The sequence below is a fragment of the Jaculus jaculus genome, chromosome 5 (genome assembly GCF_020740685.1).
Source record: "Jaculus jaculus isolate mJacJac1 chromosome 5, mJacJac1.mat.Y.cur, whole genome shotgun sequence".
NCBI classification, from domain to species: Eukaryota; Metazoa; Chordata; class Mammalia; order Rodentia; family Dipodidae; genus Jaculus; species Jaculus jaculus.
In genome coordinates, this window is record NC_059106.1 from 82,724,663 (window position 1) to 82,868,841 (window position 144,179).

General features: G+C 44.0%; 2 protein-coding genes across 2 annotated transcripts; one reads left to right on the forward strand and one right to left on the reverse strand.

The window, feature by feature from the left end:
• Positions 1–19,258: 19,258 nt before the first annotated feature.
• Positions 19,259–112,327, reverse strand: Cfap57 (cilia and flagella associated protein 57). Its single transcript, XM_004672484.2, has 23 exons — positions 112,118–112,327; positions 111,728–111,906; positions 106,000–106,316; positions 103,920–104,206; positions 100,301–100,508; positions 97,841–97,993; positions 92,081–92,220; positions 91,188–91,353; positions 89,940–90,053; positions 80,621–80,833; positions 75,681–75,854; positions 66,229–66,390; positions 60,377–60,532; positions 58,908–59,001; positions 58,083–58,273; positions 57,361–57,534; positions 55,891–56,049; positions 52,082–52,225; positions 45,880–45,996; positions 43,029–43,163; positions 42,779–42,922; positions 32,867–32,999; positions 19,259–19,523 (listed from the first exon to the last, which is right to left on the reverse strand). The coding sequence occupies exons 2-23, from the start codon at positions 111,882–111,884 to the stop codon at positions 19,309–19,311; spliced, it is 3,753 nt and encodes a 1,250-aa protein (XP_004672541.1). The 5' UTR covers positions 111,885–111,906; positions 112,118–112,327; the 3' UTR covers positions 19,259–19,308.
• Ebna1bp2 (EBNA1 binding protein 2) lies at positions 112,266–119,435 on the forward strand. Its single transcript, XM_004672483.2, has 9 exons — positions 112,266–112,512; positions 112,589–112,672; positions 112,868–113,040; positions 113,929–114,052; positions 115,310–115,399; positions 117,133–117,208; positions 117,825–117,918; positions 118,948–119,110; positions 119,254–119,435. Exons 1-9 carry the CDS (start codon positions 112,447–112,449, stop codon positions 119,302–119,304), a joined length of 921 nt encoding a protein of 306 aa, XP_004672540.2. The 5' UTR covers positions 112,266–112,446; the 3' UTR covers positions 119,305–119,435.
• The last annotated feature ends 24,744 nt before the right edge of the window (positions 119,436–144,179 follow it).

Consider the following 144,179-nt stretch of genomic DNA (forward strand, 5'->3'; position numbering starts at 1 on the left):
CACTCTAGCCCAGGCTGACCTGGAATTTACTATGTAGTTTCAGAGTGGCCTTGAACTCACGGCAATCCTCCTACTTCTGCCTCCTGAGTGCTAGGATTAAAGATGTGTGTCACCTCGCCTGGCTTTAAACTTTCTTTTAATAATTTTGAAAATTTATTTACTTGAGAGAGAGAGAGAAAGAAAGAGGCAAACAAAAAGAGTGTGTATGGGTGCACCGGGGCTTCCTGCCACAGTAAATGAACTCCAGACTCATGTGTCACTTTGCGTATCTGGCTTTATGTGGGTACTGAGGAATGGAACCTGGGCTGTCAGGCTTTGCAAGCAACCGCTTTTAACCATTGAACCATCTCTAGATCTCCTGATTGTGTGTTTCAAAAGACACAGGTGAGGAGCTGGAAAGAGGACTCAGCTGTTAAAAGGCACTTGCTTGCCAAGGCTAATGGCCCAGGTTTGGTTCCCCAGTACCCACATAAAGCCAGATACACACAGTGGTGCATACATCTGGAGTTCATTTGCAGTGGCAAGAGTACCTGGCACACTCATTCCCTCGCTCTCTCTAATTCTGTCTCTGCTTGCAAATAAATAAAACAAATATTAAAAAAAAGACATAAGTGAAATTAACACATTGAAATGAATACATTTGTTGGGCTGTGAATATAGCTCAGTGCTAGAATGCTTGCTTAGCATGACAAGGCTCTATGTTCAATCCCCAGTACTGAAAATATATGTATATATGTATTTAAATTATAAAATATATTTTAATATGCAAATTACTAATGAGCTCTTTGGCAGTTTTTGTTTAAAGTTTGTACAAAGTCTTGACATTTTGGTATGTATTTTATACACATGGTGCATCTCAGTCCAGACTAGCCACATTTCAAGTACCCAGTCACCACATTTGGCTGTGGCTGTGTCCTCACTGGATGGCACAGCTGTGGATGGCATTTTCCTGAAAAAATAGTCTAGGACTGACTGACTGCAGCAGGGCAGGCTGGATGTGGAGGACAATGTATAGCATTACAGGTGTTTATAATAAAGATGTTCAGGGAAACGGGGTGTGGTAGAGTCGGCCAGCTCTAGATCCCCCCTGCATAGTTGGATTTTCTGGTCCCAAGAAGGGCCTTGACCCGGGATGACCCTCTCTGTCTAGCTGTGCCAGGCAGAGCTGGGTGGGGGTGGGGTGGTCCGTGAGATTTCTGTTTTCTCCTTCCCTTCAGGGATTGTAGTGGAGGAAATCAAGCCTAAAGCTTTCTCAGTTTAAACAGTACCTGGGAAATTCTTCATGTCAGTTCTGGGTCTTATCAAAGGAGTCAGAGTTCAAGTGGAAAGGCAGGCTTTGCACAGGGCCACGCAGCTCTGTCCCTAAAGCAGGGTTATGGGGCAGAAGGAGGAGGTACTGGGCATGCAGGGAGGTGGGGGTCTGAGGGTAGATGGTAAGTGAGCATACTGGGGGGAAGATCAGAGAAGCTGGAGGGCCACCTTTCCACCTTCCACTATGCTCAGTCAGAAGCCGGTGTGATCTTGTTATAACATCAAGCAGGTAATGTCCCTGCATTGCTTGAGCCTCTGAAAGGCAGCCTCAGAACTTCCAGTACTGTGGAGGTCCTCTCTGGCACCCTTTGCGCTGCCCCGGGCCTGTGCACCTTCCTCAGCCTGCCATATGCTTTTCTCCCATATGACTGTTCCGTCTCTTCAGGAATGGCTTCCAGTGTCACCTTTTCAGGGCAGCTGCCTGGCTACCCTAATACTATACCATTTCCTCCAATATTTCTTACCCTCTGACTTCATTTCCTTAAAAAATATTTATTTAGGGCTGGAGAGATGACTTAGCGGTTAAGCGCTTGCCTGTGAAGCCTAAGGACCCCGGTTCAAGGCTCCATTCCCCAGGACCCACGTTAGCCAGGTGCACAAGGGGGCGCATGCATCTGGAATTCGTCTGCAGTGGCTGGAAGCCCTGGCGCACCCATTCTCTCCCTCTCACGCTACCTCTTTCTCTGTCTGTTGCTTTCAAATAAATAAATAAAAATAAACCAAAAAAAATTAAAAAAAATATTTATTTAATAATTTATTTGAGAGAGAAAGAGACAAAGAGGCAGCCAGAGAGGATGAGTGAGAATGCGTCACCAGGGCCTCTACCACCACCAATGTCCACATGCATGCACCACTTTGTGCATCTGGCTTTGTGTGGGTACTAGGGATTCAAATCCAGGCCATCAGGCTTTGCAAGCAAGTGCCTATAACCTTCGAGCCATCTCTCCAGCCTGTTTTTATCTTTTCTTTACTTCATTTCCTTATGTTTCCCTTGACACTTATTACATCTATTGTCTCTGGATTATTGTGTGTCTCCCTTGGAACTTTACAGGGACAGGATTTGCCTCTGTTTTTCTGTTTTATTTCCAGCTCCTAGAATAGTAGGGGGCAGTTGAGTGAATGAGTGGAATAGTGTTTTGAGTTAGGTTGATCTTGAAGTTTCAAGTGCTAGCTCTAGATGTATACCTTTAGGAAAACTGCTTGTGGGCTAGAGACATTGTTCAGTGGTTAAAGTCACTTCCTGGCAAAGCCTGACATCCTGGGTTTTGACTTCCCAGTACCCATGGAGAGCCAGATGGACAAAGTGGCTCATGCATGTGGAGTTGGTTTGCAGTGACAGGAGGCCCTGGTGTTCCTTGCCTCCCTCCCTCTCTCTCAAATAAATAAATAAAATTTAAAACTGAATATATTGTGGGTCTTAGTCTGTTCATTTATAAAGTGGGGATTGCTAGGCTCAGTCTGCATAGTTGTGAGGGGGTTGGAGGTAGACTTCACCACTGCCCAGACATTTGCTGTCCAGGGGACAAAGGAGTGAGCTGGGGAGCTGATGCCCCTGCTCTCCCAGAGGCCAGCTAGGAGAGAACAGGATACACTGCACAAGTCACCTGCTAGGCATCAGTGGCTCCGTGTACCCTGAGCTCCATGCTTGACGACTTGTTTCCTTGAGGTAGACATCTTCTTGGGGCATCAGTCCCATTTACAATGACCTCTTTGCAGCGAAGAAAGATCACATTTTGTGACTCACTCCTATGGCTACAGTTGATTGGTTAGATGTGAACCCCAGATTCAAGCAAGGCCCCAAAGACTGTATCTTGGCAATGTAAGATTTCGCTAGAGTTTATTCCAGCCAGAGGGCTTCTAAGGAGAGGTGCTAGGATACCCTTCTGCTAGCTGAACTGGTGATGGGAAGCAGGTCTGCATAGAGGGCACAGGAGAGTGAGGGATACAAACTTCAGCCCCTGTCTCAGGCCATGGGTCAGCTTTTTCTTGAGGCCCAGGAGCTTCTGTGCCAAGACCTAGTCCATGAAATACTCATGGAGCCAAGTATAAATTTTTCTTGTTTCTTAAGCTGTCTGGAGTATAACCACAGAGGGGTACCCATAGCTCCTCTGTTCCAGTTTTAAAACAATACATTCAGTATGTGCCTTGTACATTCTAGTCCATACTCATTTCCCCACCTATTCCCACCATGTGATACATACTACTGGAGCAATAAATACAAACTCTCGTATACTACCAGCTACACTAGATGACCAATAATGCTATACCCTCTTGCTGCCTGGCACATGACAGAATTATATCCTTATAAATCTGCTCCCTAGTGGAGTTTACTTCATGAGAATCCAGTTGCATGTCAGACAGAAAAAGAATAAGCATATCCTTGAACTACTGATGGTCTCAAGGAACTCAGGAAGAATGAACCCCACTCTTGATTCTGAGATCCCATCTTAAAAAAATTTTATTGACAACTTCCATAATTATAAATAATATCCCATGGTAATTCCCCCCCCCACTTTCCCCTTTGAAACTCCACTCTCCATCATATCCCCTCCCCCCTCTCAAACAGTCTTTTATTGTGATATCATCATCTTTTCCTCCTATTATGATGGTCTTGTGTAGATAGTGTCAGGCACTGTGAGGTCATGGATATCCAGGCCATTTTGTGTCTGGAAGAGCACATTGTAAGGAGTCCTGTCCTTCCTTTGGCCCTTACATTCTTTCTGCCACCTCTTCTGCAATGGACCCTGAGCCTTGGAAGGTGTGATAGAGATATTACAGTGCTGAGCACTCCTCTGTCACTTCTTCTCAGCACCATGGTACCCTCTGAGTCATCCTCTGAGAGGTCACTGCCATCTGAAGAGAGAAGGTTCTCTAACCAAAAGAGTAGCATTAATATGTGGGTATGAACATTAAGAAAAGTGCTTACAGGGAAGTTTAGAGAGGAAGAGACAAGAGAGTGAGGAAGAGGGTGAGAGAGAGAGAGAGAGGGAGGGAGGGAGAGAATGGATGTGCTAGGGCCTCCAGCCACTGCAAATGAATTCCAGATGTATGTGCCACCTTGTGCATATGGCTTATGTGGGTCCTGAAGAATGGAACCTAGGTTCTTAAGACTTCATAGGCAAGTACCTTAGCCACTAACCCATCTCTCCAGCCTGAGATCCCATCTTTCTTTCTTCATATCCAGAGCAATAATTGTACAAGGATTTTTTTTCTGCTCACACAGATATTCCCAGGCCCACCCATGCCCCTCAGACACCTCACTGGAGTACCTTGTGGCTGGCCATACTTTGTGTAAGCACCAGTGGGGAAAGGTAGACACTGATAGACTATAGGGGCAGAGTCTTTGGTGTCGAGAGAACAGCATGACAGAGGAGGCTCATCTGAGCAGCTCATACTGTCTGACCATAACTGACATCACGACTCTAGAAAGAGGGGGCCCGATATGTATGTGAAGGCCAGAGAAAGAGGAATTTTCTGGAGGCTGTTATACCAGATGGCACAGCAACCCCCAAAGGCAACAGCTGTCACACTTACTGAGTGAATTCCCAGAGCACAATGACTCATGAAACCAGAAGAGCAAGAGCGGAGTCCAGGGCTGGCTAAAAGACCCAGGTTTGATTCCCCAGGACCCACCTAAGCCAGATGCACAAGGTGGTGCATGCTTCTGGAGTTCGTTTGCAGTGGCTGAAAGCTCTGGCACACCCATTCTCTCTCTCCCCCTCTTTCTCAAAAATTATATATATAATATATATATATATTTATATTTATATATCATATATATATACCATTTAGAAGCCAGGTGTGGTGGCGCACACCTTTAATCCCAGCACTTGGGAGGCAGAGGTAGGAGGATCGCCTTGAGTTCGAGGGTACCCTGAGACTCCATAGTGAATTCCAGGTCAGCCTGGGCTAGAGTGAGACCCTACCTTGAAAAGTCAAAAAAAAAAAAAATTTAAAAAAGAATAGAGTCCATGTGTCAATGTCTAGCAACCCAGGTGACGACGGGGGCCCTATCCCTGCTGCTGCAGGAGAGGTGCCCACCAGCCTCAGTTGACCAATGAGGGGGGAGGTAACTGTAGGGCGGAGAGCCTTTAGCCTTCCCATGGTATCAGAAGAGGCAAAGTGAAGAGGGAGGTCTGGGATGTAGACCACCTAGCAGGTGGGTGTGTGGGAATTGAAGACACCGTGATGATTGCAGAACAAGACCAAACCTCTGGCCCTAGACAACAAAGCTATGTTCATCCCCACGCAGCCATGGGCACATGCTGCTGGCCCAGGGTCAGTTTTCTGCTGGGTTGCCACTCTCCTATGATTTTGACTGCCTCCTTCTTCCTCCTCATCAGCTGGGTGGCAGTTAGGTCTAGGTTAGTTTGGGTTACCTCAGCCTGGGAGTTTGCCTTTTTCTTCTCATTTAGACTCACTAGAAGGTTTGTTTGTTTGTTTTTTTTTTCCTCGATTTTTCAAGGTAGGTCTTGCTCTAGTCCAGACTGACCTGAAGTTCACTATGTAGTGTCAGAGTGGCCTTGAACTCATGACGATCCTCCTATTTCTGCCTCCTGAGTGCTGGAATTAAAGGTGTGTGCCACCATGCCCATCTTCACTATAAGTTTTATTCCTGTAATCCTCACCCTGTGGCTGGCTGTGCTTGCATGGGCACCTCTCCAGGATAGTGTACTGAGAACATGGGCTTTCCCATCCACTAGGATACAGGGCCACCAACCTGGCCCTGCTTGTGTGACCACATGCCAGTTACTCTCTTGGGTTGGTTTCCTCGCCTGCAAACTGAGGTTCATTTTATAGGTGAAAGATGATGTTTTGACTCAAAGACATGCTAGCCTCAGTGAAGGTCCTTGTAATCCTCAGAAGAGCGTCTTTGCCCTTTTCTTCTTTCAGGTCATGATCCTTTCCAACTAGGTTGTCTGACTCCCACCAGTCCTAATGTTAGAAGAGTTCTCTCATTCCTCTCAGCCATCATCCTGGCTTAAGTCACTGGTCTCTCACGCCTGGGCACCCTTAACTTCCTCCTAAGCAAGCCCACTGCTTCTACCATTGGACCCCCTCAGTCACTGCCACACACAGTCATCTAAATAGCTCTGGCACTCATGAGACTCACCTAGCAGGAGAGGTGTACATTAAACAACTAAACATATGTGGTATAGTGACAGTTGTGAAGGAAAACAATATGGCGGGTGTAACTTAGAATGTGTGTGAGTCAGTGATGGACTAAAATCTTGAAGGAGTTGTCGGCGTAAGAGCATCTCAAGCAGAGGAAGCAGTACATGGAAAGACCCAGAGGCAGGAAACCCATAGTCTGATGTGGGCAAGAGCCTGGCGAGCAGAGGCAGTGACCTCCAGCAGCAGCCCATAGTCTCCAGTGCATCTCTTCAAGGCCTTGCAGGATCTCACTCTGCTGCTTTCTCCCCTCCTTCCTAGTTCCAATCCCATTTTAAGACAGCTTCTCTTGCAAATGTAAGCCAAGATGCTAGTTTGGAAGGGAGAATTTTCACTGCCAGAAGAGCCCAATAGGCTGACATCTCCCAGTGGGCTGGTGGGCATGCTGGTGTGGAGATAGGCTGGGGACAGGGAGATGAGTTGAGACAGTCCTACATAACCTCTGTGGAGTACTTTGCCTTATTATCTTTATTATTATTATTATTTTGGTTTTTCGAGGTAGGGTCTCACTCTAGCCCAGGCTGACCTGGAATTCACTCTGTAGTCTCAGGGTGGCCTTGAACTCACAGCAATCCTCCTACCTCTGCCTCCTGAGTGCTGGGATTAAAGGTGTGCACCACCATGCCTGACTTCTTTTTAATTTTTAACAATATTTTATTTATTTATAAGCAGAGAGAAAGAGAGAGAGAGAAAGAAAGAATGGACATGCTAGGACCTCCTGCCCCTGCAAATGAACTCCAGATACATGTACCACTTTGTGCATCTGGCTTTATGTGGGTACTGGAGTATTGAACCCAGGCCGTCAGGCTTTGCAAGCAAGTGCCTTTAACCACTTAGCCATCCCTTCAGCTCTATTAACTTTTCTTAAAAATATTTATTTATTTGAGAGATAGAGAGTATGGGTTCACCAGGGCCTCTTGCCACTATAAATGTATCCATTACTTTGTGCGGCTGGCTTTAAATGGGCACAAAGGAATTGAACCTGGACTGACAGGCTTTGCATGCAAGTACCTTTAGCCGCTGAGCCACCTCCCCAGCTGTGCATTGTTCCCTGTGCTGCACTCCTTTTCCTGGTCTCCTCACCTTCACGAGTGCCTTATCAAACCATGCAGTGGAGTCTCGGCTTCTGCTAGGAGAACACTCAACTGCAGTGCCTGTCACCTGTTGTGTCAGGAAAGTAGCCTGGAGAAGGCAAGAAGCCTGGGACATAACAGGCTTTATTGGGCCCAAAGGGCCTGGCAGGACCCAGGAGAAACTGTGGGCTTAAATACCCACTTTAAGGGCTGAGAAGATAGCTCAATTGGTAAAGTGTTTGAGGACATGAATTTGGTCCCCAGAACCCACATAAAAAATAAAAGTAAAAAAGCTGAGCATGGTGTCATATACCTTTAATCCCAGCACTGGGGAGGCTGAAATAGGAGTGTGGCTGTTGGTTTGAGGCTGGCCTGGAGCTACAGAGTGAGTTTCAGGTCATCCTGGGCTAGAGTGAGACCCTGTCTCAAAAATAAATAAGTAAATAAATAAAGGCCAGATATGGGGCTACACATTTGTAATGTCAGTGTTGAGGAAGTGGAAACAGAGATATCATTGGGGGATTGCTGGCCAGTTTGGCAAGTTCCAGGTCAGTAAGAGACCCTGTCTCAAAGAAAGGTGGCTAGGTGATGGAGCAATGGCTCACTGGTTAAAGGCTTGCAAAGCCTGATAGCCTGAGTTAGATTCCCCAGTACCCACATAAGCCAGATGCACAAAGTGGCACATGTGTCTCGAGTTCCTTTACAATGGCAGGAAGTACTGGCCTGCTCATTCTGCCTCCCTTTCTCTTTCATAAATAAATAAATACATTTTTAAGTTAAAGAAAAAAAGGTAGATAGCATTCTGGCAGCATGTGCTTCCTTTGGAACAGGGATAGGTGGGCACTGTGGTGTCCTACCCTTGTCCCTAGAATGCTTCACAACCCTTTACTGGGCAGCTAAAAGCCTGCCTTAGACTGCCAGGCTTAGTGGTGCATGCCTTTAATCCCAGCACTCGGGAGGCAGAGGTAGAGGGATTGCCACAAGTTCGAGGCCACCTTGAGACTACATAGCGCATTCCAGGTCAGCCTGCACTAGAGCGAGCCCCTACATCAAAACAAAACAAAACAAACAAAAAACCCTCAAAGAATCTGCCTCAGGGGCTGGAGAGAATGGCTCAGCAGTTAAAGACACTTGTTTGCAAAACCTAACAACCTGGGTTCAATCCTCCAGTGCCACCCAAAGCCAGATGCACAAAATGTTGCACACTTTGGTACACCCATACTCACTCTCTTTTTCTCTATCTCTCATAAACACACATACAAACAAACAAGTAAATAAAACCAGCTTCAGACTTGGAACTTGAACCAGGGCCTGGGGACTAGAGTGGAGTACCATCAGTTAGCCAAAGATGGCAAGTTATTATCATGGAGGAAATTTTGTTTGCTCTGCCAGAGCAGTAGAGGCCAACCTAACCTGACCCATGGCCCTACAAGAGCAGTGGCTAGAGCAGGACTCGGCCTTGCCTAGGTGGCTTTGCTGCTGCTGACCTGGCAGAACCCAAGGGAATTCACCGTGAAGGTGCCAACAAAGTGAGGACCCTGGGGACTGGTGGATGGCAGCAGGGATATGAGAAGACCGTTCTGTGACTGTGGCTGTAAGCCCAGGTCCAAAGCCTTAGACATGGAACTTAGTGTGGAGGCTGACTACAGGCTGGCTTCTTTGGCTATGTTATCTAAACTCCTCCAAAAGGGAATTGATTTTTTGGTATTTCAAGGTAGTGTCTCACTCTAGCTGAGGCTGACCTGGAACTCTGTAGTTTCAGGGTGGTTTTGAACCCATGGTGATCCTCTTACCTTTGCCTCCTGAGTGCTGGGATTAAAGGTGTGTACCACCTGGCTGGATTTTTTTTTTTTTTTTTTTGAGATAGGGTCTTGCTCTAGCCCAGGCTGACCTGGAATTCACTATGTGTCTCAGGGTGGCCTCAAAGGCAATCCTCCTACCTCTGCCTCCCAAGGACTGGGATTAAAGGCATGTGCCACCACACCTGGCTGATTTAAAAAAATATGCTATTTATTTATTTATTTGAGAGAGATCCAGATAGAGAGAATGGGCATACAAGGGCCTCCTTCCACTGCAAACTCCAGATGCATGTGCCACCTTCTGCATCTGGCTTTACTTATTGGGGAACTTTATGTACTGGGGAACTGAACCTGGTTCCTTAGGCTTTGTAGGCAAGTGGCCTTAAGGGCTGAGCCAACTCTCCAGTGCAGGAATTGATTTTATATATTTTTATTTCTATATTATTTATTTGTGGGAGGGAAGGAAAGAGAGAAAGATTGATTATGGATGCTTCAGGACCTTGTGCCACTGCAAATTAACTTTAGACATGTGTGCCATTTTGTGCATTTAGTTTTACATGGTTCCTAAGGAATCAAACCCAGTCTATCAGGCTTTTACCACTGAGCCATCTCCCCAACCCAGGAATTGTTTCAGTGTGAGTCTGACATAGGGAAAAGTGGTTATTAGCTTTTGAGTTGTTTAACCTTTTTACTTCTAGAAAGTACATTAGGAATGTATCTATAGCAATAAGGCAAGAGACACACATAAAAGGGATACAAATTGGAAAGAAAGAGCTCAAATTATCATTGTTTGTAGATGATATGATTCTATATGCAAAGGATCCTAAAGACTCCACCAGCAAACTATTAGAGCAGATAAACACTTTAGAAACATAGAAGGATATGAAATAAACACACCAAAATAAGTAGCATTCCTATATGTTAACAACAAACCTGCTGAGGATTAAATCAGGGAATCATTCCCATTCACAATTGCCTAAAAAAAAAAAAAAAAAAAAAAAGGTACCTTGGAATAAACCTAACCAAGGAGTGAAGGATCTCTACAATGAGAGCTTTAAAACACTCAAGGCAGAAATTGCAGAAGACACTAGGAAATGGAAAGACATCCCATGTTCTTGGATTGGAAGAATCAATATTGTGAAAATGTCAATCTTACCAAAGGCAAGCTACACATTCAATACAATTTCCATCAAAATTCTAATGGCAAGGCTGGAGAGATGGTTTAGTAGTTAAGGCACGTGCCTTCGAAGCCTAAGGATTCATGATCAAGTCTCCAGATCCCACATAAGCCAGATACACAAAGGTGAAGCAAGTGCAAGGTTGCACATGCCCACTAGGTGGCACAAGTGTTTGGAATTCAATTGTAGTAGCTGAAGCCCTGGTGTGCCAATTCTCACTCTCTCTCTCTCTCCCTAAAATAAAATTAAATTAAAATTTAAAAAATTCTAATGGCATTCTTCACAGAAACAGAAGAAAAAATCCTAAACTTCATTTGGAAGCATAAGAAGCCCTGAATATCCAAAACAATTTTGAGCAACAAAAATAAGCCTGGTGGTATCTCCATACCTGATTTTAACCTATATTACAGAACCATGGTAACAAAAACAGCATGGTACTGGCACAAAAACAGACACATAGATCAATGGAAAAGAATAGAGGACCCAGATATAAGTCCAGGCAGCTATAGCTATAGCCTAATCTTTGACAAAAATATCACTGGAGAAAAGACAGCCTCTTCAACAAATAGTGCTAGGAAAACTGGATATCTATATGTAGAAGGATGAAAATAGATCCTCATCTCTCTCCATGTACAAGAATTAAGCCCAAATGGATCAAAGACCTTAATATCAGACCTGAAACTCTGAAATTGCTAGAGGAAAAAGGAGGATAAACCCTTCAACATGTCTGTATAAGCAATAACTTTTGAGCCAGTTGCTTAGGACATAAAACTACTAATCAACCAGTGGGACCTCATGAAACTACAAAGCTTTTGTACAGCAAAGGACACTGTACACAGAGCAAAGAGACAACCCGCAGAATGGGAGAAAATCTTGGCCAATTACACATCTGATATAGGATTAATATCCAGGATATACAAAGAACTCAAAAAGCTAAATGGGGGCTGGAGAGATGGCTTAGCAGTTAAGTGCTTGCCTGTGAAGCAGAAGGACCCCAGTTCGAGGCTCGGTTCCCCAGGTCCCACATTAGCCAGATGCACAAGGGGGCGCACGTGTCTGGAGTTCGTTTGCAGGGGCTGGAAGCCCTGGCACACCCATTCTCTCTCTCTCCCTCTATCTGTCTTTCTCTCTGTGTCTGTTGCTCTCAAATAAATAAATAAAAAATTAAAAAAAGAAAAGCTAAATGGCAAGAAATCAAACAACCCAATTGAAAAATAGGCTATGGTACTAAATATAGTTCTCAAAAGAAGAAATACAGATGGCATATAAACATCTAAAAAATGTTCTACATCCTTAGCCATCAGGGAAATGCAAGTTAAAACTACTTTGAGAATCCGTCTCCTGTCAGAATGGCTACCATCATGAAAACAAGTGACAATGAATGCTGGTGAGAACACGGAGAAAGAGGAACCCTTCTACACTGTTGGGAATGCAACCTAGTCCAGCCATTTTGGAAAAATCAGTGTGGAGTTTCCTGAGACAGCTAAAAATAGATTTACTATACAACCCAGCTATACCACTCCTAGGCATATATCCTAAAGACTCATAGCACTACCTGAGAAATACTTACACACCCATGTTTATTGCCACTCTATTCACAATAGCTAGGAAATGGAACCAGCCTAGATGTCCCTCAACTAATGAATGGATAATAAAGATGTGGTACATTTATACAATGGAGTTCTGTTCATTAGCAAAGAAAAATGAAATTTGCAGGGAAATGGATGGAGCTGGAAAGGATTATACTTAATGACATAACTCAGGCCCAGAAAGCCAAGCACGATATGTTCTCTCTCATATTGGATCCTAGCTACAAATATTTGGACTTGTATGTGAGTAAAACTCAGTAGCAGAAGCCAGTAAGCTCAAAGGGGGCTATAAGGGAGGCAGGAGAAGGCAGGGGATAGTACTGTGTATATATATAAGCAGAAGAACAGATTACTGGGTGGTGGAAAGGCCTAAATGAGGTCAGGGAAAGAGATTGACTAAAGGAAGGGTGGAGGGAGTTTCAAAATCTAAGAGGGTAGGAATAAGTCATATGAAAACCTACTTTTTTGGACAATGGTGCATCCAGAAGCCATAGAAAAATTTTTGGTGCCAGGAATGGGATACCTTCCAGTGAGTTGTTGGCCAGGGGGGTCCCTGATCCCCCTAAAACATTATAGACCATTGCCAAGGCTCTTGGTTTCTCACCAGGAATATATGGTAAGACCCTATTGCTGAAGACTCCACATGCCTGGGCTGCAAGCTCACTGAGAAATCAATCTGGAGTTGAGATGAAAACTTCCTCTGTTTAGACCAGCTGACAGAAAGTTGGAAAAAGCTATACTGCATGCAGCTCCACAGTAGAGAGAGAGAAAGAGATAGAGAGAAGTCAACAGTGTAGATACACATCAGTGGACACTGCAAGCCCTAAGATGGGTCAACCAGGCCAGCCAACGGGTACAATAGTGGCATATCTGTTATGGGGGAAATCAACTGCTCTCTAATTGGACTGGAGGCCCACTCCCTGGTATGAAAACCTATGACAGGGGAAGTCAAGAGTCCTAGGGTTGTAACACCTATTGGTGTCTGGCTAAATGCATATATTATGTTCATCAAAGTGCCTGGTAAGCACTTCTCTTAATGTTCATACCCACATATTAAGCTACTCTCACTTTTGGTTAGAGAAGCTTCTCTTTTCAGATGGCAGTGACCTCTGGGATGACTCAAAAGGTACCACAGTGCTGAGAAAAAATGACAGAGGAGTGCTTAGCACTGAAACATCTCTATCACAACTTCCAAGGCTCAGGGTTCATTGTGGAAGAGGTAGTGGAAAGAATGTAAGAGCCAAAGGAAGAGTAGGGGGCTCCTTACAATGTACTCTTCCAGACACAAAGTGGTCTGGATATCCATGACCACACAGTGCCTGACACTACCTTCATAAGACCATTATAATAGGAGGAAAAGATGATGACATCAAAATAATAGAGAGACTGATTGAGAGGGGATATGATGGTGTTGCAGTCCGGTTCGCATTGCTGGTAGAAATCACCTAACCAAGAGCAGCTTCTGGGAAAAAGAGTTTTATTTTGGCTTATAGGCTCGAGGGGAAACTTCACGATGGCAGGGGGAAACGATGGCATGAGCAGAGGGTGGACATCACCCTCTGGCCAACATAAGGTGGACACAGCAACAGGAGGGTGTGCCAAACACTGGCAAGGGGAAACTGGCTTTAATACCCATAAGCCCGCCCCCAACAATACACTCCCTCCAGGAGGCATTAATTCCCAAATCTCCTTCAGCTGGGAACCTAGCATTCAGAACACCTAAGTTTATGGGGGACACCTGAATCAAACCACCACATTCCGCCCCTGGCCCCCATAAACTGATAACCATACATGATGTAAAATGCAATGCATTCTGTCTGACTTTAAAAGTCCCCATAGTTTTATCAATCCCAATGATGTTCATACATCCCCATAGTCCAAGATCTTTTAACTGAGCCATAATACCAAAAAATAACCTAAAAAACCCCATAATGGCACAGAATAATATTCACACTGCAATAGATGGCATTAGGCATAGCAAAGAAACATTCAACTAATACAAAATTTAAAACAACCAGGGCAAACATCTGTAGCTTCAAGTCCAGCAACTCTAGCCAGTGACAAATCTTCACGTCTGATAATTCTAACCAGCAACAAGTCTCTGGCATTCCAATTCCGCCCCTCCAGCTAGGCTACTCACAGTCCTGGGAAACTTCATCGGGGCCGGCAGCTCCTCAGCAGCCATCTCATGGTCCCTGCATCTCCACTGGGTCTCCACTGCAAGCCACGGTTCATCCTCATGGCCCCATGGGGTCTCTATGCAGGCAACCAGCAAACCCGCTTCACACTGCCCATGGCCATTTCCAAAACACAAGACCGTGTTGCAAACTCAATGACCCTCTTTCCAGCATTTCTTATACTCCACGATACCAGGTAGGGTGCCAATTTGTTAATCCAGGGGGGAATAAAGCAGACTTTGAAGAACAGGGCACTCCTTGAGCACCCAGACCCCTTCAAAAGAGCTGACATTCTTCCTGTTGCCCCAGCGCAGGTCAGCTAGCCCAGTCTCAAAGGTTGTAATCTCTCAGTTGCAGCTGAATGGGCAACAGTTCACCCAAAGATTTTTTTTTCTGTGCCATATCCCTCTGCACATACCAGTTCATTTCTATGCAAAGCAACCCTGCACAACTTCTCAGGACATGGGCACAAGAGCAAGCTTTTCACACAAACTGCTAGCCCAGTCCAGGCAAAGCTCTTTCTCAGCCTCATGAGCCAAACCTCACAGTCCATAGTTCTGTCCAGAATAGTCCATCAAGCTGTACTTACAGCACTGCAAGGCATCTCTTAGGCCAAGGTTTCAACTCCTTCCACATTCCTCTTGAAAACCAGCTCCAAAAGGCCAAAGGAGTCAGATGTCTAGCAGCAACCCCACTCCTGGTACCACTTTACTGTTGCAGTCTGGTTCGCATTGCTGGTAGAAATCACCTAACCAAGAGCAGCTTCTGGGAAAAAGAGTTTTATTTTGGCTTATAGGCTCGAGGGGAAACTTCACGATGGCAGGGGAAAACGATGGCATGAGCAGAGGGTGGACATCACCCTCTGGCCAACATAAGGTGGACACAGCAACAGGAGGGTGTGCCAAACACTGGCAAGGGGAAACTGGCTTTAATACCCATAAGCCCGCCCCCAACAATACACTCCCTCCAGGAGGCATTAATTCCCAAATCTCCTTCAGCTGGGAACCTAGCATTCAGAACACCTAAGTTTATGGGGGACACCTGAATCAAACCACCACAGATGGAGAGTAGAGTTGTGAAGGGGAAAGTGAGGGGGAAATTATGATGATTTATTGTCTATAATTATGGAAGTTGTCAATACTAAAAAATAAATAAGACAAGACTGGACCAAAGAGAACTGGAGAGATGGCTTAGCAGTTAAGGCATTTGCCTGCAAAATCAAAGGAACCAGGTTTGTTTCCCTAGAATCCAAGTAAGCCAGATGCACAAGGTGGCACATGCGTCTGGAGTTTGTTTGCAGTGGCTGGAGGCCCTGGCATTCCCATTCTATCCCTTTTTCTCTGCCTCTTTCTTTCATCTCTATCTCTATCTCTATCTCTATCTCTATCTCTATCTCTATCTCTATCTCTATCTCTATCTCTCTATCTATCTATCTATCTATCTATCTATCTATCTATCTATCTATCTATCTATCTATATACATATATACACACATACATGAACAAAGAGCTGGGCATGCCTTTAATCCCAGCACTGTGTTTTAGGCCCATGGTTTTCTCAGGTGATTTTGTTCTGGCCCTGTCCCTGCAGGGTAATTAGAAAAGCAAAACAACACAGAAGAGCTCTGGCCTGTTCCTAGACAAGAAGGCTGGGGGAGGGAGGGTCTCATTAACTCTGCAAGAAGAAGCCTGTTATGTGGTGATGAGATCAGGATTAGCAACTGATCCACTTTGCCCCTCCCTATAGTGGTAAGTTTTCAGTTTCTTCAAATGTCGATGTATATGAAGTTTTTCAGGTCAAAGATTTGCCATGAGCATACATGCCCAATTCACATTCAGTTCCATTCAAGCAAGTTGCTCTGAAAGTAGCCTGCCTTGGTGCCCTAAAGGAGCTCAATAGGTTGAGTTTAGACTGGAAATCTGAAGGGTTAACTGGAAAGAGTAGAAAGGTGGTTGACTCCTGATCTCCAGTTTCATCACTAATTTCCTGGACACAATCTTGTTCAAACATCCCCATATCCATATCGTCACCTCCAAGATTCCAGAAACCTCACAGAAGGGTTAGAAGAAGGGAAGAGCAGAGGAAGGGGGAAAGTGCTATGGAATGCCATCTTCCATGCAGGACATGTGTGGCAGTCAGGTTCCCACTGCTGCTAGAAATTGCCTGACTGATAGCAGCTTTTGGGGAAAAAAAAAAAAGGGTTTGTTTTGGCTTACAGACTTAAGGGGACAGTGCACATTGACAGGGAAAACGATGGCATGAGCAGAGGGTGGACATCACTCCCTGGCCAACATAAGGTGGACAATAGCAACAGGAGACTGTGCCAAACACTAGCATGGGGAAGCTGGCTATAACACCCATAAGCCCGCCCCCAACAATACACTACCTCTAAGAGGCCTTAATTTCCAATTGCCATCAGCTGAGGAGACTAGCATTCAGAACACCTAAATTTATGGGGGACACCTGAATCAAGCCACTGCAACATGGCTGTCTCACCTTTGAGCTCACAGCAGGTATGATTACATACACCAAACCTGACAAGATTGCATCCATCCACATTCTGCCATGGATGAGTAAAGGCCTCACAGGTCCCACTCTTTCCTGAGGAGCTCTTTTTTTATTTTTTATTTTTTTATTAACAACTTCCATGATTATAAACAATATCCCATGGTAATACCCTCCCTCTCCCCACTTTCCCCTTTGAAACTCTATTCTCCCTCATATCCTCTCCCCCTCTCAAACAGTCTCTTTTATTTTTATGTCATGATCTTTTCCTTCTATTATGATTCCTGAGGAGCTCTTTGTTGTAAAGGTTGCTGGGGTGGAAGGAGACATTTTCTTCAGTGATGTAGCCTCTGGAAAGTTGTTCATGGTCCTGTATCTAACACCTCACCCTGCTTGGGTAAACAACTAAATGCAACTCTTGATTCACAGAAATAAAAAACAAGAAAAAGAAACTGGGCGTGGCGGCTCATGTCTTTAATCCCAGCACTCTGGAGGTAGAGGTAGGAGGATCCCGGTGAGTTCAAGGGAACTCTGATATTTCATAGTAAATTCCAGGTTAGCACCTTGGGACTATGAGCAGCCAGGAATAAGTGTAGCTGCCACCACCAGACTCTTAATACAAAACTGAAGAACTTCTTAACAAAAAAAAAAAAAAGAAAGAAAGAAAAAGAAAAACTATCCTTTTAGCTCATGTCAATGGCTTTTTGGCTTTTCCTGAGTTCACTCGCTCTTCTACAAGTTTTCAGTATTTATGTCAATTCACAATGAGCACAGCTCAATGGTTAGCATGGACAAATGCTTTTTCTACCATGAAGGAATTTAGTTGAAAGTGACATAAACAGGAGGCAGCTGGTAGGGAGACAGTCTTGTGTCACTGTCTGATAAGCACTACAGACAATATGTAGCACTGGTTTTTGAACTGTGTGCTATAAAATATAAGCTAGAATTAGTTTAGGTACATCTGAAAAATATGGCTAATAATTGGTGTACTCTGGATTCTCAGTTCAAATTTACATTTTAAACTGGAAGTGGTGGCACATGCCTTTAATCCCAGCACTTTGGGGGCAGAGGTAGGATTTCTGTGAGTTCAAGGCTGCAGACTTACTCTTGCATTTTCTGTTTTGTTGAAACAAGTCTACCATGCAGCCCAAGATGGCCTCAAACACACAACCCTCCTGCCTCTGTTTTCTGAGGATTACAGGTGCGTACCATTATGCCTGTATTTTCAATTTCTTTTGATGAGGAGAAAAAAAGTAGAAATTACTTTTGATTAATATAATTCTTAATTTAATGCAGCCATCTATGCCTTCCCAAGAACAGTTAAAAAAAAAAAAAACCAACTCAGTGCCTGGCACTACTTACCTAAGACCATCATGATAGGAGGAAAAAATGACAACATCAAAATAAGAGAGACTAATGGGGGCGGGGAGGGGATATGATGGAGAGTAGAGTTGTGAAGGGGAAAGTGAGAGGTGAGGGAATTATCATGATTTATTGTCTATAATTATGGAAGTTGTCAATAATAATAATAATAAAAGAATGGAGAGATGGCATAGCAGTTAAGGAGTTTGCCTGCAAAGCCAAAGGAACAATTTCCCAGGACCCAAGTAAGATAGACAAGGTGGCGCATGAGTCTGGAATTTGCAGTGGCTGGAGGCCCTAGTGGGCCCATTCTCTTTCTCTCTCTCTGCCTCTTTCATATATCTATCTATATCTATATCTATATCTATATCTATATCTATATCTATATCTATATCTATATCCATCTATATCTATATCTATATCTATCTATATATCTATATCTATATCTATATCTATATCTATATCTATATCTATCTATATCTATATCTATATCTATCTGGGAAGCTTTTAATCCCAGCACACCAGAGGCCTAGATAGGAGGATCTCTATGAGTTTGAGGCCAGCCTGAGACTACATAGTGAATTCCAGGTCAGCTTGGGCAAGAATGAGACCTTACCTCAACCACCTCGCCCCCTGCTCACAAGCAAAAATTAAAAAAAATAAAGAATGGAACAAAGAGTCTTTTGTGTCTATACCATTACTGACAGAGACAGGGCTGTCAATTCCTTTCAATGTTAAAGGTATTGTTTTGGCCAACTTACATGAAATTGGCTTTGAATAAATCACAATAGCAGGAGGAGGCAATAGATGGAGTTACCTAGGATGTGAGTAGGAAGCTCCATCCTCACACCCAGGCAGGTGGCAGGAAGCTGGCCCTAAATCCCAACAATCTCTGTGGTCCAGGCAGCAATGGCTTTGTGAGCTGCAAGGCCCTGCTTCTCAGGCTTTTCTTTTTCTCTGCCCTGGCCTCCAGCTAAGTAGAAGTTAACAAAGTTATAGACAAGCACCTTTATTCTGACCCTGTTCCCAGCTCCCTAGGACAAAAGAAAGTCTGGAAGGATCAGTGCTACAGGACTACGGGGACTCTGGCATGAGTATGGCCTGGTGACAGACACACGGTGTTTTTGGCTATGGCTAGAAGGTCACTTGGTGTGTACTTCAAGATCCACCTCCGAGCTGAAGAGGGAAGGAAGCCGAACTCCAGCGATGGTATGAAACCCAGGGACCTGCGCTTGCTCTTGGATCTGGTCTCGGAGGCGGCAGATTTCCAGGCGCTGCATTTCAATAATTCTCCCAGTTTCTTCTTGCTCATTTAGTCTCATGGTGGTAGTGTCACTGGTCATGTCTCTGCTGGGCTCTGGAAGAGACAAGGCAGGACAATTGGGGCTTGTTTACTGGAGTGCTGCAGTCTCTTTCCCCTCCCCCTACATACTCATCCAGCATCCATGGTGGGAAGACAATCCCAGGTGCTGGGGCTCGGAGATAAATAGGCCACTTGACTCTGTCTTAGTCTCAGAAACTGAGAAATGAGGACACTCCAAATGATAAGGCGCTCGCTGAACATGACCTGGCCCAGTCCTCATGCCACGCTGAGGTCATGTGCATTGGAGGCCTCATTTTGTCTCATTCCTTAGGCCTTGGGCCAGTGAGACTCCCCTGGGAGCTAGCTATGCTAGTTCCCAAACCACAAAACCCCTGACCTTGGAGAAAGATTCCTCTGTACTGCTGTGTGGTCACCTGCTCCTGCTCCACCTTGGGTGTCATCATTTTTTCTGTCTTGGGGTCTGCCATTGTCCTGGGCAATGTCATTAGGGCCCAAAGGTTCTTCCCATTCCTGAGCCTCATAGGGCATTAATGAACTTGGCCCCTATGCCATGTTACCACCCATTTCTGTGGCTTCCCCTCTTTCTCCACCACCCAAAATCAGCCCTATTGGGTACACCTTTCATTCTAGCACATCATGGCCAAGACCTCTTCTTCCTGGACAGTCCCTTTATCCACCAAACAGGCTCCTAAATTCACTTCCTCTTCTGGCCAGTTAAACCAATCATTAGTTTCTTCCTGCATTTTCTTTTTCTTTCTTTCTTTTTTTTGGTTTTTCAAGGTAGGATCTCACTCTAGCTCAGACTGACCTGGAAATCACTCTGTAGTCTCAGTGTGGCCTTGAACTCATGGCAATCCTACCTCTGCCTCCCGAGTGCTGGGATTAAAGGCGTGTGCCACCACGCCCAACTCTTCCTGCACTTTCTTGATAGCCTTGTGCTTCCATCTCATATATCCTGCCCCAGCCTTTTAGGGTCTCCACGTCCACATCTGGTCTGCTGTGTGCTAGCATTTTATCAGACTCCAAGCAGTTAGGTCCAAACTCTCCCTTCCCACTGCAGCAAGTCTTAATTTTGACCTCCATTCTTTCTCCCCCTTTTTTAAAATGTTTATTTATTGTGTGTGAGAGAGAAGAAGGCAGAGAAAGAGAGAGAGAGAGAGAGAGAGAGAGAGAGAGAGAGAGAGAGAGAGAGAGAGAATGAACATAGGTGTGGCAGGGCTTTTTCTCCTGCCAGTGCAAACAAATTCCAGATGCATGTGCTACTTTGTGCACCTAGATTTATGTGAGTACCGGGGAATCAAACCCAGGTTGTCAGGCATTGCAAGTGAGCACTTTAACCACTGAGCTATCTCTTCAGTCCCCTCTCTTTTTGACAAGTGATACTGTCACACATCTCTGACTCCCCTATCCAATCAGATATTCCAGGGGTTTCCCATTGCCAGTGCTTTTCTGTACCCCCTGGAGGAAAAACTTGAAAAGAACAGATGTTGGAGCCAAGGAAGAGAGTGTTTCAAAGAGGAAGTGATCACCAGTGGCCACTAGTCAGCCTTGCCTTGGCCTTTAATGGGTCTTATGGAGCCAACATTCAAAGAGTACTTGGCTTATCTTGCCCTCTTCCCAGAAGGAGTCTGGTCCCTGGTGTCTGGTTTTGCCTCCACACTCTTCCTTTTCTGCACTCTCGAGGATCTTGATTGGCTAGCATTTCTCCCCTACATTTCAACTTCAACCCCATTCTCTTTCTGATACTGGCTGTTCCTAGTAACTACCTCCTCAATTAAACTGGGCCCTGGCCTTGGGACCTGTGGACCCTGGCAGAGCAGCACCCCTGGGGAAGCTGTGGCACACACAGGCTTAAGTGAACAAACACCTGTGTCAGCTCCAGTAGCCCACCTGGGCCTCATTTCTGCTTACCTCTCCACTTGCTCCTTCAGCCACTTCTCTTTCAGGGCTGCAAACACAACTGTGCCATGCTCTCTCTCACCCACCTTCACGCATGACAACAAAACCAGGCACCATATGACCTCGAGAGGGTCTAATGCACGTGTAAAGCCACAGTCCTAGAGATACTCCGTGACGCATGACTGAAGATATGTCAGCACTTGAATTCTTCTCTTTGCCACCAGCAGGGCTGGCCACACCAGCATCACATGTCCCCAGAGCCTCTCTCTACATGCCATAGGCTCTTGCTGCAGATTGAAACTTGAAGATCTTCCAGGTGTCCCAATCACTGAGTGAGGTTGCTGGGTCCCAGAGGTGAGACAGTGGCCTGCATGGCATCAGCAGTCCCTGGCTCTTCCCCCCCCCCCACAGGGAGGGCTGTCAGATCTGGGGCTGCAGGCTGGTGGCTGACCTTTTGGGGAACATGCCTGGCCTGGACCACCCCACCCCACAAATATTCCCAGGGGCGCATCTTATGAGGAAGATGGCCTAGTGGAAACAACGTGTGAACTCTCCTTCATTTCCTGGGCTGTTCCCCACTCTGTTTTGGGAACATGTTTAGGGCCCTGGGCTGTGTTTCTTCCTGTCACTACTATAACTCTCTTTTCATTGCTTTAACAGCAATTTCCCATTCCTTTGCCTGTCATCATACAGATTCGGTTTGTAAGGGACCCCTTGATAGGGTCCTTCACCTACATGCCTGATTACATAAACCTCATCCTCCCTCCATGGCTGAGCAAAGCCAGCTGTCTGCATGTGGCTTTGCCCTTGTCTCTCTTCTCATATCTAGTCTCCTCTAATTCTGTCTCTTCCCAGAACCGTCACCTTCCAGACCTTATCACGATCCTTCTCTACATCCTGCCCACAGGCTTTCTTTGACAGATTAAAGATTGACTTCACTTAATCAATTGTCATTAGTTGCAGGGTTGGGGAACTGAACCTAAGGTCTCATATAAATGCTAGGAGTTTGCCACTGAGCTACAAGCTTAACTCAAATTCTCATTTTCATCTCTAATTTGATGAATTTCCACCTCTTCTCTCTTTCTTTTGGTCAGATTTGCTAAGGATTTATAAATATTGTTTATTTTTTCAAAGAACAAACTCTTCATTTCACTGGTTCTTTGTAATTTTTTGGATTCTATTTCATTAATTTCTGCCTAATATTTATTTATTTACTTATTTATTTTAAAGGGAGAGCAATAGGCAGGGGGAGAGAGACAGAGAGAAAGAGAAAGAGAGAGAGAGAGAGAGAGAGAGAGAGAGAGAGAGAGAGAGAGGGAGAGAGGGAGAGAGAGAGGGAGAAAGGGCACACCAGGGCCCTCAGCTACTGCAAATAAATTCCAGATGCATGTGCTCCCTTGTGCATCTGGGTCCTGGGGAATTGAACCTGGGTCCTTTGGCTTTGCAGGCAAATGCCTTAACTGATAAACCATCTCTCCAACCCTCTAATTTCTTATTATAGGCATTTGAAGCTATAAATTTCCCTCTTAGAACTGCCTTTATTGTGTCCCAAAAGTTTTGGTATGTTGTGTTCTCGTTATCATTTGATTCTATGAATTTTTTGATTTCCTTCTTTATTTCTTCAATGAGTCATTCATCATTCAGTAGTGTACTGTTTAGTCTCCATGACTGTGTATATGTTCTACAGTTTTTTCTTGCTGTTGATTTATAGTTTAATCCTATTGTGATGAGATAGAGTATAAGACATTATTTCAATTTTCTTATATTTGTTAAATTTTGCTTTTGGGTCTAAAAATGGTCGATTTTAGAGAATTTTCTATGTGCTGCTGGAAAGAATGTGTATTCTGCAGCATTTGGAGGGAATGTTCTCTAGATATCTATGTTCTATGATATCATTAAATCCAGATGCTTCTCTGTTTATTTTTTGCTGAGATGACCTGTCAATTGATGACAGTGGGGTACTGAAGTCACTAACTACAATTGTGCCTGGTGTTATCTGTGACCTTAGTTCTAATAGTGTTTGTTTGATGAAATTGGGAGCCCCCATGTTAGGTGCATATATGTTTAGGGTTGTAATGTTTTCCTGTTGGAGTATTCCTTTAATTAACATGAAAGGACCTTCTTTATCTTTCTTAATTAATGTTGTTTTGAAGTCTACCCTGTCAGATATTAGGATAGTGACAACTGCTTGTTTTCTAGGTCCATTTACTTGAAATACTATTTTCCATCCTTTTACCCTAAGATAGTGTTTGTCTTTTATGGAGAGGTGAGTTTCTTTGAGGCAAAAAAAACAGCAGGATCCTGACTTTTAATCCAGTCTGCAAGCTTGTGTCTTTTGGTTGTGGCATTGAGGCCACTGATGGTAAGAGTTATTATAGACTTCTGGCTAAGATGGTGGCATAGAAAGCATGCCAAAGCAGCCTAAGGGAGAAAAAGAAAAAAAAAAAACAGAAAAATACACTCTCCTACTAAAAAGTGAAGGTATATAAGAATTTATCAACCACAGCAAAGATATAGGAGAGACCCAAAACGTCTAGTCCACAGAAGCAGCTCTAGCGGCAGTGGCACCAGGTCTGCACAGCTGTGGTCACCAGGCTCTGCCTAAGCTGCAGAAAACGCCAGGTGAGGGGATTTTCCACTCACATCAGCCTCCTTGCAAACTCAAGAAATGTGAAGGGGAGGATAGCAGGGACTAGCGGAGTGGCTTATGAGGAAGAGGATCATGAGGACCAGCAGGAGAACTTCAGCCACCATCACAGCCTCCTCATCCCCACTGCAAGCACAGTGCCAGCAAGCACCAGAGACCTGGGGAAGGGAACTTACCTACACGGCACTTGACCCACCAACCCAGCCAGCCTACCTGAGCCTACAGCACAGCAGAGAGGAACCCAAGTGGGTGCGCAGCATAGCTGAGACCAAAGCCTTCCCAAAAGGTAAATGGGCTTACACCAGGTCAGTACCTGACAAAAAGGCCTGGTATATGGGCTTGCACTGGAAGTGCTAATTGCACCTTCCATGTCAGGGTAAATTATGTGTTAACTCTGATAGTTGGATTTGTCATTCTTAAATAAGCTATATTTTGGGCTTGTCATTTGTTGCTTCCTGATTTATAGTGCCCTTGTCTCCACTTTTGTCATTCACTGGAGCAGGGTCTCACTCAGTCACAAGCTGACCTTGGAACCTTCTACAGACCAAAAATCTCAGCCTCCCAGTTGACAAGATTAAGGGTATGGGGCAACACACATCCTTAGGGACTTGGGCTTTGTTAGAGTATCTGCCATAATAACCACTATTGAATAAATAATCTGTGCTGGTCTTCATTGAATGTGTATACTGTTTAATTAAATTTTAGAATTTGCCTATATTTTGTTCTACCCAGCTGACTAGAATACTCATCTAGCAGGAAAGCTCAACACCTACGGTCACTGTTGTGGTTACTCTGAGAGTCTTTTTTTTAATTTAATTTTTATTAACATTTTCCATGATTACAAAAAAATCCCATGGTAATACCCTCCCTCCCCCCCACACTTTCCCCTTTGACATTCCATTCTCCATCATATTACCTCCCCATCTCAATCATTGTACTTACATATATATAATACCAACCTATTAAGTACCCTCCTCCCTTCCTTTCTCTTCCCTTTATATCTCCTTTTTAACTTACTGGCCTCTGTTACTAAGTATTTTCCTTCTCACGCAGAAGCCCAGTCATCTGTAGCTAGGGATCCACATATGAGAGAGAACATGTGGTGTTTGGCTTTCTGGGCCTGGGTTACCTCACTTAGTATGATCCTTTCCAGCTCCATCTATTTTTCTGCAAATTTCATAACTTCATTTTTCTTTACCGCTGAGTAGAACTCCATTGTATAAATGTGCCACATTATCATTATCTACTCATCAGCTGAGGGACATCTAGGCTGGTTCCATTTCCCAGCTATTATAAATCGAGCAGCAATAAACATGGTTGAACACGTACTTCTAAGGAAATGAGATGAGTCCTTTGGATATATGCCTAGGAGTGCTATAGCTGGGTCATATGGTAGATCAATCTTTAGCTGTTTTAGGAACCTCCACACTGATTTCCACAATGGTTGGACCAGATTGCATTCCCATCAGCAGTGTAGAAGGGTTCCTCTTTTTCCACATCCCCACCAACATTTATGATCATTTGTTTTCATGATGGTGGACAATCTGACAGGAGTGAGATGGAATCTCAATGTAGTTTTATTCTGCATTTCCCTGATGACTAGTGACACAGAATATTACTCTAAGAGTCTTTTAAGAGCCACACCTAGCCACTTAAGCTCCTACCCTGAAGACATATAACATCAGATTAATTGATATATCTAATAATCCTCAAATTCTTAGAAAACCCAAGCATCAAATTAATCCAAGGTGCAAAAATCCCTACATTATAATACAAGAAACACAAAAAATCAAGACAATATAAATCCTCCAAAAATTATAAATTCATCAGAAATGACCTCCAGTGAGACTGATTTAGAGGAAATGCATGAGGACAATTTCAAAAGGATGATTATAAATATGCTCAAAGAGGAAATTAAATGAATCAAAAAAGATACAGGAGGTCTGGAGAGATGGCTTAGTGGTTAGGCGCTGGCCTGTGAAGCTTAAGGACCCCAGTTCGAGGCTCAACTCCCCAGGACCCATGTTAGCCAGATACACAAGAGGGCACACATGTCTGGAATTCGTTTGCGGTGGCTAGAGGCCCTGGTGCATCCATTCTCTCTCTCTCTGCCTCTTTCTCTGTCTGTTACTCTCAAATAAATAAATAAAAATAACAAAAAATTTAAAAAAAGATACAGGAAACCAATTTAATTAAGTAAGGAGGTCAATGTAAGACATGAATAAGGAAATAGAAATAATAAAGAAAAACCAGTCAGAAGTGCTAGCAATGAAAAACACAGTCAAATTAAAAAATCTGTAGAAAAGCTCACTAGTAGAATGGATGGAGAGAACAGAATCTTTAAATTATAAGACCAGGTGGCATATCTAATACAGTCCAACAAAGGAAAAGGCAAGGTAATAGGAAGGCATTAACAGGAATTTTAAGATAGTCAGGACACTATGAAAATATCAAACATAAGAATTTGGGTATAGCAGAAGGAGAAGAATTTTACTCTAAAGGCATAGTAGGCATTTTCAACAAAATCATAGAAGAAAATTTCCCCCAAATTGGGAAAGAGATGCCAATGCAGATATAGGAAGCCTTTAGACCACCAAACAAACAAAACTTGGAAAGAATTTCTTCTCATCATATTATAATTAAACTACCAAACACACAAACCAAAGAAAATATATTGAAAGCAGTTAGAGAGAAAAAGCAAGTCATTTATAAAGGCAAGCCCATCAGGATCACAGCAAATTACTTAACACGAACTTTAAAAGCCAGAAGGGCTTAGAATGATGTATTCCAAATTCTGAAAGACAACAACTGTCAACCAAGAATACTTTACCCAGTAAAGCTATCCAACCACATTGATGGAGAAATAAGGATATTCTACAACAAAAACAGCTAAAGGAATATATGACAAATAAGCCAGCTCTAAAGAAAATGCTTGAAGGGATCCTCCACGCTGAAGAGAAAGGAAAGCATACATATGAAGAAACAGGGAAAAATAAATTGTACTCTAAAAACACTTAATACAAGATAGCAAAAAGGAAAAAAGGAAGCACTACAAAACAAGAAGAATGGCAAGTAAAAGTACATACCATTATATAATAACTCATAATACCAATGGCCTCAATACCCCAACCTTTAAAAGACACAGGCTTGCAGATTGGATTAAAAGGCAGGGCCCTTACATTTGTTGTCTCCTAGAAACTCATTTCTCCACAAAAGACAGATGCTATCTTAGGACGAAAGGATGGAAAATGGTATTCTAAGCAAATGGGCCTAGGAAGCAAATAGGTGTTGCTATCCTAATATCTGACACGATAGATTTCAAACCAACATTAATGAGGAAAGATAAAGGTCACTTTATATTGATTAAAGGAAAAATCAACAGGGAGACATTACAATTCTAAATATATATGCCCTAACATGGGGGCTCCCAATTTCCTTAAACAAACACTATTAGACTTAAGGCCACAGATAACACCAAGCACAATTGTAGTGGGTGACTTCAATACCCCAGTCTTATCTACTGAAAGATCATCTTGACAAAAAATAAACAAAGAGTCATTTGGATTAAATGATGTCATAGAACAAATGGACCTAACAGATATCCAAATGCTACAGAATACACATTTTTCTCAGCAGCACATGGAACATTTTCTAAAACAGACCATACAGTAGGACACAAAGCAAATCTTAACAAATACAGGAAAACTGAAATAATCCCTTGTTCTCTAGCTGATCACAATGGGATTAAACTAAAATCAGCAACAAGAAAAACTACAGAGCATATACAAAATCATGGAGACTAAACAGTACACTAATGAATGATGTTTGGGTCATTGAAGAAATCAAGCAGGAAATAAAAAATTCATAGAATCAAATGATAATGAGAAAACAACATATCAAAGCTTTGGGGACACAATGAAGGCAGTCCTAAGAAGTTATAGGTTTTAGTGCCTATATTAAGAAATTAGAAAGATGACAAGTAAACAACTTAATGCTTCACCTTAAGGCCTTGGATAAAGAACAAGGTAAACCAAAAATCAGTAGACTGGAAGCAATAACAATGATTAGGGTAGAACTTAATGAAATAGAAACCAAAACAACAATCCAAAGAGTTTTTGCCTTCTTTACATGCCTTATTTCTTTTTGTATCCGGGCTTTTCTCTGGAATCCTTTTTCCCTTCCGGATGTACAATTTACATAAAAAATCTCATAAAGAGATTTTGTTGCAAAGTTAATTTTTTTTTGTCAGAAAATATTTTTTCATTTGGTAATTTGGAAAACTTCACTGCTTATATATATCAAGGAGGCAGTTTGCTTCAGCACTTTGAAGAAGTTACAATGCCACCATGCCTGGCTTCACTGTTACTACTGAGAAGTCACAGGTCCAGTGGCACTGTCACTCTTGACACAGTCTCTCCTTTCTAACCACTTTTAGCATTTTCTTGTTTTTGGTATTCTGATATGCAGATGTAGGTTTGTTGCTAATGATCTGTCTGAGCGCCATTGAGATCCCTGGACCTGATACTGGGCATCTAGCATCATTTCTGAAAAACTGTCAGTTATTCCTTACGATAATGTTACCGTTTTCATTCATTGTTTCTAAGGTCCAACTGGACATACATGAAACTATTCTATCCTGTCTTTGTCCCTCCCTCAAAGCTGCTGTCTTCATTCTTTCAGTTCACAAATTCTTCAGATGTCTCTACTATACTACACAATTTGTCCACTGAGTTTCCAATGATAAAACTACAGCATCAGGTTTCATTTCCAGAAGTGTTGTTTGTGGGATTTCTTTTCTAACTGGCCTAGATAATTGTGAGGAACTTTCCCCCCACCTCGCCCCAGGAAGAGTCCAGGCTGACCTGGAATTCACTATGGAATCTCAAGCTGGCTTTGAACTCATAGCAATCCTTCTACCTCAGCCTCCTGAGTGCTGGGATTAAAGGGGTATACCACTACACTGGCCTCTTTATTTCATTAAACATACAAAGCATTCATATTTTAATAATTCTATTTTCCATAGTCTTGGTTGCTTTTGTTTAGTTTGACATTTTGAGGAATTTGTAGTATATGTTAGGTTTTTGTTTTGTTTGTTTGAGGTAGGGTCTCATTCTTGCCTAGGCTCACCTGGAACTTACTCTGTAGTCCAGACTGTCCTTGTACTCACGGCAGTTCTCCTACCTTAGCCTGCCAAGTCCTGGGATTATAGACATGAGCTACCATGCCTGACTAGACTTTGTTCTTCTTTCTTTCTTTCTCCCTTTCTTTCCTTCTTTCCTTCCTTTCTTCTTTCTTTCCTCCCTCCCTCCCTCCTTTTTTTCTTTCGTGTTTTTATTTTTTGAGTTCTTCATTTCCAGTTTAGGATTTAGATTTCTTGGCTTATCTAGTCAGATACAATTCTTCCATCCTTTTCCCAGCTTTTCACTTTCAGCACCCTTTGTTTTCTTTTGTGTTCTCTTTGTTCTTACAGTTTATTCATGTAAGTTTAGTTGGTTTTTAATTAGCCTTTTAGTCATAAGTTTTAATGATATGCCTTTAGTAATTGAAAAGCAAGCAGGTGTATCTGCTACGTCTGTTAGGTAATTGTCTTGTGCATTTGAAAACAATATTAAATGTTGCTAAAACTAAAGCAGTGGTTAGGGGATGACAGCCTCCCATGTGTGCGCATACACGTGCATGGTCTTGTGCCTCTGTGTGGGTACATCTGTGCCACAGTGTGCATGTGATGGTCAGAACACAGCCTTGGGTGTGTGCTCATCTTCCACCTGGTTTCAGCGGTCCCTTGTTCATGCTGTGCTCACCAGGCTACTTGGCCATGAGCTTCCAGGGATTCTCTTGTCTCTGTTTCCCATCTTGTTGGAGGTGCAGTGGAATTACAGATGCCTAATACAATACCTGGCTTTATGTGGGTTCTGGGACTTTATTCACTGAGCCATTTCTCCCAGCCTCAGAGAAAGAATTCTTAAACATAACTGAATTGGCCAATTCCTTAACTTGAGAATGTTTTGCTTGTGTTCTGCCCACCCCTGAGGTATGGTCTCACTGTAGCCCAGGCTGACCTGGAACTCACTTTGTAGCCCAGGCTGGCCTTGAACTCATGGGGATCCTCCTACCTCAGTGTCCAAAATGCTGGAGTTAAAGGCATTAGCCACTCACTATACCAGGCATAAATTTAGGTTTTTCATGATCACGGTAGACAATTGATAATACTTGTCTTTTGTTTGTTTGTTTTGGTCTTTTTGAAGTAGGGTCTTGATCTAGCCCAGGCTGATGTGGAATTCACAATGTAGTGTCAGGGTGGTCTTGAATTCACAGAGATCCTCCTACTTCCTAAGTGCTTGGGTTAAAGGTATGTACCACCATGTCCGGCAATAACTGTCTTTTTAAAAAAATATATATATTTTTTTACCTGGGCATGGTGGTGCACACCTTTAATCCCAGCACTTGGGAGGCAGAGGTAAGAGGAGCGCCATGAGTTCAAGGCCACCTGAGACTATATAGTGAATTCCAGGTCAGCTTGGACTAGAGTGAGACCCTACCTCAAAAAAAGGGGGGCACATGACACAAAAAACTTTATATATAAAATGTTATATGTATAATGTATAATATATATAAACATACATAATGACAGATACATGTATCCTATGAAATATCTGTTATTAGATTATTTTTGTCACTGTGTGCACGTTAGAGACTAGAGTTGCTATTAAACATTTCTTTTGGGCTGGAGAGATGGCTTAGCAGTTAAGGTGTTTGCCTGTGAAGGCTAAGGACCCAGGTTTGATTCTCAGGTCTCACATAAGCCAGAGGTGGCGCATGCATCTGGAGTTCGTTTTCAGGGGCTGGAGGCCGTGGTCCTCCCATTCTCTCTCTCTCCCTCCCCCCATGGCTCTAACAAGTAAATAAAAAAAAATTATAAAAAGAAACATTTCTTTCATGTGTGTATGTGTGGGTGTGGTGTGATGTATTATGTGTGGGGTATGCATGTGTGCAGATGCGTGCATTGCAGATGCGTGTGTTAGAGGCCAGAGGGGAACTTCTGGTGCCCTTCTCTATTGCTCATTCTTGTAGTTCCTTGAAATGGTATCTTTTCCTCGACCCAGACCTGCCATTATTTGGTCAGTGATCCCCCACCTCGTGATTCTTTGGTCTCTGCCCCCACTACCACCCCAACAGACTGGAGTTACAGATGTGCATGGCTATGCCCAGCTTTGTTTGTTTGTTTGTCTTTTGTTTTTCGAGATATGGTTTTACTCTATCCCAGGCTGACCTGGAATTCACTATGTAGTCTCAGGGTAGCCTCGAACTCACTGCAATTTTCCTACCTCTGCCTGCCAAGTGTTAGGATTAAAGGTGTGTGCTACCATGCCCAGCTGTGCCCAACCTTTTAAAAAATATTTAATTACTTTATATTTGCAATCAGAGAGAGAAGACAGACAATCAGAGAGGATGGGCATGTCAGGGCCTCCATCCACTGGAAACAAACTCCAGATGCATGCGTCACTTTGTGCATTTGGCTTTATGTGGGTACTGGAGAATCAAGATCAGGTCCTTAGGTGTTTCAGACAAGGGTCTTAAGTACTGAGCCATCTATCCAGCCCTAATCTTACTATTTATTAAAGATGAAAGCAAATTTGCTTATTAATAAGATGTACTTTTACATAAAGAATTAAATCTTCACAGAATATTTGATACTTTAGTGTATAGACATCTTTTAATTAATTTATTTATTTGGTTTTTCAAGGTAGGGCCTCACTCTAGTCCAGGCTGACCTTGAATTCACACTGTAGTCTCAGTTTGGCCTTGAATTCATGGTGATTCCCCTATCTTTGTCTCCTGAGTGCTGGAATTAAAGATGTGTACTGCCATGCCCAGCTTTCTATTTATTTATTTATTTATTTATTTGAGAAAGATAGAGAAAGAATGGGCATGTCAGGGTCTCGTGCCACTGTAAGTGAACTTCAGACACATACACCACTTGGTGTATCTGGCTTTATGTGGGCACTGAGGAATCAAACCCAGCCAGCAGGCTTTGCAAGCCTTTAACCACTGAACCATCTCCCCAGCCCTAAAACTTTTACTTTGATAATTTCACATATGTATTAATGTATATTCATCATATTTACTCCACTATCCTCTCTGTCCCCTTTTCTTCATGTCTTATTTTTTGTCACACCTCTGAAAAACTGATGGTTGCTTGCTTGGGCTTGGGTGGTGGGTTATTACTGGACCACAGGCAACCACCCAGTGGCTACACCACGGCAGAACATGACTCCCTCTCCTCCTACAACTACTGACTCCTAATAGTTCCTCAGGGAGGGGTGGAGAATATTTCTTATGTAATTCTTTTTCCTTTCCCTTTAAATAGCTTCTCATCTTTTTGTCTTCATTTTAATTGTACAAATCCCTTACCCATAATGCTAAAATGTAAAAAGATTTAAAAATGGAACACTTTTTTTTTAAATTCATGAAGCTGAGTGTGAATATTCATATGTCACTTCAGAATCCTAATGTGTTTCATTTCAGGGCACTGCCCCAGACCCCTCTGGGGATGTTATATAATATATGACATGCTCTTTCCGGATTCGGAAAGACTCTGAATTCTGAATTGTAGCTAACTCTGAGGGTTTCAGATAGCAGAATGAGAACTTGGTTTTGACTATAAGCAGGCCCTCAGAGATCCTCTGGTCTGTAGGCATGTAGCATGGACAAATTCCCAAATGGCCACAGGTGGATGTATCCTGATACAGAAAGAAGCCAAAAGGAGGAGACCTGCTCACAATTGCTATTGGGCTCTTCATCCCTATGCCTACTTCCTTGGTGACATTACCTGTCTCTGGAACTTCTTGTGGCCGGACTTTCTTGGTCAGTTTCAGAGCTGATTCAAGGTCATAAACTTGAGAGCGGGTGAGCTTCAGCTCCCTGCGGAGGTCATTGATTTCCTTGATCAGAGAGACATTTTCCTTCAGAAAGAAAGGAAAGAGAGTATGATGTATGAGTGACAGGTAGACACAGGGCATGCCATGCCAGGGTTGAGGAATGAGCACAAGTGGGTCTGGACCCAGCTGCCCTGCTTCTTGCTGGGCCTCTCATGGTGTTTGCTTACTTGCTTTCAGGGGACCTCAGTACTATCCCCATCCATCCATTCTCTTTTGAACATCAATGATGCTTTTCTAAGCACTTTTGTATGACTTAAATGTGCCCAAGCATAGTAATTGTATCACTAGAGTTTATGACAATCAATTGCAGGGGGGGGGAGGAGTAATGGAGATTGAATCCTTATGCATGTGCTCTACCATGGCACTATACTCCCCAAGTCCTACAATCACAATTTTACATAATAGGACACTGAGGCACAGGGTTAAGTGGCCTGAATTACACAACAAGTGGCGGAGCCATGATTGTAACCCCAGCAATTTGGCTCCCGACCTCTCAAGTACTGTGCTCTCCTTTATTCATTCAGCCCATTCATTTGTTGAAACTATAGGGTACATACTAAGTCCTTGGAATGCAACAGAAGGAAGACATGGCTCCTGCCCCACTATACATGCTACTTAGTGAGAAATACAGAAAAGTAACCAGATAATGAACATCTGGTACAATCACTGGAAATTCACTTCTCTTGTTTATGTTTGACAAATATCCATCTATCCAGTAAGTCTGTCTGAATAAAATGTGCAAGCCATGGTGGTAATCATGGGGATACAGGAAATGAGAGCTGGTCCCTGCTCCTGAGGAGTTTACCACTTGCTGGGGGACATGGGCAAGTTTTAATGTGGTACCAGCCTGCTGACATGGAGATAGGGCACATCAGAAAGGCACCTCATCTTGCCTCAATAATAGAAGGATTCTTAGAAACTGACTCCTGAGCTAAGGCTTAAAAGAGGTCACATGGGGGCTGGAGAGATGGCTTAGCGGTTAAGCGCTGGCCTGTGAAGCCTAAGGACCCTGGTTTGAGGCTCGGTTCCCCAGGTCCCACGTTAGCCAGATGCACAAGGGGGCGCACGCATCTAGAGTTCGTTTGCAGTGGCTGGAAGCCCTGGCGCGCCCATTCTCTCTCTCCCTCTATCTGTCTTTCTCTCTGAGTCTATTGCTCTCAAATAAATAAATAAATAAAAATTAAAAAAAAAAAAGAGGTCACATGGAGGGGTGGAGAGATAGCTTAGTGGTTAAGGCACTTGCCAGCAAAGCCAAAGGACCCAGGTTTGATTCCCAGGACCCACTTAAGCCAGAAACACAAGCTGGTACATGCGTCTGGAGTTCTTTGCAGTGGCTGGAGGCCCGGGTGCATGGATTCCCTATCTGCCTCTTTCTCTCTCTCCCTCAAAATAAATTTTAAAAATAGGTCACGTGGGAAGTATAAATAATGTCCCATAGAACTAGAGTGGTAGGGGGATGGAGCGATGGCTCAGAGGCTAAAGGTGTGTGCTTGCAAAGCCTGATGGCCTGGATTTAATTCCATAGTATCCATATAAACCAGATGCACAAAGTGGAGCATGTGTTTGAGTTTGTTTGCAGAGGCAGAAGGCCCTGGATATGTGACCATATCCATGGTCTTAAAAAAATACATAAAATATTTAGAGAAAGAACTGGAGTGGCAGGATGCAGGGCACAGAAGCATGACATGCTGGTGTGGGGCCCCACAGCTGCTCTGCATCATTAGAATATGAAGTGGGAAGAGGGGGGGGGTGTGAGGAACAGGAGTGAAGGCTGCTGGAGGCCAGATGCTGAGGCTGTGCTGCATCCCAGGACCAGTTTCTTCTCTCTCCTTTTCTACACCTCTAATCTCCACCTTCCATGTGACATTTACAACAAGGGTCCCGAGGTGGCATGAGAAACGAGGTCCCATCCATATGGGTGCAGAGTGACTGGCACTCTGCTCTCAGCCTACAGCTTCACCACGCAACGTATCTTCCATCTGACTGTGCAAGTGAATCACCCAGGCATCTTAAATAGAGCTGATGACTCAGAGTCTACATTTCTTTCTTTTTTCTTCAAATTTTCTTTTCTTTTCTCTCTTTTTCTTTTGAGGGTCTCTCTCTAGCCCAGGTTGACCTGGAATTCACTATGTAGTCTCAGGCTGGCCTGGTACTACGGCACCACCACATCTGGCCCAGGTCTGCATTTCCAACCAGCTCCCAAAGAATGCTGCTTGTCCACAGACCAGATCTATCTATGTAGGATGGACCTGCTTCAGGAGACAACTATGCCTCCATGTGAAGGGTTATCTCAGGAGTGCTGAGTGTGGGGTCAGAGCTTGCATGACTTCAACACTTTTCTCACCAAGTTGTGACAAGCCCTCCTCTGCTATACAGAAGTGCCTGTGGAGCTGAGGGCAGGGTGGGGAGCAGAGGCTGCTGGAGATACTCCAAACAGTCTTTTCCCCTACAGACCCTTAGCCTATACATGGATCTAGACCTTTCGAGTATCAACATAACACTTAACTTCATTCCGTCTTCCTCATTTAAAAAAATCCCCTCTGTCTCCATCTGGGATGAAATGCCCAGTGTTTGTTGCCAGGGCCCCGCTTCTCCAGGCTGGGCTTGGTGCCTGCTTTTCCAAGTTGGCAGATTTTCTCCATTTAATTCTTCATCACTTTAACCCACCCAGGCCTTGGCAATGGCTCACCTATGTTTCCCTTCCAGATACTGTCTAGTAAGATTCTCTGCTAGTCTCCTCCCTTGGAATTGCCCCATGTCAGCTTTATATCATGGATGTGATTAGTTCAATACATTTTTATTGGGTGCTTAGTCCTTGGACTCTGTCTTGAATGTAAGGTGCTAAATAAATATTTGTAGGATGGATCAACAAATGAATAATGAATGCCGTGGACACCAGGTTGAAGAAGATGCAGGATTTACTAAGAAGATTTTTTACAAGGTAAACTAAGGGGGAAAGGCTGGGTAGATGAGACCAAAATGGGAAGGAGGGTCTCAGAGAGCCACTCATGGACACACTTTCAGGCTTGGGATTTCTCTACTGCTCTTAGCTGCTGTGCTTAGCTTTGCTTGTGCCTTTTTCAGTAAAATAAGAATGATAATTGGGAGCTGGGCGTGGTGGCACACTCCTTTAACCCCAGCACTCGGGAGGCAGAGGTAGGAGGATCGCCGTGAGTTCAAGACCACCCTGAGACTCCATAGTGAATTCCAGGTCAGCCTGGGCTAGAGTGAGACCCTACCTTGAAAAACAAAACAAAACAATAACAACAAATAAAGAATGATCACTGGAAGCAAGACTAGAAACTGAAAGCACCATTTTCGAATCTTCTCAGATTCCATCTCTAGGGACTTCCTTTTCTTGGTCATCTATATCCATTTTGTCCCTGAATCCTATCGATTTTGGGTCTGTGCCAACTCTTGTGCTCATCCGTGCATTGTGATTATAAATTCTGCCCCCACCACCTTTGTAATGATCCCAGGGGAAGTCTTTGTCTTCATTTCTTCCCACCTTCCACCAGCTATAACTCTGTGATTGGTATTTCACAGGCTTTTGGAGTGAATGCCTGTCTCTGACTCCACCATCAGTCTTTGACATCCATACTGTTCTGTTACTTAAAGATGGGCCTCCAGGGGCTGGAAAGATGGCTCAGCAGTTAAGTCGCTTGCCTGCAGAGCATAATGACCTGGGTTTGACTCTCCAGAACCCACATAAAGCCAGATGCACAAGGCGACACATGTGTCTGGAGTTTGTTTGCAGCGGCTAGAGGCCCTCCCTGGCATGCCCATTCTCTTTCTATATCTATGCTTAAAAACAAATAATAAATAAAAATAGTTTTAAAAGGGCCTCTAGAACATAACTTGATCTTTACTAAAGTTTGACTGAGGCCAGTGATCCTGTGCAAGCCATTTGTTCATTCCTTCATTAACCCTTCTGCCCCCAAGTCAGAGTTCCTGATGGCTTATTATACGCCGGTCATTGTGCTAGGCATGGGAGGCCCTGCGTGGATGCAGAGAGATGCTGTGAGAGTCAAGTGCAGGGGCCTAGGCCTGGGTAAGTCACGGTCCCAAGGACACAGAAGATGCAGGAGAGTGTTCTAGACCTGGAGACAAGATGGAACAAGTAGAGGAAGAGGAAAAGGCATTAAAAACATGACAAGAAGCTGGGCATGGTGGCGCATGCCTTTAATCCCAGCACTCGGGAGGATCACCATGAGTTCGAGGCCACCCTGAGACTACATAGTTAATTCCAGGTCATCGCTACCTCGAAAAACAAAAACAAAAACAAACGAACAAAAAAAAAACCAAACAACAAAAAAACCCCAACCAACCAACCAAACAAACAAAAAAAAAGATGAGAAGAATAATACCAAGGGGTCTGGGGAGATGGCTCAGCAGTTAAAGGCACTTGTTTGCAAAGCCTGCCAGCCAAGGTTCAGTTCCCCAGTATCCACATAAAGCCAGATGCACAAAGTAGTGTATGCATCTGGAGCTCATCTGCAGTGGCTAAGGCCCTTGCACGTGCTCCTTTTTGGCAAATGAATGGATAAAATATAATACTACTAAAATATTTTTAAAAAGAGCAATACCAAGAATTATCTGAGCATTGTGGTTCACATTTTTAATCCCAACACTTCAGGAGGCTGAGGTAGGAGTTAGTAATCTCAAAGCCAGCCTGGGATACAGATTGAGTTCCAGGTCAGTTTGGGCTTGAGTGACACCTTGCTTTGAACAAACACCAAAGCAAAATAAAATCCCCCAAAGAATGTGCATAACTTCAAGTGTTGGTTGGCTCCCTGTACCAAAGCAAACATTCTTCACACATCCCCTCATTTCATCCTTACCACAGCCTTATGAGGAAGGTACTCTCAGATCCATTTGGTTGAGGACACTGAGGCAGTGCACACATAGCAAAGTTGGGGATTTGAATCTGACTTGATCTCCTTCCAGAGTGTCCCATTTCTCCATGACTACTGCTGTCCACCCTCCACTTTCTCGCCTCCCCTCTATGTCACCTCTATTCTAATAATACCTCATATAGTATATTGACCAAGGACACCCCCAGTAAGTACAAACTGAGATCCCTAAAAAAATGGTTTCTGGGGCTGGAAAGATTGCTTAGTGGTTAGGTGCTTGCCTATGAAGCCTAAGGACACAGGTTCAATTCCCCAGTACCCATATATGCCACATTCACAAAGTGTCACATGTGTCTGGAGCTCGTTTGCTGTGGCTAAAGGCCCTGTCATGCCCATTCTCTATCTGCCTCTCTCTCTTTCTCTCCTCTCTCTCAAATAAATAAATAAACATTTTAAAAAAAGTTTTCCAGGGGAGCTTGTGTTCTGAGAAGTCCACTGAGGTCAACTGTGTCTTTGTGAATCAAAATGCAAACACTCTTGGCTTGCTGACCCCCAGCCAGGAGGGTTGACCAAAGACATCCTCCTAGCTACTGGGTTACAAGGAAGATCTGACCTGAGGGTCTATAAAGTTCCAAGTCTGAGGAATTTGAGAGACTGACTGGTGGACAATAGGCCTTTATATGGAGATTTCTAAACAAGGGGAACAGGGCTGCCTTGGACCTTTGGAACTGCCTGCTGCTCTGGCTGAACCTGGTGACCCTCACGTTAGGGAGAGGAAGGAAGGGAATGCCTGTAGCGCCCCCTACTGCCTGCTTTGGTCTGAGTCAGTGCCTCCAGCTAACAAAAGGCTGGGCACACATTCTGTGTTCTTGGAAGCCTTGCTTACCTCTGTTAATGGATCACCTAAGTGCACACAAGAGCCATCCTGAACACTCTGTTCTTCATGGCTTCCTCCGGGGTCTGACCTGGCATTTTAGTTGGTCATTTCTATTCTGAAATGCTTTTCACCACTTTCTCCCCTCCAAGCCCTTTTCATTTACCTTTAACGTGACAAGTGCCTCTAGCAGGTTTCCTTGCCGTCTGCCTCTTTTTCTACCAGACTTCATACTCTGCCAACTGAGTTTATCTTTGTTTATGCATGTGTGTGTGGCGTATTTATAGGTGTATGGGCGCATATGTATGAGTGCATACCGAGTTGATGTTGGGTGGCTTCCTCAATTGCTGTCCACCTTATTTTCATTGTTGTTGTTTTGAGGTAGGGTCTCACTCTAGCCCAGGCTGACCCAGAGTTCACTACGTAGTCTCATGGTTGGTCTTGAACTCACAGCAATCCTCCTACCTCTGCCTCCTGAGTGCTGGGATTAAAGGCGTGCGCCACCACGCCTGGCTCACCTTTTTTTTTTTTTTTTTTTTTTTCGAGGTAGGGTCTCACTCTGGTCCAGACTGACCTGGAATTAACTCTGTCATCTCAGGGTGGCCTTGAACTCATGGCAATCCTCCTACCTCTGCCTCCTGAGTGCTGGGATTAAAGGCGTCGCCACCACGCCTGGCTCACCTTATTTTTTGAGACAGTCTTTCCCTGAACCTGGAGCCCACCAATTCTGTTAGATTAGGTAGCCAGCTAGCCCCAGGGACCCTCCTATCTCTGCCTCCCCAGCACTGGTGTTAGGGGTACGCTAGAACACCTGGCTCTTGGGCAATGGGGATCTGAACTCAGGTCCTCATTCTTGATACTTTGCTGACTGAGCCATTTACTCAGCCTGTGTTCATCTTTTGAGGCAAAGATAGCCCTAAGTGGGGAGGCCCGGGTGGTGTATGTGTTCACAATGAACTTCATGCTTCTCAGCAAGGGGTGGAAGGCCCTTTCCAATATGCCCTTGGACTACATACCCTTCCCATGGGCTCTTTCTCTCTGCTTTGGAGGTTCCACAATAAACTAAGGTCTGTGGACTTGTGGGTGGGTCTCCACCATTTCCTCAGGCTGTTCCCTCTGCCTTGAAAGCTTTTCTCCTAGCTGATCCCCACTCACCTTCTGCCTTCCCTGAACCCAAACCTCAATGTCACTTGACCTTAGAAGACTAAAAACATGCTTCTGCCATGAGCCCACAGTACTTGACACACTTTTGTCTGGCCCCAGCTCCCCATGAGGAGTTCCTGGTGGGTGGGAGCACTTTGATGCTCATCTGGAATCCTCCACGGCTGACAAGCGCTTGTATGAGAAGTGTCTGAAAAATGTGAACTGAATGAGTAAAATGCCTGTCCTACATGTTTGTATTTCACAGCCACTCATTTCCATATCTGCAAGAATGCTGAGGAGTACAGCTGGGAGGCCCTGGTTTCCTATCTGGATATACAAATGAGACAGTGTCCTCATTTTTTCAGTGATTTTCCAGTGGGTTGCTCTCAGGTGCCAGGCCTGGCCCAGCCGTCCTTAGCCATTTTGGAATGAATAAGTACTACAGCCCTGATAGCTAGCTCCCACCCACCACATACTGAGGAGGCTGGGGTTCCTAGCCACCTTGCTGGGGGCTCTGGAATCAGTTGTGCTATCTCCTCACTGAGACCCAGACCACAGGCACTCCCTGGCATATGCCATGGTGAGCCTTTGGACTCTCCCACTTATTTTTACCATGTTCCTTGAATAAATTCTTTGCTGGGACAAAGAGAAGGGATATGTTATTTCTGAGCTTTGACTGTGGACCAGGCCAGTGTTCAGTGCTTTACAATATTCAGCTCGGCCAATCTTTGCAGTAGCCACCGAGGGTGTTGTCTTCTGCCCCCTGTGACAGACAAGTTACAGAGAAGTGGCAGAATGATCAGTGAAGCTGTGCTGCCTGGGTCTACACAGTAACAGGACCCATTGATCTCCTGCATCCTGGTAGAGACCATAGATTTGAGTCCAGCTTTGCCTGCATAGGCCCTACAACCTGGCCTGGGCCTGATCCACCCTCAAGATTAAGGAAGGAGGGCTGGAGAGATTGCTTAGTAGTTAAGGCTCTTGCCTGCAAAGCCTAAGGACCCATGTCTGCCTCTCTAGATTCCATGTAAGCCAGACACACATGGTGATGCATGCAGAAGGTTGCACATGTGCACAAGGTAGTGCATGCATCTGGAGTTTGTTTACAGTGGCTAGAGGCCATGGCATGACAATTCTCCACCCCCGCTCATAAAAAAAAGATTAAAGAAATATATTTTAGCACTCAAAATAGTAGTTTGGAAGTTTTACTTTTAAAAAAGTCTTCTGGACTAGAGATGTACACTGGCAGAGTGCTTGCCTAGTATGCATGAGCCTCGGTTTGACCTCCAGTATGGAGGGGCGTTTTCTAATTTTTGCAAGACAAGTCTTATACAGAGTCCCACTGTTTAGTAGTAAGGTGTGTGTGTGGGGGGGGACCCAGAGCCCCACCCTAGGTCCACTTTCTAAGTTATCTGAGTCACTTTTCTGGGTCCACAGATGGGCACTGCACCCAGGTTCCAATACCGCTCAAGGTAAAGCTCTTTCAGCGGTCCCCATCACAGGACCCAGGGGCAGGTCTCCTCTGCTGCCTACTCCCACCCTGACCCAGCACTTTCTAAGGAATGGGGGGTCATGATTCCTTCCATGGCAGCATTAGGCAGATGCTCTATTCTCGGACCATCCTGCAGTCTTCACTTCTTCCCTTCCTAGGACTGACAGGTTCTCTGGGCATCTGCTTGCAGTGGAGAGAGGGACCAGCCCCTAGAGAACCCTCAGGCCTGCATGCTGGTGGCAGGACACAGATGGGAGCTCAGCCACATCAACAGCTGACAAATGCTTCTGTTGTCACCCTGGTCCTTCTGCTCAGCTTACTGCACTCAGCCTAGAGCTGCCCGTGGCTTTGGGCACACGAGGCCTGTAGCAATGGCTTTGTGTGGCTGCTGGTACCAAGGGTCCTACTAGTTACATCCCCTTCTTTCTGGGCCTCCCACTGCTTTCATGGCCCAGAGGAGAGTAATGGTTCTATGGGGATGAGGGAGGGGTGCTGGTTTTAAGATGGCATGAGACCAGCTGTTTCTGGGTCCGGCCTTCATTGCGGTGTGCTTTGCCCAGTGTGCGCACACTTGTAAATCCAGGATCTGGTTTCAATCCAGCTGCAAGCTGTCCCCGTTCCAGTACTTTAATTAGGTCATTAAAGAAATGTGGTATAAAAAGGTATGTGCTTTATAAATGTTACTGTGATGTTATCTTTTGATATAAATTCATATTAATTGTCTCAGATGACACTGATACTCGGGCAGAAATCTGGCAGAGGCATCCTGATGGGCAGCCCTGATAAAGCACTTGAGTGGGGGTGGCAGGAATGGGGCTAGGCTCTCTGAACAGCCTGGTGAAGGAACCTGGGAGTCGGGTGTGGAGAACTCATTAAATCTGATTAGTGCCAACTTGGTGGGTGTGGTTAGCTCTGGAACAAGAGATAAGGGTAGGACCTGAGGCACCAGAAAAAGGAGATGAGGCAAGTGAAGACAGGCCAGATGTGTCCTAGTAGATGAGAAGAACAGAATAAAAAGCATCAAAACAAATTCAGGTGAAACAGGAGTTGGAATAGGACTTGGGAGAGCTAAAATGCCTTGGATGCACAGAGGCGGTAGGGTTCCAAAGGGCCAGGGTGTAACTGACAGGAGCGAAGCAGGACTCCAGCTTGTTTTGGGTATAGGATAGAAAGGGAACAGGGGTACTTAGTGAGGTAAGGGGGCCAGCAATGGGCCCGGAGATGCCTAGAAAGGCTCCTTGGAGGGCTGTGGGCCACATTCTCAGCCAGGATGAGCTCTGAGAGGTCAGAGGAGAGGAGCCAAGAGAGATGTGCAGGGAAAGCTAGTGGGTCTGTGGATGTCTGGAGAGCCTGGAGCATGGGTGATACCAAAGGGATGCTTGGCCACAGTCTGTCTCTGACGGCTCAGTCTCCCAGGCAGCAGAAGGGTGCGGGCCACTACCTGCATGATGCGGACATAGTCGCTGCGGTGTAGCTCGCTCTCCTTTACCACCTTCTTCTTGAGGGTGGCCAGGTTCCTCTCCAGGTGCTCCCGCTGGCGGGCGTACTCCTGCTGCAGATCCCCATTCAGCCCCGCAATCTCCACCTGATGGGCCAAGGGGACTCTCAGCGAGGGAGGGGAGGTGCGGAGTGCAGAGCAGGGGGCAGGGCAGGGAGGGTGAGGGCAGGACAGCAGGAGACTCAGCGCTCACCATATCTGCCCGCTGCACATACTTCTCAAAGAGACCGCGGACCTTCTCCTTCAGCAGCCGGGGCTCCTGGATGTATGCCACGCAATTGTGAAGGTCTGTTTTAAACCGTTTGACCAGTGCTTCTAAGTCTCGCTCCTGCAATTAGACATTTGCTCCTGGAGCTGCAAGGTACTTTCTGTCTTCTTCTTCTTTTTAAATTTTTTTTTTGTTCATTTTTTTTTTATTTATTTATTTGAGAGCGACAGACACAGGGAGAAAGACAGGTAGAGGGAGAGAGATAGAATGGGCGCACCAGGGCTTCCAGCCACTGCAAACGAACTCCAGACGCGTGCGCCCCCTTATGCATCTGGCTAACGTGGGACCTGGGGAACCGAGCCTTGAACCAGGGTCCTTAGGCTTCACAGGCAAGCGCTTAACCGCTAAGCCATCTCTCCAGCCCTTTCTTCTTCTTTTTAAAGATGCCAAAATCTTTTTTTAATATTTATTAATTTATTTGCAGGAAGGGGAAAGGTCAGATAGAAAGAATGGGTGCACCAGGGCCTCCAGCCACTGCAAACAAACCTCAGACGCATGCACCACCTGTGCATCTGTCTTATGTGGGTACTGGGAATTGAACCTGGGTCCTTAGGCTTCACAGGCAAGTGCCTTAACAGCTAAGACATTAGGAGAGGGGGAGGGGCCCTAGTCAGAGACTAATGGCACAGGAAGGGACCACAGTCTCCTCATCTGGTACTTAAAGCTGATCCTGGGGCCACGCTGGGCATGGTGAGCACACAGCTGATAAGTGGCAGCATTGAATTCTTATGTACCTACCTGGGCTGGGTCACCCACCTGAACAGCTGCCAATGACAACATGGTCTGGCATTTCACCATTAAGACCACACACATGGCTTCCTTTAATGCTCTGGATTCTCTCATGACTGCAGGTCTTAGAAGATGAAAGGATGCTCACAAGACCATTCTTAACTCTTTTAGAGCCACGATAGATGATGTCACTTTCTCCCCCAAGTCCCTGTTGGGGGCTGTCATGTCCCCTTATGAGCTTATCCAGAGTTTGCAACCAGAAGCACAGTTAGAAGCACTGCCGTGAAGGGCTGGGGAAAAGTCTCCTAGAACCAGGCAGGCTGACTGCTGCGTCTTGGCCTAGCTCTCCCTCTTCAACTGTGCTTTCTCTGATACCATCTGTCCCCTGTCCAACCTACAGAGGGTTTCTTCTTTCTCTTCACCCCCACAGCCATTTGCCCACATTCCATAATTTCACTTGTATTATAATATGCACAAGCTACACATCACCCAATAGCCTCTTCAGCTTGTGAAAGGCAAGAGAATCTGCTCCCATTTGTAGATGTGGAGGTTGGAAACACCCAAACTGATTCAGTCATCACTTAAGAGGGCCAGAGAAGAGAGTATAACCCTCTGGGTTAGGGCTAGAAGACCTGGTTTCCAAGACTGATTCTGTATGTGCTAACTAGCTACAGGTGCTGGGTGAGGTTTCCTTATATCCTTATTTTTCTGGCTTTCCTTTTTTAAAAAAATTATTATCTATTTGAGAGAGAGAGAGAGAGAGAGAGAGAGAGAGAGAGGGAGGGAGGGAGGGAGGGGCAGAATAGCACTCCAGGGCCTCCAGCCACTGCAAATGAACTCCAGATACATGTGCCACCTTGTGCATCTAGCTTACATGGGCCCTGGGGAATTGAACTTGAGTCCTTTGGCTTTGCAGGAAAGCACTTTAACCACTAAGCCATCTCTTCAGCATGCCTTTTTTGTTTTGTGAAGCACGGTCTCACTCTAGCCTAGGCTGACCCTCCCTCTAACATTGAATTCACAGTGATTCTCCTTATGTCGGCCTCCCCAGCACTGGGATTAAAGGTGCGCACCACCATGCCTGGAAAAAGTTCTTTCTGTAATGCTGGGGATGGAGCCCACAGTTCTTGTACATGACAGGCAGGCACTCTACCACTGTCCTACTTTCCTTAGTTATAACTAAGAGGCTAGAATAAGCCAGGAGTGGTACCCATACCTATAATCCCCGCACTGGGGAAGCTGAGGCAGAAGGATTGAGAGTTCTGAAGACAGTTGGGCTACATAGTGCTTCAGACTAGCCTGGGCTACACAGTGAGAACCTGCCTCAAAATAAGCAAGTTAGCAAAACCAAACCCAAAAAACTGAAATGAATGATCTCTGAGGTCCTCCTAGCTTCAGCATGTTTTTTTTTTAAATTTATTTATTTGAGAGGGATGAAGGGAGGGAAGGAGAGAGGAAGAGAAAGAGAGGAGAGAGAGAAAGGAAAAAGGGACAGAGATAGAATAGAAAGAAAGGATGGATAAAGGGAGGAAGAGAGAGAGAAAAAGAGAGAGAGAGGAAGAAACAAATGGGTGCTTTTTGGCTTTTTGCTGCTGCAAACAAACTCCAGAAGCACGCAGCACTTTGTGCATCTGACTGTATTTGGATACTGGAGGATCACACCACAGGCTGTCAGGTTTTGTAACCACTGAGCCATCTCTCCAGTCCCTCCACATTTTGATGGTCAAAGTCTTTAACCACTGAGCAGAAAGCACTTCTCAGCATGTTCTTCCCCAGGCCAAGAAAGCCAAAGGCTAATAATGTTCCTAGGAAACCAGTGCTGCATGCCCCCCATCACTGTTCCTGTCATTTTACAGTCTTAGACAAATTCAGTCTAAATTTGCACAGGCCTGGAATCAGAGAAGGCTGTGGGCAAGTAAAGAGTGTGAGTTAAAATGGGAGTGTATCTTAGCGATGGGCTGGCTCTGTCTCGAGCAGCCAGCTGCCCGCTGTAGGCAGGTGCCAGATCCTGAGTCCATGCACTGCCAGACTCGGCAAGCCCTCGCACCTTCTGTTGCTCTCTGCGCTTCTCCTGATCTGTGGCTCGCAGTTTCTGAAACAGTTCTGCGATGTTCAGCTGCAGTTGTGTGTTCTGTTTATGGAAACGCTCCAGCTCAGCTTCCATCTATAGAGAGAGCCACAGGAAAAGAAGGATGAACAAGAAATAAGGGAACAAGAGCTAAAATTGAAGTCTTTCACTGGTAATGTTTCCTGACACCAGGACACTTCTTTTCTAGTTCCCAGCTATAGCCTCCGAAATGAAACCTTTCTTCTTGCTTCTTGCCACCCTAAAAGTTCCCATTCTTGACTGGAGATGTGTCAACCCAGGGTCATGTGTGTTTATGGCCAGGGAGAAAGTGTCCATCTTAGTTATCTTCCCTTTCCTTAACCACGTGGACTTGTCTCTTCTTGAATCATTCTGATTCTGTTTCAACTGGCCCAACTCTCAACTCCAACCCAGGCAAGGTTCTCCAGAGCAGAACCTTGCTCACCTGCTTGTGAGGTTGGATGAGTGTAACCTGACCCTCATGGCTCAGTTATTCTTTTTTATCACTTATCTTTATTATTAAAAATATTTTTATTGAGTGTGGTGGCACACACCTTTAATCCCAGCACTCAGGAGTCAGAGGTAGGTGGATTGCCATGAGTTCAAGTCCACCCTGAGGCTACATAGTGAATTCCATGTCAGCCTGAGCTACAGTGAGACCCTACCTCGGAAAAAAAAAAAAAGTTTTTTAAAAAACTTATTTGTAAGCAGAGAGAAATAGAGAGAAGACAGAATAGGCATGCCAAGGCCTTAGCAACTGCAAACAAACTCCAAATGCATGTGTCACTTTGTGCATCAGGCTTTACATGGGTATTGGGGAACCAAACTCAGGTCATTAGGCTTTGCAGAAAAGTGCCTTAACCAATGAGCCATCTTTCCAGCCCAAATTTTAAAATATTTTATTTATTTATTTGAGAGGTTGGGGGGAAAATATGAATGTGTCAGAGTCTCTAGACACTGCAACTGAACTCCAGACACGTGCATCACCTTGTGCATCTGGCTTTACATGAGTACTGGGGAATAGAACCTGAGTCCTAAGGCCTCGCAGGCAAGTGCCTTAACTGTTGAGCTATCTCTTCAGCCCAGGGCTCAGTCATTCTAAACAGAAAGCTGAGGATTGATTGCAAAGCAAGAGAGATCTGAGGGACCAGCATGGCATGAAGGCATCCACAATCTAAGCATAAACCAGGGAAAAACTGAACAGAAATGTCAATTTCATGGTTCTACTGAAAAGGTCAAAAAAGTGCAACTAAGGGGACAAATATCAATAGGAGGAGAGACCAGGAGTGAGCTTCTGGAAGATTTTGTCTTCAGTGTCACATTTGTATGAGCCAAGGCTGGGAGAATGATCACCTGAATTTGTGACCTGGACAAGACTAGCTCAAAACAAAGGATGATATTTGATTTATACCCTGAGTCTGGTGGACACTAGTATTCACTGGCTGTTTTATGGGATAAAATGGTTCCCTCCCTCCCTCCCTCCCTCCCTCTCCCTCTCAGTTGAACAGTCTTTTGAATGTATCCTAAGTTCCTTGGTCATATTTTTTTTTTCTGGCATGTACTTGCGTGTATATGTGCAGGCATGGTCAGAAGACAACTGTTGGTGTTAGTCCTTGCCTTATACCTTGTTTGAGGTAGGGTCTTATTGTTCACCACTATGCTCACCAGACTAGCTGACCTGAACTTCCAGTAGATTCTCCTATCTCTGCTTCCCTTCTTACTATAGTGGTGCTGGTATTACAGGTGCCCACTACAGTGCCCAGTTTTATGGCTTTATGTAGGTTCTAGGGACCCAAACTCAGGTCCTCATAGTTGCATGAAAGTGTTTTATCCACTGAGTCATCTCCCCAGCCCCTTTGGTCATAATTTAAAAAGGATCTAACGAGCCACCTTCCTTGTTCTGGACATAAAGAGAGAGTCTTTACAGGAATGCTTTTCTTGTTATTGGAGGCATTTTATTGACAGACTAGCTTTCTGACATAATGCCTGGCATCAAGGTGGGTTCAATAAACATTTGATGAATGAATAAATGAATGAATGGCAAGTGTGGTAGGCAAAGGGGAGAGCTATGAAAGGTATCAGGAGGAGCTGAAACGACCTGTCTCTAGAAAAGGCACGACAAGATAAACAGATAGTGTTGGCGGAGCGACGGAGAGCTGCCTCGCACAGGAACCACAGTGAGGGCAGGCCCTGCACAGCTACAGCAAGGTGCTCATCAGAAGGGCTGCTGGGCTGTTGAAGGCTCATTGATCTAGAACTGCGAAAAAGAAGCCTCAGGTTTAGAGAGATAACAGAACGGAACCAGAATTTATTACAAAATGGTCAAGCCACCATCTGGGGTCCAGGTAGAAGATGCCCTGTGTACACAGAGGAGGTAAGCAGGTGGCCCTTGGAGAAGAGATGTTTCAGCTGGGTGTTATAAGAAGAGTGTCAGGACAAAAGTGGAAAGAGCAGCCTGCAAACAGAGGACCAGAGGCATGGTCAGCCAGGTGTACTTCTGTGAAGCTGGAAGTGGTTCAAGTGCGTGTGAGATGAGAGGGCACTGGAGGACGGATGAGGGGTCCACCAAGCTACCAAAGGACTCAGTAGGAGCTGATGCAGAGATTACATTAAAAGAGGTAGACAGACCAGCTAGGGGCCATGCTGGGCTCCAGGGGAGAGAAGACAGTATTCTATGCCAAGGAAATGACAGCTGGAAGAGAGAAGGGGCATCTCTGATTTGTGGGGCTCCTGAAGGTCATGTCTGAGTGTTGACAGCTGACCATGCCTCTGAGCAGTCTTAAGTCAGCAGTGACAGCCTGGGTTAGGATAGAAGGAACCAGGACTGTATTCTTTATCTTTGCTCTTTTTTCCTCCCAGGCAAAGCCTCAAATGACCCTGAGAATATAAATAATCTGTATTATAGAAAAAATTGTGAAATAAGTGAAATTTGAGTATCTGGCTAGAAAGCCAGATGAGCCTAGAATGTGAGAACAAATATGTCTTTCCCAGCATGGAAATTCCATCCACTTGTCCATGTTATTCATCATACCAACTCTCACAGGGTGGAGGAGGGAGGCTGGAGAAAGCACTCCATGCCTCCAGGGGACATTTTTACTTGCAGCATCCAGGGCAGGTGGCACTACAGGAATCAAGTGGGTAGAGGTGAGGAGTGCTGCTAAATACCCTACAGTGCACAGGCAGCCCTCCACAATGGAGAATTATCCACTCCAACATTTATAGTGTTGATGTGGAGGAAGCCTTCATGATGAACAAATAAATGTGTGGAAACTAAAACAAAGTTCTGGAAATCTCTCCCTTGGAAGAGGTTTTATTCTCCACAGAGAGAAGCTGGAAAAGTGTATGCAAGGGGAGAGACCAAACCAAGGTTGGTTCTGTGTTCATTCACAGAGATCTCTTCACATGTGCCTTCCTTCCCATAGAAAGAACTTCACCAGGGGGCTTCAGTGGGTGGGATGAAATATGTCTCTAGTCCCAGAAGAAAGTTCCAAGATTAGAGGCTCCTGGAAGGAACCAGACTCAGATATCACACCTGGTAAGAGGGATATGTGTGTGTGTGGGGGATGGGACAGGAAGGAAGGACCTGTTCATCATTGTCAAGGCACAAGTATATTTCCTGCTGAGAATTAAGGCCATGCTCGACCCCTGCTCCTGTCTAGAAAAGTGAAAAAGCCACAGATGTGTTGGTGTGGAGAGTAAGGTGAGCCTCTTTAAATGACAGACCCAATCTAAACCCAGTTGTCAGGCTGGAGAGATTGCTTAGTGGTTAAGGCACTTGCCTGAGAAGCCTAAGAACCCCTGTACAACTTTCCAGGTCCCAGGGAAGCCAGACACTCAAAGTGATGCAAGCACACAAGGTCGCACATGTGCACAAGGTGGCACACATGTCTGGAATTCAACTGCAGTGGTTGGAGGCCCTGGCACTCCATTTCTCTCTCACACACATAAAAAAGACCAGTGTGTTGGGCTTGCCTCAAAAAAAAAAAAAATCAAGTTGTCACATATATCAAATGAGGAGAGATAATGTGAACAGTGATTCTAGGGCTGGTAGCACACTGATCTTTCCTGTGTGTGGGGTCTCTCATCCTTTTGTCTTCTTGGGATGCTATTATGGTCTGTATGTATGTGTCCTCTTCAAGTTTCTGTGGTGAAACCTAACCCTTAAGTGGTGGTACTAAGAGGTGGAGCTGCTTGGAGGTGATTAGGTTCTAGGGCAATGCCCTCACAAATGGAAGAAGTGCCCTTATAAAGAGGCCTGAAGGAACCTGTCACTCCCTTTGTTCTCTTGCATATGAGAACACATAGCAGTCACTACCTATGAGCTCCCAAACACCCAATCTACTGATGCTTTGATACTGGGCTCCCCAACCTCCAGGACTGAGCAATAGACTTCTGTTGTTTCTTTTAAAAATATCTTTTTATTTGCAAGCAGAGAAAAAGAGAGAGAGGCAGTCAGACAAAAGCAGGCATGCCAAGGTTCCCACCATTGAACTCAGACCTTGCAAGCAGGCTCCTTTAAGTGCTGAACCATCTCTCCAGCCTGATTTTTGTTGTTTCTAAGTTCCTCAGTATAAGGTCTTTTTGTTACTGTACAGACAAAGATGGCTGATATTCCTGAGCCTTGAAGTCACTAGAGAACGGCAGGAGGTTCTAAGACAGCAGCTCTGTGGTCAACTGGGACAGAGAGAACAGCTCGGAGCTGCCAGGAAAGAAGTCACTGCTACCCTCTCTGGACCACTCATCTCTGACTGCTCTCCACCTGGCTTCTTCATTACGTCTCCTTGAGAAAAGATGTTGCTGGTCAGACCAGCACCATTATCACTTACAGGCATCTAGATAGGCTACCAATGGCAAATCTGTTGTCTGTGCTCAGCACAATAGCTAGGGACAATGAAGGGGGAGTGCGATCCTCCTTTGTACAGAGTGGTCAGGGAAGGCTTTTTTGAAGAAGTGACATCTAAGCCCAAGCCAGAGAGATACAAATCCAGGCAGTCGATGGTCCAGGGCACAGCCTTCCCAGGCAGAGGGAACAAGAGGTCCTGAGATGGGAAAGTTGGGATTGGAGCAGGACAGAATGCTTTGAGATGAGACTGAGAGCAGGGAAAGGCTGGACCATGCAGGACCTCTGGATCTTATTCTAGGTGGGACTGGATACTATTGGTCATTCTGACCTCTATGTGGAGGCCAGGCTGAGGCTAGAGGCTGGAGTCAAGTCTAAATGAGAGACATGAAGGCTTGGAGCAAGGTGATAGCTGCAGAGGGAAGAGAGTTGGGCTTGAAATATCTTTGGGAAATGGATCAGGTAAGCATTGGCAGTGATTTGGATGTGGGAGGTATGGAAGGAATAAGCATGAGTTCTCAGTCTCTGCAAGAAATGACTGTGTAGATCGTAGTTCTATTTACTGGGGAACAAGGAGAAATTGGAGAATGGGGAAAAGAAAAGAGTTGTCAGGGGGTGAGGAAATATCAACAATTCAGTTTTAGATCACCCACGGGCCCTACTATTAGGTGTTCTGTGCCCAGTGAGAAGCTGACAGGTAAATGCATGTCACAAGGAAATGCACAGTGAAAGGCCCAGCACTAGATGGAACACACACCTATGTCCTTGGGCTCTCAAAACTCATGTCCAGCTGGTCTTGCTTCTAATCACTCTTCTCTCTACCTTCATCCTGTTGGTTTCCCAGAACATATCCTTAATTGTTCCATTCCTGGGCATTTGAACACTTCTGATTCCTTACCAGATGGAAGTCCAAACATCATGCCCTGGGGGGGGGGGGGGGGACTGGCAACATTGCCTATTTCAGAAACAACGCTGAGAGGTGCCTTCTGGTGGGCGCCTGTTGGCTGAGTACACACTGCCCTCTTGTGGCCAAATTCCCAACAGCTGTGTCTCCAGCTTGAGGCCTGATGGCTGAGCAGTGAGTGAGGTGTGTGCAGGGCCACACACAGTCTACCTGAACACTCTGTGTCATAAAACCCCCAAGTACTTGGCTTCTCATCTGGACCAAGGCCTCCCTAGAGGCTTCGTCTGTGTAGCAGAGGCCACACATGCCCTGGGAGTCTGGAGGGGCCGTGAGACCTTTCTTTATCCCCATTAGACCAGTTAATTATAGTGGAGGAGGGACCAAGGGCCTGAGAGGATAGTGTCACAGATGGCTCTCACCTCCTGAATCTGCTCTTTCATCACCTTGATCTCATTCTCTCGTGGTTCTATTTGCTTCTTTAGTTCTTTAATTTTGTAGTCAAGCACAAACTTGAATTTCTCTAGTTCTTGATTTTTCTTTTTCAGATCATAAGTCCGTTTCTCCTGGAGATGAAACAAGAGAGACGTGAGATATCACAGGGCCCTGGGGTTCACGGAACCCCTTTTGGGCAAAGAATACTAATCTTGCAGCACCTAGATGCAGACTTCTCTCCACAGTTGCACAGTTGGCGCACACCCCACCAGGCACTGCCTCCTTCCCCCCTGTGCCAGGAAGCCCACGCACTCACTCATCCGCTCATACCCAGGCTGTGGGCAACTGCTTCTCCCATCTCACACTAATGCTTTCCCACAGGGTGGCCTTGATGTGTCTCTATCACAGGTGCAGTCCAGTTCCCTTTCCTGGTGTCTGGCTGCACTTTGGGACTTGCTTCTAATCCAAAGACTGGAGCTGAAGGAGTGCTGTGTGGCTTCCAAGGCTAGGTCAGAAAAGCCACCTAGTCTCTACCTGGTTCTCTTGGGATACTTGCTCTGGGGGAGGCTAGATGCTATGTAAAAAGTCTGCCCATACCAAGATCTCTGGCTGTTGAGCACATTTGGGGCTCTAGTTGAAAGATCCAGCTGAGTCCCAGCTTCTCTACCAGACTGGGTACATGAGAGAAGTCATCTGGACATGGATTTTCCAGCCTCTAGCTGTCAGTCCTCTTTTTTCATGAGCTGAGGCCCCAGATATCAGGGACAGAGACTAGCCATTCCATCATACCTTGTCCAAATCCCAGACCCAAAATCTGTGAGCATGAGATGGTTGTTTCTTCCTTTCATAATTTTTGTTTTTCGAGGTAGGGTCTCACTTTAGCTCATGCTGACCTGGAATTCACTATTTAGTCTCAGGGTGGCCTCGAACTCATGGTGATCCTCCTACTTCAGCCTTCTTAGTGCTGGGTTAAAGGCATGCAACACCATGCCGGCACTTTTGTAATTTTTTTGGTGTGTCTGTGTGGTGTGCACGTGTGTGTGTATGTTGGTATGTGTGTGGATGCTTGTGCATGTATGTGTGTGTGTGTATAGGCTAGAAGTCGACATCAGATGTCTTCCTCAATCATTCTCCACCTTGTTCATTGAGGCATGGTCTCTCACTGAACCCAGGGCTCACTGATTCATTTAGACTAGGTAGCCATCTTGCTTCTAGGATTTGCCTATCTTTTCCTCCCAAGTGCTAGAATTATAGGCAACTGCCATTGCAAACCTGGCACTGATCTGAACTCAGATCCTCACGCTTGCACAGCAAAAGTTTACCACCCGAGCCATGGCCCTATCCCCACTAGTTTCTTTTTCTTTGTTATTTTTTTCAAAGTAGGGTCACTCTAGCCCAAGCTGATCTGAAACTCACTCTGTAGCCCCAGGCTGGCCTCAAACTCACAATGATACTCTGACCTCCACCTCCCAAGTGCTGGGATTAAAGGTGTGTACCACCATGCTTGGCCCCAGCTATTATTATTTTTAAATTATTTTATTTATTTATTTTGTTGACAACTTCCGTAATTGTAGACAATAACCCATGGTAATTCCTTCCCTCCCCCCACTTTCCCCCTTTTTTGAAATTCTACTCTTCATCATACTCCCCTCCCCCTCTCAATCAGTCTCTTTTTTATTTTGATCACATGATCTTTTCTCCCTATTATGATGGTCTTGTGTAGGTAGTGTGAGGTACTGTGAGGTCATGGATATCCAGGCCCTTTTGTGTCTGGAGGAGCATATAAGGAGGCCTACCCTTCTTTGGCATACTATGTTCACCAAACTGCCCAGTAGCACTTCTATTAATGTTCATACACACACACACACACACACACACACACACACACACACACATATATATACATATATATTTTTTTTTTTTTTTTTTTTGGTTTTTCTAGGTAAGGTCTCATTAGCTGAGGCTGACCTGGAATTCAAGTCTCAGGCCTAGAACTCCGTGATCCTCCTACCTCTGCCTCCCAAGCTCTGGGATTAAAGGTGTGTGCGACCATGCCCAGCTATTATTTTTAATCACTAAGTTTTAGTAACTACTTGTACAGTAGTATATTTCATAGTAATAATAATTGGAAGATGGGTCAAGCCCTCAAACTTACTTAATTAATATCTCCTGCCAAGTATTAAAATTACAAATGCAAGACAGAGTCCAGGTCCTTTAGGATAAAACACTAGCTGACAAAGCAGATGCATAAACAAATATAACCCTGAGATGTGACAGGTGTTGTAAAGGTGGGGGACAAGGAAGGCATGGTGGGTGCTGGGGGCTGCAGAGAGTAACCTGCTGGAAGGTGAAGTGGTGGTTCACAGGGGAAGTGAGAAGTGAGGCTGGGAAGATAGGGGAAGAAGCTAGGGCTCTTGCCTGTTGGCTTAAGAATTTTACAATTTGTCCTGTGGGCCAGGGGTTGGCAAGCTCAGTATGAGGACCAAACTTGGCCTGCTGCCTATTTTTGATTGGAAAACAATCAAGTGCATTCATTTAATTTTGTTTACAGCTGGTTTCACATGTGGTGCCCAGAGTTGATTAGGTGAGCAGAGACCATATGGCTGGGAAAGCCTAAAATATTTACCATCTAATCTTTTAAAGAAAAAGTTAGCAGCGTTCCCTTTCCCCTCCCCTCCCCACATACCCACAGCCTCCTTTAGGCCATGGGAAGCCACTGAAGGCTTCGAAGGGGGAGAACGACATGATTGCACTTGCAGTGTGGCCTCAGTGCTGCTGGGGATGAGGGATGGGAAGCTGTAAGGTGATGGAACACCTAGGACACTGTTGCAATTTTCTGCATTAGGAAGCCTTGGTCTCTTTCTTGTCAATTCTTACTTAGAGAATCTGAAGAGACCTTCTGCTCTGCCTCCATATCCCAGATCCTTGCACAAATCTTCATATGCAGAAATGGCATGAAAGTACTATCTTTAATCCTGACAAGCAACCCCCTCCCCCGCCCCGCTTGGCGAGTTCATCATCCCCACTTCATAGGCCACACCAAGAAGGCTTATAGAAGTTGCCCAAGGCTCCAGTGCCTGGGCCTTTAGCCACTGCAAACGAACTCCAGACGCATGTGCTACCTTGTGCATCTGGCTCACGTGGGTACTGGGGCATTTAACCTGGGTCCTTTGGCTTTATAGGCAAACACCTTAACCACTAAGCCATTTCTCCAGCCCAGTAACAGGAGAATTCTTGCTGGCCGATGCAGGTGCACAGGTGCAAAGCATATGGAGAGGTGGAAAGGTCTGCATTTGCTCAGGAGGATGTTGAGGAGGTATGCCCCACAGAATATGTGTTTGTCTTCACAGTGCTCATGGAAAAGGCATCCCAGAAAGCAGTACCAGCTTCCTAGTGTACGCAACCTTAGGGAAGTCACTCACTGAGCAGGGAGACCATGTGGGCACTGAGGTGAGTGAGTTGCCCTCAGTCCAAGGAGACAGGTCACTTGGAACAGTGAAAGGCCTTGGAGTCAGCTGACTCAGATGCCTAGTCCAAGTCTGTCTCATACAAATTGTGACCTTGGGCAGGACCCTCTGCCTCCCAGGTACAACACTGGGTTGTTCATGCCCTGAGGTTGTTGGCAGAAATGAGTGTGATGTGTCGGCACTAACTAGCCCCATTTCAAGTACATAGTAGGCACCTTGCTGATTGTCAAGTAAATGTGCTCCAAGAACTAACACCTTCTCTTCCAGCCATGTCCACAGGGCCTGGACCCTCCAGACAGTGGTCAGGGAGGGCAGAAATGAGCCCTCACCTTGTCTTGAATTGTCTCATCCCTTTCCTGGATCTCTCGTTTGAGGCCCTGGATGTCCTTCTCCAGGGACTTGATTATCCCTTGCAGCTTCATCTGCTCTCCCTTCAGGGTATCAATGTCATTGGTTCTTTCTTCGATCTCCTTCTGCAGGCTGCTGAACTGAAGACACAGATAGGAACAGTGAAGATCCCTGGGGTCTTGGAGCTCCCTCCTGCCCCCACCTAACCATGGACTGAGCCATCTTTCCTCCAGAGAATCAAGAGCCTCCAGTACTCAATTCCAGGCCTTTGCGAGTGGATTTTGTTATTGTTGATGCTAAAGAGTTTTGTTTTGTTTTGTTTTGTTTTGTTTTGTTTTGTTTTGTTTTGTTTTGTTTTGAGACAAAGTCTATGTAGCCAGGGCTGGCCTCAAACCCATGATCTTCCTGCCTTAGCCTCCTAAACACTGGGATTATAGACATGTGCCATCACTCCTCACTTATTTTGTTGGTTTCAGAAAGTGAATTTTTGGAGAATTCAGGACTGTTAAGGAATTTTCCAGGTCAAATGACTGACTGGAATGTTCTGTTCAATAATATGTAGGCCCGTTCCTTGCAGGGGAGGACAGCCTGCCTTCACAAGAGCCTCTGACAGCAGCTCTTTGGGTGGACTCATGGTCTGCCATCACCACAGTGACCTTTAAAGGTGGGGACTGATGGCCCACCAAGGTCACTGAGATGGGCCCTACTTTAGCCATGCCCAAGAAGGGGAAAAGCGATTGTCCTTCAGATTCCCCAGCACTGTGATTTCTAATAGGAAGCTTTACTTCCTTCCCCATGAGCTTGCTTTGAAGTTAGCTTCTTAAAGGCTAAACATTTTGAAGAAACAAGGCACTTCTACAAGAACCTGTGAAGTGCCTCCTCCTTCACTCAGCCATCACGGAACCACGCATCTCACAGAAAGAATCTCACACCCTCAGCCATTCTCCCACCCCTGCAGTCTGAACAGAAGCCACCAGAGCAGAGGCCATTTCCAGGCTAGGACGCTATCTATTTCATCTATTCTTGGAAGATTCATTTCTACCAGATCCTGCCTGCTCAGAAAGGGAGGGCTGGAGCACCTGTCTGCATGGAGGAGCTCAGCAGCCCTATGAGAAGGAGAGAGGAGGGGAGAGCCAGGTGTGATTGTACATTTCTGTAACCAGCACTCAGGAGGTCACGGCAGGAGGATTGCAAAATTCAGGCCAGAAAGAGCTACAGAGTAAGCTCCAAGCTGACATGGGATACATGGCAAGATCCTGTCTCTCTCCCCTGCCTAAAGAAAGAAGAGGGGACTTCAGAAGTGGACCTTTAAGAAGATGTGGTGAAGCCCTCTGGGTAAAGGTGTACCCGCAGGTGAGGACATTCAGGTGGGACTTCTGCATGTCCCCCCCCCCCCCGCAGGGCTTTCTATCCACTTGTCTCCTTAGGATCTGTCAGGAACTGCCCCGTACCTTCTTCCTCATAATGCCTGTCTCTCCCTTGAGCCGCAGGTTGGATTCTTTTTCATCCCGAAGCTTTTTCTCATATTTGGTTTTGATATCCTGGATTTCTCGGTCTTCATCTTCTTCAATCTGCTTTTTGGTCTCCTCAAATTCTCGCAGCTGTTGTCTGACATCTTCCTGTGCCTGATTCAGAGAGAGGGAAAATATGGTGATGGGTCAAGGGGCTTATGATGCCATTGTGTTAAGAGGGTCTAGGATGATAAGAGCACAGGGCCTTTTGCAGGGAATGGAAAATGAGTCTTTTTACTAAAATGGAGAGTGAGGCCCTGTCTATCCCACTCTCTTCCTGTCTCTCGTCTTTCTTGACCAGGTCAGACTTTAGGCTCCACCATTTTAACCTCCTTTTACCAACACCTGGTACCCTGCTTCTGGGCATCACACCAACACCCAAGCTTTCTAGCATCTTTCTTTAGTGGAACTTGGGGTCATTGTAACTTTACTTGTGAATTATTCGGTGGCCTCCCCCAGGAGACACCCTTGAGGACAGAAGCTTTGCATCTTCTATGGCCACCACTGAACCCCAGCATGTAGCACTTGCCGGCACATGGAAGCTCCCTGGAAAGTCACTGAACAAACTAACGGCTTGCATTCTGCCCTCCTCCCTCCATTTTAGCCAGTGCATGCTGCCCTTTCTCCTGGAAAGGGAGGCCCGGCATGGCTCCTGAGAGTACCTCTTCTAGAAGGCTAGTTTTCTCCTGTAGCTTAGCCTCATAGAACTCAGTCAGCTCCTCCAGGGCCTGGCTCTTGGTCTCATCGTTATCCCGAAGCTGTTTTTCGTACTCCTCCTGCATCCTCTGGGACTTGAGCTGCAGCTCCTGATACTTCTCATATTCTAGAAGCAACTTCTGGTTGTTGCAACATTCTGGAGAGAGGCAAGAGGGTGGGTATTTTAGATGGGCATGTGATACCAGCCTCAGCGACACACCGGAGCTCCAGGTGCTTTGCTCCCCTTCCATGCTGGCTGGAGTAGCCATCTCTAGAACCAGGGTTGAAGGTCTGCCTGGCTTCTGTGCCTACCCATACTCCAGCTCATCAGGCAGAAACTCCCTCTCTTCCTCCCACTGTGGATACAGCACTGTTTCTAGAAAGGTGCAAGTGGGGGCATTTAAGGGTTCAGAGCCAAGAAGAATTTCCTGAGTATGCAACACAGATATCAGTATCCCACCCATTTTTACGAAGAGCTCACTGAGGCTTGGTAAAGCTAGGTGATGTCCTGGAGCACCCAGTAAGCAAGTGCTGACTCTGGGACCTAAGGCAGTCTCTCAGGCTCCAGATCTGAACTTTCCTGTATCTCCTACTGGCATGCGGCATGTGTCTAATATCTATTTAAAGAATAAGCAAATATAGTAAAAACTCTAGTGAATTCTTGGCAGATAGATATAACATGTTCCTAGAGCCACATTCCCAGAGACTTCTGTGGTGTGTTGGTATTTTCACGTGTTTGACCCTAACCTGCCTCCATCAGACCTTCACCAGCCCCCTGGGCTCAGGCTCACCCAGGTCTTGCAGTTCCCTGCTCTGTTTTTCTATGAGGTCTTCTATGCGCTCCCGGTGATACACATCCTGCTTCTCCTTTTCTGCTTTCAAAACCTGAAACACACGGACACTTTTTCTCATTTCCACACATCTGCTGAAGGCACAAATGGGATGAGAATTAAGTTTACTTCTTCCTTCACTCACAAACTTTTCTCAAGCCTTTATTTCCAGCAGACATTGTTCTGTGGGTTGATGACCCCATGGCCACTTTTCATCCACAGCATATTCTGCTCTGAAGGTTCTGTGTAGCTCCTGTTTATGTGCTTACCACAAAGTAGATCTGTCAGTGCAGAGCTTAGTTTTGGACAAGGATCAAGTAGATGGTGGAGTGGAAATTCAGGGATTCATTACAATCCTCTGCTGTTCCCACATGGTTGTGGGTTGACGCCTCAGGATGTCTGTGTGTAAACTCTGACAGGGTCACTTCTACCTCAGCCCCGTACTCCTTACAGGTCAGGGGTGCCATCCCAGGGCTTGATGTGATATTTGCCTTATTCATGGCAATAAGTAAATAAATGTTTGCTGAGTGAATCATAAGCGAAAGAATTAATAAAATTAGTAGCCAAGGTCTTGCCAGCCAAACTGATCCATGGAGATAATATAACATCACAAATATCCCTTAAGCAAAAGATTGAGAATTTTAGATGAGAGCTTTGACAGGTTTGTATAGAACAAAAAAGACAAGACTTGCAGAGCTCTGGACCAATCCTAATTACAAACTGCTTAGATTAATTTTATTTAACTATCTGACAATCTAGAAATCAGTATTTGTAAGCTTTTCCCTCCTATTTTTTAAAATAAATATTTCATTTTATTTTATTAGAGAGCAAGAGAGAGAGAGAGGGAGAAAGAGGCAGATATATATAGAGAATGGGCATGCCAGGGCCTCTAGCCACTGCAAATGAACTTCAGACACATGCGCCACCTGTGCATCTGGCTTACATGGATCCTGGGGAGTCAAACCTTGGTCCTTAGGCTTCATAGGCAAATGCCTTAACAATTAAGCCACATCCCAGCCTTCTTCTATTCTTTATCACTTGTATTTGTACATTATTTTAAAATAAGATTTTCCTGGTCACAAAAATAATAAATTCTCACTGTAAAGGAATTTGAAACTTAGAAAAAGTACAAAGAACAAAAATTTATCTCTAACCCCAGCTTTCCAGAGATCATAATATTGCTATCTAGTCTCTGAGTGGACATGTGTTACCTAGGCAATACCATTCACTATGGAGAACTTTATATTCTGCCTCTTCTTACACTTATCACTTTGCTGTACACATTTCTGATCTTTATTATGCTGTACAGGTGAATATTATCCTGTATCTTTTTGCTCAAGAAGAAGATATAAGCACCACAGCCAGCCCTAGGACCAGCCACATGGAAAGAACTTATTACTCTGGCTTCTGGTTCAGGCTCTCAAACAGACCTGGTTTTTGGTTTTTAAGGACTCCATTTCCTGGATGAACTTGTCTGTGAGCTCCTTAATCTTCTCAGAATAGTTCATATCCTTCAGCCGGAGTTGGTATTCATTCTCCATTTTTAATTCTTCCACACGAGTCTTCAGCTCCAACATAATCTGGGCCTTTGGGAGAAGGACACAAAATCAAGTGTATTCACAGTGAGGGGCATCAGAATACTTATTCTGAGGCCGTGACCTAGGACCTGCTGTTCTGCCTAACTTCAACTTCAACATGTCTCAACTAGAATTTGCCATCTTTTCCTCCAGAAACACAGAGGTAATGTAGACAGAAGAGCATTTCCTCTACCTTCACAATATGTATTCAGCGGGTTCCACTGTGTGCTAACAACTCCTATCTTCTTCCAATGGGCTTAAGTGTTCCTGCCCTGTGAGGCTTACCTAGAAAGACTATTTGGTTCTGTAACCCTTCCCTTCCCTTCCCATTCCCAGTGCCATGCATATATATATAATATTTTACATAGGTACAGTCTTGTATCCCCTCACTCCTGGTCACCATTTCCTTGAGGGTCCTTCTCAGTAGAGTATCTGGTATTCCCCATGCCATACTCTTGACTTCCCCTCCTACTCCCTTCTTCTGCTCTACTTTTTATCATTTCCTTAGATCACAGTACTTTGTAATTATTAAATTATTGTTTTGTTTATCTTTTGTCTTTTCCCTTCATTAGAATTTAAGCTCCAGAAGGTTGGTATCTTTATTAGTTTTGTTCATTGATGTATCCCAAGTACCTGGAATAATGCCTAACACACAGTGGGCACTCAAAAGATAAATTAAGCCAGGCGTGGTGGTGCACGCCTTTAATCCCAGCACTCGGGAGGCAGAGGTAGGAGGATCGCTGTGAGTTCAAGGCCACCCTGAGACTCCATAGTGAATTCCAGGTCAGCCTGGGCTAAAGTGAGACCCTACCTCAAAAAACAAAACAAAACAAACAAACAAACAAAAAAAGGTAAGTTAAAAAAAATTCTTTTTATGGGCTGGAGAGATGGCTTAGTGGTTAAGCGCTTGCCTGTGAAGCCTAAGGACCCCAGTTCAAGGCTCAACTCCCAGGACCCACATTAGCCAGATGCACAAGGGGGTGCATGCGTCTGGAGTTCATTTGCAGTGGCTGGAGTCCCTGGCATGCCCACTCTCTCTCTCACTCTCTATCTGCCTCTTTCTTTCTCTGTCTGTTGCTCTCAAATAAATAAATAAAAATGAACAAAATTTTTAAAAATTCTTTTTATTGTTCATTTATTTTCAAGCAGAGAAAGAGAGAGAAAGAGGAAGAGAGAGAGAGAGAGAATGAGCACACCAGGGCCTCTAGCCACTGCAAATGAACTCTAGATGCATGCACCACTTTGTGCATCTGGCTTTATGTGGGTGCAGGGGAACTGAACCCTGATTGTTAGGCTTTTCAGACAAGCGCCTTACTCACTAAGCCATCTCTCCAGCCCCTAAAATATGCTTTTTTGAAGTAGCGGGAATCAAGCCCAGGGGCTTACATATACAAGGCAAGTGTTTCGCCACTGAGCTAAATCCCTCGCTCACAAGACACTATTTCAATCACATTTCCTGTCTTCATGAAACTTAGTCATTGAGGCAGACAAACCAACAAACACATAATTATAAATTATGATACATGTCCAAAGTAGGGTGGTTCTCATTTTTGTCACTTGTGCCTCTTCATGTCTTTTATGCCTGTGCTAGTCTCACTGCTCTTACTTTAGTTTAGGTCCTAATTCTTCCTTCTGCCTGACTCCCACATCTAGTGTTTTTAAAAATTCCATGATGTTAGAGCTTTCTGAAGCTACCATGGTATTCACACCTTTCATTTCCTAAAAAGTCAATGGTGATGGAAGAGTGACTGAGGACAAGGGGGGTTTTCTTCTTGCTCACCTTGATAACACCTTATCTCTGCTGATCTGTTTCTCTTACTGCCATAAGCAACTTGACAACAAGGAATGTGTTATGTTTGTTCCTGGCCAGCACACTAGTATGGCCCTGGCCATAGAGTGGGAGGGGCCAAGACAAGGGATGAACACGAACTGCATGTGCAAAGTCAGGGAAGCAAAGATGCCCAGTCAGGGTCCAGTGGAAGGGAAAAGGAAAGGAGTCTGAGACTGGGAGACCATCAAAATCCTTGTAGGTCATATAGGAGATTTGGACTCAATACTAGAGGGCCCCTAAAGATCCTTATCTATCCTGATTAAGCTGGTTTCCTGAGGTCTGTGTGCAGCAGAGATGGACTGAGGTAGGGTGGCTAACTGCTGTGGTGGTTTGATTCAGGCGTCCTCCACAAACTTAAGTGTTCTGAATGCTAGGTTCCCAGCTCATGGAGATTTAAGAACTAATGCCTCCTGGAGTCAGTGTATTGTTAGGGTTGGGCTTATGGGTATTATAGCCAGTTTCCCCGTGCCAGTGTTTGGCACATTCTCTTGTTGCTATTGTCTACTTAGTGTTGGCAAGTGTTGCTCATGCTATTGTTTTCCTCTGCCATCCTGGAGCTTCCCGTTGAGTGTGGAAGCCAAAATAAACCCTTTATTTCTCACAAGCTGCTTTTGGTTGGGTGTTTCCTGCCAGCAATGTGAACCTAACTGCAACACTGCTTAGTCCGAGGTGCTTGAGCTGGTGGTGGGGGTGGGCAGAGGAATGGAAAGGCTATAGAAAAGGTTCTAGACAAAGACTGGGTGTGAAGTGAGGAGAGGGGATCATGGTCAAAGACTTCCAGGTGGACTGGCCATACCTGAGTGCTTGACGTGGCCTGTCTCATTTCACTGTGCTATCTCACAGCCTAGCACAGGACCAGCAACACTATCAGCCCTGATATTCATCAGATGAATCAATGGCCCCAGCATCTATTCTGGACTGGAAGGAAACATTTCTTGGCAAGAAAGGTTTAGTTTTTGATATGTGATATTTCTTATTCCATCACCACATTGCTTTCCAAGATGGGAATTTTGTCAAGCCACTTCCTAACTTTTAAATCTCCCTGAAGGTCCTTCCAAATGACTTCCAAAGTTTAGAACAGGGTAGAAAAAGTCCCTATGGATTCTCTGATTCTCTGTCCAGCTTTCCCCTCCAGGACACCTTCAACTCTCCAGCCACAATTACTAGAAGCATCTTCCCCAGAGTGCCACTTCTTCATCCCTCTATATACACTCACTGCTCAGTGTGGAAAGAGCTTTTCCCGTTTGTTCTAGAAGGTTCTATGCAGGGGCTTGCTTTTTCTGATAGAACCTGGTCTGAGTCAGGGTCCTTTTCCTGTGTTCCCACATTGTCCTTTCATAACACTTACTGCATGCTTAGCTCCCTATTTTCTTCTCTCTGGCTATAAGCTAAGGGGACCCTCTATGTCTTTATTTCTTTGGCCCAATACCACTGTATATTATAAGATCCTTTTAGAATGAGTGGTAAATTCTGGGCTCAGAGACAGTTAAATAGAATTTCACAGACTATAAAGAAAGAAAGAGCTGGAATTTTGCTAATGTGCAATGTGATTTAAGGGACAGGTGAAGACAGGGAGAGAGGGAGGAGAAGTCAGAAGTTTGCAGAGAATCCTCAGAGCCTGAGAATTCTGAGAAAGGAGGAAGGTCAGAAAGTGGGCAGTGTACATTGCTTCCAGCCTGGCAGCAGTGTCCTCAGGCCTAACTGGGGGCTGTGGTCAGGATCAGGTATTAGCCTACGCTCTGTCAGGTCTTGGGTTCAACTGGTGTCTCCTGTTTAGTTTCTCCTACCTTCTGGGAAGAATAGAGAAGAAAACAAAGAAGAGATGGAGACATGCTTGCCTGCCAATGGGACATCAAGTTCTCCCTCCCTCTTTCTTTCCCCTTTGCCTTTCCTGGTGAAAATTCTAGGTAGTTATAGAGGGAATCCCCAGGAAACACCCAGAGGCTTGCTATCCTGCTTTGCAGCTGCTTTTGTATTTGATTTATTTTATTTTTATTTTTTTTAGAAAAATATTTTAGGGCTGGAGAGATGGCTTAGTTGTTAAGGTACATGTCTGTGAAGCCTAAGGACCCTGGTTCAGTTCTCCAGGTCCCATGTAAGCCAGATGCACATGGTGGCACATGTATCTGGAGTTCGTTTGCAGTGGCTAGAGGACCTGGCACGCCCATTCACACTCTCTTTCTCATTCTCTCTGTCTCTAATAAATAAATAAAATCTTAAAAAAATACTTTATTTGGGTTGGGTGTAGTAGCGCATGTCTTTAATCCCAGCACTTGGGAGGTAGAGGTAGGAGGATGGCCATGAGTTTGAGACCACCCTGAGACTACATAGTGAATTCCAGGTCAGCCTGGGCTAGAGTAAGACCCTACCTTGAAAAATAAAATATATATATAATTTATTTTTGAGGAGCAAGAAGGGAGGGAGAGAGAATAGGCATGCTAGGGCCTCCAGTGGCTACAAATGAACTCTAGATGCTTGCGCTACTCTGTGTATCTGGCTTTACTTAGGTACTAGGGAATCGAACCCAGGTTGTTAGGCTTTGCAAGCAAGTGCCTTAACTGCTGAGCCATCTCTCCAGCCCCTGTGGCTGCTTTTGTACTGCTGTTCTAACACTGTTACTTGTCTCTCTTCTTCCCTTGCCATGGGGCTTCCTGATCACAGGACCCATGCCTGTCATTTCAAAACACATGCATTCCCAGTGCCTAGCTAATGGTATTCAATAAACACACTCAGATTCTTCCTGAGAAGCAATGAATTTGCAGCCTCAGGACTCCCCAGAGTTTCCCCCATAGAGAGCCTTGCCAAGAGCTATGCACTCAAATTTCATCAAAGCACTTTATGGAACACTTACTACACCAACAGGAGGGCCGTTCTCTTGGTATAGTGACTGAGAGTTGGCACTGGACTAAATGCATTCCGGGTGACTCTGTACCCCAGACTCCTTGAAACGTGAAGAGAATAATATCTCCCTTACAGAGGTATTGCACTGAGATATTTCAATGGGGAATCTGCATAGCAGCGTGATTCCTGCTTTCTGCAAGCAGTAGTTATTCTTACTTCATGCTTTTATCACTCAGAGGTATAGGTATGGCTGTCAGGAATGCTTTCTAAATACTTTTTTCTGTTTGAAGATAGTCTTGATATGTAGCTCAGACCAGTTAGAGCTTGCTATGTGGTACAGGCTGACCTCAAACTCATGGTTCTCCTACCTCAACTTTCTGTGTTCTGGCATTATAAGTGTGAGCTACCACACCCAGCTTTTTTTTTTTCTTTTTGAGGCAGAGTCTTATTCTAGCCCAGGCTGATCTAGAACTCACTCTGTTGCTCCAGGCTGGCCTCAAACTCATGGTGATCCTCCTACTTCAGCCTTCTGAGTGTGTTGGGACTAAAGGCATGCACCACAACTGGCCCCAATCTCTCTCTTTCTTCTTTTTTTCATTTTTTATAAAGAAGTTCCCATGTGCTAGAAATTAAGTTTAAGAGATACAAATGGGATGTTTGGCTTCATGGTTTAATTTTGTCAATAGTTATCACTTATCTTCTACATGCATAGCATATGCTAGAAATTTTGGGTCACATAAGAGAATTATATGTCATGGTTCATGTTCTCAAACAGTAGCAAGAAGAAAGTGAGATCACAAGGTTAGAGGCAAGTGCAGTACAAGCCATGATGTCATGTGGTAGAAAGATAAGCAGTGTGAGGAGGGAAACTAAGTCAGATAGAAGACAGCCAAGGTTGGAAGAAGGAATGCAAGAAGCTTAGTCGTCTGTGGTGGGCATGTATACAACCAGGCTTTGACAGGACCTCAGATGCTGGTCAGAGCAGTCTGAGTACAGTCTGCTATGGTTCTTCCTCAGTAAAACTGGTTCTTACCTTCTCTTCCATGTCTGTTTTAGTCACGAGCACCTCTTCAGCGAAGCCCACCTCCCTCTCTCGCTTGATTCCCCGGCCATCCTTATCAAAGACCTTCCAGGTGAACAGGCAGCCATCCTCTGCGACAGTTAGCAGGAACTGGTCATCAAAAGTGAGCAACATCTGTGGAGGACCAAAGCATGGAGAGGAAGCATTCTGGGGCCATGGGTGATGAAGGCTGAGCGGGCCACTGTGCAAGGGCTCTGTCCACACAGCCTTGCCAGACTTTTGTGCTCTCCACCACAAGAATCACATTGGTATAGGAACAAGACTTTATTCTTACACTTGAGTATAAGGGAGCCAGTGTGTGGGGACAGAAAATTCCAGCTAACTTAAAGCAAAGGACAAAAATGGACTGGATAATCAGGGACCTACTTTTCCCATGTCATTACATGTGGAGGTAGAGTTTTAGTTAAGTCTGTGTTTTTCTTCATGCTGTGCATAATCTCATTACCATCTCTCTTTCTCTCTCTCTCTCTTTTGAGGTACGGTCTTGTTCTAGCCCAGGCTAATCTGGAATTCACTATGTAGTCTTAGGCTGGCCTTGAACTCACAGCAATTCTACTACCTCAGCCTCCCGAGTGCTGGGATTAAAGGTGTTCACTGCCACACCTGGCCTAAGAGTTTTTCTTTTTTGTTGTTGTTAAAACTTAGTTTAATGACTGTTTTATGCATGCTTTTGTCTCTTACCACCTGGCATTTGCACTTATCATTGGCAATCATCTCTAGTTGGGTTTTGGGGCAGGGTACAATCACTTTTGCCTCAGTGGGTTTGATTTTAATGATTTCATTTTCCTCAGGTGTGGCTTCCTGGTATTTCTTCTCCCATCCAAGTATTAACCAGGCCTGACCCTGCTTAGTTTTCAAGGTCAGAAGAGATCTGTCATGTTCAGGGTGGTATGGCTTTAGACTCTGGTGTCTCTTCTGCCCACAGCATCTTTTCAGGCTGGGCTAGATTCCTGACTTTCTGTCTTGGTGATACCTTCCGCTGTTATCCTGGAAGACTGTCTACTTTTCCTGGTGTGTATGTTGACCGCACATGTCTCAGGGCCTAGACTGACACTGAGGTACACTTGGTCCTAGGTAACAGTAAGACAGGAGCTTCACAGGCTTCTTTCTGTGAATAAAAGATGTGCAGCTGTGTCTATATGCCATGTGGAATTGTAATAGTCAACTATGATCTAGAATGTATAAAGAACCCTAACATTTAATAGCAAAAGAAAAATACCGACAATCCAGTGAGCAAACAATGAGAATGTGTTACTACGAGGTTAATAGATGGCAAGTCTTCACATGAGAAGATTTCAACAGTACTAGTGATTTACAAAGATGCAAAGATAGACTGTGCTGAGAAATCATTGCACAGTCATAAGAACCACAAAAACACAAACAATGACAATTAGCAGGTTTGGGCAATGACACTGAGAAACTGGGTCTCTTGGGTTGCTTGTAGGAACATCAAATGGCATTGCAACTTTGGAGAATAGCTTGGCAGTTTCTTAAGAATCTGGACTTCTAGGCTGGAGAGATGGCTCAGCAGTTAAAGGTGCTTGCTTAGAAAGCCTGATGGCCCAGAATCAATTCTCTGGTTTCCAAGTAAAGCCAGATACACAAAGTGGTACTTGTATTTGAGTTCGTTTACAGTGGTAGGAGGCCTGGCATGCCCATTCTCTCTCTCTTTCTGTCTGTTTCTCTCTCTCTCAAATACATTTTATTTATTTATTTATTTGAGAGCGACAGACACAGAGAGAAAGACAGATAGAGGGAGAGAGAGAGAATGGGCACGCCAGGGCTTCCAGCCTCTGCAAACGAACTCCAGACGCGTGCGCCCCCTTGTGCATCTGGCTAACGTGGGACCTGGGGAACCGAGCCTCGAACCGTGGTCCTTAGGCTTCACAGGCAAGTGCTTAACTGCTAAGCCATCTCTCCAGCCCTCAAATACATTTTTTAAAAAAAATCTAGACTTCTACTTACTATATGATTCAGAAATTATATTCCTGATACCCAAAGAAACAAAAACTTAAATCCACAGAAAACCTGCACAAGATTGTTCATAGCAACTTTATCTGTAATAGACAAAAACTGGGGGGAAAAAAATCCTACAATAGGTGGTGGTTAAACTACCTATGGTTTGTTTGCCATGGCACATGGTAGATTACCACTCAGAAATGAAACCATTAGGAAACCAAACAACTTGGAAAGATGTAAAGAGGGTTACATTCAGCAAGAAAAGCCTCCCTCAAGCCACAGAATGTATGACCACATTTATGCAGAATTCTCAGAATAACAAGATTATAGAATTGGATAAGAAATGAATAGGTTGTCAGGGCTTAGGAATGGGGGGAGAAGTGGGTGTGATTATGAAAGGGTAGCATGAAAGCAGTCTTGCTAGTGATGGAACAATTCTGTATCTTGACTGTAGTGATGGTTACACAAACTATGCATGTGATCAGAAGACACAGAGCACACATGCAGCAACACCAAAGTCAGTTTTCTGGTTTGATAATATACTAGTTACCAAAGACCTAATTATTTGGGGAAACTGGGTGAAGGATCCACAAGTACCTTGTGTTGCCTTCAAATTTTCCTCTGACTCTATAATTGTTTCAAATTAGAAAGTTGCTGGGCGTGGTGGCGCATGCTTTTAATCCTAGCACTTGGGAGGCAGAGGTAGAAGGATAGCCTTGAGTTCGAGGCCACCTTAAGACTACATAGTGAATTCCAGTCAGCCTGGGCTAGAGTGAGACCCTACCTTGAAAAACAAAAATAAAAACAAAAACAAAAGTTAAGACAGAAGATTTAACTGTGCCCCAGAGACTAATAGAGGCCTTATTTACCCCACAGTGACCAACAAGAACCCTACTGAGGAGAGCTCTCAGGGAAATGGAGTCCAGGGGAAAGGGATACAAGACTATAACTTATATTAAAAAAATAAACCATACACACACACACACACACACACACAAACTTACAGAAACCAGGGGACGTTCCATTGATGGCAGAAGCAGCTGGCTCCCATTCATAAATCCAAGCAGGGAAAGCACCACCAGCCATCAACACCAAAAAGCAGCAAGCACAAAATCCAGCAGCAAGCAGGAACCCCAGATCTCAAACCTCTCTGATGCCTTTGTGTTGGAATTCAGATCCAGCTCCAGTGACACCTTAGGGCTGGACTTCAGGATCTGTCCCTAGTGACACCTGTTCTAGCCATGTGGCTGGAGATCTGTTACAAGTTTACTTTTAATACCTGAGTCTATGGGGAACATACATTCAAACTACTTCTACATATATATTAACTGTGTGTATATATACACTAATACACACACAGAAACATATGTGTGTGTGTGTGTGTGTGTGTGTGTAGAAATATTTTCCATAATATAGGGATATGTGGCATGCATTTTAAAAACAATAAAACTTTCATTCAAGGGTTTCACCTCTGTCAGGAATTTAGCTTTAAGAAATAATCAGAGGTGCACATGAAGACTTAAATAGGGTCTAGGTGATTTACTGAAAGAGTGAGTTCTAGACTAGCAGAGGACATCTATGTAGCCACGAAGATCATGCTTTCAAGGAATATTTAATTACATGCAAACATTTTTTTAATAGTGCTAAAGTTTTAAAAGATCTTTAAAATTAACGCATTTGTGTGTGTGTGTGTGTGTGTGTGTGTGTGTGTGTGTGTGTGAAAGAGAGAGAAAGAGAGGATGAGAATGGGCATATCAGGGCCTTGTGGCATTGCAAATGAATTCCAGATGAATGTGCTACTTTTTCCATCAGACTTTATATGGGTACTGGGGAATCAAACTCAGACCATAAGGCTTTGTTTAGCTGCTGAACCATCTTCCCAGGCTGAGTTCCAGTTTTTTAATTTATTCACTTATTTTGAGAGAGAAGGGGAGGGGAGAGAGAGAGAGAGAATGGGCACTCCAGGGCCTCTAGCCAGTACAAATGAACTCCAGACACATGTGCCACCTTCTGCATCTGGTTTACGTGGGTACTGTGGATTCAAACCTGGGTCCTTAGGCTTTGCAGGCAAGTGTCTTAACTGCTAAGCTATTCTCCAGCCCTGAGTTCAATTTTTTTTTCTTGAGGTAGGGTTTCACTCTAGCTCAGGCTGACCTGGAATTTACTATGTAGTCTCAGGGTGGCCTCGAACTCATGGCGATCCTCTTACCTCTGCTTCCCGAGTGCTGGGATAAAGGCGTGTGCCACCACACCCGGCTCCTGAGTTCAATTTTTAAAAGCAGGCCACAAAACAGTGATCACTGGCATGAGTTTAATTTTATTTCAAATATACATGTAATATATGAAACAAGACAGAAGACATCAACATAGTAAATGAAGGAGTTAACACACAGTAAAGGAGTCAGCAAACAGACTTCGGACACCAAGAGTCTATTTGGAAGTTACAAGCAGTCCCACAACCTTGAACAGTCTGCCTGGAGATTAACTCACAGCCTGCAACCTTGAGCAGCAACAAACAACAACAAAGAAAACCCACAAAACAGCTTACTTCTCCCCATTTCTCACTTCTCCCTTACTCTTTCTGCCAACATGACACTTCCTCCATCCTAAAACAAATAAAAGCTCCCTGCTGTCAGCCACCAGAGTCAGTCCCAGGACTGCTAAACCATGGTGTGTCCCTCTTAGGCTGCTTGTTCTGAACCATAAATAAACCTGTTCTTGCTGTGGAGATTTTTTTTCTCCTCTCAAATTTGTCTCTAAACTTCTTCCTAATAGTAATGACAATGCTACTATGAGAACCTTACTTCTAAAATAAAAATGTGTTGCATCTATAATAAACAATGATCTTACAAAACATAGTAGATCCAAAGGGAAGAAGGGGATGATATCATAGTAATTTACTTTGGACTCAAGGCCCAGGATCAGTACAGGAATATTTCATTTCAAAATGAAAAATCCTTTTATAATAAGGATAGTGCCTATAGGTAAGCCAACATAGAGTTTGGGGCATAATTATAAATCTCAGGTGTTGGACTGGAAAGATGGCTTAGCAGTTGAGGCGCATACCCATGAAGCCTAAGTACCCAGATTCAATTCTCTAGGTCCCACATAAGCCAGTTGTACATGGTGGCGCATGCAACTGGAGTTTGTTTATAGTGGCTAGAGGCCCTGATGTACCCATTCTCTCTCACTCTCTATCTCTCTCTCCCTATCTCTGTCTCTAATAAATAAATAAAAATAAATCTTAAGGGCTGGAGGGATGGTTTATCAGTTAAGACATTTGCCTGCAAAGCCAAAGGATCCAGGTTCTATTCCCCGGGACCCATATTAGCCAGATGCACAAGGGGAAGCATGCATCTAGAGTTCGCTAGCAGTGGCTGGAAGCCCTGGCACACCCATTCTCTTTCTCTCCCCCCCTTTCTCTGTCAAATAAACAAATAAAAATAAAATATTTTAAAATAATAAACCTTAAAAAAAAACCCCAAAACAACAAAAAAAACCATCTCAGGTGTTGGAGCTGGATGCGGTGGTGCACGCCTTTAATCCTAGCACTCGGGAGGCAAGGTAAAAGGATCGCTGTGAGTTCAAGGCTAGTCTGGGGCTACAGAGTGAGTGCCAGGTCAGCATGGGCTATAGAGTGAGAATTTACCTTGAAAAAAGCAAAACAAAAAAAATCTCAGGTGTTATGTTAATTAATATGGACTAAAGGAAAGGGGAAGGGGGAAAGACATACATTTTCCTAGTGTCTGTGTAAACAGACAATCTTCTTTCCTCTCTTTTTTAAAAAATCATGAATAACTTTTAATTCTGCTGACTGTGATTTACTGGCAACTATTTTTCATGCTAGAGAAATGTTTTTTATTCATTTTTTAATGTGTCAAAATACACAGAAAGCTTCCCATATTAATCATACGCATACATCTTGTTGTCATTAGAGACATTTGTGACGTTGTGTAGCTGTCACCACCATCTATCTCCATAATTCTTTTGTCATTTAAAGGTAAAAAAAAAATCTCTATACCAATAGACAAGAATTCCTCATCTCTCCTTCCCTCTAGTTTGTGACAACCACCATTCTACTTTCTGCCTCTATAATTTTGATTACTCCTAAGTACTTTTTTTGTTTGTTTTGTTCTTTTGTTTTTCAAGGTAGGGTCTTGTTCTAGCCCAGGCTGACCTGGAACTCACTATGTAGTCTTAGGCTGATCTCAAACTCACAGCGATCCTCCTAGAACTGTCTCCTGAGGGCTGGAATCAGGCCCTTAAAGGAAACACCTGAACCATAAGACACTGGAGAGGGTAGGATCAAGTCTAACCTAAATCCTCTACATCTTCCCTCCCTCCCTCTCCCTCTCTCTCTCCTCTCTAACTCCTATATATTAGTTACCTTTTTTCCTCATTTTCTAAGGGGACACTGACCTGTAACTCCCAGTACCAGCATGGGGCTATCACCCACAATGAGCTTTTGATCAGAGAAGCCTACAAGGTTTTCTGAAAGAATGACAGATTTCTGTCAAAGTACTTGATGACCCACCAAAGGTTAGTGGTAAGACCCTATTGCTGAAGACACCATATGCAGCTGACATGTAAAATGGAACAGCATGGCTGGAAGCCAGGAGAAAGTCAGTCCCCAGACAGTCAGCATGTCTAGTGCCAAAAGGTGCTACATGGGCGACTGGGGGAAACGACCAATATCTGTCCAAGCAACTCATGGTCCAACCTACTTAGCAGCAAATAACCTGGTGTGATGCCCACACAAGTGCAATAGTGGCACACAGCCATGGCGGGGAACCAACTGCTCTTGATTCGGCTAACTGATCCCCTCAGTGGTACGAGACCCATAGCTGGAGCTGGGAAACAAGTCAGAACCATATCCAAACATAAGACTACTCTCCAATATCAAGCTACCATCAATCATGGGCTACAAGAGGGCCTACACCTATTAAACTCTCTATAATAAGTAGGGGTTATCTCATTTGTCCCGGTGCTAACTTACTCTCCGTTGGAGAATCTGCTTCTCTTTTTCAGATAGATGCAGATCCTTAGGAGAGAGCCGCCTCATCATACCTCCAAAGGGCCGGCTGAAACTAAGGAAAATTGGCGAAACAAGCAAGGGTGCTGTTTTCCTGGTGAACCAGATACCAGCACAAGGGGGAAGGAGACCAACACAAAGAAAAATCAATGCCTACCAAATCAAAGAGCCATAGCCCTAGAGGCCCCCAACACCTCATCACTGAAGCAGAACAAAAATGAACCCAACATGGCTCAGGGAAATTTTGTGGAAGAGGGGGCGGACAGAATGTCAGAGCCACATGTTGGGTCATGATACACAGACATTTATCGTACCAATAACTGTGGGCTAACTCCACAATGCACGACCCATATACCTCAACAAGGAGGGGCCAATAGGAAGGGGGTAGGTCACGGATGAGCCTAATAATGGTACCAAACTGCCTGTACTTGCAGAATAGAAAGCTAATAAAAAAATTTCAAAAAGTATTGCACATTTTAACCATTAGGGAAATGCAAATTAAAATTATTTTGTGGTCTGGAAAAAAAAAAGTGTGTACCACCAAGGCTGGCTCTAAGTACCTTCTTTTTAAAAGTGTAAATAGGGCTGGAGAGATGGCTTAGTAGTTAAGGCACTTGTACACAAAGCCCAAGGACCCATGTTCCATCTCTCTCCAGATTCCACGTAAGCCAGATGCACAAAGGTGAGGCAAGCACAAGGTTGCACATGCCCATTAGGTGGCATAAGCATCTGGAGTTTGATTGCAATGGCTGAGACCCTGGCATGCCAATTCTCTCACGCTTTCTCTAAAAGAAGTGTAAATAAAGGTTTTATTGGTCCCCAATTCACTGTTCCACACACCTATATGCCTCCCCCCTGCCCTGAACCACAGCCTGCTGTGGCAGAAGCAGCTAAACTTCTTGACAGTGGACAAGGTAGGAAGTGGAAAGGACGTGAAGCCCTCGGAAGGAATGCAGAGCTATGGGGTCTGGAACCAATGCTCTAGGAACAAATCCATGGAAAAGGCATCCCCTAGAGCTGGATCTGGGTGACTCTGAATCCCAGTCCTCTTTGGCTGTAGGACAGAGAGTTTCTATCATCAAACTCCTAGGTTCAGAAAGACAAAAATAAAAAGCCCCAGAAGAGGCGAAAGAGCCTCATTCCCATGGTGGGACCCTAGCCTTCAAGCCCTTCCTGTAGCCCATTTGTACTACCCTCAGATATCTTATAAAAACAGAAGCACACTGAAGTTGCCTTCTAATAATTGGTTTATTTAACATAATGCCCTCAAAATTCACCCATTCTGTAGTAGTATGCTGCAGAATTTCCTTTCTTTTCCTTTTTTTTTTTTCTTTTGAGGTGGGTCTTGCTCTAGCCTAAGCTGACCTGTAAGTCACCATGTAGTTTCAGGGTGGCCTTGAACTCATTACAATCCTCCTAACTCAGCTTCCTGAGTTAGGATTAAAGGTGTACACCACCTAGCCCAGCTTCCTTTTCTCTTTCCTTCCTTTCTTCCTCTCTCCCTCCCTCCTTTCTCTCTCTTTCTTTCTTTTTAAAACTACTTATTTATTTGCAAAGAGAAAGAGAGAGAGGGAGAGGGAAGGAGAAAGACAATATGGGTGAACCTGGGCCTCTAGCCAATGCAAATGAACTCCAGATGCATGCACCACTTTGTATATCTGGCTTTATATGGGTACTGGGGAATCAAACCCAGGTTGTTAGGCTTTGCAGGCAAGCACCTTAACACTGAGTCCTCTCTCCAGCCCAGCTTTCCCCCGCCACACACTTTTTTTTTGAGAGAAAATACTGTCCATTTGTGTATCAGATTTTGCTTATCCAGTCATCTGTCACTGGATTCCAGAGTTATTTTCTTACTTTATCTAGTTTTTTCCCTTATGGTTTCAAGCATCTAGCTACTGAAAGTAGGCATTACTTAATGAAAAGAGTTAATAGAAAGTCTATTTACAAATGCATGCTTATATTATTGATTCTAGGGTTGCCAAGAATCCTCAGGGGGTGTTAGGGACTGATCTCTTAGATGATGACATATGACTCCCTTTTGTCCAGGACATTTCTCTGGAGAGAGGGGCAAGTGAGGGTCATTAACAGGTAAACTCACTACTGCTGAGAGCTATGATAAGTGAGCTAGGGCACCTACAGCATCTAGCAAATGACCCATTATTGCACATAATTTTGTAGTAAATGACCTGGTACCTTAAATCTTTACGTGTGTCTTGGATTATTTCCTGGGATAAGTTCCTAGAAGTTTAAACTAAGAGTATTAACAGTCAACAGACAGATAGTGAATGTTTGGTAGGTGAACAAATAAGGAGAGAGGAGAAATATGGAGAAAGAAACAACACTGGGAAGTTGGTCAACAAAGTACGTGAAGTAGGACCTGGGACTGGGACCTGCTGGGAAGGGCTCTGCTCACCTTGGTGATAGGACCAGCATGAGCCTGGTACTCATTGAATTCTTTCTGCAAAGGCAGAGGGTACTTCATGGCACGGATTGTTCCCACTGAGGTGCCCACAAACATCATGCGCCCAGAATGTGAGATGATGACAGCTGTGTAGATGATGTCATATGCTGGTATCTCTCGAAGGATCTGTAACACAGGCAGCTCTGTTCAATGTGAGGGGCTGAGCTACACCTCCAATGTCCCAGTGCCATTTACTTCCTTTTCTACAGCAGCATCTTTAGCATAAATTTTATTTAATTCCTTAAAAGTATGTGTTATAGTGCCTAGTACATAAAAGGCACAAACTAAATACTTCTTGGTTTCTTGACCAGTAACCATCTGTAGAAGTTAGGAGTAATACTAATGGCAGGAAATAGTCACATGACACTTATTATGTGGCAAGGACTAAGACATCTTATGTGTTGTAGTTCATTCTGTCTTCACAGAAACCCACTAAAGGCAGTTATGATTATACCTGGTTTAAAGATGAGGGGGGATGAGTCATAGAGATGGAAAGTAACTCATCTCAACTCATAACCCTTGTAAGGAGCAGTCTGACTCCACTCTCAGCTCATTTATTATTATTATTATTTATAAGTAGTTATACTCTTAGACCTCCTCTCTCCCCTGCTCCACACTCTCAGCTCTTGACTGCTATGCTGTCGTGCATCGTAAATTTATCCAGCAAACATTTATTTTTTTCTTTTTATTTATTTGAGATGGGGAGAGAGAGAGAGAATAGGCATGTCAGGACCTCCAGCTGCTGCAAATGAACTCCAGACACATGCACCACCTTGTGCATCTGGCTTACGTGGGTCCTGGGGAATGGAACCTGGGTGCTTAGGCGTCACAGGAAAGTGCTGTAACCACTAAGCAATCTCTCAAGCCCCAGCAAACCTTTATTTTTATTTTGTATTTTTTGAGGTAACTCCAAAAGACTGGACTTTTATACAAGAGAGTGAGAGTGAGAAAAAGCGAGAAAGTGAAAGAGAGTAAGAGAGAGAGAGAGAGAGAGAAAGAGAGAGAGAGAGATGACACAACAGGGCCTCCAGCCACTGCAATCAAACTCTAGACAAGTGCACTCTTTTTTTTTTAATTTTTATTTATATATTTATTTAAGGGAGAGAGAGATACAGATACACACACACACACACATGCACAGAGAGAGAGAGAATGGGCATACAAATGCTTCCAGTCATCACAAATGAGCTCCAGACACATGAGCCACCTTGTGTATCTGGTGTATGTGGGTACTGGAGAATTGAATCTCAATTTTTAGGCTTTGCAGCCATGCACCTCATCTGCTAAGCCATCTCTCCAGCTGCCACATACTTTTTAAAAATTTTTCAAAGCTTTATTAAGGTGATATTTTGATATATGCTAAATGATTAAATCAAACAAACAGGTATCAATCGCTTTACATAAGTATTGCTGGTGTTGAGAATATTTAGGAAAACTCCAAACATTTTGTAAGTATACAATACATTTTTCTTTCTTTTGTCTTTTTGAATGGTCCCCCTATGTAGCCCAAGCTAGCCTCCAACAATTTTTTGCATATAGATATTATGTATTCTGAAGAGAAAACAAAGAATGTGAAGCCAAATGGGGAAGGGAGCTGTTCACACTAGAAGGCCTTTCATTTAAAGTTTCCAAACACCCATCTGGTGCTTGCTTGTACTCTTCTGGAGACCTTTAAACTTCAGATTTGTGTTTCCAGTGACATCATGTGCTGGAATTCTCACTTTCCTCTGTTCTTGTGGTAGTTTGATCCAGGTGTCACCCATAAGCTTAGGTGTTCTGAATGCTAGGTTCCCAGCTGATGGAGATTTGGGAATTAATGCCTCCTGGAGGGAGTATATTGTTGGGGGTGAGCTTATGGGTGTTAAGGCAAGTTTCCCCATGCCAGTGGTTGGCACCTTTTTTCTGCTCCTGTTGTCTACCTTATGAGAACCAGGGGGTGATGCCCACTCTCTGTTCATGCCCTTGTTTTTCTCTGCCATCGCAGAGCTTCCCCTTGAGTCTGTAAGCCAAATAAACCTCTTTTTTTCCCACAAGCTGCTCTTGGTTGGCTAATTTCTACCAGCAATGGGAACCTGACTGCAACAGTTCCCAAGAGCTTAGAGTTATGTTCAGCACATGCTGCAGATCTTTCTAGTATGGATGCAGAAAACACTGATATCTGTGATCCTGGCATTTTGGTACTACTTCTTTGTGATTTTTTTGAGGTTCTTCTAATGTTTTCCATCTTTAGGACAGTCTTTTAGCCCTTACTTTTGTATTTTTCCCTCATCTGTTTGCACTGAGGCACTTCTAATCTACAACTTTATGGAAAGGTACCAGAAAATAATTTTAAACAATTCCTTTAGAAACATGTGAAAATCCTTAAAAATTGTAATTAATGCTTCACACTGAATTCAACAACAAACTAGTACTGGGAAGATGGCTCAACAGTTAAAGGCACTTACTTGCAAAGCCTGTATACCCAGGTTTGATTCTGTTCTATCTACATAATGCCAAAGGAACAAAGTGGCCCATATATCTGGAGTTCATTTGCAATGGTAAAAACCCTTGTTGCCCATCTTTTCTTTCTCTTTCTTTCTAACACTTCTGTCTCTTTCTCATGCTCTTCTTCTCTCCCTCTACCTCTCTCTGCTTCCAAGTAAGTTAATAAAAAAATTTTTTTAATGAATTGAAACCGGCCAGACTGTGTACATGTGGTAAAGCATAGAGTAAACAAGACCCCTGTTTCCCAACTCCTCCCAGTTCCCTGGTCCAGGTTCCCTGCACTGGACTGTGTGCAGGTGGGCACAGCACAGAGTGAGTAGGCCAGATCCCTCTTTCCGACTTCTTCCAGCACCCTGGACCAGTTACCCTGTGTGGGAGGGTATGCAGGCAGGCACAATAAAGAATGAGTAGGCCAGACCTAAGTTCCCTGGTCATGGTAGGTCCCATTGTGCCTTTCCTGGAGAGGCCTAGTCCTGTGTGGGCTGTGAAATCAAGTCTTTTGCTCTGGGATCCTGACTGGCCACTGGGTACCAACGACCCTGTTCACCTATGTCACAGGGTGCACAGAACGACAAGTGCACTCTTATGCACATGTGTGACCTTGTGCTTGCATCACTTTGTGTGTCTGGCTTATGTGGGATCTGTAGAGTGTAACATGAGTCCTTAGGCTTCTAAGGCAAGCATCTTAACTGCTATGCCATCTCTCTAGCCCCCCAGCAAACATTTATTAATGTCCATTATATAAACTAAATTATACCATCAAGAAACTTCCTCATTCCTTCACTCACTCACCCATCTTGCTATCCAAACGTTTATTGAATGTTTGTTGTGGGCTAGGCTGTGCACCAGCTAGTAGGGACATCAACAGGAGTATTACATGAACCTGCCCCAAAGGAACATTATTCTGGCCTTGCTTTGTAAAAGTAGCCTAAGAATGAGACAGTCCCTGGGAATCACCTTGTGCTAAGCAGTGCTCCAATCATAAAGAAACCTGCTTCATTCAGGTCTAGTTGCTGCTGTGGCAGTCATGTGCCTCCAAGGTACCAGCCCATGACAGAGGCTGAGGAAAACCCTAGAAGCCAGAGTGTTGTAGTCAGGTTCACAGCACTAGTAGAAAACACCAGACCAAGAACATCTTGTGAGGAAAAAAAAAAAAAAGGTTATTTTGGCTAACAGACTCATGGGGAAGCTCCATGATGGCAGGGGGAAATGATGGCATGAGCAGAGGGTGGACACCACCTCCTGGGCAATACCAGATGGATAATAGCAACAGGAGAATATGCCAAACACTGGTAAGGGGAAACTGGCTATAATACTTATAAGCCTGTCTCCAACAATATACTGCCTATAGGAAGAGTTATTCCTAAATTTCCTTCAGCTGGGAACCTAGCATTCAGAACACCTAAGTTTTATGGGGGACACCCGAATCAAACCACCACACAGAGATTAGCTGTCACTGTGCAGAAGAAGGACAAAAGCCACCATTGTATGAAGTATCCTTATTGAGTTTTTCTCTCTGCCCTTCTGTCTGTAATTCTGTGCTTTCAGAGGTTGGTAGCAAACCCAATGACAGCAACTAGTGACAGCTGTGGTTTTAGCTTAGCTCTGGCTAAGTGCAGATGAATGGCAAGAAGGCAGTGTAGAGATGTTGCTGACTTATATGCATGGAATTCAGAAGGGTAGGTATAGACAGCATGAAAATGTAAAGGGAAAGGGCCCCACAGATTAATCTAGCCAGGAAGGGCACTGGACAAGCTGGGCAGCATATTTACAAAATGACAAACTGGGCTGGAGAGATGGCTTGGCAGTTAAGACACTTGACTGCAAAGCCTAAGAACCCATGTTCAACTCTCTAGATCCTACATTAGCCAGATGCACAAAGATGAGGCAAGCGCAAGGTCGCACATGCCCACTAGGTAGAGCAAGCATCTGGAGTTTGATTGCAATGGCTGAGGCCCTGGCGTGCCAGTTCTCTCTCTCTCTCCTCTGTCTCTTTCACTTTCTCTAAAAAATAAGTAAAAATAGAAGTGAAAAACTAAGGGGCTAGGGGCTAGAGACATAGTTCAATTGGCAGTATGCTTGCCTAATATGCAAGAAACCCTGGGTTCCATTCCCAGCACCACATATGTTGGGTGTGGTGGTCCATACTTATAATCTCAGCACTTGGAAAGTGGAGGCAGATTCAAGGCCATCCTCAGCTACATAGTGAGTTTGAGGCCAGCCTGGGATGCAAGAGACCCTGTGAGAGAAGAGAGGGAGAGGAGAGAGAGAGTGTGTGTGTGTGCTTGTTCATCAGGAAGAGTAGCAGGTGCTATTCCATGAAGAGGGGTTCCTCTTTCTGCAAGAAACATTGGAGATTCTTCTACAGCTTGGTGCCACAACCCAGAGCAGGACAGGTGTGGACTCACCAAAGAATCGGAGATCTCCTTGAGGGTCTGGTCTGATCCAACAGCGAAGATAACTTTACCATCAGGGGAGACAGCAACAGAGTTGTAACTACAGGACTTGAGCACACATTCTGTCTCCCTCTTCCCGGTGGACAGGTTCCATTCATACACAGCTCCATCCGTGCCGGCAGAAATCAGTTTGCTGTCATCTGTGTTCCACACAACTGAACGAATCTGCAAGAAATGTGGACATACCCAGGTAAGAGTGCACACACACATACACACTCACACACAACTTGGGGATGAGAATAGATCCTGAGAGCTTCAAGAGGCAGAATGCTCATTCCTGTAGAAAGACCTATCTGCAAGTACAGAACATGGCTTCTGGGGGGGTACAGCTCAGTGGTAGAACATTTGACTGCAGAACATAGCTTCTTGGGAACGTGAGCATTCTGTTTTCTAAGATGTTTATAAAATACTGAAAACAATGTAGTCCTGTTTCTTTTTAACTTTATGACTGCAGAGACAGCATCATATGGTTTCTTTTTTTTCGTGTGTGTGGAATATGGTATGTGTGGTGTATACACATATATATGCCCTTGCAGTGCTTCATACGCTTGCCTGTGGTGGGGGTAAATTTGCCTGTGGTGGAGGTGCTTGTCAAATGTCTGGCTCTATCACCCTTCTGCTTAGTCTTGTTATAAGGTGCAGTCTCTCTCTCTCTCTCTCTGTGTCTCTCTCTCTCTCTCAACTGATTCTAGAACTTGCTGGGATCTGTCATTCTTGGGTCTCTGCTCCCTTTCAGGACTGGGGTTAAAAGAGTATGTGGCCACACCTGCTCTTTATGTGGGAATTGGAGATTTAAATTCAGACAGTCTCAGGCCCCCTGTGGTAGTTTGATTCAGGTGTCTCCCATAAACTTAAATGTTCTGAATGCTAGGTGCCCACCTGATGGCCATTTGGGAATTAAAGCCTCCTGGAGGCAGTATATTGTTGGGGGTGGACTTATGGGTGTTATAGCCAGCTTCCCCTTGCCAGTGTTTGGCACACTCTCCTGTTGCTGTTGTCCATCTTATGTTGGCCAGGAGATGATGTCTGCCCTCTGCTCATGCCATTATTTCCCTGCCATCATGGAGCTTACCCTCAAGTTTGTAAACCAAAATAAACTCTTTTTTTCCCCACAAACTGCTCTTGGTTGGGTGTTTTCTGCTGGCAATGTGAACCTGACTATAACACCCCTTCAGACCCTCATATTTGTGCAGGAAGTGCACTTAATCACTGAGCCATCTCTCCAGTCACATAATAGTTCCTTAATATGATCAAAGGGCTTATAATTATTGTTATGTTTTTGAAAGCCTTTTTAAGTTTGGAAGATTCATAGGAATACAAGCATAGCATAGATAGTAAAACATCCAGAATGTTAAAGACATCTGTTGACTTCCCCAATAAAATATGTTAACTGATAAAAATGATCAAGACATAAGAAGTTAAATAATTTTTTAAAAGTAAAAGAAAGAAAAAAGGATCAAAAGAGTCACCTCAAGTCTCTGGAAACTTGTCTGAAGGTATATGGTAATGAGGAACATTCATCCATGAATGTCTGCCCAATCTCTGTAAGGCCAGTCTGTGGCATTTGGGCAGGAGCTGCTAAGATGATGGGATGTCTCTCCCATAGCTCCTGTTTTGGGTTACAGCTTCACCTTGGGAAGGGCAGACTTCTGGCCTTTCTTATTCCCATAATGGAGCAGTGTTATTTGGAACAGACTTGGCCAAGAAGGCCTGGTTTCCCCTCTCCCACTCAGTCCCATTCATGGGCAGAAGTTCCACTCCAAGTGCACCAAAAACAATGGTGCCCATGTGCTCACTGGAGGTGTTCTTCACACTTAAGAGGAAACTAAAAAGAGCAGGGGCTTCCATTCACCCTTGCACCTTGAGTCCTGCAAGTTCCACTCAGACTGAGTATGCCACGGCCGGAAAGGCAGGTTCTAGTGCCATGGAGAAAGGGTTTTTCCCAGGGGAAAGTCAGATGTTCGAATGGAGAGTTCAGTGGTTTTAAGACATTCATGTTATTTGCAATGGAACCTGGAGAACTCTGGGCCTACTGGCATCTCTAAAGCAATGGAGATCTTAGAGTGATGTAGAGGAAGCTGGTAACTAACTCTCTAACATAAGAAATATGCTAGGGAGGGCTGGAGAGATGGCTTAGTGGCTAAGCGCTTGCCTGTGAAGCCTAAGGACCCTGGTTGGAGGTTTGATTCCCCAGGACCCACTTTAGCTAGATGCACAAGGGGGCACACACATCTGGAGTTCCTTTGCAGTGGCTGGAGGCCCTGGCGCACCCATTCTCTCTCTCTCTCTGTCTCTTTCTCTCTCTGTGTCTGTCGCTCTCAAATAAATAAATAAACAAAACATTAAAAAAAATATGCTATGCCAGGCATGGTGGCGCATGCCTTTAATCCCAGCACTCGGGAGGCAGAGGTAGGAGGATTGCCATGAGTTCAAGGCCACCCTGAGATGACAGAGTTAATTCCAGGTCAGTCTGGACCAGAGTGAGACTCTACCTTGAAAAACCAAAAAAAAAAAAAAAAAAAAAAATGCTAGGACAGCAGACTATTAGTAATACAACATAGGAAAGATAAGATCAAGACATGCTGGGGGCTAGAAGGCTATGGGCCTGTGGCAGGCTACACCTACTGTTGTAGACAGTTCCACAATGCTGGGATAAATTTCCAAACAGACACAGTTTATAGGAGGAATGGGATTTATTTCAGCTTACAGATACAAGGGGAAGTTCCATCAATGGCAGAAGAAGCTGGCCCCCATTCATAAATCCACCAGGTGTGGTGGTACACACCTTTAATCCCAGTACTTGGGAGGCAGAGGTAGGAGGATCACCGAGAGTTTGAGGTTACCCTGAGAATACATACTGAATTTTAGGTCAGCCTGTGCCAGAGTGAGACCCTACCTCAACAACAATAACAACCACAAACCATAAATCCAAGCAGAGAGAAAAACCACAGCAACCAGCAAATACCAAAAAGTAGAAAGCATAAAGCAGGACCCCCAGATTTCAAACCTCTCTGCACACCTTTAGGCTGGAAATGAGATCTGTTCCCAAATATACCTTTGAGCTGGACCCCGGGATCTGCCCCCAGTAACACCTCCTCCAGCTAGGTGGCTACAGACCCAAGTTGCAAACTTTAATATTAAAATACCTGAGTCTATGGGGGACATGCATTCAAATTACCATACCTACTCAGCAGCAACAGAGGTGGGGTGGGAAAATAAAAGCATTTTGTTAGCTACTAAAGACTCACTGACTTAGGTGGTGGAGACCTCATGGGTGCAAGGGGCTTACACCCAACTGCTGACCAAGCACTGAACAAGGGGCTTCTTCCAGGAAGCATCTCCTAGGAAACCAGGCTTGACACAGAAAAATCACACTCATCCCTGGCAGTGTGAAAGACGATATATCTGACCAAGGCTGTATCCACCGAGGTAGAACCAGAAAAGGCACATCCACACTACCAATCTCTGCTGAGCACAGAGTAAAAAACATTAATTGATGCCCAGATGATGACAGCAACTTCAAAGCCACACACAAACCTAATAGTAAAGGGTAAAAAAAAAAAAAATCTCATCAGCTAAGAAGGTTTATGTACAATCTCTGATCAGTAAGTGACTCAGGCTACCCACAGGCAAACTCAAGGTAGCCAGGCTAAAATACAGTTTAAAAACAATCTGGGCTGGAGAGATGGCTTAGCAGTTAAGGTACTTTCTGGCAAAGCCTAAGGACCCAGGTTTGATTCTCAGTATCCACATAAAGCCAGATGCACAAGGTGGTACATGTGTCTGGAGTTTGTTTGCAGGGGCTAGAGCCTGGGGCACTTATTCGCTTTATCTACCTCTTTCTCTCTCTTAGATAAATAAATAGTTAATGCTAAAACAGTCCAAATCTGTTGAACAAAATGTTTATGTATACTTCCAGGAAGGAAAATAAAATTCAAGTGGGATAAATCTAAAGGAATTTACAATCAGATATACCACAGTCAGAATATTGATAGCCAAGGATAAGATCTTATAAGTTGTTAAGAGAAAAAAAAAATCCTACACGCATGTGAACTGCACCAAGATTATTTATTTGTGTTGGTTATTTGTATATTCTTTTTCTTCCTCCTTGATCATTTATGCTAAGGGCTTGTTTAGTTTATGTTTTCCAAGGCTCAGGTTTTCATTTTGGCGGTATTCATTTGCATCTTCTATTTCATCAACTTCTGCTCTTTATTATTTACAGCCTTCATTTAATTTGGATTTAGTTTGCTATTCTTTTTCTAACTTCTCCAGATAGTTTAATTTCTATTCTTTTCATTTCTGAAATATGTATTTAAAGCTATCCACTTTCCTATATGCCTAGCTTTGGCTTAATCCTTTCTATATTAAAAAATGTTGCCCATGTAGTTCCAACATATATCCTTGGTTAGAGACCATCATTATTTTAAGTACTTGGAAAGTGCTAAAACAAGCGGCTGCTCTCCTACTCCAGTGAGGTGGGGTCTGCATGGTCCTAAATGGAGCTGTCAAGTGCACTCAGTGCCTCTGCACAGTCACCTTAACCTTGGTGCACTGATGAAGCTAAGGAAGCATGGCAGCCACAAATGACAGTTTCTGTACACATGAACCCTCAATCTTTCACCTCCAACCCTTGAAAAAAACTTTCCCTTTCCTTTTGTCCTCAGGGGATGGAGGACAAGGGAGAGGGAACAAAAGATCACTATGGGACAGGAACACAAATTACTGTATATTCACATATTAAATGTCTCAATAAAAAATTAAGGAGAGGGCTGGAGAGATGGTTCAGCAGTTAAGCGCTTGCCTGTGAAGCCTAAGGACCCCGGTTCAAGGCTCAATTCCCCAGGACCCACGTTAGCCAGATGCACAAGGGGGCGCATGCGTTTAGAGTTCGTTAGCAGTGGCTGGAAGCCCTAGTGCGCCCATTCTTTCCCTCTCCCCCCACCTTTCTCTTTCTCTCTGTATGTCTCTCTGAGTCACACGCAAATAAATAAATAAAAATGAACATAAAAATGTTAAAAAAAAAAAAAGTTAAGGAGAAGCCAGGCAGTGATGGCACACACCTTTAATCCCAGCACTCAGGAGGCAGAGGTAGGAGGATTGCCATGAGTTTGAGGCCAACCTGAGACTACGTAGTGAATTCCAGGTCATCCTGGGCTAGAGTGAGACCCTACCTTGAAAAAAAAAAATTAAGGGAGCTGGAGTGATGGCTTAGTGGTTAAGGCACTTGCCTGCAAAACCTAAGGACCCTGGTTTGATTTACCAGTACCCATGTAAAGCCAGATGCACAAGGTGGCGCCTCTGGAGTTCATTTGCAATTGCTAGAGGCCCTGGTATGCTCATTCTCTCCCCCTTCCTCCCTCCCCCCCTCTCTCTGCTCCCCCTCTCTCAAATATACAAATAAATAAAATATTTTTAAAAATTAAAGCAGCTTTTTCCTGTTATGACTTAAATACTTAAGTCAGTGGTCAGTTCTTGGTCTTTATATGACCTTTCTTTGATGCCCAGAACCACTTCATCCTTTAAAAAAATACTTTTATTTATTTGTGAGAGGAGGGAGGGGAGGAAGGAGAAAGAGAGAGAGAGAGAGAGAGAGAGATTGGGAGAGAGAGGGGGGGGGAGGGAGGGAGGGAGGGAGAGAGAGAAGAAGATAAAATGAATGAGAATGGCCATGCCAGGTCTTCTTTCTGGTGTGAATGAACTACAGATGCATGTCACTTTGTATAGGTGGCTTTACGTGGGTGCTGGGGAATTGAACCCTGGGACAGCAGACTTTGCAAACAAGAGCCTTTAACTTTGGAGTCATCTCCCCTGCCCAACTACTTCATCCTTTTTTTTTTTTTAACCTTTTTTAGAAAGTATTTTATTTATTTAGTTATTTGAAGCAGGCGGAGGCGGGGGAGGGAGAATGGGTACACCAGGGCCTCTAGCCACTGCAAACAAATTCCAGATGCATGTGCCACTTTGTGTGTCTAGCTTTATATGGGTGCTGGGGAATCGAACCAGGGTCAGTATGCTTTGCAGGCAAGTGCCTTAACCGCTAAGGCCATCTCTCCAGCCCCACTTCATCCTTGTGAAGATTGTGGTTCCCTTCTTTGATATAAGTCTCTAATTCCAGGTTTTCCTTGAACCTTCATTTTCAGGCTCTTTTTCCATATCTCTTAAATGTTAATCACTTCTCTTTTGCCCAAGGTTCTCAGATTTCATAATGATCCTTGGCGAGCTAATCAATATGCCTAGGTTTCACAATCATCCAATTCTCCAATCTTCATTTTCAGCCCTAATGTCTTTCTTGGTCTCTATATACTTTTGGTCACATCAAACATGTCTGAAATATAACTAAATATTTTTCTTCTCTCTGTCCCTACTATTAAAACCACAGTTTAACGCTTGACCCATCTTTCACCTTCATTTCCCATCTGGGTCTCCATCACTGCAGTTTCCCTCCCTCTAATCCAGTTTAAATGCTGTTTGGACAATTACCTTTCTGGTCCCATGGCTTCTGTTCTACAATCTTTCAATGTTTTTACTCAGCTACCTTCTAAAGTCCAATTCCTTGGCATAGGTTGTAGAAGGCAGCTCACCTCTCCAGCTCCCTCTTTTATCTCAAATATGCCCAATGTCATAGTCACAGAGGACACAAATTACAATCTTACTTCACATATCCATCTCTTCCTCCCTACACATCCTCCTGTCTTTGAATGCTCTCCTCTTTCAATAGATTCTTCTTTCCAGACCCATCTGCTGACTTATCCCCTTCAGCTTTGGCCTCCCCCTCTGTATGCCTCACGTGTAATATACTCTGGAACTTGCTGACTTTAATTTCTAAGTCTCCTTTTGAATCCATTTAGTTCAAACAGTGTCTGACATCACCATTACTATGAGCTAAATCAGCCATGTCCTCCTCCACAGGCTCATGTTTTAAGCACTTGTTCCCAGGCTGATAATGCTGCTTTGGCAGTGTGTGGAGCCCTTAGGAGGTGGAGCCTGGCCAGCAGAAATAGGTCACTAGGGGGCAGGTTTTGGAAGGTGATAGCCAAGCCCCTGATGCCAGTACCTCCTTGATTCCCTGTCCATGTGAAGAGTATTGGCCAGATGTTTCCATCACCATGAGTTCCACCATGTCTTCCCAATCATGACCAATTAAACTCTTTGGAAACCATGAGCCAAGCCTTTCCTCCTTTAAGTTGTTTCTGTCATGTAGGTATTTTGGCCATGATGATATAAAATTAATACAATCATGATAAAAAAAAATGCCTGAATATGGTCATGCCATTCCTTGCCCTCATTTCTTGTGTATGTGTAATGTGTGTGTAGTATATATGCATGTGTATACATGTATGTATACATGTATATACTTGACATGTGGAGGTTAGACATTGACAGTGGGTGTATCCTATTGTTTTCCACCTTATTTATTGAGACAGGATCTCTCAGTGATTCAGCTAGTTTAGCTAACCAGCAATCCCTAGGGATTCCCTGTCTCTGCTTATCAAGTTCTGGGATTATAGGCACACACTATGCTTAGCATTTACATGGGTTCTGGGGATCTGAATTCAGGATTTCACACTTGTGGGACAAATGTTTTATCAGCTGTGTCATCTTCCTAGTCCATTATTATTTTTATTTGGTTTTTCAAGGTAGGGTCTCACTCTAGCTCAGGCTGACCTGGAATTTACTATGTAACCTCAGGTGGCCTCAAACTCATGTGATCCTCCTACCTCTGCCTCCCAAGTACTGGAATTAAAGGCATGCATTCCCATGCCCAGCTTGGTCCATAGTTTTTTAAATATTTTGTTTTTATTTATTTATTTATTTGAGAGAGAAAGAGATACAGAAATAGGCAGGGAGAGAGAGAGAGTGAATGGGCATGCCAGGGCCTCTAGCCACTACAAACGAACTCCAGATGCGTGCGCCCCCTTGTGCATCTGGTCCTGGGGAGTCGAACCTAGATCTTTTGGCTTTGTAGGCAAGCACCTTAATCACTAAGCCATCTCTCTAGCCCTTAGTCCATAGTTTTAACAATCAAGAAGGATAAAGATTGAATATGTTTTGGAAAAATAAACTGTTACTTAGTTTTAAAAAAAAAGAAGGATAAAGAATGAAATACTGCAGGGTCTTTAAAGTTCTATGTATCTGGACCTTGATGTAGTCATTGCTGGGATGAACATCCAAACCAGACACAGCTTATGAGAGGGAGGGGCTTATTTCAAGCTTACAGATCAAAAGAGATGGGCCATCAGTGGCAAAGAAGCTGCTTCCATATATCCAAGCAGAGAAAAACAACCAAGCAGCCAACAAAAACCAAAGGCAAAGGCAACAAGCACAAATGGGCAGCAAGCAGTAGGGACCCTGCCATAGCTTGTACTGCTCTGCATACTTCTGGGCTGGAATTTAGATCTGTTCCCAAATACATCTTAGGACCGGGCCCCAGGATCCTCCCGTAGTGACACCTCCTTCAGCTGGTCACAAGCTTCAATGAAACATCTGAGTCTAGGGGGATATACATTCAAAACCCCCACAGGTCCCTATAAACCTCTCTGATCTCAGCTCACCTATGCTTCAGCTTCAGACTTATGGTCCACCTCACAGACTCTTTAGTCTTCAGGCATTCCCTGGATCTCCTATCTGTGTGTTTCTGTATCCTTATCTACAACGATTATTACTATCAGATCTATCTAGTTAATTCCTATCCATTCTTCCAGAATGAAGCCTTAGCAAATATCCTGACCCAAGTTCTACATACCTCCTTACTATTTCCTTTCATAAAAATCCTATGCCTTTTCCCTGATTTAGTTGCAATTTTTTTTTTCAAGAGAGAGAGAATGGGTATGCCAGGGTCTCTAGCCACAAACAAACTCCAGATACATGTGCTACCATGTGTAGCTGTATTATGTGGGTTCTGGGGAATTGAACATGGTCCTTAGGCTTCACAGGAAGATGCCTTAGCCACCAAATAATCTCTCCAGCCACCCCCCCCCCCCACTTTTTGAGTAGGGTAGCCTAGGCTGACCTGGAACTCACTATGTAGTCTCAGGCTGGCCTCAAACTTACAGCAATCCTTGTACCTCTGCCTTCCAAATGCTGGGATTAATAGCATGCACCATCATGCCAGGCTGGTTGCAATGTGTCTTTGCAACTGCTTTGTTGTTTCTTTTCCTCAAGTATACAGTGAGCCTCATAGGGAGAGAAACAACTGTCTTCACCTGTCTCATGGGCTAGCCTAAGTGCATGTGTCCCTTGTTTCCCTAAATATTGTTTGCTCACTTACCTTCCCTGTGTGTCCTTTCAGGTTTGTGATGTTCTCTAGGCTCGTAGTCGTGAAAATATGAATCACATTTCCATTGACTGCAGCAAACAGGTGACCTCCATTGCTAAAGGCACACTAGAGGGAGCATGTAAAAGATGAGCAGAAAACAACAACAACAACAGACTGCCAATAGGCCTGCCATGGCTCAGGGAATATTGTGGAAAAGGAAAGGAAAGATTTTAAGAGCCACAGAGTGGGTCGGAATACCCTGAGGCATGGATGGTCCCCCATGGGGAGACTAAATGAGGTCTCCATGACCCCTCAGTTAATACCACAGCTCTACTGAGAAGGGCCCCCAGAGTAACAGGAGCAGGGGTGAGGGGACAGAAGAGCATAACCTGTTATATGTAAAATAAAAATTTCAAACACAGATGAACAGACTGAAAGGAGGCTATAGTCAAGAGTTGCTTTTCCAGAGAGTTCAAGTGGGAACTATGTGTGGGGGTGGGAGTAGGGGCAGGTATAACAGGGCCAAGATCTGGCTAATATTTTCAAATAGTGTCAGTAAGCTTGTAGCTCATGCCAGCCAAGATGCTGATGTTGCCACACCCAGCAGTCATTATGCTGCCTCACTGTGTTGGAAGAAGCACTGTTTCAGAGAGGGGAGGTGATTCCTAAAGCTGCTGCTTTGTTTTTGCAAGTCATCTCAGAAGAAACCTGATGGGCTGTAACAGAATCTCACTGCTGATGCTCCATTTCCCTTGCCCACACCCCCTCAATTTCCATTCTCTCTTTCACAGTTATGACTCTTATTCTGAAGTGATCTTTCTTCATTATTTATTAAGGTGGCTTCCTCAGGGAGCAGGCCTATCACAGATGGAATCCCATAAGGGTTTAGGTTCAGTTAAACACTTTGGTGGGCATAAGAAAGCAGGGATAGAACCATATGCTTCATGTGTTTGTGAAAGAAGTACTGGATGTTTAAATTTTTTTTTTCTATTTACTTCAGTTAGAGAGAGATAAAGAAACAGACACAGACAGTACAAGTATGGGCACAGCCAGGGCCTCCTGCCACTGTAAATGAACTCTAGACACATGCACCACTTTGTGCATCTGACTTTATGTGGATATTGGGGAATCAAACCTGGGTCATCAGAATTTGCAAGCAAGCACCTTTAACCACTGAACTATCTCTTCAGCACCAGTACTGGATAGTCTTTGAAATCACTGAAGTTCTGCCAAGACAGACTGTAGTCCCACGATTTTTACCTCTTTACATCCTCTGACAGAATATTCTTTGAAAGGACGTATATCATCAATGAGGAGATTCATAAGACGTACTTTGTCAGCAAAGCCTACTACAATGTAGTGTCCAGATGGGTGAAGGCTAATTGTATATGCTTCTTCTTGATACTCCTTAAATAGCTCCAATGTGCTGTGAAAAAGGCCAATTATTGAATTAAAAGCAGAATCCCTAAATACCTCAAGTCCCCCATTGTATCAGGATATATTGTTATTGTGCATTTGGCAGACTTCATTGCTTGAAAAGAATGGTTTTGCTCTTTTCTAGATTCTGGTTACCCAAAGATGATGCTGAGCACTGGATATGGCCAGATGATACTGCCTAGTAACACTGAAGACACAGCCCTGTTGAAGTCTCAAGAATTGCAAACACTATACAAATACTTGTTTAGCAGTCCTTTATATACAAGAATAAAGAAAGCAGTGTTGGTTCAGTCTCAAGGAGGCCACGCCAGATGGTACCACTGCTGGGGAATTGGGAATGCTTGGGACAGTGAAAAGAAGAAAGGAGGAGAAGAGGGCCTGGAGAACTCCATGAAGTAAGAAGCAGCTCTGGGCACAGGATAGCTAGTGGGACAGTGAAATTTATTTAAGATGATGAGATACTGGGGCCTTACCTCTATGTACTTAGGGTATGGCATAAGATTTGGCATACAGTGAGAATTTAATAAACCAAGAAGTTATGTTCTAGCCCATGAAAGAGTGAGAAACAGTTGACAGACTTTTAAAAGAAAAAGGCATTTCTAACTGAAAGATTCTAAGTCATTAGATCCCAAAACTCTCAAATGAAACACTTCATGAAAACAAATTTAACCACTGAAATTCTGCACACCAGAGCAGCAAGGCCTTCCATTCCTTACTTTGATTCATAATTCCAGATGCGAACGGACCGATCCAGAGAACAGGTGGCGATGAGGGGTTTGCGGATGCAGGTGGCTAGACCTGTGATAGATGCTGAGTGTAGTGGGTACATCAGGTACTCGAAATGAGCAGGCTCCCCCTGGAGAAATCACACAGAATGAGATCCAGCAGGGTGAGCAAAAGGCTGACTCTGTACTTTAGCTCTAATTAGTATCTGGGGAACACTACTTAGCCTGTGTGTATGTGCAGAAGTCAGGCTGTGGCAAACTGTGTTATTATACATATTTTCCTATGACACTATTTTTTTTTTTTTTGGTTTTTTGAGGTAGGGTCTCACTCTGGTCCAGGCTGACCTGGAATTAACTCTGTAGTCTCAGGGTGGCCTTGAACTCATGGCGATCCTCCTACCTCTGCCTCCCAAGTGCTTGGGATTAAAGGCATGTACCACCACGCCCAGCTGACACTATTATTTTTAAACAGTATTTTAATAGCAATAAAATATTCTATTCTATCAGTGTCCTACCCTTTAATTTAACCATTCCTGTACTTTGGTAACATTTAAGTAGCTTCCAACTTTTGAAATTTTGGAGTAATACCATTAGCTAAATAGTCTCGTATATAAATCTTTGGACATTTCTCCAATTACTTCCTTAGGATAATATTCTGAGAATAGAATGCTGGATAAAATGGTAGGAATGTTATTAAGTGTCTTAATAAGTAATGCCAAATTGTTTGTAAAGAGACTGTACAAATTCTTCTGCCAGCAGAAACTGAGACTTGGATAGATGGTTTTAAATTGAAATGCATCCTATTGGGCTGGTAGTGAAGGTGTTACACATGTCTGCCAAATGTCTGACATCAGAGGCTTTCTCCCTGGGACATCTAAATGAGGAGTGATGGCTAGGAAATTTAATGAGCTGTACACACTTTAGATCTGTTCACAAGTCAAGCAAAGGATGGCAAGAGAATTCCCTCCCTCTCCCACTTACATATTTATATGCATCCACTTTTTCCTTCTCTCCAATCTCAGATACTATCTTAGACAAAGAGGTGCTGTGTTGGGCTTGGGGGTAGGCACAGATTTCATTCTTTCCATCGGTTCCTCCTCTTACTCCAAATATTTTTGGCAACTTTGATTCTACCAACACAATTCAAGTAACTTTTATTTTTAATGCATGTGTGTATGTGTGTTTGCGTGTGTGTGCATGTGTGTTTGCGTGTGTGTGCATGTGGAGGTCAGCAGACAACCTTGGGTACCATCCCAAGGAATGCTACTCCCTTTGAGACAGGGTCTTTCATTGGCATGGTCCTTACTAATTAGGCTAGACTGGCTGGTCAGTGAGCCTCAGGGGACCTCTGTCTCTGCCTAGCACTAGTGTTATAGATGTGTGCCACCATGCCTGGCATTTTTACGTGTTCTGGTGATTGATTTCATGCTTGTGAGGCAAGTGCTTTGTTGAACTGAGCTATCTCCCAGTCCCTGTATGATTTAAAACTAATTGTTCAGGGGCTGGGGATTTAGCTCAGTTGGTAAAATGCTTGATTAGCATACCGAAGCCCTACATTTGATCTCCAGCACAACATAAACTAAGCATGATGGTGCATGTCTATAATTCTAGAACTCAAGGAGGTAGAAGCAAAAGGATCAGAAGCTCAAGGTCAACTTTGCTGCTACATAGTGGCACTATATTGGCAAGTCTGGGCTTCATGAGGCATCTCGAAAAACAAAACCATATATATTTTTCATTTATTTGAGAAAGAATGGGTGTGCCTGGGCCTCCAACCACTACAAAAGAACTCCAGATGCATACATCACCTTGTGCCTCTGGCTTATGTGGATACTGGGGAATAGAACCTGGGTCCTTAGGCTCTACAGGCAAGCACCCTAACCACTAAGCAATCTCTCCAGCTCAACAAAACCATATAAATAATATATATGTGATGTATTGTTGGACTTATATAAATCTTTTATATTATGATTTATTATTATTTTCCGATTTTTTAAGGTAGGATCTCACTCTAGCTCAGTCTGACCTGGAATTCACCATGGAGTCTCAGGGTGGCCTCATACTCATGGTGATCCTCCTACCTTTGCCTTCCAAGTGCTGGGATAGAAGGCATTTGCCACCACGCCCGGCTATTTTATATTATTGATAGTAACATATTTGTCAATAAAATTACCTAGATGAGTGGGTGAAAGCAAATCTGTATTGGACTAAAAAGTGACTATAACAGTAACTCGAACCCATAAAAACACATGAAGAAGCTAAAAATATGATAAGAAGGGCCAGGTGTGGTGGCGCACGCCTTTAATCCCAGCACTTGGGAGGCAGAGGTAGGAGAATTGCCTTGAGTTCGAGGCCACCCTGAGACTCCATAGTGAGTTCCAGATCAGCCTGGGATAGAACGAGACCCTACTTTGAAAAACAAACAAACAAACAAAAAAACAGAAAAAAAAATGATGAGAAGGTTTCGTATTAATAAGCAATAAAGGATACACCACAACACACATTGCATGCATGCACTCTCAGCCCCACACCCCCCCCCAAGGTTGGCCCATCCTCCTTCCCACCCCACCACTTAAAATTCTTTAAAGAAAAATAAAACAAAAAGCAATAAATATATATTTGCTCTTTATTCGTCTTAGCTTCTTTTTTTTAAAGGCATGAAATCAGGGGTAGGGAGATGGTTCAGTTGGTAAGGTACTGGCCTTGCAAGCATTAGAACCTTAGTTTGACCCTCAGGAGTCATGTAAGAGTGCTGAGCATGTAGACACAGGTTGCTACAGGAAAGTTTCAGTGCCAGGGTTGGGATACCTCCCAGTGAATTGTTGGTCAGGAAGGCCTCTGATGGCCCCCCTCCAAACAATGTAGCCTATTGCCAAGGCTCTTGGTTGGCCACCAGCAGTAGATGCTAAGACCCTATTGCTGAAGGCAACACATGCTAGCACTGAAGAGCAATCGGAGATCAAGCCAGAGCTGAGCTACAAGCATTTTTCCCTGGCGACTAGCTATCACAGTGCTGGGAAGTGCTATGCAGTCTGCTGGGGGAGGAAAGTAATCACCTGTCTTAACCAGCAGGGGACCCTCCAAGCCTTATGGCTGGCCAGCCAGGAAAAAAAAAAAAATCTACCAATTGGTGCAATGGTGGCATATCTGTTAAGGGAGAAACCAACTGCTTACTCTCTGATTGGATTTGAGGGAATTTATGCCTGGAACTGAAAACCTAGTTAAAAGCCTATAGCTAGGGAGATCTGAAGTCTTAGGGAGGAAGATACTGTTGTTTGGCTAAACAGATATATTATGTCTACCAAATTGCCATCTAAATATGTGCTTATGCCCATAATACTATTCTCACTTTTGGTTAGAGAAGTTTCTCTTTTCAGATGCTGGAGACTATTAAGGAAATTCAAAACTGATCAAAGTGCTGTGAATAAGTGACATCAGAATGTTCAGCATAAGTGAGACATCTCTATCACACCCTCCATTGTGGAAGAAGAGACAGAAAGAATGTAAAAGCCAAAGGATGGGGAGGAATGATTCAGAACACTATCTTCTAGAAACAAAGTGGCCATTGCATTCATGACCTCACAGTGGCTGCAAAATATGAGGGCAAAAAATGATGACATCAAAATAAAGAGACCCTAACTGGAAAGAAGAAAGGGTTCAGTGGAGGAAAGATAGGAGAGAGGGGACAAAGGTGGGAAGGGATTATGATCAGAGTACACTGTGGTTATGTATGAAGTTGTCAATAAAAAGTTAAGAAAAAGAGCTGGCGAGATGGCTCAGTAGTTATAGGTACTTGCTTGCAAAGACTGCTGACTCAGGTTCAATTCCCCAGTGTCTGCATAAAGCCAGATGCACAAAGTGACGCACACATCTAGAGTTCATCTGCAACTGCAGAAGGTCTCAGCCTACCTATTCTCTGCATCTTTTCTCTCTCCTTCTATCTTTTAATAAATAAATATTTTAAAGTTTTTTATGAGAATGAGAGCAAGGGCGAGAGCATGCACATGAGAGAGAGAGAATTGGCATGCCAGGGCCTAAAGCCATTGCAATCGAACTCCAGGCATGTGTGCCACCTTGTGTGCATGTGTGACCTTGTGCATCTGGCTTATATGGGTTCTGGGGAGTTGAAGCTGGGTCCTTAGGCTCTGCAGGTACATCTCTCTAGCCCCTAAATAAGTTTTTAAAGTTTTTTTTGAGGTAGGGTCTCACTCTAGGCCAGGCTGACCTGGAATTCACTATGTAGTCTCAGGGTAGCCTTGAATTCATGGCAATCCTTCCTACCTCTGGCTCCTGAGTGCTTGGATTAAAGGCGTGCACCACTATACCTGGCTAAATAAATTAAAAAAAAAAAAACAACAACAAATCCAAGCATAGTAGCTCACACCTTTAATCCCAGAATTTGGAAGGCATTGCTGTGAGTTTGAGACCGCCCTGAGACTCCATAATGCATTCCAGGTCATTCTGGACTAGAGAGAGAGACCCTACCTTGAAAAAAAATAAAACTAGCATGAGTGTTCATAGCAGTATTCATAGTAGCCCAAAACGGAAACAACCTGAATCTCCAAAACTCAGACACAGATAAACAAAATGTGGTACATCCCTACAATGAAATATGATTTGGCTATAAAAGCTATAAAATACTGACATATACTATGGAATGAATGAACCTTAAAACTAGTATGGAAAGTCAAAGAAACCAGTCATATGATTTCATTTATATAACATGGCCAGAATAGATAAGTGTACAGTGACATAAAGTAGATTAGTGATTGCTTAAGGTTGGGGAGGGGTAGGTAGGAGGATTGATGAATAATAGCTAGAGGGTATAGGCTATTTTCACCCTTTTAAAGAATATTTTTTAATTATTTAAGGGAGGGATGGAGGAAAGGGGCAAGAGAGAGAGAAAGAGAGAGAGAAAGAGAGAAAGAAAGGAAGGAAGGAAGGAAGGAAGGAAGGAAGGAAGGAAGGAAGGAAGGAAGGAAGGAAGGACGCATGCATGTACGCATGCACCAAAGCCTCTCACAAACTCCAAACAGATGTGCCACTTTATGCATATAGCTTTACATGGGCACTGGGGAATCAGGTCCTCAAGTTTGTGTGGCAAGTGTTTTATCTGCCGAGACATCTCCCATGCCCTGTAGTATTTATATCTTCCTATTTTCCTCCCTCCCTCCCTTCCTTCCTTCTTTCCTTCCTTCCTTTCTTCCATCCATCCATCCATCTTTCTCTTTTTTTTTTTTTTCAAGGTAGGGTCTCACTCTAGCCCAGGATGACCTGGAATGCATACGTAGTCTCAGGCTGGCCTCAAACTCACAGGTGATCCTTCTCCCTCTACCTCATGAGTGCTGGGATTAAAGGTGTGTGCCACCATGCTCGGTTTATACCAGATTTCTTTCTTTCTTTTATTAAATTCTAAATAAAAAAGCAGCAATAAACATTTATATGTATACACCATTGTGCCCACAAATGAGTATAGCAATAGATACCCTGAAGCTCAATGCTGGTAAAAGCTACTCAGAATTTACATCCGGTAGACAACGTCAACATGTCATGCGAGGGGTTGCAGTGATCCCAGCCCTGTGGGTATGTCAGTGCTTCTCCACAAATAGCTCAGAGGGTTTCCTATATGAATGGGGCCCAGGACCATACTCAGCTTATTGGAAAGAAAAAATTTACCCATGTGATAAAGGTATGGTCTGTGACGGGCATACTGGCCTGGATGGAAGAATGATGCTCTTGGTGAAGGCTCACCTTGCTGATCTCTGTCAGTGACATGGTGATGCTGTACAGCTGGTTCTTACTGGTGCTGGCAACCAGGATTTCCTCAGAGGGGCTGAAGGACATACACAGAACATCCTGCTTGTCAGACTGACTTAACTCACTGCTTTGTGGGTCTACAGGAATCTGCCAAGACATAAAACAGCTGTCAGTCATGGCCACATACTGTCAGCAAGGCCCTGGGCTTCTCTCAGATACTCTTAGCTTCAGGCTCTATGACCAGGCTGCTTCCAGGATCCCCCTCATACTTGGAGAAGGAAGAAGGGAGGGTATGAGTGCCTCTATTTCTACTGGTTTTAAAACCACCACACATTCACCTTTCAGTGATTAGTTGCTAAATAGTAAGACAGCAGCATGTGTGGGAATCATCATTAATTCTCATCTGACACACTGTTCATTTTTGCTTTTCTGATTGCTGATTAAGAGCTGGTTCTTCATGTGTTGACTTTCCTGCTATGTGCCCACACCACTGAAAATGCCCAACAAACATTTGTGAAATAAACCCACAAACTCAGGAGTGAGTTGCTTTATAGGCAAAGTAAACACACTGTTTCAGCCTTCTTCCCCTCAGTCCCTTCTCTCCTTACTCTTTCCCCAGCTTTCCTCTTTCTGGCCCTTTACCTAGGCATCCACACTCAAAGCATAGGCATCTTCTCTGAGTGCTCATTCACAGCACTCTTCCTACCTCTACTTCGAATAAACCTTGGTGACTGTTTGCTGCCTTCCCCCTACCCCTTTTACCTCTTGCCCTGGTCTTAGGCTTTGCTACTTTTTTTTTTTTTTTTTCCGAGGTAGGGTCTCACTCTAGCTCAGGCTGACCTGGAATTCACTCTGTTGTCTCAGGGTGGCCTCAAACTCACGGCAATCCTCCTACCTCTGCCTCCCGAGTGCTGGGATTAAAGGCATGTGCCACCATGCCCGGCTGGTTTTGCTACCTTTTGACCGCAGTAACAAAAAGCCTCTTAGCTGATTCCTGAGCATAGCAATGTGACTATGGCATTCTTGGGGCTCCAAGCACTGAACAACATGCATGGGGAATTGGACAGTTACACAGCCTTTTGACTCATCCTTCTAATCACCATCCTTCATGGGGATTAGCATGTTGTGTTCTCAATGAAGAAACCCAGGTTTGGGGCTAGGGAGACAGCTCACTTGGTAAAGTACTTGCCTTGCAAGCACAAGGACCCAAGTTCAATCGCCAGTACCCACATAAATGCCAGAATGTTGGTGTGCATTTGCAAGTCCAGTGCTGGGGAGGCAAAGAAATGTAGAGCTCACTGGCCAGCCAGTCCAGCCTAACCACTAAGCTCCAGGCTAATGAGAGACCTTGTCTCAAAAAGAGATGGATGATGTCCCTGGGGGCAACACCTAAGTGTATCTTCTGTCCTCCTCATCCACTTGCACATACAAGTGTGTGCTACCACACATATGTGTGCTACCACACATATGTATGCTTCCAAATACATGTTAACAATGCACACAACAGAAGGAAAAAAGAAACATAGGTTTGGTATGTCCATGTACTTATCTCAAGTTGCTCAGCTCAGCAGTGACATTCCATGTCTGTCAAACTCATGCATCTTTGCTTCAAGTTCAATGCCATGCCACTGCATATCACTCAAAAACCTGTGGACTGCAGAAATGTTTCCCAGGCTGGCTTTTACCAGCCTTAGCTGCTCTTCTTTTTCCTTCTAATGCCCTCAGTATCTGCAGTGGGGAACGGGACATGCCCTTACACACCTCTACCCTACCCCACAATGGTGCCTCTGCATAAGCTGTTGCCTCCATCTGGAGTTCCTGGTTTATTTCTGCCTGGCAGGTATGATTCATCTTCTATGATCCTTCCTTTGAGATTACCAGCAAGTATCAAGAAACCTTCCAGGCTCTTCCCCAACCCACACCTCTCTCCTTAACACCCTATATTGTTTATTCATTTATTCTATAAACATTACCGAATGTTTACTGTATGCTTGGTTTTAAAGATCACTATATAGCTAAAAATGGGAACACCAACATTAACAGAGGAAATGTAATTTGCCAAAGTTCTCCCTAAGGATTCAAATCCTGAACTTTCTACTTTTGTTGCTGCTGTTGTTGTTTTTGTTCCAGGTAGGGTCTCACTATAGCCCAGGCTGACCTGGAATTCACTCCATAGTCCCAGGCTGGCCTCAAACTCACAGTGATCCTCCTATCTGTGCCTACTGAGTGTTGGGATTAAGGGTATGTCCCACTATGCCTGGTTCAAAACTTTCTACTTCTAAGTGCCAATCCAGTCTGCCTAGACCTAAGTCCTCTCTCAGGATAGGGGTCTCTGTAATCATTTCTGGTCAGCACAATTGTCCAGTCCTTCTCAATGAACCACCTGGTCAGAGTGTTGCCACAGGAGAACAATGCCTTAGGAACCCCAGTTTTTTTCTTCCTTTCTCTCCTTACCTGGATTTCCCTGCTCTCCCGGTAAAAGTCCTTCTCTTCCACCTTCTCAAATAGCAGAACTCTTCCTGGCCCAGCAGAGCAGGCAAATCCCTTTGAATAGGCGGCAATAGCAAACACTTGGGGCATGGACATACTGTTTCGGATAGTGGGTGCCACAAAATGTTCATAGGAAGGAATTGGGGAGCTGGCTGGTGGAAATTCGATCAGGCTGTTAAAGGAAGAGAACATACAAGGTTCTCAGAGACAATCCCAAAGAAGAGAATTATGTTTGGGGGGAGAAAGAGGGATGTGCTTGGGTATGGGTGATGCCACCCACTGATCCCCAGTCCCACAGCCAAACACTGCCCTATGGCCAGAGGACTCTCCACAAACACCAAAGAGAGGAGACGGAAAGGTTACAAGTGTGCGGTTGCTATAACAACGATGATGATCTCCACATTATTTTTTAAAAAGAGGCTCAGGTGGATTGAGTTTTCTAAGATCACACAGCTGGCACATGACAGCACTAAGACTTGAGCTCAAGTCTTTATTTTATTCATTCACTCATAATAAATATTCATACTTGTTTATAATTATGTATTTGGAGTTATATGTTAACAGCTTTGTGCAACAATGGCAAATAAGAACAGCACAGTCCTTGCCTTCAGAAGCTTAGAGACCAGGGGTCATGTGCTAGGATTATTATGGGGCAGCTAGGCATGCTGGGAAGAATCAGCCATCAGGTAATATAGTCTTTCTAAAGACAGACACTGAGGAGGTGCACCTATCTGTGGTGAGCAGAAGTAAGTGTTCCCCGCTGGGACCTGCAGGACAAACAAGGGTGGGTCAGTCGATGTATGTATCTGGGGGAGGGGAAGGGAGGAGAGGAATGAGGACTCAGACAGCAATACACTTGGCCAATTCTGCAAGCAAGAAAATGTGGGCTGGAGAGATGGCTTAGCGGTTAAGCGCTTGCCTGTGAAGCCTAAGGACCCCGGTTCGAGGCTTGGTTCCCCAGGTCCCACGTTAGCCAGATGCACAAGGGGTGCACACATCTGGAGTTCGTTTGCAGTGGCTGGAAGCCCTGGCTCGCCCATTCTCTCTCCCTCCCTCTATCTGTCTTTCTTTCTGTGTCTGTCACTCTCAAATAAATAAATTAAAAAAAAATGTACTGGCTGTGTGAAGTACCCTCAAGAGAGAGCAGATGCTCCACTGCGGGAAGGGGGAAAGGCATGGCCATGTGGAAGAGCTCAGAAGACTTCATGATGGGAGTCCTGAGCCCACTGAAGACTTATTAGGAAGCTCCCACATAACCACAACCTAAAAGGAGGTATCAGTGGCATGGGGGAAGGGATGATGAAAAATGGGTGCAGTCAGTTACTGAACAGGAAAAACCCACAGGATGCCATAGGGTGGAGTGGAGCACTGGATCAGAGAGAACTGGGTTGGAATTCTGCCACTGAACAGTGCTGTGACTCTGGATGAGTCATTTAGCTTCTTTGTGCCTCAGTTTCCTGGACTGCAAAGTTGGCATGGTAACAATATGCACCATATAGAACAAGACTCACATGGGAATATATAGGAAGTGCTTAAAGCAGTGTTTGGTATATTCCATGGCACATTCTATTTGTCTGATCTCTAGTTAGTCCTGACCACTCCTTCCTGGGTGCTCCTTCCCCCCATATCCTTCTATCAGATTTACCAGCCACATTTCCCCTTCCTTCATTGCTGCCATGTTGCCCCCTATTGGATTATACATTTCTTAGAGACTGTGCCCCCAGTACCTGGCAAGATGCTTGCACATTGCAAGAGCTCACTGGGCATTTATTTCATCAGTTCAGCAAATCAGGGAGCTGACCACTTAGAAAACATGTTTTGGGGTCTGGAGAGGTTGCTTAGTTGGTAGACTGCTTGCCTAGCATGCAGAAAGCCCTGGGTTCCATCTGGATCATCACATAAGACTGGGTATGGTATGATCCCAACACTGGGAAGGTAGAGGCAGGAGGACCAGAAGTTCAAGGTCATTCTTGGCTCCTGACTATATAACCAGTTTGAGACTAGCCTGGAATACATGAAACCACATCTCAAAAAGAAGAGAGGCTGGAAAGATTGCTCAGTGATTACCTGCAAAGCCTAATGCCCCAAGTTTGATTCCCAAGTACCCACATAAAGCCAGATGCAAAATGTGGCACGTGCATCTGGAGTTCATTTGCAGCAGCTAGAGACCCTGGTGTGCCTATTCTGTCTTCTATCTATCTTTCTTTGCTTGCCAATAAATAAATAAAAATATATTTTAGAAAAAGAGGAGGAGGCTGGGTGTGGTGGCACACTCCTTTAATCCCAGCACTCGGGAGACAGAGGTAGAAGGATCGCCATGAGTCTGAGGCCACCCTGAGACTACATAGTGAATTCCAGGAGAGCCTGAGCTAGGGTACCTCGAAAAAAAAAAAAAAAAGAGGAGGAAGAAGGAGAAGAAAGCAAGTACTAAAAGAAAGAAAAAATACATTTTAAAAACCCTATAATTTTGAAGACTAAGCATAATGAAATATATATAAAATGAAATTTTATATGAGATTTTTGTATAAGAGCAATTGCATGTGTATGGTGGCTTACACTTTTAATCCCATCACTTGGGAGGCAGAGGTAGGCAGATTGCTGTGAGTTCAAGGCCAGTCTGGAACTACAGAGAGTGTTTCAGGTCAGTGTGGGCTAGACTGAGAATCTACCTCAAAAAAAAAAAAGGTTATACCTGTCAAATTTAATTTGTGCTTGAAAAAAGGATGAGTGCTAAAGAGAAAGGGGAAAATAAGTATAGATGGTTTTAGGTAAAGAGGGCATGACTGGTGTGGTGGTTTGGTTCATGTGTCCCCCATGAACTTAGGTGTTCTGAATGCTAGGTTCCCAGCTGATGGCAATTTGGGAATTAACACCTCCAGAAGGCAGTGTATTGTTGGGGGTGGGCTTATGGGAGTTATAGCCAGTTTCTCCATGCCAGTGTTTGGCACACTATCCTGTTGCTATGGTCCACCTTAAGTTGGCCAGGGGGTGATGTCCACCCTCTGCTTATGTCATCATTTTCCCCCTGCTATTGGGGAGCGTCCCCTTGAGCCTGTAGGCCAAAATAAATCTCTTTTTCCCTGAAGCTGCTCTTGGTTGGGCGATTTCTACCAGCAATGCGAACTGGACTGCAACAACTGGTGTTTGAAGAAGCTTTTTAAATTTTTTTATTTAATTTTTTTTAGATGTAGGGTCTTGCTCTAGCACAGACTGACCTGGAATTCACTATGTAGTCTCAGGCTGGCCTTAAACTTCCAATGATACTCCTACCTTGTCCTCCTGAGTGCTGGCATCAAAGGTATGTGCCACCATGACCAAGAGAGAGAGAGAGAGAGAGAATGAATATGAATATGAATGAATGAGAATGGGCATGCCAGGCCTCTAGGTGCTCAAAAGAACTCTAGACACATGCACCACTTTGAGCATCTGACTTTATGTGGGTATTGGGAAATTGAATTTGGGCCATTTGGCTTTATGGGAAAACACCTTAACTGCTGAGCCATCTCCCCAACCCCTGAAGAAACCATTTTATATAATTATGCAAGTGTAATGAAAGTGGCTCTTGCCTAGAGGGGTGTGTTACCTCTCTGACTCCTGGATGACCTCCAGACTCTTGGAGCCACTGATGGACTCCTTGACCATGATGTTGGTCTCCCAGCGTTGATCTCCAGATTCAAAGAGAAAGAGCTTGCCATTATCGGTGCCAACAATAATCTTGTCATCAGAAACCCAGGTATGAGCTAGAAAGTTTTGGGGTTCTCCTCTCTGAAAATTGGTTTGCTTTAGGGTTCCTTCAGCAAAACGCAGAAGCTTAAACATCCCATTTCCGGTGATACAAACATGAGTGTTATCCTGAGGATTGAAGCTCACCTGTAGAATATGAGAGAATAAACGAAAAAAGATTATAAAATGAATGTTGATGGAATTATTTCACACTTTACTAGTTAATACTACATGTTAGGTAGTTCAAAGTACACCTGACATGTTGCTAAATCATGGAATTTCATACTACATTTGATAAGGACACACATCCACATCCATTATGGAAGGCCTGTGAGTCTGCAAAATCAAAAGCTAAAATGGTCATACTGTTTTTTGTACATTAGGCTGGCCTTGGACTCACTGTGTAGTCCAGGCTGGTCTCAAACTCACAGTCTTTCTGCTTCAGCTTCCCAAGTGCTGGGATTACAGACATGCATCACTACATCCACTAGGAACAGGTTTTGACATGGCCCAACTCTGAGCCAGCAAGATGAATGAAGCTTAGCCTTTGGAAACACAAAGTGAGGGTAAGGCAGGTGCCTACAGCTCGTCTAGAGGGAAGAAACCTGCCTTTATGATACTGTGCTCAACAAGCAACCTTGTTTCTAATGCCGCCTCTTACCGTCTCTGTGTAGGGAATGGGAGTGCGTGTTTTGGTTGTGATATGCTGGTTTATAGATAAACCATTTGTGAGATGAACAAACCTATGCTGACACTGGTTTCTAATATTTCTCAACCTGAACAGAACTGATTCTTGAACTTGTAACCCTGAGTATAGGATGTTAGATGGGTGACAGCAGCATGATAAAACCTTGGGACTCCCTGCCTAAGTAGCCAGGTAGCTTCCTAACGGATCTTCATTTTCTTTCAAACCACAATAGAAAATTCAGTTCTCTATATAATTATAATTTCATTGACAACTTTCTAATGATGTACCATTTTGCTAAGCATGGTGGGAATACATCTGTAATCCCACACTTGGGGAAGCAGATATAGGAGACTGTCTTAAAAAGAGAGAGAAAGAGAACAAAAAATCCTACCATTTTACATTTTATTCTTGACACCTTGCTCCTGGCAAGCAATCCTTTGGAAAGGGGCTATGACTAAGAACAGTGTATTTTAAGAATTCAGCCCTGGGTCCAACCTCTGGGTAGTGGCAGGGAAAGACAAGGTAGAGTCAGGGAAATCCTGGTTCTGCCACTTGCCCCCTGTGCTATCATGGATGAGTCCTCATCTAAGATGGAGAGAATGACTGTGTATTTTTTATGTGGCCACTGTGAGACTTACTTTTTGTTTGTTTGTTTATTTATTTATTTATTTGAGAACAACAGACACAGAGAGAAAGAGGCAGAGAGAGAGGGAGGGAGAGAATGGGCACACCAGGGCTTCCAGCCACTGCAAACAAACTCCAGATGTGTGTGCCCCCTTGTGCATCTGGCTAACATGGGTCCTGGGAAATAGAGCCTCAAACTGGGATCCTTAGGCTTCATGGGCAAGCGTTTAACTGATAAGCCATCTCTCCAGGTCCTTGAGACATAATTTTATTTTATTTAACTTTTTAATTAATTATTTATTTATTTGACAGCGACAGACACAGAGAGAAGACAGATAGAGGGAGAGAGAATGGGCACGCCAGGGCTTCCAGCCTCTGCAAATGAACTCCAGACGTGTGTGCCCCCTTGTGCATCTGGCTAACATGGGACCTGGGGAACCGAGCCTCGAACCGGGGTCCTTAGGCTTCACAGGCAAGCGCTTAACCGCTAAGCCATCTCTCCAGCCCTTGAGACGTAATTTTAAAATGCACGTAGAAGATGTGCACTAGGGTACAAGCAAAACATTTAACAGAAGGCAGCATTGACTGCCTTATAAGCAGCATGAGCACTTGCTATGCTAGGTGGTACCTGGTAGATAGGGTTGTTCTGAGTGTCAGTTCTAACAATGGCCAATACTCTCTGCTTTTCCCACAGCCAATATACGAGATTTGACTCTGGAGGTGATGTCTGGGCCAGTAGGTACTTTGAGTCTGGAGAAAAGGCAAGGCTGATAAATTTTTGAACTGGGAAGTCAAAATTATTCAGAACTTTGCGCTTCCGACAAGGAATGGATGACAGTTCATAAATGGTGATGACGGGTCTCTCCAGCACAGTCTCGGAGATAGCCAGGTATCGCCGATTGGGACTGATGGACAAGGCCAGCATACCCTGACTCTTGTCAGAGCCTGCAAAAGGAGGTACAAGGGGAGAGTGAGGGAAGTTTGTGTGTCCACTAAGATCCAACCAGGACACAAAGCAGAAAGGTGCATGACACTGCAATGATCAATTCCTGCCTACTACTTTTATGATATATTAAAGTTTCTATGGTATTTATGCCAGGTCCTCATTGTTTCTATCATGTCTGTGTTGGTTTGAATATAAATTTCCCTCCCATAGCTTTAGGTTTTTTTTTGTTTTCCAAGGTAGGGTCTCACTTTCTAGCTCAAGCTGACCTTGAATTCACTACATAGTCTCAGGGTAGCCTTGAACTCACAGCAATTCACCTACCTTTGCCTCCCTATTACTGGGATTAAAGGTATGTACCACCATGCCTGGCTGCCTTATGTATTTCTGATTAACCCTCCTACTTAGTACTCAACTGGTAGAGTCTTTGTGAGGATGAGCCTTGCTGAAGGAGGTGGGTTGCTGGGACCAGACCTTGGGTTGATGAGTCTAGCCTCTTGCATGTTCAGAGGCAGTCACAGAGGGCATACTGAAAAGTTGAAGCTGGGAACCTGAGCATGCCTAGAGGAGGCCAAGAAAACCTTTTCATGCCTGTGCTTCCTGGTGGTCTGTACTGGGCATAGCATTTGCACTGCTCATTCCCATAGTTCTGAACATTGGAATGCACCCTTGTCTCTGCTACAACATAGACATTCTTGAGGCAGGGGCCATGGCTTTCTTTCTCATTATTCCTTTATTCATTCACTGGTGCCTGGGTACACAGAAAGTGCTTTGTATAACTATGTGTAATATAAGAACAGGAATTCTGAGAAATGTGTCTGTTGCAGTCAGGTTTACATTGCTGGCAGAAAACACTGACCAAGAGCAGCTTATGGACTTGAGGGGAAGGTCCATAATGGCCGGGGAAAATGATGGCATGAGCAGAAGATGGACATCATGTCCTGGCCAACATCAGGTGGAAAACAGCAGGAGTGTGCCAAACACTGGCAAGGGGAAACTGGATATAATACCCACAAACCCACCCCCAACAATACCTACCTCCAGGAGGCTTTAATTTCCAAATTGCCATCAGCTAGCTGGGGTCATGACATTCAAAACACCTAAGTTTATGGGGGACGTCTGAATCAAACCACCACCACGTCTTTAGGTGAGTTGTATGAACACTACAGAGTATGCTCACACAAACTCCAATGGCTACATCACCAGGCAACATAGTCTTACAGAACCATGGTTGTACATGTAGTCAGTCATTGACTGAGGTGCCATCAACAATACTGACTATATTGACAATACTGGCCCATGACTGTACTTGTTCATTGGTTTTAGGTTGTCAAATTGCTTTTAGTGCAACTGATATCCTAGAAAATGGTTTCATCTCTCCCACAAATTTTGTTCTGTCCTTTCAGTCACTCTTTTGCTAGTTTTTTCTCATTTTCCCAGCTCTAAATAAGGAGGGTCCCAGAGCGCCCTAAGGGAATCTCATCTATGTCAAGGCTTTAAATTTCACCTCTGAACCCAGATACCCCAATCTTGGAATCCAGACCAATTTTCTCACACCACCATTTGGTTGTCTTCCTGCAACTCAACTCCACATGTCCCAAACTGGTATGTTCCTTTCTCAGCCTTTTCTGCTTCAATCAACAGAAACTCTGTGCCTCTAGTTACTCAAGGATAAAAACAGTATTGCTGAATGTTTTCTCCTACCCCGTATCAATTTATGAGAGCACTCCACCTTAAAATAGCCCCATGACCTGCCTCCACCTTGCTTTAGCCACACTGTTTCCTCACCTGGATTACAGCAGTCATCTCTCAATAGATCTCCCAGCTACCCTTGCTCTTCCTTAAATCTTTTGCTTGTACCATAGCCAGAATAAACCCATGGAAAGCTAGGTTGCATCATGTTACCTATTCTCATTTCACTCTTATGTGGTGTTGACTCCCACAATTTCTCTATCCAACCTCTTGCTCCCCACTTCCCTTTTTTCTCCATCCCAGCTGTACTGTCCTCCTTGCAATCCCTAACACACTAAGAACACTTCTTGGGGTGACATTCTTTCTGCTATTGTTTGCTACTCTCTTTACATCCCTCCCCTGCCAGCATGGCTAGCTCCTTCATTCCATCAATTTTTATCAAAGATCACTTACTTAGAGAGCCCTCCCAGCCACCATGCCCAGTATCTCAGTTTTTCACCCTCCACACTCTATTTCCTTCTCATTAGATTCTCAATGCCACTTATTGTTGTTCTCTCCTACTGTAATGGAAACAGCATGACAACGGGTGTGTGTGTATTTTGTATCTTGCACACAGAAGAAGTTAAATGAATTTTTGTCAAATGAACAAATTACTATATCTGACCCTTATTATGGCTCTGTGAACAAAGAAATTTTTCAGATGAGGAGACTGAAGTTCTATGGGCTTATAAATTAGAGATTTGTAACATCAAACTCAGCCCTCTCAAGTTCATAACTTTTTGCCTCGATAGTAATCATTGGAGACTTGGCCAGTGTGGAACCTTCCCTGGGCTTTGTATTTTAAAGTAGACTTCCTCTGGCTAAAGCCCTTACCAAGAGAAAGAATTCAGGGACTGCCAGCAGTTTTGCATCTAAATTATAGTCCAGGTATCCAGGACCCTCTGCCACATGGTTCTGAGTTTGCCAACAGAACCAGCACTGGCTTCTTCCCCATCTGTCTCTAACCTTGGCCTGGGCATGAAGGAGGTAAAAAGGAGGCTGTTCACAGGATAAGTGGGAAGTCCTTGAACATGTGGCTGGGAGGAGTCACACATGTGGATGAGGTCACTTGGTGATATGAGAGTTCTGAGAAAAGGAGAAACAGTGTAGACAAGCAGTATGTGAATATGAGCAGAATAACTACATTAAAGTCTCTGAATGCATGAAGCAGCAGGTTAGATATAGCTGAAAACAAAAATAATAAAACCAAGAGAAAAATCTAAAGGTGCTATTTGGAATGTAACACAGAGACTATGAAATGGAAAATCCAAGTAATGGTTAAACAAATATGGAGGATAGAGTTGAGATGGTCTGAAGATCCAGAAGTAACTGAGTGAAAATCCTATGGCTAAGGACATAGACCCTAGCAGGAAACCTACTACTATTGTTAAGCTAAACAAAGAGCATGTCAAATTGTCTTCTAAATATCTATCCTTGTTCTCATAGATTAGTATTATCTGAAGAACACAGAAGTTTCTTACTACAATAAGCACTTGTTAGTGCAGAGATGCATATCTGGCAAAATTGCTGCAAGTAAGTGACTACTGCGTGCTCAGCCTCAAACAGGACATCTACCAACTATTCCAAGACTCAGGGGACCTTGATGAAGAGGGGGTGGAAAGAATGCAGAAACAGGAGAATGGGGAGGGAGGCTGAGAAATGCTGTCTTCTAGATACAATATAGCTGTTACACTCTTGAACTCACAGCAGCTTGTTTCCTGCACAAGATTGAGCCTGTCAATACTTCACCGTTAATAGGGGAAGGATAGATGAAACCCCACACTGCTGGGAGGTGGAGACTCAGATTCATCAGAGGTGTAGTCACTGGTAAGTTGCCCATTCCAGAGTAAATAATGTTCTACCCATGACCATGCAATTGGCCCAAATTTAACTCAATGGCTAAAAAACAAGTCATGAAAATAAGATGAGGATTAATGAGGAAGAAGAAGGGTGTTAATGGGAGAGGGAGAAGGAGTTCAAAATACATTACATGTAGGGGGCTGGAGAGATGGCTTAGTGGTTAAAGTGTTTGCCTGCAAAGCTTACCTGGGTCCTGGAGAGTTGAACTGGGATCCTTTGGCACACGTCTGGAGTTTGTTTGTAGTGGCTGGAGGCCCTGGCGCACCCATTCTCTCTCTCTCTCCCTCTCTCTCTTTCTCTCTCTCTCTCTCCCTCTTTCTCTGTCTGTTGCTCTCAAATAAATAAATAAAAATAAACAAAAAAAAATTCTGTTTTGTTGTGTTTTTTCAAGGTAAGTTCTCGCTTTCTAGCCCAGGCTGACCTGGAATTCACTATGTAGTCTCAGGGCGGCCTTGATCTCACAGAAATCCACCTACCTCTGCATCCTTAGTGCTGGAATTAAAGGTGTGTGCCACCACACCCAGCTAAATATTTTTAAATCAAATAAATAAATAAAAATTAAAAGATACACTGCAGGGGCTGAAGAGATGGATCAGCAATTAAGGTGTTTGCCTGCAAAGCCTAATGACCTGGGTTTGATTCCCCAGTACCCAACTAAAGCCAGATACACAGTGGTGTGTGTACCTGGAGTTGGTATGCAATGGGTGGAGGCTCGGTGTGCCCATTCTCTCTCTCTGCTTGCAAATTAAAAAAATAAATATATTTTAAAGAATACAATGCATAAAAGACAATGTGTTGGATGTAGTTGCCCACATTTAATCCCAGTACTAAGGAGATAGAGAAAGGAGGATTTCCATGAGTTTGAGGCCAGCCTGGGATTATAGAATGAGATCTAGGTCATCCTGGGCTAGTGAGACCCTACATTGAAAAAAAAACTAAAAGGAAAAAGGTACAACAACTGAAGTGACCACTGTTAAAAGTTCTCTTGAATCACGGCTGGAGTGATGGCTTAGTGGTAAGGTGTTTGCCTGCAAAGCCTAAAGACCCATGTTTGACTCTCCGGATTCCATGTAAGTCAGATGCACAAAGGTGAGAGACAAGTGCAAGATCGCACATGCCAACTAGGTGGCTCAAGCATATGAAGTTTGATTTCAGTGGCTGAGGCCCTGGCACACCAATTCTTTCTCTCTGCCTCTCTCTCTCTCTCTTAAAAAAAAAAAAAAGTTCTCTAGAATCATTGCAAGATGCCTTAGCCTCAAGAATCCCAGACATCCCTTGCATATGCCTATAGATGTGCATATGGAGTCAGAGAAGATACAAAAGTATCCAGAAAAGACTGATTATCCACATCTGAATTACAACAAAGAAGATGCCAAAAGAAACAGAGTAAAACGTGTAAACCAAAATTCTGTACTTGGATCTAGAGAGATGCTTTAGTGGTTAAAGGCACTATCTTGCAAAGCCTAGTGGTCTGGATTTGATTCCCCAGTACCCAAGTAAAGCTAGATGTACAAAGTGACACATATCCGGAGTTCATTTGTAGCAGCAACAGGCCCATTCTCTCCCCCCTCCCGCTTGTAAATAATAAATAAACAAAAATTTAAAATGATCATTATTGTATATGTGCTTTTAGCTATGTGTTTGATTAATATATCATTAAATGGTGCAAGTTAACATTTATTTCATCTATATTTATACAAGTGTATGTGTATTACAGTTGTCAAAAAAAACCTTTCCAATCATTGTGCTTAGATTATATGGTTTTATGTGGCACACACTTCCAAATGTATGTGTCGGGATAGAAAGGGTTTTATTTTTTTACCTGGAATGAATTTTTGCCATTTCTGATCCAAATTGTACTTCACACAGTGATTTCCTGAAGGAAATATAATAGTCTGTTCATCGAAGAAGAAGATATTGTTGGCCACGCGGGCTCGGAGACCAAAAACATGTACCGACTGAGCTACCACCGTTGACATGATGCCTGGTTGAAGAGTTTTGCTGAAGATCCAAGCGCAAGTGAGTGAAGTGCATCGCCCCGCCCCTCCCGCCCAGACCACGCCCACCGCAATAGCCCCGCCCATCGGGCTCCGCCCCCGGCCCCCCCACATCCCCTCACCCCTCGCGGCTCCCAGCCCCGTTTCCTTTGCCCTCCCGACTCCCTCGCGCTTCCGGCTTCTTCCGACGACCCCCGGCAAGGGCCCCATCCCACCTTTGGCTTTTTCGCTTTGTGCGAAAGGACCACGCACGTATCCCCAGCGGCTGCTCTCAGAAGACCTGAAAGACCTCGGCACTCACAGAACGCCTGAACGGTTCCTATAGCAACAGCAAACCGGAAGCGTGGCTGCGCGGCCGGAAGCGGAAGTTCTGATCGGAAAGCGGCGCAGCAGCGGAGAAGTTGCAGGCTGTGGGATAAGTGTGTGCGGCTCTTGCGCGCGTGGAGCCCGCGGCGTGTCTGTCCGTGAGCCTGAGAGCAGTAGACGCGATCCGGGCCGTCCTCCGGCATCCTCGCCGGCCTCAGGTACCAGCTTCAGCCTGCACATGGACACTCCTCCGCTCTCGGGCTCCGACTCGGATTCGGATGATTCCCTGGTCTCCGACCGAGAGGTAGGTGTCCGCGGAGCCCGCGCGGCTGGAAGGGGCCCCCTGGTCCCTCGGGGACTGACCGCGCCGGTGTCTGCAGTTGCAGGATGCATTTTCTCGTGGACTCCTGAAACCGGGCCTCAATGTCGTGCTAGAGGGGCCAAAGAAGGCGGTGAATGACGTGGTGAGCTCGCGCGCGCGGCCGGGGTGGTTGGAGGTGGGGTGCCCGCTCCCAAGTCACTGTAGTACTTGGGGAGACTGTTAGGTTCTTGTTGTGTGGCTGTATGAGATGAGCGCTTTGTCTTTGTTTTAGCACCATGGGCGTGGGAAAGACAAACCCGCGGTTCTCTTCTTATGATCAGTGTCTGACTTTCCTTAGAATGGACTGAAGCAGTGTTTGGCTGAATTCAAGCGGGATCTGGAGTGGGTTGAGAGGCTCGATGTGACCCTGGGTCCAGTGCCAGAAATCAGTGAACCACAGCCAACACCTCAAAGCAAGGACCAGAAGAAAGCTGTTAACCCCGAAGACGACTTCCAGAGGGAAATGAGCTTGTATGTTTGTTGTGGGTCCTTGTGCTAGAGAGTGGGTGGGGGAAAAGTGGTGAGCCTGCCCCCTCAGAAGCACAGGAGTTAGCATAATGCTGGCAATGAGGAGGTAGAGGTAGGAGATTCCCCCTGCTAGAGAAGAACTCCTTGCTCTACCAGCTGTTGTTTTAAAAAGTCCTGTTGAAGTTTGTGTGTCTACATGCACACATGCATGCAGGTGTTAAGCGGTCTTTAGAATATGGAAAGTTCTTAGTGTCCTTTCTTTGCTGATTACATAACAATTTATTAGGCTCCAAGGAAGTAGTTCAATTGGTAGAGTGCTTGCCTAGCATGCAAAAGGCCTTGTGTTCAAACCCCAGCAGTGAGTTAACTGAGCATGGTAGTACATTCCTGTACTGCCAGCCCCCAGAAAGGTAGAGGCAGGATAATCAGAACGTCAATGTCATCCTTGGGTGCATGGCAAGTTTGAGACCAGCCTGGAATACATGAAGCTGTGTCTCAAAAAACAGTAAAAAATTTATAGCTGATGTTAATGTGTACCGTTAGTGAGTTTGTTTTAAACTTCTAATTTCTCCATAATGCTTAAAACAATGTACAGTGAAATTTCAGTTACATGCCAAATTAGTGAAGTCTTTTTTTTTTTTTTTTTTTGAGGCAGGGTCTCACTCTAGCTCAGGCTGGCCTTGTACTTATGGTGATCATCCTACTTCAGTGTAAGTGTAGGGATTAAAGGCATGCCACACCTGGCTCTTTATTATAGTTTTGTGTGTGTGTAGTTGTTCATTTTTTTCTTGCTAATTTAAGGTCAGATGTTGATTCTTATGAGCTTAGATGCTCATGAGAGGCAATAAGAAGGAATGAAGGCCTTTCTTTTCACCTGTTCTGCAATCTCAGCTACCGCCAGGCCCAGTCTGCAGTGCTCGCAGTATTACCCCGGCTCCATCAGCTCCGTGTCCCCACCAAGCGGCCCACTGATTATTTTGCAGAAATGGCCAAGTCTGATCAGCAGATGCAAAAGGTAAGAAGCAAACAAATTTTTGTTTTGTTTTTAATAATTTTTTGTTTGTTTATTTGAGAGAGAGAATGGGTGCACCGGGGCCAATAGCCACTGCAAACAAACTCCAGACACGTGTGCCATCTTGTGTATCTGGCCTATGTGGGTCCTGGGGGATTGAAGCTGGGTCATTTGATTTTGTAGGCAAGCACCTTAACTGCTAAGCCATCTCTCCAGCCCTTGGTTTTGTTGTTGTTGTTTTGGTTTGTTTTGTTTTAACATAATTTAAGTAATTGAGAGGAGAAGTACTTTAAGAAGTGTGGTCCTAGTAATAAAGATGGCTTGTGCATTTCCTCACTGGCATGGTTACAGCGTGCTGTGTGGAGACCACGGAACTGTTACTCTGGTCCTGCTATTGCCATTGAGCTGGAATACTATTACTTGTTGACAGCTTTTCTTCTCTGTACCTCAGTTTTCTAGAATGTGAGGATTAATATATGGCATAGATACAGTGTGATTTACTCATTGAACTTTGAGAGGAAGTGGCTTGTCAACATCAAGTACAAGCTGTATAAATAGTTCCCTTGGTCTGGAGGGATGACTTAGCAGTTAAGGCACTTGCCTACAAAGCCAGTGGCTCCAGGGCCTACGTAAACCAGATCTGGAGTTCATTTGCAGTGGCTGGAGGCCCTGGTGCACCCATTCTGTCACCCTCCCTCTCTCTCTGTTTCTCGCTGCCTCTTTCTCTCTCTTAAATAAATACAAATAAACATAAAATATAAATAGTTCCCTTGAGTCTCACACTGGATTTTAGAGAGCTGTTGGTGGCACCCAAAGAAGCTAATTGAGACACCAGCCCATACATCTCTCTGTACATTCACACTGACACTTCCTATATTTTCAGTGAAATGTGTATGCTTGATAGAAGAGGCTAGGTATAGAATGTCTGTAAGTTTTGTTGTGCTAGTGGCCTGGAGCACTGAGGGTACCTGCTGGTTTAACCTCAGTGTACAAGTAGTAGGGATGGGGCAAAGTAAGTTTTTTCCAGAATGACAAAGTGACAGCTTTGTGTAATGGAACAAACATATTGGGTGTAGGAAGGGTGCTTTTAAGTTCTAGCTATAGCACTAGTGCTTTGGGGACCCTGGACAAAGTGCTTAGCCTTTGGTCCATATTGTCTTACATCTAAAACTAAAACTGTAATACAAAAGTTCCATGGTTTTCAGATTCATGAGTATGGATCCCTGATCTAGTAGTGTTTGACAACAATTGCCGTTTTAGATTCGACAGAAGCTGCAGACTAAACAGGCCGCCATGGAGAAATCTGAAAAGGCGAAGCAGCTGCGTGCACTTCGGAAATACGGGAAGAAGGTGAGAAAGACAGCGTGCAGGGACTGCTTGATCATATATGCCTCCTCTGTGGAGTGTCTGCTGGTATCCCTGAGCAGTCTCAGTGGACACTCAGGGGCACTAGGAGTAGTATGATAACAGCAAGTGAGTGGATCCCCTTCTGGGCTTTAGTTTTCTTCTGCACAGTAAAGAGTTGGGTCCAGATCTGCACTTTGCTACCAGACCTCAGCAAAATCACCAGCACAAATTTTCAAAATCATTTTTTGACGTCAGTGTCTCAGAATATCTTATGTACATCCCCCTTTTCCAACTGTCTCCTGAGTGCTTTTGGTGAGTATCCTTGATAGACACACTGGCCTAGATGATTGTCAGGTCCTTGAAAGGGATATCACATTGTTGATAATCATCCAATCTGAGGGGAAAAACTGGCACCCATGAACTAGACTATGAACAACTGAGCTCTGAGTAAATGTGAAGCAGCTGTTCATGAACCATTCCTTGGATTTCCTTGTTTTTTGTTGCTTGGTCACCAAAAAAGGTGACAGTAATTAGAGTTGTGGGAGGGAATGGATATGAAGAGGATCTGTGTGGGTATTAGGGCTGTGTAAGCATTTTGGACATAACATGTATGATCTGGGGTGTAGAGCTATTGACTTCATTTGAGGTCATTTCACTGGTAAATCCTTTTCTGTAAAAGGTTCATGGTAGGTCTATTTCCCCAATCTGGACGTCGTCATCTCAAAGACACTGGCAATTAGTGGATTATAATTTTATTTATTATAGTTTAGAAGTCAGTCAGGCTGTTAGGTCACTATTATAATGTAAGGGAACACTAGGGCTTTCAAATTGAGATGGCCTTATTCTCCAGGAAGCATTTATTATTATTATTGGAGACATTTTTCAGTTGTTAAGCCTTGGGGTTGAGCATATTCTTATCATTAGTGGGTAAAGAACAGGGATGTTGCTAAACACTTTGCACTATAAGCACAGGTCCTCAACACAGTTGTCCTGTCTGAGATGTTAGCAGTGTTGAGATTGAGAAATCCTGCTTTAGGGTTTAACTGTTTTTGTCCTTAAAGCGTTTTAGAATGTTTTTTTCCTTTGGGGGAGGGGTCCTTCTCATTTAATTATTTATTTTTCACTCTTGATACTTTAATGCCTATTGGATATTTACTCTGCACCATAGAATTAATAGGAAAAATTGAATGTAGCTCTAAACATGAGTTGCTTCAGTTTTGTAGGCAGGATTGTATGGTGGGATAAAAGTGTAGGTTTTGGGACGAGGTTGCTGGGGTATGAATCTCAGCTCTGTTTTTTTTTTTTTTGTTTGTTTGTTTTTTTGAGGTAGGGACTCACTCTAGCCCAGGCTGACCTGGAATTCACTATGGAGTCTCAGGGTGGACTCGGACTCATGGCGATCTTCCTACTTCTGTCTCCCAAGTGCTGGGGTTAAAGGCGTGCACTAGCACGCCTGGCATTAGCTCTGTACTTTCTTGCTGTGTGACTTGGCAAGTGTGTAATCTTCCTGTACTATAGTTTAGAAAATAGTACGAATTAGAACTTCACTGAACTGTTGTGAAGATGAACTGAAAATATACTGAGAGCCCAAAGTGTAGTTTTTGTACATGTATGTAAATATTAAATGGTAGTGGTATTGATCATGGAGTGTGTGTTCTAATCACAGAGTTAGTATTGAGAGAATGTATAGCTTAATGGTTTGGAAGGGTGTGACTGACCTTATGTTCATATCATAGGTGCAAACTGAAGTTCTTCAAAAGAGGCAACAGGAAAAAGCACATATGATGAATGCCATCAAGAAATATCAGAAAGGTCAGTATATCTTCCTACTAATGATGTGGGGGAAGTTGGCTGTGTTGGCACACTCCTTTAATCCTTAAATCCCAATACTACAGTACTTGGGAAGCTCAGGCAGGAGGATTGCTGTGAGTTCCAGGCTAGCCTTTGACTACAGAGTGAGCTCCAGGTTAGCCTGAGCTAGAGTGAGATCCTGCCTCAAAACAGCAACAATGGAGGCAGGGGGTGTTGCGCTAGGCAAATGGCTCAACAGTTGCTTGCAAATTTTGCTGTCCTAGGTTCAATTCCCAAGCCACCCATATAAACCAGACACAAAAAGTGGTACAGCAATCTGATGCTTGTTTGCAGGGCCAAGGGCCTCCGGCATACCTACACACACACCACACGTAAATAAAAAGGTGTATGAGGGGATGTAGGAGAAAGGGATATTGGGTACCTTAGAGCTCATGTGAACTTCAAGTGTTTTGGAGTCTGCTCAGTCGGTTTAAAACTATTGAACCTGTTTTGTAAATAGTGTGGGAGTGAAATGTGCTTCTTACAATCAGTTTAATGAACAACAGTTGATCCTTAAGGGTGAAACTTTCTAAAACTACAATGGTTGGTGCTGATCAAAGGGCGTCTTCATTCTTAGGCTTTTCTGATAAGCTGGATTTCCTCGAGGGAGATCAGAAACCTGTCTCACAGGGTAAAAAGGCAGCAGTTAAAGGCCAGCAGATGAATAAAGGGTAAGAATTCTGGTTTGGTTTTGTTCTGGGATGTGTTTAATGGGCTGATGTTTAGAGTCCAGAGAGCATCTTCCCAAAGGAGGACTGCCCAGTACAAAAGGACTCCTGCTTAATGGGACCAGGGTTTCCATGCCATGGGATGGGCCTTGTTAGCCACATTGGTCTGTGTGTGGGTGCATGTGTACTACATATGTGCATGTATGTCTGGAGGCCAAAAGTTGATGTTCAGTGTCTTCCTCCATCACTTTCCATCTCACTAGGCAGGCCTCTCACTTGGACCTAGAGCTTCCTGATTTTGCTAGTTCAGCTAGCCAGTTTCCCCCCCGGATCCCGGCTCTGTCTCCCAAGCAGGCCTATGACTGCCCAGCATTTATATGGGTTCTGAGGGTTCACACTTAGGTCTTCATGCTTGTGCAATGAGTGCTTTCCTGAGTGACGCATCTCCCCAGCCCCTTAGATTTGTCTTTGAGGTGGAAATAGGTACTTGGCTCATTTTGTTTTTATTTATTTTGAGGAGAGAGAGAGGGAAAGAGAAAAGCAAGAGAAGGGCCTCTTGCTTATTGCAAACGAACTCCAGACACATGTGCCACTTTGTGCATTTGGCTTTAAGTGGGTATTGGGGAATAGAACCTAGGCTGGGAGGCTTTTCAGGCTAGTGCCTTTAACTGCTGATCCCAGCCCAGCTTGGCTCATTTTAAATGAGTGTCAAATCGCTGATTTCCTTGTCCCACCGTGTGTTATACAGACCTACAAGGCAGCTCCAGATTCAGCCACTCAGCAGCAGGTAGCTTTGAGTCCACCCTTCACCCCTCATAGCCACAGGACATACTGGGATCCTTTCCTGCTGCTTGATTCTAAACATGCACTGATCAGCTTCCCTAGATTTTTTGTAGAGGGCCATAGACAGGACTCCTGTGACAGTAGTTGTAAGGGGCTTTCAGAAAGAAACCTGAGACTGTAATAGGTCATAAGGTTCACTGGGATTTACAGCACTACAATGAAAGGGCCGCCTTTCTTTTTACCCCCCAGGCCCAGTGCCAAACGACGCTATAAAAACCAGAAGTTTGGTTTTGGTGGGAAGAAGAAAGGCTCCAAGTGGAACACTCGAGAGAGCTACGATGATGTATCTGGTTTCCGGGCCAAGGTAGCTCATGGCAAGGTCTCCAAGAGGCCTGGGAAGAAAGGCTCAAATGTAAGTGAATCAGGGACCCAGGTTGGGATGGGTTCACCCTCTTCTCACGCCCACACTCCCTCTTCCCTTCTTTGTATCTTCCAACCCTGGGACAGAAGGCCATGTACTGTGTGACTAAATGTGATTCTTTGTCATATGTGTAGAAGAGACCTGGAAAACGAACAAGAGAGAAAATGAAGAGCAAATCGCGCTAAGCAGCATCTTTATACAAAGAGCCAAGGAAGGGGATGAAGACATGGATTGTCAGCATTCACTCACATCCTTTCTACTGGTTTCTTTTGGCAGAAACTACTTTTAATAAATTTAAAGGGAAAATTATGAATAACATAGTCTTGGGTAAATACACAAGTTGCTTATTTAGGAGTATTGCTCTTCATGATCCTTTAAACTAAGTCCAGTTAACTTCCTCTTAGCTAGCTAGAGATTTAGCTGACACCTTCCCCACTTCCTTTCCCCCTTTCTTCCTAATAGTTCTATCACAGCCAGACCCTGAAAGGCAAGGAGTTTTACAATTGGATTGCCTCTGACACAGTGGTTGGTTTACTCGAGTTAATGATCACCTTACGTTTTTCTGCTTGCTTCATTTTCCTTCTTTGTCTTTAGTTTTTATTTATTTATTTTATGAGATAGCAAGCAAGAGAGAGAATTGGTATGCCAGGGCCTCTAGCAACTGCAGTTGAACTCTAAACGTGTGCACCATTTTGTGCCTATGTGCGACCTTGCGTGCTTCTATCACCTTGTGCATCTGGCTTACATGGAATCTGGAGAGTTAAGCATGAGTTCTTGGGTTTTTCAGGCAAGTGCCTTAACCACTAAGCAATCTGTCCAGTTCCTGCCCTTAGTTTCTTTCAGACACTTTGTCATTTAGTCCATGGTATGTATGGTTTTCCTGCTACAGCTTAGGTCTCTTATAAACTGTCACCACATCTGTCGTCTTGATGGTCTAGGTTGGCATGCAGTGCACCTTCTAGACTGGCATACTATGTACCTACTCACATTTCTGAAAGTGCCTTTAATTTGCTTAATGTGAATTTTCCTGCAGACCTACCTTCTTTGGCCTGTAGCTTCCCGTGTTACCACTGATTAGCCTGGCGCCTCTTGTTCTCATTGTCATTCTTCTCTCAGGGAGCTTTGGTGACTATCAAGAGCTCTACAGTGCTGGGCCTTGGTGTGGGTGTGTAAGATGATGAACCTTTTCATTCTGAGAAATCCCTGCTACCTTCCTAGCTTTGTTCTTTCCTTTGTACTGATCCTGGAATTTCTGAGTCATTTGTTGAATCTTTTTTATTGGTGACTTCTAGGTTTGTACCATAGATTTGGGGAGTTATTTTTCTCATTTTATTGAACATTTATCTTTTATTTTACTTTCTCCCCCACAAATTCTTTATACCTTGACCATTTTCATATCATAAATCATGCAGCAAGAAAAAGAAGGCTATGCAAAGCCTGACAGCCTGTGTTCAATTCCCCAGTACCCACATAAAACGGGATGCATACATTGGTGCATGCATCTGGAGTTCACTTGCAGAGGCAAGAGGCCCTAGTACACCCATTCTTTCTTTCTCCCCCCTTTTTCTCTCCTTGCAAATGAATAAAGTATCTTAAAAATAAAACTTAAAAAGAAAAAGAAGTCTAGCACTGTTTTTTATTGTTTGAATCATATTTATGCTGATAACTTACAGCCTAGCAAATGAACATTAGTTTTACTAGTTGTTTTTTTTAAACTTATTTATTTATTTGAGAGTGACAGAGTGAGAAAGAGGCAGATAGAGAAGAGAGAGAACGGGCGAGCCAGGGCTTCCAGCCACTGCAAACGAGACACATACATCCCCTTGTGCATCTGGCTAACATGGGTCCTGGGAAATCGAGCCTCGAACCGGTGTCCTTAGGCTTCACAAGCAAGCACTTAACCGCTAAGCAATCTCTCCAGCCCTAGTTTTACTAGTTTTTATCTTATGCATTTAGCAGTAAGAGTGTAGTTCCTTATTTTATTTTTTTACAAGGCAGGGTCTCACTCTCATCCAGACAGACCTGGAACTCACTCTGTAGCCCTGGGCTGGTCTCAAACTCAAGGAGATCCTCCTGAGTGTTGGAATTAAGATGTTCAACACCATGCCTGGCTCCTTGACAAAAAAATTTAAAGGTCACATTATGACTGAAATTATATTTCCAATGGTTGGGATCCACTTACCTTGATTTCAGCAAGTGGGCCATTTTTCTCGTTCTGTAGTACTGGACCAAATGAAAACTATATTTGGGGGAGGGTGGTTTGGGAATGAGGTCAAGCTGAAACATTGCTATTCAAAAGAACAGACCTACAGGAGCATATTGGTCATTTCAGAGCTGTCAACCCTGTGACAAAAAACAAGGGGAGTGTGTGTGTGCACGCGCGCGCGTGCGTGCACGCACACGCAGGGTTATATGCCTTTAATCCCAGCACTCAAAAGGCTTGAGATAGGAGGATGACTGAGTTGGTGGCCAGACTGTTCTAGAGTAAGAAGACTCAGCTTCAAAAAACAAAAGAGCTGTAGAGATGGTTCAGCTGTTAAGGCACTTGCCTGCAAAGCCTAACAACCTAGGCTTGATTCCCCAATACCCACATAACCCTGGATGCACAAAGTGACACATGCATCTGGAGTTTGTAGCAGGTAAAGGTCCTGGTGTGAGCATTTTCTCTCTTTGCACTTAGAAATAAAAATGTTTAAAAATAATTGGGCACACTGGGCATGGTGGGGCACGCCTTTAATCCCAGCACTCAGGAGGCAGAGGTAGGAGGATCACTGTGAGTTCAAGGCCACCCTGAGACTCCATAGTGAATTCCAGGTTAGCCAGGGCTAGAGTGAGACCCTACCTCGAATAACCAAAATAATAATAATTAGGCGCATCTGCTTGGATGTGTAATTTGTTACACTGGCACCATTATCTATGACCTTGTCCCCAAGTATACAATGATGAACATCATGGAGTACTTGCAGACCCCTTGGAGCTTGGACAAATGCAGTCTCCTTAAATTTTATTTTACAGAGATTGGTGCGCCAGAGTCTCAGCCACTGCAATGGAACGCCAGACACTTGGGCCACTTAGTGGGAATGTGTGACCTTGCTCTTGCCTCTGGCTTATGTGGGATCTGGAGAGTTGAACATGAGCCCTTAGGCTTCATAGGCAAACACCTTAAACACTAAGCCATCTCTCCAGCCCCAAATGCAGTCTCATCTGCAAGGCACAGAGGGTCTAAGCAAGGAAGCCTCCCTTACCCTTCCTTAACTGTTAAGTTCTGTTTCTGATGCCTTGGAAGGTCAAAGCTGCAGTGTTTCCACGTGTGTTCTTCCCACCCACAGGAGCCAGGCTGTTACTGTGAAGAGAAAGGAAAAATGCTGAGTTAAATAACTTGTGTTTTAAAATATTTATCTAATTTTCTCCCCCCAACCTTCCTTCTTTCACAATCTTCCTTATCGGTAACAAAGGACTCTTTGCAAATAAGCAGCTCATTTATTCCCCTCTTCCATCATGAGCCAGGACTTAGCTTTTTAATTTCAAATCTGCACATAGTATTCCTATGCCTAAGATTGTGTGTATTTACCAACAACTTGATCCTTAGGTACAATTTCCCATTTGCCTATGCTGTATTCAGAGTTGAACACATTAGTTACCCCCACTGCAAAGTGCCATTCTATTGCCTTTCCCTAAAGTAGTAGTCACTTCTCAAATAAAATTTTCCTTGATGTCTTAAGCACTCAGTGAATAATTGGTTCATTTTCTTATTCAACCAATGCCACTAAATAATTTTTTGAACACTCATTAGAATTTAGATCTCCCATCCTACTTATGTGTTCCTTTGAGTCATCATCACTTCTCCAGCTCTCTTGCCACTTCCCTTCCTTTCTGACTCAGCCCTTTGTGCCAATGGTGAAGCTCCTCCTAGAATCCTTTTTCTGCAGTTTATCCTCTCCAAGGTGACATGCCATATCTGAAAAGGAGCCTTTGCAAATAAGTAGCTCATTTATTCCCTTGCTTATGAACCTGGTCTTAGCCTTTTGGACTCAAATCTCTCTGCAGCAGCCCTGTGTCTGAAACGGGCTGTGTACTGGGTGAGAAGGCCAGATCCTGGGTTCAGGAGCAGGGAATAATGGGGTGAGGAGTTCTTGGAAAAGGAAGATACTAGAACATTCCTCAGCAGGTGAAGTCAGTTGGGGTCAGGCCAAGGAGCCAGGAGCAGCTACAATGGATTCTAAGTTAGGCTCAGGATCTTTCTTCTCTACATCACCATCATAGTAGATGAGCCCACACTTAAGATGTGTCAGACACTCTTGTAGGCACAGAATAATAGCACATCATTTACCCTTAGCCTCGTGAGATAATCACTGTAACATGCCCATTTTATGACAAGGAAGCAAAATCAAAATGTCTAAGTAACTCACCTGGTGTCACAAGTAGTAAGCTGCTTCCTGGCTTCAATCCAGACAAGTGTGTGGCTCCAAACCCTGATCCCTTATAGACCCTACCTGAACGCCTCTGGGCTTTGCATTGCTTCCTGTCTGGCAACCATGTTTTCCAAGATTCTCAGTCCTGTCCAGGTTGCTGCCCTTTGATGTCTGCGTCTCTGGGTGCTTCTTCCTTACTTCCTGAATGGCACAGTTAATGAGCGCTAGGATCCTGGCTCAGGGATGTGGCCTGAGTTAGAAAAAGCAAATGGGTATGGTAGATAAACAGGAGGCTCTGGTGGCCTGAATACTATTACCCCAGGCCTGCATCGTTGAGCAAAGTCCTTAAGGGCAGATAAGTGGGACATGGGGAGACTCTGGTCACAGGCCTACCTCACATCCCCAGGCTCTTCCTGTAACTGACCAACAGACCTATTTACAAGTTCTTTTTTTTTTTTTTTTTTTTTTTTTAGCTAATTTCTCACTCTGACCCAGGCTGACCTGGAATTCACTATGTAGTCTCAGAGTGGCCTTGAACCCATGGTGATCCTCCTACCTCTGCCTCGCTGGCCCCTGTTTTATTGGGTAAGAAACCTCCAGAGGTGCTTTTCCCACTCTTCTTTTTTTTAAATTTAATTTAATTTTTTATCTTTTCACAATTTTTATTAACATTTTCCATGATTATAAAAGATATCACATGATAATACCCTCCCCCACCCGCACTTTCCCCTTTGAAATTCCATTCTCCATAACATTACCTCCCCATCTCAATCATTCTACTTACATATATACAATACAACCTATTAAGTACCCTCCTCCCTTCCTTTCTCTTCCCTGTATATCTCCTTTTTAACTTACTGGCCTCTGCTACTAAGTATTTTCCTTCTCACGCAGAAGCCCAGTCATCTGTAGCTAGGATCCACATACGAGAGAGAACATGTGGCACTTGGCTTTCTGGGCCTGGGTTACCTCACTTACTGTAATCCTTTCCAGATCCATCCATTTTTCTGCAAATTTCATAAGTTCATTTTTCTTTACCGCTGAGTAGAACTCCATTGTATAAATGTGCCACATCTTCATTATCCACTCATCAGTTGGGGACATCTAGGCTGGTTCCATTTCCCAGCTATTATGAATTGAGCAGCAATAAACATGGTTGAGCACGTACTTCTAAGGAAATGAGATGAGTCCTTAGGATATATGCCTAGGAGTGCTATAGCTGGGTCATATGGTAGATCAATCTTTAGCTGTTTTAGGAACCTCCACACTGTTTTCCACAATGGCTGGACCAGATTGCATTCCCACCAGCAGTGTAGAAGGGTTCCTCTTTTTCCACATCCCCACCAACATTTATGATCATTTGTTTTCTTGATGGTAGCCAATCTGACAGGAGTGAGACAGAATCTCAATGTAGTTTTAATCTGCATTTCCCTGATGACTAGTGATGAACATTTTTTAGATGCTTATATGCCATTTGTATTTCCTCCTTTGAGAATGCTCTATTATTTATTTATTTGTTTTTCCTTTTTTTTCTCTGGTTTTGCATTCTTTTCTGGGTTCAAGAGGGAAGCTGGATGCAGCATTAATTCCCCTGGACAAGGGATCAAGGGGCCAGCCTTGACCGTCTCTAGCTCCATTTGGATATTTTGAATGGAGCTCTGTTTCTGGTTCAGTTTTGGTTTGACAGTGTGTCTGTTTGTGGTTCAGTTTTTGTTTGGCTGCTGCATGGCAATGTCAGGAGAGCTGTTATTGCCAGCATGTTTGTGTTTGGTGTTGTATTCACTTGTCCTTGTCTTTGAAGGTATGGGTCAAAATCATTATGTTGAAAAATCTCCTTTAAAACTAGTTAAAAAGCACCTTAAAGATCTTCGGGGTTGGGGGGGAATAAAAAAGATAAACAATAAAATGCGCTAGGCCTATTATCCTAGCTACTTGGGAAGCTGAGACAAGAGGATCTCTAGTTCATGGTTCCATTGTGATAGCCTGACTCCACATTTTAAACCATGTGTCTTTTAAATTGCTTGATTAAAATAAGTACATAAATAGGCAAAGTCAGCATTACATATATATATATAATGTGTGTGTGTATATATGTATATATTTATTTCAGATTTGAAAATAACCCTTTTGATATCTGTGGTTGTTTTTTCTTATTATAAAATTAGAGCTGGGGGACAACATGTGTTAAGGTCTTGCTTGTTTCCCTTCCTGGAAAGCTCTTGTTGTATTACTTAATAGGCCATTCATATATCTGAAGTATCTCTTTAACTTTGCTTGTACATTTTTCTCTGAGTGTTTAAGACCAAGCAGATAGCCAAAATGTAATCAAGGATTACTTTTGGAGGTTACTAATGGCTCTCCAAAGGAGACTTTAGGGACCCAAGAGTAGTCCTAAAGCTTAATGGTGTTTTGTTGTCTGTTAGGATGAGTCAGAGACATGCTGGCCAAGAAGTTTTTTCTTCTTTGGGAAGCTAGGAGGACTGATTGTTCTTTAATTGTGACTTTTTGTTTGGGTTTCCATATCCTCATTTGCTGCCTTTCCCTCTAAAGTTTCTGAGGAATCTCCAGAAACACTCCACTGGGGGGGCCTCCGGCCACCTGATTAGATAAGAAACCTATAATTTCAAAAGTCATAATGTACCACTGTTTGCTTAGCCAATCACAATGGAGATTACCTCATCTGCCTGGAGTACCCCTAGCTTCTGCCCCAACTCTAGCTCTTGCCCACAACTTTGCCCGCTGAAACCCCAAGCCAATCAGAACTGTTTAAATCAACCAGTCATGTATCTATCCCCTACTTCTTTGTTCGAATTCCTATATGAATCCCTTCCCCCAAAAGAAAATGGGTATCTCCCTCACTACCTCTGTGCCGGACTGTGCGGACAGAGCCCAGGCCTAGGTTTGCAATAAAGAAACCTACTGCTTTTACATTCGAGTTTCTTGGCTTCTGTGGTGGTTCTCTGGGTGACTCCTGGGTGACCAGGGGTCTTGGCACAACAATACCAAGTGACTCGGAAAGCTACTAGTTTTCAGTGGGACTAAGAACAAGAGAGGCTCTTCAACAGGTCCAGGCTGCCGTGCAGGCTGCTGTGCCCCTTGGGTAGTATGATCCATCAGATCCGCTGGTACTTGAGGTGTCAGTGGCAGATAGGGATGCTGTTTGGAGCCTGTGGTGGTTTGAGTCAGGTGTCCTCCATAAACTTAGGTGTTCCGGATGTAAAGTTCCCCAGCTGATGGCAATCGGAAATTAAAGCCTCCTGGAGGTCGTGTATTATTGGGGGTGGGCTTATGGATGTTATAGTCAGTTTCCCCATGCCAGTGTATGGCACACTCTCCTGTTCCTGTTGTCCACCTTATGTGGGCCATGGGGTGATGTCCACCCTCTGCTCATGCCATTATTCTCCCCTGCCATTGTAGAGCTTCCCCTTGAGCCTGTAAACCAAATAAACCTCATTTTCCCCACAAGCTGCCCTGGGTTGGGTAATTTCTACCAGCAATGTGAACCTCACTGCAACAGAGCCTTTGGCAGGTCCTGGTAGGTGAATCACACTGGAGGCCCTTGGATTTTGGAGCAAGGCCATGCCATCATCTGCAGACAATTATTCTCCTTTTGAGAGACAGCTCTTGGCCTGCTATTGGGCCTTAGTGGAAACTGAACATTTGACAATCAAGTTACTATGCAACCTGAGCTGCCCATTATGAGCTGGTTGTTATCTGACCCTCGAGGCCATAAAGTTGGACCTGCACAGCAGCAGTCCAGCATCTAGTGGAAGTGGTATATATATGACCAGGCTCGAGCAGGCCCAGAAGGTATGAGTAAGTTACATTAAGAAGTTGCCCAAATGCCTATGATTGCTACTCCTGTTACAATGCCTTCTGTCCCTAAGCATGCACCTATGGCATCATGGGGTGTGTCCTATGGTCAATTGACTGAGGAGGAGAGGACTAGATAGTTCAGCACATGTGGGCACCTCCCAGAAGTGGACAGCTGCAGCATTACAGCCCCTTTCTAGGACAACTCTGAAGGACTGTGGTGAAGGGAAATCTTCACAATGGGTAGAACTATAGGCAGTGCACATGGCTGTGCATTTTGCTTGGAAAGAAAAATGGCCAATAGCTTGGCTGGATGGTACAGGACTTTGAAGGAGCACAATTGGAAAATTGGTGGAAAGTACATTCAGGGCAGGTGTATTTGGATAGAACTCTCTGAATGGGCAAAGAATATAAAGATACTTGTGTTCCACTTGGTGCTTTATCCACCATCATGGCATTCCACACAGCATTGCTTCTGACCAAGGAGCTCACTTGACTGCCAAGGAAGTATGTGTGCATGATCATGGAATTCACTGGTCTTGCCATGTGTCCCACCACCCTGAAGCAGCTGGCTTGATGGAATGGTGGAATGGCCTTTTAAAGAACAGCTACAGTGCCAACTAGCGGGCAATAGCTTGGAGATCTGGGGGAGTGTCCTCCAACAGGCTGTATTTGCTCTGAATCAGCATCCTATATATGGTGCTGTTTCTCCTATAGCTCAGATTCATGGGTCCAGGAAGCAAGGGGTGGAGATAGGAATGGTCCCACTTACCATCATACCAGGTGACCCATTAGCTAAGTTTTTGCTTCTTGTTCCCACAACCTTATGCTCTGCTGGCCTACAAGTCTTGGTTCCAGAGGGGTAGTGCTTTTGCCAGGAGACATGAAGAACATTCCATTGAACTGGAAGCTAAGACTTCCCCCTGGTCACTTTGGGCTCCTAATGCCCTTGAGAGAACAGGCTGAGAAAGAAGTTACAGTGATAGTAGGGATGATTGATCCAAATTACCAGGAGGAAATTGGACTTCTCCTCCACAATGGAGGTAAGGAAGAGTATGTCTGGAGTGCAGGAGATCCTTTAGGGCGTCTCTTAGTGTTAACATGCCCTGTTATCAAAGTCAATGATCAACTGCAACAACCAATAGAGGTAGTGTGATAAATGGCCCAGATCCTTCAGAAATGAAGGTGTGGGTCACTCCTTCAGGTAAAGAAGCAAGACCTGCTGAAGTGCTTGCCGAAGGTGGATTACTAAACCGATCAAGTTGAAAACACCTTAACTATCACAAGTCCACCCCTTGCCAACTTGACACCAAACCACATATCCTTACATCATACTTAATTTCCAAATTCTCTGGCTGGTGGCTCTCTGGGAGATGCGGCCTCAAGTCACCAATTGAACTAGGCAGAAGCCTGTGCCACTGGAGGGGCGGGGCACAGAGCAGGAGTTGGAGCTCCATCCTCCCATAGGCAGTCATATGTCCTGTGGCACAGTGGTTTGTAATGGAAAAAGAAAAAAAAAATAGAAGATATTCAGGCTAGGGGTCTTTGGTTCTGGACCTTCATGTGGCTATGAGGCCCCTCCCCCTCAGCTCAGCAGAACCAGTTCACAAACTCTGGAGGAGTTTGGCCTTGGGATCTCTCCAAAGTTGTCACCTTTACAAAAGAGTGTAGCTATACTACTTTGGCCTAAGGCCATAGCCCATTTCAATCGGGCTCCATCCCAGCAGGGTGGAGCAGGCCAGGCCTGGAAGCCATGGTAGAGTTAGTACAGAGCGAGGGAGGGAGAGACACAGAGAGAGCAAAATGCAAACCATAAATCTGATTTCTTTTCAGTTTCTATCATCTTCAGTGTGAGGCTACAAAAAATGAGTGAAATTTTGGAGGGAAATTGTTTACTCCCAGAAACTGCTAAAGTATCAAGGCTCTACAGTACCCATGGAACCGATGGGAGCAGCAGCTGGAGCGTACCAGCGATTCATAGAAGTAAAGTGGGGAAAGCCGGATGTGGTGGTGCGCCTTTAATCCCAGCACTTGGGAGGCAGAGGTAGGAGGATTGCTGTGAGTTCGAGGCCACCCTGAGACTACATAGTGAGTTCCAGGTCAGTGTGGGCTATAGCAAGAACCTACCTCAAAAAAAAAAAAAAGAAAGAAAGAAAGAAAGAAGGAGGAGAAACCTAAAAAATGTGGCTATTTGTATAAAAATTCTCAAGATGTTGCGGTGGGACCTCCATTTTGTAATGGGGAGATTGGGGTTATGAGGTGTTTCCTGGAACCCCAAGTCCTGAGTTTATATTTGTAAACTAATAAAAGAATTGGCAATTTTAGATTCAAGAGAATGATGTTTTTTTATTATAAAGTAGGCTTATTAGATTAGCTTACAGCCCACCAATGGCCATCTATAGGCTGGAAAGGTTGAGAAACCAGTAGCTACTTCGTCCACAAGGCTGGATGCCTGAGCAGTCGCAATCTGTCACTCAAGGCCTGGAGGCTTCCTGGAGTGCCACTGGTCTTCAGTCTACACTGGAAGGCTGATAAAGGAAGCTAGCGTCCAACGTCCACGAAGGATGACACCAACAAGGGAGATGCACGCACCAGCAGCTGGCACAGGAAGCCAAGAAAAGGACCCTGTGTTCTCTCAGAGATTCTTCATGGATAGTCCATCCCTGGAAGGGCCACCCTGTCGGGGGTAACGTCTCACTGTTCATCAATCCTTCTCAGAAGAGCCCTCATAAACTTACCTAAGGCGTGTCTCTTGCTTGATCTGATCAATGTGACAACACTACCATTATACCATCAGAAGGGCAATTTGTGAAAGGTGACTACTTTTTTGCTGCTCTGCCTTTTCCATCCTTTCACTTTTCTTCCAGCTTCCCCTGAGGTTCCTTGGAGCATGACTTTGGATTGCCCCATTTTTCCTTTTCAACCACGGCCAGGAGCTTGGCTTCCTTCCAGCTCTGTCAGTAGACAGTGCAAACACAGGAGACAGGCTGTGCTTACTTGGAAATCCACACAGATGGCCTCTGACAAAAGACAATAAATATGTCTGGACATTGTGAGGTTTTCACCATGTCCACAACCAGCAATTAGACTAGATGAGACATTCCCTGACCCTTCCGGGGCTAACTCTATTCAAGTTACTCCAAAATCCACAAGCAACTCAGATAGTCCAAGAGAACTGCAAGGTTTTCCTCAGTATTTGTGCTACAGCAGATTTTGGAAACCTGAGTCATATTTGGTTAGAACTGGGAACCAAAGACTTTCGCTAATTTTTTTTTTTTTTTTTTTGGTGGGGAACTATCTTTTATGAAAGTTCAGAGTTGTTTTAAATGACATGACTGGTTGGCAAGCATGTTGTATTTATTAGATGCAAGCATTACGATTTCAATTGAGAAGGAGCTGCTATTTCTTTACATTGTTCTGGAGGAATATCAATGCCAACCTCTGATAGGCACAAGGGCCCAGGTGTCCACCAGACCCGCAGGTCTACCTTCAAGCACAGTAACTTTTGAGTCAGCCCCTCAACTTCTTCAAACCACAGCTTCTCCAAAGACGGCGATGCTCCTTCTTTGGAGTGGCTGTAAAGATCAACGGCAATATGTCTGTGAAAGTGCCTCACACAGAAATTGGCAGGAAGGACCTTAATAAGTGGCAGTTTTAATTTTATGTCATTGTAAGGGAGGAACAGATGAAAAAGCAGGTTATTAAGAAATAATGAGACAAAACCCATAAAATTGTGGCCTGAAATTTTCCTTGCATTATGAATACTGTGACTTCTGTGGTAATGCAGAGTGCAGCCTTCAAATGAGTGTCCCACCAGCATGCCAAGAGGCTCCTGCAGCCTTGTCTGGTTCAGCAGAAAGAGCTGAACCACTGTGAGCTAGACCCGCACTCTGAGAAAACCAAGGTGATCTGCGAGACAAAACAATAAACAAATGCAGAAAAATCTCATGTTCATGACTGCTACAAATGGAAAACCGTGATATCCTTTATGAGGAAATCAATTTTTTTAACCTTCCCAACTGGAACCAAAGTGTAATGAGGTAAATCATAACCTTGGACAGAAAACTGATTATTGCAAAATTGTTAAAACTTTATCTTTTATAAAACATGCACTTTCTCAATGCTTACTGTCTTAAACAAAGAAGAAACAGGAACTTGGACATAAACTTGGCTATGACGATTCTCTGTGCTAACAAATATAAGATATAATTTAAAAAATAAAATCAGTTCTTACCTAACTATAAAAGGCTTTCTTGGTTTACCAGGAATGAATGATATCACAAAACAGGCAAAAGGAATAAAAGTCTCTTCAACTGTTTATTTTTGTCAGAATAGCTGACAACCTTTTGTTAAATACTTTGGTCTATTATTATAAGTATTATCCATGCCCTGCTTTTAAAAAAGAAACCCACTCAAAATATACCAATCCTTGATTGAGGTAAAGAATTTTACTTTAAAAAAAATCTGATTGCTTAAAGAAATGATTTATTAAAATTCCTTTAGCATGATAAATAATCTCTTGCACTCTGGCAAACATAAACTCACCTTATACAGCAAAGGATCCAGCCACTTCTTGGCAAACCGAAGGTGAGAGCTACTCATTTACACATCCATCCTCTCCACAGTGTGACACGCCATGTTCATACAGATTTTGTTTCATTTGTCTTACAGTTATCAATACTCGTCTGGCAAAATAAAAACAAAAACAAGCAAACAACAAAAAGACAAGGTTCTGGAATGGCAAAAGCAAAAGAAGTTTAGAACTCAAAGCAGCTCCACAGGGGAATTAATCTGAGTCGTCATCATCAAGACAGTCCTTGGCGTTGCTCCCTCCGTTTCCTTTTCAGCAGAGACGCACAGCGGCGTTTGCAGCCATGTCCAAGGGCAGCTTCTTCTCATTGTTTCTTAAGTTTGTTCTCGCACCTTTCTCCAGAAGCAACTGGACAACGTCTGCATAACCTTTCCAGGCCGCAGCATGCAGAGCTGTGTCTCCCCACTTGTTCCGTTGGTTCAGTTCAGTGCTTGGCCGAGTAAACGGCGCTTCCACTGTATCTCTGTGGCCCCCACGACAAGCCCAGTACAAGGCAGCGCTTCCAGCTCTGTCCCGCCCGTCCCCTCCCACTCAGTTGTCCAAACATGCCCGCAACCAGCTCACGTTGCCTCTTTTTGCAGCTTCATGCAAGGGATTGTCAATGGATTCTGCCTGCTCAGCCACATAGTTGCTTGGAATTAGCCCAGTCCGGCCTTTGCAGGTTCCTTTCCACCAAATGGTATCACTCATGCCCGTGATGTAGATAATGTCACCGTAAGACCCCCAAAATGAGGACCCCACACTCTGCCCGAATATGGCGACACCCCAAATCACTCAGGAGAAGCCATCTTGATGCAAACTGCAAGAGGATTTTATTCCAAGCACGCTGGGGCCCACAGTCGTATACCGCACAGGGGTAGAGGACTGCAGAGCCCCAAATGCAGGAGCGGGACAGTTTTTATAGGGTTTCTAACAAAGCCTGTGCATTAGACCAATCATTTTTTTAATATCAGGAGCCCGCAGGGTGCGAGCCAGTCAGTTTGTGCCACCCCATAGTTTCTAAGTCAATTAGTTTAATTTGTTCAAGCCCCTCGTGGACCAATCATTCTCTTATGACCTTGGTGGTCAGCATTTGCGCAGGTCCTTGGGTGGGAGTAGCAGAGTGTGGTATCTAGCCTTTGACTAAAAGAGGGGTTACATATATCAAATTCTCCCTAATTTAATGATTCCTATCCCATTTAAACTATGCTGACTTCACTCTCCATTAGAGAATCTGTCCTTCTTTTCCAGAAGGTGGCAAGATCTGAAGAGATAAACTACCCGTTGCACTTCAGCCAAGCTACAGCTGAAACCACAGAGGAATTGGGGAGATGAGCAAGAGTGCTGCTTCCATGCCGTTCCTCATAATCAGCGCCAGGGTGAAGGAGACAGACCCTGAGGATACTCAACACCAACCAAAGCAGAGATGCAGAGGCTAAGAGCTCATCACTGAAGTAGACTTAAAACTCACCCACCACAGCTCAGGGGATTTTGTGGAAGAAGAGGCAGAAAGGTTGTAAGAGCCACAGGTTGAGACATCATGCCCAGAGGCATTCCTTCCCCTGCAAAAATAACTGTTGCTTCCACAATGCATAACTCACAACCCCATGGGGAATACCTGCAACTCAACTCCATGCAATAGCCCAGTTTGTGCCAAAATTCACTCATATTTTCTGATGGCTCCAGCTTTAATCCAGTGCCAGCACCCGAGAGGGCTCTTGCCCTGGTGCCTTGAATACCTGCTCCTCACTCTTCATAGATAGAACATTGCCCTGGGTTCAGTCCACTGGATGGGTCTGGATAAAGTGGAAATCCTCAAGACCCTTACTATGCAATGATGATCAAATGTCTCAGAACCAGAGACACTCATGGGGCCAGCAAGAGGCCCCATTTTTATTTATTAGAGAGACAGGCAGGCAGTGAGTAAGGTCATGTCTTCCTCAGATTTGGAATCCTACACCTCTTGGACTTGAGAGCATCCAGCACCTGGCATTGGGCTGCCTATGTTCTGGCTCCTTATTTACCATTCTTGATTTATTTGATCATCAAAACCTTAACCCCCTTGTTACTCTAAATCTTTTAGTAGGTTTTTATATTATTTGCAAGGAGAGAGAAAGAATAGGATGTGCATGCCAGGGCCTCTTACCATATTAAAGAAACTCCAGATGCATGCACCACTTTGTGCATCTGGAATTATATGAATACTGGGGAATTGTACCTGGGGTTGGCAGGGTTTCAAGTGCTGTTAACTGCTAAGCCTTCTCTCCAGCCCCTCTCCTACACTGTTACCAGCCCAATATTCTCATTTTCCTCCTTGATTCAAGCTGCTTTCTTTCCATCCTTCATAACACCTTCAGTGGTGTGCTTAGGAAGTCCAGCTGTATGATTAGCAAATGCCTCTCTGCTTCCTCACTGACTGTTCCTTTCCTCTTCTGGCTTTAACCGTAAGCTGGATTTCACTGCTTCCCTTGATCTCCAGCAGAAACTTCAAGCAGCACTTGTGGGTGGGGATATGATTGGTGGTTTCTCCTCGCCTCTTCCGGTTCTATTGAAGCCACCACTGTTTGCTTCCTATGTGAAAATCTCTTCCTCCTTAGAAGCTTCTGTTACCTGACATGACACCTGTTCCCTAGCACTGTCTTGTTTTCTAGCCCCCCCTGGAATTATCTCTTATCTTTTTGCATTTAGAAATTTTATTTAATATATTTTAAAATATTTATTTATTTGAGAGAGAGAGTGGGAGGGAGGGAGGAGAGAGGAAGAGAAGATGAGGATAATTAGATAAAGACTGGATATGCCATGGCTTCCAGCCACTGCAAATGAACCCCAGATGCATTAGCCACCTGTACATCTGGCTTGTGTGAGTACTAGGAAATTGAACCTGAGTCCTTAGGCTTCATGGGCAAATGCCTTAACCACTAAGCCATCTCTCCAGCCCCTAATATAGTTTAAAATAGAGTCATTTCTATAATTTGTTCAGTCATGCATGCATTTATTTTTGAGAACTCAAGTACTACCTTAGGCTAGGGGAAACAAGGCTGGCTATAGCTCATGCTTTATCCTTGAGGGCTCATTGTTTGGTCAAATGTGATTTTGTGGCAAGTAGGCTTTTGAAGCAGAAAAATCTTCAATGAGAAACAGCAACTTACTTCAAATCTACAGGCTGAGGGATAGAGAGATGGCTTAGAGGTTAAGGGTCTTGCCTGCAAACCTAAGGACCTAGGTTCAATTCCTTAAAACCCACATAAGCTAGATGCTCATGGTGGCACATACATTTTGGGTTCATTTGCAATGGCTAGAGGCCCTCAAACACCCATTCTCTCTCTCTAAGCAATCAATATATAGAAAAACTAAAATAAAGAAATAGTCTCTATGCTGAGCATGAATAGGTTGAGAGTAGACTAGGAGAAGGCCGCTGGGCAGGAGTTCTCCGCAGGCACCCCTCAGACTCATGTCAATTATTTCCCTGGAAAGAACTTTCATGGGAGATGGACAAGGAATGGTTGGGAACTATGTCTGAGTCCTATTATTATGGTGAAGATGGGAGGGGTATAACTCCATTTCCTGTCTGCTTATGACACTGACATGGACTAAGATTCAGTGTCCTCATCTGTAAGATAAGAACAGAATAAGGATTCATAAAATAATTCTTAATGCAGAAGCAAAGAATAAAATGTCATTTTCTTCTTTAAAAAAAATCACAATAATTTTTAGTGTGCTTTAGCACAGTATCAATCCTCCAAACTGGTGAACTGAGTGAGTGTGGTTAGGGTGTCGTTGAGCCACCCAGCCCTGGTAGGCAAGGCTGAGCAGGGCTGCACTGAGCTCTCAGTGGAACATTCCCTGTCTTCTGTGCATTCATTGCTTGGGCCTTATCATTATTTTAATGATGTTTTTATGTTTTATATAACAGAGTTTTGACTGGTATGTCAGAAAACTTAAAAACGGAGTTAGCCGCTTATAATCCCAATAGTGGTACACAGAGGTAAGAGGATCGCTGTGAGTTCGAGGCCAACCTGGGACTACAGAGTGAGTTCCAGAGAGGAAAGGAGGGAGAGATGGAGGGAGGGTCTTTAAATATGCATCATTAGGGATGTGCTATTATCTGCTTCTTAAATATGAGGAAAATTTAGGTTGGATGGATGTGTCCAGTGTTACTGACGGGATAGGTGAAGCCAAGGTCTTTGTTCTCCCATCCAGTAGGGCTCCAGCCTCAAGAAGATAGGTGACATCTAAAAGTGTCCCCCTACCCCCCAGGGCTGGAGCGATGGCTTCGTGGTTAAGGCACTTGCCTGCAAAACCAAAGGACCTAGTTTGATACCCATGTAATCCCAATGCAGAAGGTAATGCATGCATCTGGAGTTCATTTGCAGTGGCTAAAGGTCCTGGCACACCCATTCTCTCTCACTGTTGGCCTCTCCCTCTTTCTCTCTCAAACTAAATCTATATATTTAAAACAACAAAACAAAACAGGACTTCCAGGTAAGATGGCAGCTTAGGAGCCATGCCAAACCAGCCTAGGGAGGGATTTAAGCAAAACCCCAGCAAAATACATTCTTTTTCTGAAAGGTGAAGGAGTGTAGGTTATTCTTACACACAGCAGAGAAGCTGGAGAGAGCAAGATCCACCAGAAAGGAGGAAAGTGGCCAGAGTCCCACTGAGGGGCTTGCGGACTGCGGTCTGTGCACCTGCCTGGCCCAGTCCTGCCAGGCGGCAGCGGCAGCGGCAGAGACCAAGTAACAGATTTTTCAACTCCGTCAGCCTTCTTGCAAAGTTAAGAAATCTGAAGAAAAGACAGCTGAGCTCAACTAAAGAGCTACTGAAAGTGCGAGCAACTCCAGAATCTGAACTCTCCCATCCCCCACCATCAGAACCATGAACCTCCAGGTAGCAGATCTAATACAGTCCAACAAAGAGAAAGACAAGCTAATAGCAAGGTATGAATAGGAATTTCAAGATACCCGGGACACTATGAAAAGATCAAACATAAGAATTCAGGATATAACAGAAGGAGAAGAATTTCAATCCAGAAGCTTAGTAGGTGTTTTCAACAAAATCATAGAAGAAAAATTTCCCCAAATTGGGAAAGAAATGCCAATACTGATACAAGAAGCTTTTAGAACACCAAACAGACAAAATTGCCACATTACAATTGAATTAATAAACACAGAAACCAAAGAAAATATATTTAAAGCAGTTAGAGAGAAAGAGCAAGTCACCTACAAAGGCAAGCCCATCAGAATAACTTCAGATTACTGAACACAAACTTTAAAAGCCTGAAGGGCTTGGGATGGTGTATTTCAAGTTCTGAAAGAAAACATCTGTCAACCAAGATTACTTTATCCTGCAAAGCTATCTATCCAAATTGATGGAGAAATAAGGACATTCTAGAACAAAAACAGGCTAAAGGGGCTGGAGAGATGGCTTAGCAGTTGAGCGCTTGCCTGAGAAGCCTAAGGACCACGGTTCGAGGCTCGGTTCCCCAGGTCCCACGTTAGCCAGATGCACAAGGGGGCCCACGCGTCTGGAGTTCGTTTGCAGAGGCTGGAAGCCCTGGCGTGCCCATTCTCTCTCTCTCCCTCTATCTGTCTTTCTCTCTGTGTCTGTCGCTCTCAAATAAATAAATAAAAAATTTTAAAAAAATAAACAAACAACAAAAAAAAAAACAGGCTAAAGGAATTTATGACAACTAAACCAGTTCTTCAGAAAATACTTGAAGGAATTCTTCATGCCAAAGAGAAAGCAAAACACACACAGGAGGAAACAGGAAAATATAAACCACACTCAAATAATAGTTAAATCAAACAAGTAAAGGGAAAACAGGAAACATGACAAAATAAGAAGAATGGTGAGAATAAATGCACTCCTTTCAATAATAACTCTTAATATCAATGGCCTCAATGCACCATCCAAAAGACACAGGCTTGCAGACTGGATTAAAAGGCAGGATCCTGCCATTTTTTTGCCTCTAGGAAAGTCATGTCTCAATAAAAGATAGACACCACCTTAGGGTGAAAGGATGGAAAATGGCATTTCAAACAAACAGGCCTAGGAAACAAGCAGGGGTTACTATCCTAATATCTGACAGGATAGACTTCAAACCAACAGTGAGGAAAGATAAAGATCATTTTATACTGATTACAGGAACAGTCCATTTTATGTTACTAGAAATTTCTATGGTACATAAAATCAATGGCTACCACGATTAAGCTAAAAATCACTGGTTGTCAAATGATGTTTTTTCTTTCATAACAGATTTGTCAAAGGCTGTTTTGTTTCAAATAAAACCAGATTCTGCTCTATTATATGTAAAGTAACTGTCTCTTTTCTAGTATCTTAAGTCTGGTGCTTATAACAAAATTAACTCTTTTTTTTTTTTTTTAATTTTTCAAGGTAGGGTCTCATTGTAGCCCAGGCTGACCTGGAGTTCACTATAGAGTGTCAGGGTGGCCTAGAACTTACGGCAATCCTCCTACCTCTGCCTCCCGAGTGCTGGGATTAAAGGCATGTGCCACCACGCTCGGCCACAAAATTAACTCTTAAGACATATTCCCTAATTTAGGGTACAGTCTCATGCTCAACCAATGGTCCTCATCTGAGAAAAATAATTTCAAGCTCTCTGTTTCTGTTTCCAATGTTCTCTAGATAATTGGTACCCACACAATTATCTAAACTAATCAAAGATGTTTGCAAACACAGGTGCTAAGACTTTATACTGTCTTGTTCTTTCCTGACAATTTCCAGATTAAATTAATTAGTTTGTTTGGAAGTTAAAAAAAAAAATAAAGGAACACTCCAGCAGGAGGACATTACAATCCTAAGCATATATGCACCTAACATGGGGGCTCCCTGTTTCAGTAAACAAACACTATTAGACTTAAGGTCACAGATAACATCAAACACAATTGTAGTGGGAGACTTCAATACCCCACTCTGGTCAATTGACAGGTCATCCCACAAGAAATAAAGAGAGACATCTGATTAAAATGATGTCATAGAACAAATGGACCTAACATATCTACAGAGCATTCCACCAAATGCTGCAGAATATACATTTTTCTCAGCAACACATGGAGCATTTTCTAAAATAGACCATATATTAGGACACAAAGCAAATCTCCACAAATATAGGAAAATTGAAAGTATCCCTTGTACTCTATCTGACCACAACAGGATTAAACTGCAAATCAGCAACAAGAAAAGCTACAGAGCATACAGAAATTCATGGAGACTAAACAGTACACTATTGAATGATGAATGGGTCATTGAAGAAGTCAAAAAGGAAACTAATAAATTTGTAGAATCAAATGATGATGAGAATACAACATACCAAAACCTTTGGGACACAATGAAGGCAGTCCTAAGAGGGAAATTTATAACTCTAAGTGCTTATATTAAGAAATCAGAGAGTTCACAAATAAACAATTTAATACTTCACCTTAAGGCCTTGGAAAAAGAAGAACAAGGCCAACCAAAAATCAGTAAACAAGAATAAGTCATAAAGATTAGGGCAGAAATTAATGAAATAGAAACCCTCCCACCAAAATATTCAAAGAATCAACCAAACAAAGAGTTGGTTCTTTGAAAGGATAAACAAGATTGATAAACCCTTAGCAAATTTGACCAGAAGAAAGTGAGAAGAGACAAAAATTAATAAGATTAGAGATAAAAAAGGCACCATTACAACAGATACCAAAGAAATTCAGACAATCTAAGGACATATTTTAAGAATATATATGCCTCTAAATTTGAAAATCTGAAAGAAATGGATGATTTCCTTGATTAATATGACCTACCAAAATTAAATCAAGATGAGATAAAACATTTAAATAGACCTATAACAAGTACAGAGATCCAAGCGGTTATAAAAAGTCTCCCGGGCTGGAGAGATGGCTTAGCGGTTAAGCGCTTGCCTGTGAAGCCTAAGGACCCCGGTTCGAGGCTCGGTTCCCCAGGTCCCACGTTAGCCAGATGCACAAGGGGGCGCATGCGTCTGGAGTTCGTTTGCAGAGGCTGGAAGCCCTGGCGCGCCCATTCTCTCTCTCTCCCTCTATTTGTCTTTCTCTCTGTGTCTGTCGCTCTCAAATAAATAAATAAATAAAATTTAAAAAAAAAAAAGTCTCCCAACTAGAAAAAACCCAGGCCCAGATGGATTCACTAGCTAATTTTACCAGACCTCCATAGAAGAACTAACACCAATGCTTCTCAAACTTTTCCATAAAATAGAAAAGGAAGGAATTCTACTGAACTCCTTCTATGAAGCCAGCATCACCCTCATACAAAAACCAGGCAAAGACAGAACAAAAGAAGAAAATTACAGACCAATCTTCCTCATAAACATAGATACAAAAATTCTGAACAAAATACTGGCAAACAGAATACAAGACTATATCAAAAAGATTATTCACCCCGACCAAGTAGGCTTTATTCCAGGGATGCAGGGATGATTCAACATATGCAAATCAATAAATGTAATGTATTATATAAATGGTCTGAAGGACAAAAATCACATGGTCATCTCAATAGATGCAGAAAAGGCATCTGACAAAATCCAACATCCTTTCATGGTAAAAGTATTACAGAAACTGGGAATAGAAGGAACGTATCTCAACACAATAAAAGCTATTTATGACAAACCTGCAGCCAACATAATACTAGATGGTGAAAAACTTGAAGCTTTTCCACTAAATGCAAGGTCACAACAAGAGAGTTCTCATCAGAAGAAATACAGATGGCATATAAACATCTGAAAAAGTGTTCTACATCCTTAGCCATTAGGGAAATGTAAATTAAAACTCTCTTGTGATTCCATCTCTCTCCCGTCAGAGTGGTTACCATCAAGAAAACAAATGACAATAAATGTTGGTGAGGCTACAGTAAAAGGGGAACCCTTCTGCACTGTTGGTGGGAATGTAATCTGGTAAGACCATTGTGCAAATCAGTGTGGAAGTTCTTGAGACAGCTAAAAATAGATTTGCTATATGATCCAGCTCTAGCACTCCTTGGCATATATCCTAATGGTTCTTCTCACTACCTTAGAGATACTTGAACAATGATGTTTATTGCTGCTCTATTCACAATATCTAGGAAATGGAACCTGTCTAGATTTCCATCCACAGATGAATGGATAATAAAAGATGTGGTACATCTACACAATGGAGTTCTATTCAGCAGTAAAGAAAAACAAAATTATGAAATTTGCAGGGAAATGGATGGATCTGGAAAGGATTATAGTAAGTGAGATAACCCATGCCCAGAAAGCCAAATGTCACATGTTCTCTCTTTTATGTGGATCCTAGCTACAAATGTATAGACTTGTGTGTGATCTGGAACCAAAAATCAGTAGCAGAGGTCCATAAGCTAGAGAGCAAGGCTATAAGGGAGGGAGGAGAGGGAAGGTCTTAAGAGGATAGTATTGTATATATGTAAGTAGAAGAACAGATTACAGGGAGGGGAAAGGCCTAAGTGAGGTCAGGGGAAGAGATTGTGTAATAAAAGGGTGGGGGGAGGGCCAATCAAAATTCAAGATATTTTGAATAAGAGATATGAAAATCTACTTTCTTAAATAATGGCACATCCAGAAGCCATAGATTGTTACTAGAAAATTTTCAGTGCCAGGGATGGGATGCCTTCCAGTAAGTTGTTGGCCAGGGAGGTCCCTGTTGCCTCCAAAACATTATAGGCTATTGCCAAGGCCCTTGGTTCCCCCATGAGAAAGAGATGGTAAGACCCCATTGCTAAAGACTTCACATGCTTGAGCAGCAAAGTCACTGAGAAATCAAGTTGGTGCTGAGCAGAAAACCTTCTCCCTGTAGCCCAGCTAACTGAAAGCTGGAAAAAGCTGCACTGTATGCAGTCTTATGGGAGACAGAAGCCATCAGCAGTGAAAACAGTGGACACTGGAAGCCTCAAGTTTGGCCAAACAGGCCAAATGATTGAACAAGTGCAATAGTGGCATGTCTGCTCTGGGGGAACCATCTGCTCTCTAATTGGACTGAAGGTCCACTCTATGGGAGGGAACACATGCCTGGTACTGAAAACCTAATCAAAAGCCTATGGCAGGGAAGGTCATGAGCCTTAGGGGAATAAAGCCTGCTCTTGTCTGGATAAATGCATTTATTATTCTCACCAAATTGCCCTGAAAGTACTACACTTAGTGTTCATACTTATATATTAATGCTACTCTCACTTCTGGTTAGAGAAGCTTCTCTTTTCAGATGGCAATGACCACTGGGATGACCCAAAAGGCAACATAGTGCTGAGAAGATAGGATGGAGGAGTGCCCAGCACTGAAACATCTCACACCCTCCAAGGCTCAGGGTCCATTGCTAAAGAGGTGGCAGAAAGAATGAAAGAGCCACAGGAAAGGTACCACTCCTTACATACAAGGGTCCAGACAGATTTTGCTCTGATATCCAAGACCTCTCAGTGCCTAGCAATACCCACACAAGACCCCCATAATAGGAGAAAAAAGATGATGACATCAAATGAAAAGAGAGAGACTAATGGAGAGAGGGAGGAGATATGACAGAAAGTAGGGTTATGAAGGGGAAAGTTGGGGAGGGGAGGGAAATACCATGGTTTGTTGTCTGTAAGTGTAGAAATTGTCAAATAAATAAATATATATATAAAATAAGACAAAATTAAAAACAAACAAAAATGCCTCATCCCATCCGACAAGAGCTGTGCATCTAATCTTTGTCAGTGAGCCTTGGGCAGGAGCGGACATCTCTTCTGGAAGAGGACACCCTCCAGGTCCCGCATTGCTCTTCTGCGAAGTCCGCCATCGAGGTCTCCACCTGCCGGGCTGACCGCAGGCCTGGAGGAGGAGCGCCCGCAGCGGGTGGCTGCGCTGTCCACGCTGGTAGGACCAAGCCCTGTTTACAGCTAGGAGGTTTTTAATTACTCTTCCATGTTGTAGCTCCAGCGAAACTACTTTATTCTTCTGGCTTTAACAGTGGTAGATCGTATGTGTCGAGAAGTTAATCTATTTTTTTCTGCATTTTCCAGTTTGGTAGAACATAGGTTTTCAAAGTGTGATCTCACGAGTCTCTCAATTTCCTTGGAATCTGTTGTGACATCTCTTTTTTCATCTTTAATCTTGTTGATTAAGGTCTTTTTGGTTATTTTGGCCAGGGGTTTATCAATCTTATCATTTTGAATAACCAACTTTTGTTTTGTCAACTTTTAAAATTGCTTTCTTCATTTCTAACTCTAATTCACTTGATTTCTGCCCTGCTCTTGACAAATTTTTTTAAATTATTTATTTATTTATTTGAGAGCGACAGACACAGAGAGAAAGACAGATAGAGGGAGAGAGAGAGAATGGGCACGCCAGGGCTTCCAGCCTCTGCAAACGAACTCCAGACGCATGCGCCCCCTTGTGCATCTGGCTAACGTGGGACCTGGGGAACCAAGCCTTGAACCGGGGTCCTTAGGCTTCACAGGCAAGCACTTAACCGCTAAGCCATCTCTCCAGCCCGCTCTTGACAATTTTGTTTTGTTTGGTTTGGGTTTAAATAGTTTTTCCAAAGCCTTGAGATGGGTTGCTATTTATCTGAGGTCTCTATTTTTGCAATGTAGGCACTTAGAGCTATAAACTTCCCTCTAAGAACTGTCTTCATTGTGCCCCACAGGTTTTGGTATGTTGTGTTTTTTTTCATTCAGTTCTAGGTATTTTTTGACTTTCTTACTTTCTTCTTGAGTTCTTCAATGACTCATTCTTTGTTCAGTAGTGTGTTGTTCAATCTGGAGGAGTTTGTATATTTTCTGTTTCTTTTTTTGTTTCTAGCTTTACTGCATTGTGGTTGACTAGCATGCAAGGAATTATTTCAAGTTCCCTGAATTTGGGGAAATTTGCTTTGTTTACTAATATGTGATCAATTTTAGAGAAGGTCCCTACGAGCTGCTGAGAAGAATGTGTATTTTGTATTTTGTAGAACATTAAGTTCATTTATCTATGGGGTCATTTAATTTCAGTTTCTCTTTAGGTAATCTGTCTGTTGACAAGAGTTATTGAAGTCATTAACTATTATTGTATTGGGATTTATGTATGACCAGTAGATTTTGTTTTATAAAAATCAGTGCTCCTGTGTTTGGTGTGTATATGTCTATGATTGTAATATCCTCCTGCTGAGTCATTCCCTTTATAAGTGGCCGCCTTTCTCTCTGTTGATTACTCTGGTTTAAAGTTTGTTTTTGTCAGATATTAGCATAACCACACCTCCTTGTTTCTTCCTTATATTTTCTTAGAATATCTTTTTCC

Bases quoted from the DNA above. Each gene is read 5' to 3' on its own strand.
- Ebna1bp2 (XM_004672483.2), top strand. From the start codon at position 112,447: ATGGACACTCCTCCGCTCTCGGGCTCCGACTCGGATTCGGATGATTCC. The intron at 112,513-112,588 runs GTAGGTGTCCGC...CGGTGTCTGCAG, and splicing joins CCCTGGTCTCCGACCGAGAG to TTGCAGGATGCATTTTCTCG. The intron at 117,209-117,824 runs GTCAGTATATCT...CTTCATTCTTAG, and splicing joins CATCAAGAAATATCAGAAAG to GCTTTTCTGATAAGCTGGAT.
- Cfap57 (XM_004672484.2), bottom strand. From the start codon at position 111,884: ATGTCAACGGTGGTAGCTCAGTCGGTACATGTTTTTGGTCTCCGAGCC. The intron at 91,354-92,080 runs GTAAGGAATGGA...CCTTTTTCACAG, and splicing joins ATCTGGAATTATGAATCAAA to CACATTGGAGCTATTTAAGG. The intron at 59,002-60,376 runs GTCTGTTTGAGA...CGTGTGTTTCAG, and splicing joins CCTTAAAAACCAAAAACCAG to GTTTTGAAAGCAGAAAAGGA.